The sequence below is a fragment of the Sceloporus occidentalis genome, unplaced genomic scaffold, assembly GCF_023333645.1.
Source record: "Sceloporus occidentalis isolate IW3139 unplaced genomic scaffold, rSceOcc1.0.p SCAF_2, whole genome shotgun sequence".
Lineage (NCBI taxonomy): Eukaryota > Metazoa > Chordata > Lepidosauria > Squamata > Phrynosomatidae > Sceloporus > Sceloporus occidentalis.
The window spans coordinates 69,126,065-69,270,243 of NW_028316982.1; the positions used below are offsets into that span (position 1 = coordinate 69,126,065).

Genomic DNA, 144,179 nt, shown 5'->3' on the forward strand with positions numbered 1-144,179 from the left:
GGCCAAACAGGAAAGGAGGAGGAATAGCACTATATGTCAGAGATATTTACACCAGTGAAGAAATCCTGGACATCAATCATGGAAGCCAGGTGGAGAGCATCTGGATAAGAATCAAAGGGGAGGGAAACAACAAGGATGTTACGGTGGGAGTCTACTACAGACCCCCAAGTGAGACTGAGGAATTGGATGATATCTTTCTAGAACAGATGACCACACAGTCAGAAAAGAGAGATGTAGTAGTGATGGGCGACTTCAACTATCCTGATATTTGCTGGATGTCAAACTCAGCAAAATCCTTAAGGCCTAGCAAATTCCTCACTTGCCTGGAAGACAATTTCATGGTCCAAAAGGTGGAAGAGGCAACAAGGGGGTCAGCTATTTTAGATCTGATCCTAACCAACAAGGATGACTTGGTTAATGGGGTGCAAGTGGTGGGATCATTAGGTGGAAGTGACCATGTTCTCCTGGAGTTTGTAATACAGTGGAAAGGAGAAGCCAGGCATAGTCAGACACGCATCCTAGACTTTAGGAGAGCGAATTTCAGTAAACTTAGAGAAGTAGTGAGGGCGATTCCATGGTCAGAAATACTAAAAGATAAAGGAGTTCAGGACGGATGGGAGTTTCTCAAAAGAGAGATACTGAAGGCACAATTTCAAACAGTTCCAGTGAGAAAGAAAAACGGGAGGTGTCTCAAGAAACCAGGATGGATGACTAAGGAACTTTCAACTGAGCTAAGTTTGAAACAGAACATGTATAAGAAATGGAAAAAGGGGGAAATCACAAAAAAGGAATTCAAAGAAATAGCAGGCATGTGTAGGGGTAAAGTCAGAAAAGCTAAAGCGCAGAATGAACTCAGGCTTGCTAGAGAGGTTAAGAACAATAAAAAGGGCTTTTTTGGATATGTCCGCAGCAAAAGGAAGAAGAAGGAAACAGTAGGGTCACTGCGTGGAGAAGATGGCAAAATGCTAACAGAAGACAGAGAAAAGGCAGAATTACTCAACACCTTCTTTGCCTCAGTCTTCTCAGAAAAGGAAAAGGGTGCTCAACCTGAGGATAATGGAGCAGAGGACAGAATAGGGGAATTTCAGCACAGAATAAGTAAAGAGATAGTAGAGGAACACCTTATTAATCTAAATGAATTTAAGTCTCCGGGACCAGATGAACTCCATCCAAGGGTATTAAAAGAACTGGCAAATGTAATATCGGAGCCATTGGCAATAATCTTTGAAAACTCCTGGAGAACAGGAGAGATCCCAGCAGACTGGAGGAGGGCAAACGTTGTCCCCATCTTCAAAAAGGGGGAAAAAGAGGATCCCAACAATTATCGTCCAGTTAGTCTGACATCAATACCAGGAAAGATTCTGGAGCAGATCATTAAACAGAGAGTCTGTGAACATCTAGAAGGCAATGCCATAATCACAAAAAGTCAACATGGGTTTCAGAGAAACAAGTCATGCCAGACAAACCTAATCTCTTTCTTTGATAAAATTACCAGCTTGGTAGATGAAGGGAATGCTGTGGATATAGTATATCTTGATTTCAGTAAGGCCTTTGACAAGGTTTCCCATGACATTCTTGCAAACAAGCTTGTAAAATGTGGGCTAGACAAAGAAACTGTTAAATGGATCTGTAATTGGTTGACCGGCCGAACCCAAAGGGTGCTCAACAATGGCTCCTTTTCATCCTGGAGAGAAGTGACCAGTGGGGTCCCACAGGGCTCTGTCCTGTGCCCAGTGCTATTCAACATCTTTATCAATGACCTGGATGACAGAATTGGGAGCATACTTATCAAATTTGCAGATGACACCAAATTAGGGGGAATAGCTAATACCCCAGAGGACAGGATCAAGATTCAAAATCACCTGAATAGACTAGAAAGCTGGGCCAAAGCTAACAAAATGAAATTCAACACAGAGAAATGTAAGGTATTGCACTTAGGGCGGAAAAATAAAATGCACAGATATAGGATGGATGACACCTGGCTGAATGAAACTACGTGTGAAAGGGATCTAGGAGTCCAAGTAGACCACAAGTTGAACATGAGTGAACAGTGTGATGCGGCAGCTAAGAAGGCCAATGCTATTTTAGGCTGCATCAATAGAAGTATAGTGTTTAGATCAAGAGAAGTAATAGTGCCACTGTATTCTGCTCTGGTCAGGCCTCACCTAGAATATTGTGTGCAGTTCTGGGCACCACAATTCAGAAAGGACATTGAGAAACTGGAGCGTGTCCAAAGGAGGGCGACAAAAATGGTGAAGGGTCTGGAAACCATGCCCTATGAGGAACGACTTAGGGAGCTGGGGATGTTTAGCCTGGAGAAAAGAAGGTTAAGAGGTGATATGATAGCCCTGTTTAAATATTTGAAAGGATGTCATATTGAAGAGGGAGCAAGCTTGTTTTCTGCTGCTCCAGAGAACAGGACCCGGAGCAATGGATGCAAGCTACAGGAAAAGAGATTCCACCTCAACATTAGGAGGAACTTCCTGACAGTAAGGGCTGTTCGACAGTGGAATGCACTCCCTCGGAGGGTGATAGAATCTCCTTCCTTGGAGGTCTTTAAACAGAGGCTGGATGGCCATCTGTCAGGGATGCTTTGAATTGGATTTCCTGCATGGCAGGGGGTTGGACTGGATGGCCCTAGTGGTCTCTTCCAACTCTACGATTCTATGATTCTATGATTCTATGATTCTATGATTCTATGTAGCATATTACCCAGGAATTAAGAATGGATCATTTGGATAATTTTTCTAAAGCTGTATTTAGAAATGAATCCATTTTAAAATAAGCAGAGTGCGCTAATGAGATTTAATCTCCAAATATATCCTATTATTCTCTGTTAATGAAATGCATGCAAATGTTAAATTTTGAGACCTTAACATAGAAATAACTAGATAGGCAGAGCTAGTACTATGGAACAAAGTAATTAAAATCAATTATTAATTAAATTAGGAATTTTCAAATGAAATAGTGCATCTTAGTTAAATGTATTATTAACTAAAGTAATTGGTTTAAATTGCTTCAGCATGGAATTACATCCAAAATTAGTTTATTAATTAAGTTCTTAATCTTAATCAATTATATGAAAGTCGGTGCTAAAGAACTAACAAATGTTACACTTCCCAGCTTGTTCTGTACCCAAGCCCTAAGTCTCTTGGAATTTTGCAAAATAATTGCTTTTACTCACTCCTTGAGGATTGGAGAACTACAATATTTGGGTGACAAGGTTCAAACCACTTACTCAAGATTAGTTCCAGTGGGATGCATTATATTAAGTGCTTTAAGTATACAATTTCAGTAACACATCTTCACCCTACTCCATTTTTAAAATAGTAAAGGATCGGTATTACTGAAACCAGACGTTTATTTATATTTATAAAACCTGGAAGCCATCAGAAGGTTGTAGAAACACTTGGAATCCATATGAAATTTAAACAGAAAGCAAGCCTGGAGGAGAGCCACTGCAACACTGACATGGAAACCACCACCCACCTTAGCAGACACCCACATGACTGCTGTCAAATTAGGTTTTCATCACAGAATCACTCTGAATCATTTACAAAAAATTAAGGATAGTGGAGACAACATTTTTTTTCCTGTTGTTTTTTAAATGTCTCTTTCCACATCTTTTCTCTTACCACAAAAATCTGTTGGGGGTGGGGGAGGCAAAATAGGCACACTATGGCGGTTTACAGACCACCCTTTTGGGGCGGCCTACACCTGCCCCTTTCCCCACTGGATCAGGGCCTCAGCTGCCACAGCGGCAGCCTCTGAGGCCCCGATCTTCCGCTTTCCAGGCCATGGGGAAGCGACAAAAGGCCGCTTCCCCGCAACCTGGAAAGGGGTGTCCTTGGGGCTTCATGCCCCAAGGACACCCAACAGCGGTGGGGACGAAGAGAAAGGGCCTCTCGGCTCCTTTCTCATTTGTGTTGCTAGCGCAGCTGTGTAAAGGCTGCGCCAGCGACACAAACCTGAAAGGAGCTCCGTTTCAGAGCTCCTTCCGGTGCTGCGGAAAGGGCGCCCCAGGCGCCCTCGCGCGGCACCAGGATGTCACTTCCCTGCCACTCTGTTTGGAGGTGGCGTGGTTGTGACGTCCCAATGGCGGCGCCCATGTAGAATGGGTGCCACCATTTTGTACGTACTAGGTACGTACTAGTGTTAGGGTGTCCGGAAAGGATGCCCTTTCCTAACCCTAGTATGTACTTTTTGCCTGTCTGGAACGGGCCCAAGTCTTCAGTAGCACTAAAGGATATCGATGTGGTGCCATCTTCACTTTGAATTTTTCCAAAACCTATGATCAGGCAGAAAATAGTTTTAGAAGAAACAACTAAATTTTGTAATTCCTCTTTTCTCTGTACTGAATATATCATCAAGCTAAAATAGAAAGTTTACTGAATGCTTGCCAGAAAACCATTTTGATCCCATATAATCCCATTTCTGCTGTAGGTGTACACGTAGGCTCTTTAGACTCACAGACGGGCTAACAGTGTTCTTATTATGAATTTGTTTCTGCATAGCACAGGGATTGTCTTCTCATATAGATTAAGGGAGGATTTGAAGCTTTTCTTTAAGAACCTAGAGAAAGGATGTTCTTCTCTTACCCTTAAGCTTTCTGTCATGTTCACCCAAACAATAAATCAGCATCAAAAGGCATAAATTTAATTCCTAGAATGTTGTATTATTTCACATGAAATTTTATACTATTAGCTACTTTCTGGAAGGACATAAAGTCCAAAGAGAAATACTTAAGTCAAAACTATAGTGGAAACATCAGTTTGTGATGAATAACTACACAACTGCTTATCTATCATATTTAAAAGGTAATCTTAGGCCCGATACACACCGGGCGATAGTAGGGCTCGGGAGCGCGCACCAATCACATGCTCCCAAGCCCTATTATTTGCAGGCGGTGCCAATTTTTGAGCCGCACCACCCACACAGGGGCTGCATGAATGATGTGTGGACATCTGAGCGCTCAAACATCTACAACAGGAAGCAGCATCATAAGGGCAATGCAGCCCTCATGACACTGTAAAAAAGAAGCTGCTCTAGGCAGCTTCTTTTTTACTGTGCAGCTGCTGCACATGGTGCCGTGTGATACAAACGGCTGGCATTTCCCTGCTGGTCTATACCGCAGCATGGAGGCTTATTTCTGAGATTATTCATTGTTACAAACACTTACCTCTTTTGAAAATATATCCTTTACTACAGTGCGATACAGACTGCCCCTTTCCCCGACGGATTGGGGCCTCAGCAGCCACAGTGGCAACCCCTGATCCGCTGCTTTTCCAGGCCTTGGGGAAGTGGCAAAACGCCACTTCCCTGCGGCCTGGAAAGGTGTGTCCTTGGGGCTTCATGCCCCAAGGACACCTCAACAGTGGCGGGGAGACAGAGAAAGGGGCCGCTCGGCTCCTTTCTCTTCAGTATCACTGGCGCAGCCGTGTAAAGGCCGCGCCAGCGATACGTGGTGTGAAAGGAGCTCCATTTTGGAGCTCCTTTCATCTCCGCTGATAGGGCGCCAGTACGTAAAGGCTGTGCCATGCCGTTTGGATGCGATGCAGCCATTACGTCAAAATGGCGGCACCCATGTAGACAGGGCGCTGCCATTTTGATGTACTCAGTACGTACTAGGGTTAGGGAGCGTCTGAAAAGGACACTCCCAGGCAACTCTAGCACATACTGAGTACGTGCAAAAAGGCCTGTCTAGATCAGGCCAACCTTACTGAAAAAGCACCTGAGATAGTAGCCTGAAGTCTATGAAAGCTCATGCTGCCAACTCCTTTTTTTCTGTTAAAGATGTTACAGGATCTCGCTACATACCTTTACTACCCAGTTCAACAACAGGGAATGAGGGAGTCTTATATTAACACAAAAGTAAAAAGGCACTTGGATAAGTCACATACTCTCTGCCCTACAAAACCTCATGATAGGTTCACCTTAGCATCACCACAAGTCAGAAACAACTTGAAGGCACACAGCAGCAACAATATGAATTCTGAAATGTTATCTTCTTTAGTTTTTAGAAACATTTACATCCCACCATGTATCACAGGGAGACATATAAATAAAAATCAGTTTAAAATAAGATAATAATGTTAATTTAAAACTATGGGTAATGGTTTAAACAGTCTTTCTTTTAAAAAAAAACAACCCAAATCTTGTGACAATCAAAAATAATTAAATAAGTTTACAATCATGTTAAAGTAATTTAAAATCATAGAATTTAAGATCTTTTTCCATGAGGAAAATTGGAAGCTCATACTGATCACAATCCAGGGCATTAGGGACAAGTTCGCAATTGCTCTTTAGATGACGCTGTGCACAAACTGGTCAGAATCCAGACAGAAAGTGAGAGAATAAGCATTTTTGCAAAAATACCATGTTTCATGTCTAGTTCATTCATGAATTTGCTCTCTTCACATAATTGCAGCAGTCTGAAAACCATGTCTGATTCTCCCTGTTCCCAGATTTCCCAGGGTTCCTTGCTGTGCCAAAGAAAGGAGGCAGTCTTGTTCTTAAAGGGGTACACACACACCTCTTTCCCTCTTGCGACTGATCTCCTCCTCTAATGCAGCCTCTAAGCAGCCTCTGAAAGGGAATAGCTGGTGGGAGAAGGCAGAGAGAGAGCACATTTTGGAATTCCTCCTGTACAGGAGGAAGAAATGAAGGATATGTCCTGGAAAAGGAGGGCATCTGGAAGTTTCAGCCCTCGCTGAAATCAGGCAGTTTTATGGACCATCCACCTCCTCTTTCTCTCTAGTGTGTTTGTGTGTGTCTGTGTGTGGTTTTATGGGAGTTTGCAAAGGGAAACCTCAGACTGCCTTCCTCTGAAACACCTTCTGGGGCAAAGACAATTTTCCTCCCCGTTTCCCTTCCCTCTCTGGAGCATCTGTGCGTATGCACTTGTGGAAATGACAGTTTGGAGCATGCACATAAAAGTCATTTCCAAGCTAGCAAGGGGATTTTTCCTCATCTGTCTGAAACCCAAATTTGCTTTCGACTCACTCTCTTGCCTAGGTAATGTGCTTTTAACCCCTTGTTGTGATCTGTGTGTGATAAGCATTAGCGAATTTGCTTACTTTTCTGGGATGCCAACACTTTAACCATTTTCAGGATGGAAGCACATAGGTTACCATGTGGAAAAGTCCATAGAGTTGGAAGAGGCCACAAGGACAATCCAATCCAACACCTGCCATTCAAGAATAGGCATTCAAAGCACTTCCAACAGATGGCAATCAAGCCTCTGCTTTAAAAACCTCCAAAGGAGGAAAATCCACCACACTCTAAGTTCCATTGTCTAAGAAGCTCTTACTGTCAGAAAATTCTTCCTAATTTTAAAAGTAATATATATTTTGGCAAGACTTGGCTGTATGGATCAGATTTTCCTTGATGGCCAGTTGGATGGCTCTTGGATGCCCACAAAAAAGTAATAGAGGCACTAGCTGTTGAATGTCTCTACTATCTGCCCATTGATTTGGATATTCCACTTATCAATGATGCCTAAAAGCTGTAATCTTCCATGAATTATGACACTGCCATGTTTCCCCCTATGGGTAGAACCAGCATGGGGTACTGATCAGAATGCTGGTCAAGCACAGGGGAGACCCAGATTTATATCTACACTGAGCCATATAGCTCAAAGAGTAAACTCAAACCAGTTACTGCCTCTCAAATCCACTAATTGACAGCACTATTGTTGAGATAAAAAGAGTAGTGGAATTATGTACAAACCTTGGAGGCAGTTAGCAATCAAATAAATACAGTTTTGGGACAGGACTTGATCTGGGAAAATAATATTGGTTACCAAAATGGTTGCCAAAAATCTCTTACAGTGACATCTTCTGGATTGCTTGGGCCGCTGTTGATAAAATCACCACAACCATCAATTGAACAACATGGGAGAACATCTTCACAGATTTTCTGCACCATGTCTAGATTCTTTGGTACCAAACCAGCACCCATCAGATCATTCTGAGGCAGTTATTTTTATAAGTTAATTATATGTTGGATAATATTTATGTTTGCCTTTTATAGACCTTTTAATCAAGTTTTGGGAAACAAATGGCAACCAAACCTAGACACATTTTTCTTAAACATGGCTGCATCATGAAATCATATGTGGATGTTCTGGTAATTGCTCTTCTGTTCTGAATCCCTTTCCTAATGATTAGCACTTTCTTTGACTTGTTACTGCTACTGAGATCCAGCATAGTTTTATACATGTTGACTGAAAAATATGTCAGTTGAGTTCAGCTGGGATTCTTCACTGAAAAGTGGGTATGCGATTACAAACATATCTGATCTCCCCCCCCCCCCCAATAAGCTATCAACTATGAAGGAAAACCAGTGTGTTATAGTGGTTAAAGTGCTGGACTATGACTCTGGAGTCTAGGGTTCAAAGCCTTGCTCAACCATGGAGACCTTTGGCTTTCAAGTTGTTTCTGACTCATGGCAACCCAAAGGCAACCCTATCACAGGGGTTTCTTGGCAATTTTTTTCACAGGGGATTGGGCTTGTCCTTTCCTCTGAGGCTGAGAGAAAATGACTTGCTTGAGGTCACCCATGGCTGAGGTTCACCTTGGGGTACACCTAAGGGTTTAACTCATGTGGCTTCAAGCTGGAAACAACTTGAGGGCACACAACAACGTAGTAGTAGTAGCTGTAGTAGTATACTTTCACTGTTGAGGGGAGGTAGTTATTTTGTTTTAAAATCAAACAATTCAAAATAACCATGATGCAGTGAACTGTTGGAAAGTGCTTCCCAACCAAGCATTCTCTTTAATCCCCTTCACCATTTGCTATTAGAGCAATGGGGCTTTAGACAGAAAGAGGTCTTCTGCATGCCTCTCCCCTATACTTGTGAACGTTTATTGCTGAAAGCAATGAGCCATCGTAATTTCATATACTTCTACCCTATCCATGCTGTCTCTAAAATTCCCCTATTTGCTCAGTCACCCATTGTGGGGATATATCTAAGCAACCACACTATGTGACCAGACAACCTTCCATGTTTTTTGTTTGTTTGTTTGTTTGTTTGTTAGTTTTGCAAGCACACTAAGAGACTCCTCTCTCTCTTCCTCTCTTTCTTTTCATCCTCCAAGATGCAGCTCTTCCACACTGCAGAAATAAAGCAGTTTGATACCACTTTGATTCCTCTGGAATCATGTGATTTGTAGTTTGGCGAAGTTTTCAGCCTCATCTGTCAGAGAGGTCTGGTGCCTCACCAAACTACAAATCCCAGGATTCTGTAGGATAGAGTCATGGCAGTTAAAATGGTGTCAAACTGCTTTAATTCTGCAATGTGGATACATCTGTGGTGGATGCAGCTTCTCATGGGCTGCTCCTCTTCTTGAAACTTACCTGTAGTTAGAAGTGGCATCACTAAGGGGGTGCAGACCACACATGGTGACACCCAGAAGAGGGGTGACACCCAGTTGGACCCTCCTCCCCCTTCCCAGCTGCTCCTGCACTGCGATTCCTTTCCAAGGCAAAAGTCCAAGACAGAGGAGGAGGACAGTGCGCACCCTTGCAGGCTGCTCTGTCCTGGGATTCCTCTATGATTCATGTAAAATCATAGAATTGGAAGAGACCACAAAGGCAATCCAGTCCAAACCCCTGCCCTGCAGGAAATCACAATCAAAGCATCCCCGACAGATGACCATTCAGTACCTTTAAATCAGGGGTAGGCAACCTTTTTGAGCCGGGGGCCGGGTTTCTGTCCCTCAGACAACTGGGGGGCCGAAGCCGGGGGGGTGGAGCTTCCACCCTCCGGGGGCGGTGCCACACACTGGGGGTGGAGCTTCCACCCTCCAGGGGCGGGGCCAGTGCTGGAGGCCTCGCCCTCTTTCCGGGCCCCTAAAGGGCCCCAGGCCCTGTCAGGGGCCCGCAAAAAAGCCAACGGCGGGCACCAGCACTAGAGGCCTGGCCCTCTTTGCCAGACCTGCCACCCCCCATCTCACATTCATTCTCTTTTCTTCCTCCCTTTTCCTTCTTCCATCTCCTTTTCTCATTCTCCCACTTCCTTCCCTCACTCCCACTCTTTTTCCTTCCATCCGTCTCTCTCTTCCTCCCTTTTCCTTATTCTTCCCTTTCTATTTCCCTTTCACCTTCTTACTACCCTTCCATGCCTTTCTTCCTCCATTTCCTTTATTCCCACTCTCTCACTCTCCCTTTTACTCTTTCTTTCTTTCCTTCCATTCATCTTTCTTCCTTTATTTCCCCTTTCTTCCTTCCCTCCATTCCAACTCTTCCTTTATTTCCCTCTCCCTTTCTCTTCCTCTTTCCTTTTTCCTTCCCTCCTGTCTTCCTAGCTCCCTTCCCTTCCCCCCATCTCTCTCTCCACACCTCTTTCCTTCCTTCCTTCTTTCCCTTCCTGCTGGAGGAAGAGGTCCATCCCTTCTTCCTTCCCGTCTCCCCTTCTCTTTCTCCTTCCTTCCTGCCCTATGTCTCCCTTCACATCCCCCTTTCCCTCATGTCTGTTTTCCTCCCTCCCTTCCCCATCTCTCCCTCCACACATATTTCAATCCCTCTTGCCTTCATTTCCCCCTTCCTTTCTTCTTTCTTCCTGGCTCTCTTCTCTTCATCTCTGCCTCCACACAGCTCTTTCTTTCTTTCCATCCCTTCCACTCTCTCTCCTTCCTTTCATCTCTTTCCTTCTTTCCACCCATCTTTCTCTTCCTTTTCCTTCCCCCTCCCTTTCTCATTCTCCCCTTTCCCTTTCTCTCCCTCCACCTCTGTTCCTTCCTTTCTTTCCTTCCATCTGTCTCTCTCTTCCTCCCTTTTTTCTTATTCTTCCCTTTCTATTTCCCTTTCACCTTCTTACTACCCTTCCATGCCTTTCTTCCTCCATTTGCTTTATTCCCCCTCTCTCACTCTCCCTTTTACTCTTTCTTTCTTTCCTTCCATTCATCTTTCTTCCTTTATTTCCCCTTTCTTCCTTCCCTCCATTCCAACTCTTCCTTTATTTCCCTCTCCCTTTCTCTTCCCCTTTCCTTCTTCCTTCCCTCCCTCCTGTCTTCCTAGCTCCCTTCCCTTCTCCCCATCTCTCCCTCCAGACCTCTTTCCTTCCTTCTTTCCCTTCCTGCTGGAGGCAGAGGTCCATCCCTTCTTCCTTCCCATCTCTCCTTCTCTTTCTCCTTCCTTCCTTCCCTATGTCTCCCTTCACATCCCCCTTTCCCTCATGTCTGTCTTCCTCCCTCCCTTCCCCATCTCTCCCTCCACACATCTTTCAATCCTTCTCGCCTTCATTTCCCCCTTCCTTTCTTCTTTCTTCCTGGCTCTCTTCTCTTCATCTCTACCTCCACACAGCTTTTTCTTTCTTTCTTTCCATCCCTTCCACTCTGTCTCCTTTTTTTCATCTCTTTCCTTCTTTCCACCCATCTCTCTCTTCCTTTTCCTTCCCCCTCCCTTTCTCATTCTCCCCTTTCCATTTCTCTCCCTCCATCCACCTCTCTTCCTTCCTTTCTTTCCTTCCATCCGTCTCTCTCTTCCTTTTCCTCCCACCCTTCCTTTCTCATTTTCATTCTCCCTTCTCCCCATCTCTCCCTCCACACCTCTTTCTTTCCTTCCCTCCTTTCCACTCTCCTTCCTTCCATCTCTTCTTCTTTCCCTATCTTTCTCCCTTTCTTTCTCTCCCTTCCACTCTCTCTCCTTCCTTCCTTCCTATCCTCACTTCCCTCACCTGCTGGAGGCAGAGGTCCAGGAAGGAGGAGGCCAGCGGCTCCCCAAAGGCCCCGCCCGCTCGTGTGAGAGACCTTTGGCCTCTCGCGTGAGCGAGCGGCGCCTTCGGCCTCTCGCACGAGCGGCTGCTTGCACGACAGGGAGGAGGCCGGCGGCTCCCCCAAAGGTCCTGCCTGCTCGCACGCGAGACCTTTGGCCGCTCGCGCGAGCGAGCGGTGCCTTTGGCCTCTCGCGTGAGCAGTGGCTCACGCAAGAGGGAAGAGGCCGGCGGCCCCCCCAAAGGTCCTGCTCACTCGCGCGAGAGACCTTTGGCCTCTCTCGCGAGCGAGCGGCGCCTTTGGCCTCTTGCGTGAGCAGCGGCTCGCGCGAGAAGGAAGAGGCCAGCGGCCCCCCCAAAGGCCCCACCCGCTCGCGCGAGAGACCTTTGGCCTCTCGCGCGAGCGAGCGGCGCCTTTGGCCTCTCGCGTGAGCAGCGGCTCGCACGAGAAGGAAGAGGCCAGCGGCCCCCCCAAAGGCCCCACCTGCTCGCGCAAGAGACCTTTGGTCTCTCGCGCGAGTGAGCGGCGCCTTTGGCTTCTCGCGCGAGCAGCGGCTCGTGCGACAGGGAGGAGGCTGGCGCCCCCCCAAGGGCCTGGTGCTGCCAGTGATTGCCGCCGCGGCGGCAGCACCGGCCGCAGGCCGGTCTCCTGGCCTTGGCGGGCCGCATGTGGCCTGCGGGCCGGGGGTTGCCGACCCCTGCTTTAAATGTAATTAGTAAAGGGGTTTTTAGCTATGAAACTAGCACATTTTCCTTACTTTGCTAAAACTAGAGAGAACAAAGAGATTCAAAACTTCCACATGTGAACTCTTAATTGAACCAGTCTTCAGCTTTCTCAGAAATGGGGTTAACAATCTGGAATTATCTAACATGAGCCTTGACGTTGCAAGGAAAAGGTTTGAATGCCATTTGTTATTCAGTCTCAGGGAAAAGTCAGGATTGGCTGTCGTTGAAGATGATTCTAAAACCAACAAGGCTAGGGAAAATAATCATGTGCGATTCTAGCCTTTACCAGAACAATTATTGCTTTATTCAATTAGCAGTCTGATGAATCTCTGTGATTCAGGAAATACTTTTTACTGAACTCCAGGTGACAACTCCACAAAAATCAGGAGCTCTGATCATGCCTTCTTAAATTGTATATTCCAGCAGTGTGCTGAATATGCACAGGCTGGGTGCTATTCAGTACCTGAAAAAGGCCAAAACTTTTATGCATATCTTTCACTTATTAGAGAAGTCATTTCTTGCAAATAGGCTGCAAAATGCCACTCTCTTTCTGTGAGCCTATTTCCCTCTAAACAATGCCTTAGGGCAACAATCTATTTAAAAATGCAAAGTGACGCTTTCATGCAATAACAGAAGGTTCAGCCTGCAAACAGCAGAACCAAGTACTTCTTGTGTTAATGGCTTAAACCCTTAGATCTCTGTATGTACTTCAAAGCTTTCCCTTCGTGTTTGCTGCTGACATTTTATAAAATGACTATTGAAATTATTAGCGATTCTCATCAAAAGTTAGAAAAACAAGAGCAGCATGACTAATAGTCATCCATATCTACCAGGAACATGACACTTTGTTTTGTAAAAGAAATGTCTCCACAGGATACTCATTGGATATTTTTCAGGGCCTTTGTTTGGAAGAAATAAGATGGTGTAAGATCAATGGTACAATTTTCCTTTATGTTTTATCACCTGCCCAGAGCAAATTAAGGTGTCAAAGCCAAAGCCATATTGTATGCCATGTGGAGTGGCAGAACATCTGTCTCATTTGCTGAGAACATGAACAGAAGTATATCAGGCAAGTAAATAAATCAGCCACAAGACAATGATATATCTACAGCTGCACAGCAGTGGATTTTATTTCTTCCATGTTATTACTCAACGAGCAAATTTAAGTTTCTAATTTTTTTTACAGGATTACCTTGACTCTTGAACATTATTTTCAGTTGTAACTCTTAGTTTCTGAGATCACATTGGCAAATTTTCACCAGGGTGGTCAATTGACAGCAGCAGTTCTTGTTATATGCTCACAGAACAATTGGGCCAAGATGAATTTCTGAATGTTTTGGTGCAAAGACTAAATTTTTCATGACTGACAATTACATGAACACAAAATATAAACTCCCTGAAGTTTTGACGTCCTGTGTTACTCACTGGATTATTATCAATTATAGGAGTGTGTGTGATATGAAAAGAAATCTGTTCCAAAAGTCAGCATTCATGAAAATTAAAGTGTACACTTCAAAATCTCAGCCTTCATAAAGGCACAGCTGGGCAGAACGTGTATCTTTAGACTGGCATGGCTCCACAGTATGCCAGTATATTCATGGCTCCTGTCCATTACTTTCTCAGCTCCTGTTCCCAAAGGTCTCTGAGACTACAACTTTATTATTTGAACACATCTTTATTATCCAGACACATGGATAGAGATCACTAAGGAAGTTAACTTAGACTTCATTAGCTTTCACTTCACCATCAGTTGAACCTAGACCAAGCCAGACAGCAGGCTTACTTACTTACTTGCAAATACTAGTTTGCAAGTACTTAATGGATATATGACTACTATTTCATATTTTTAATATGTATATAGATCTTGTAGCACCTTTGAAACTAATTGAAAGAAAGAAGTTGGCAGCACAGGCTTTCATTGCTCATGCTGCCAACTTCTTTCTTTCAATTAGCTCAAATGTGCTACAAGATCTCTATACCTACTGATTTTACAGACTAACACAGCTATATTTTTGAATTCTATCATATTTTTAAAATGCCCGACTAATTCTTACACATTGTTATGAGCATCCACCTTCCACCTAGAGCACACCACAAAATCCACTGTCGACTCTATAGCAATGATGAGAACTTCTGTGAGACCACATGCCAAATATCCCCCTTAGAACCATTAGGAAGAAGGTGAACTATGTCACTGCCACCAGATTTGTAGCAGCAAAACTCAATTGTTTTTTGTCCATATTAAATCTTTTTGGTATATGTACTTCTTGTTTCCAAGACTATTGGCCGCCTGCTGGAAATGCCATTAACCTTATAAACAAGGCACACATACATTGTTTCAAGTGAAAATAGTACAGAGGTTTTTTGCCCAACTTTTTCCTCCCTAAACACTTGTTTACCTCTTGCAGTTTGACCACAACTGGAGAGGCATTAATGAGAGGCTTAGATTGAACTCATGAGGCGCAGGCATGATTTTGCCTGTCCTCTCATCAATGTTCTCATCACATGAAAAGCAATAGTCTTCAAAGGAGAGCCTTTGCCTTATGTGAATGCTCTTCTTGGAATCGGGAACATTGGAAGATAAGGGTCTCTGATGGTGTGAAGAGACTGCATGTACAGAAGACATTGTTCTCTTCAAACTATTTTTACCCAACACACCAGGAGATGGTGAAAGAGACACATCTATATTTGTCACATGTAATGATGTAACTGTACTCTACATGTTGTTGTTGTTGTTGTTGTTGTTGTTGTGTGCCTTCAAGTCATTTCTGATTTATGGTGACCATAAAACAAGCCAATCATGGGGTTTTCTTGGAAAGATTTGTTCAGAGGTTTGTCACTGCTTTCCCCTGAGACTGAGAGCATGTGACTTGCCTAAGGTCAAGGGAAGCTATTTTCACCTTTAAAAAAATCACTGTATGTGAAGGATCCCTAAGGCTTCAAACAGACAGGGCAAAAGGAGTGAACAGAGGCCAGACCCACCCCAATTGCTGTGGGACTGTGGCAACCACATGTGCCTAGCCCCTATCTGGGCTGCCACTGCAACTCTCAACCAGGCCAGGAAAAGGATCTTGTCCACTCCTTTTTTGCCTGGTTGTTCCATGAAGCCTCGGTGTGGCTTCTGGATACGTTCAGGGCATGTGTCATCCAAACACTAAGCCTGGAAAAGTCATTTGACTCATCTGTGTCAGGCCTAATATTCCTTCTAAAAAATAGCTAGTATATTTTTCTTAAGCAATATATTCACACAAAGACAAAGTCGAGAAGAAAGGTCTCATTACTTAAGCAGCAGTAAAGCATTTTCACCCAGACATGAAAGGTAAAGTTGGATTAATAATTTGTTCAAACAAAAGAGAGTTCTGCTGCTGAGGCCATAAAAACTGTCCCAATGCTATATATTTTATTTGTTCAACTAGTTACTATCTCTTGCCAGAAATGATGAAGTTACGGGTTTGTGATAGAAACAAAAGCACTTCTAAAGTTAGTGATGCCAGAGCATGAAAAGCTTTTTTTAAAATAAAATTATTGGTGGTGGGATAATTTTCTTCCATTTGTGAGACAATAAAGCTATCTTGGAATGAAATAAATTGCTGAAGCTATTATCTGTATTTCAACTTCCTACTGCAACCTGGGACAGCAGTACTGCTTTCCAATAAGATAGCAATTGCTTACATGTATTGCATGTGTCTTGCAACAAAACAAGAGCGCATTATAAAAGATCTGAATAATTGGGTAGAGAATCCACCTGCAGGGGGTTGTGTCTATTCTAAGGGCCATAACAAATGGCCCTGAAGGGGTGGCTTCAAGGCACCCCGGAGAAAGCTGATCAGGCCCACAGCAACCACATGCCATGGCCCCCCCATCTGGCTTTTTGCCAGCCCAAAAAGCCAGCTTTCCCACCACCACTGCTTTGCGACGCTCCTGCAGCATGCAGCATATAAACGCTGCACCACCAGAGTGCCGTAAAGCTGCCCACCATGTGGCCGGGCAGGCAGTGTGATGCCGGCTTGGGGGTCACATCAGAGCATGCGACATCTAAACAGTGTGTTCTGATGCCACTCCCAAGCCAGTGAAATGGGGCAGTCTGTTTTGCCGCAAAGTAATGATTCTCCGGTAAAAGTCTAAGGAGCAATATCTATAATACAAAGAACACAGTTGATTTCTTTCTTTCTTTTTAAGAAGGAAAACCGTTCCCAGAAATGGCCTCCCTGGAACACATTTGGAACACATTTGGAACGCCTGGCGGCGACGGCGGCGTTCCGCTGTGCGGTAAACTAGCGTTCTGGCCCTCATCACGTTCCAGGCTCGCGCCCGTGAGAACGCATTGGGGAACGCTTTTACCCTAGTGCGGTAATCTCCAATATCTCTGTCCCTATGGGCTAAGTTAAGTGGAAAATATTAAACATTATGCCTTACACTGTCCTTTTTATAGTAACATAAGTAGGAGATTCCTACTTAGATTACTGTAAGATTCTCAGGGTTGGAAGACAAATGTACCAGTACTTATTAGCAGATGCACTTCTGCATGTTATTTATGAAGTGGCTGTTTTTACCTTTTTATTTCTTAAGATTAGAAAGAGAGCAGTACCTGCTATATATTGGTCAGAATGCAGTTGACATCTTTAGTATTAATATGTGGACTTTTATCATTTTTGTAACCATTATTTTTTATTTTATATCTCACATTTTAAACCATATTTGATGTTGTTTCAACAAGTATGTATTTTCTCATGACTTCAGTTACGAAAGACATTAAATCTTACTTACAATAAGAAGCCCAATCAAAAGAAACTAGCTACAGTAGAAGGCTTTTCCTCCAGAGGAACATCAGTTGCAGGATGACAAAAAGTTACTTAGTTTTGCTGGAATTTGCCCCTTTCCCAATTGGAGATTGCTCCTAGAAGAAATGTTGATCCCTTTAAGAAGATTATTCTAAGCTTTCCAGAAATGTCTTCCTTCTATATTGTTAAATATAGACAGGGCTTGTGGTATGGAACCATAATTCCCCCATACAGTGGCATTCATAACTACTTGGATCTCTGTCTTAATTGAAAATAATTTCAATGGAAAATACCTGACTGTTTGGGGCATAGTTTCAGGAGGAGGGGATCTGTGAATGTAGTAGCAACAGCACTTGGCCTTCTATCAGAAATGGGACCATGGCCAGGTGCTTAATGTAACAATTCATAATTTCTGACCATTAGAGAAAATTGTCTTTAAAAGACTCTTGCCATTAAGTCTAATATCATAGCTTGACTAAGTAGCATAATTTTTCTTGCGATAGCTGTTCAGATGCAGTTGCAATTAAGAAGTTGCCTTTGAGCACTCAGAATGGCTGACCTGGAAGAAAGCCAGTGCTTTTAAGGGAAATTGAAGAGTGTGGGAGGCATAACGGACCCAGAAACTACACAATGGTATTGGTTTCTGACAGGATGGGGAACATTCTACCTAGCAGCCACATGTGTCCTCCCAATGTAAGCTACAGGACATCCCATCAGCTGCCCCCAATTACAAAAAAGCCTGGAAAAATGTTTTACCCCCAAATATCCCCTGGGGCTGCATCTGCATTGTAAAGACACTTTACAGTTATAGTAATTTGACACTGCTATAACTGCCATGGTTCAGTGCTATGGAATCCTGGGATTTGTAATTTTATGAGATATTTAGCTTTCTTTGTCAGGGAGTTCTGGTGTCATAACGAAATACAGTTCCCAGAATTCCACAGCAGTTAGCCATGGCAGTTAACGCAGTGTCAAACTGCATTATTTGTGCAATGCAGATGGAGCCTAGGTATTACGGGGGCATGTTTGCCTTATTTTGCCAAATGCCAAATGCCAAATCCTAGGATTCCACACCATCGTGACCGCCCTGAAAGGACAGAGCCCTCCCTCCACGGCCAACTGTCATCGTCCAGCCTGGAGGGAGTGAGGGGGCGTGTCCTACACCATCGGGACCGCCCTGAAGGGACAGTGAGGGGGCGGGTCCAACTCCATCAGGACAGCCCTGAAGGGACAGAGCCCTCCCTCCACGGTCAACTGTCATCGTCCAGCCTGGAGGGAGTGAGGGGGCGGGTCCAACACCATCGGGACCACCCTGAAGGGACAGAGCCCTCCCTCCATGGCCAACTGTCATCGTCCAGCCTGGAGGGAGTGAGGGGGCGTGTCCTACACCATCGGGACCGCCCTGAAGGGACAGTGAGGGGGCGGGTCCAACTCCATCAGGACAGCCCTGAAGGGACAGAGCCCTCCGTCCACGGCCAACTGTCATCGTCAAGCCTGGAGGAAGTGAGGGGGCGGGTCCTACACCATCGGGACCGCCCTGAAGGGACAGTGAGGGGGCGGGTCCAACACCATCAGGACAGCCCTGAAGGGACAGAGCCCTCCCTCCACGGCCAACTGTCATCGTCAAGCCTGGAGGGAGTGAGGGGGCGGGTCCTACACCATCGGGACCGCCCTGAAGGGACAGAGCCCTCCCTCCACGGCCAACTGTCATCGTCCAGTCTGGAGGGAGTGAGGGGGCGGGTCCTACACCATCGGGACCGCCCTGAAGAAACAGAACCCTCCCTCCACGGCCAACTGTCATCGTCCAGCCTGGAGGGAGTGAGGGGGCGGGTCCAACACCATCGGGACCGCCCTGAAGGGACAGAGCCCTCCCTCCACGGCCAACTGTCATCGTCCAGCCTGGAGGGAGTGAGGGGGCGGGTCCTACACCATCGGGACCACCCTAAAGAAACAGAACCCTCCCTCCACGGCCAACTGTCATCGTCCAGCCTGGAGGGAGTGAGGGGGCGTGTCCTACACCATCGGGACCGCCCTGAAGGGACAGTGAGGGGGCGGGTCCAACACCATCAGGACAGCCCTGAAGGGACAGAGCCCTCCCTCCACGGCCAACTGTCATCGTCAAGCCTGGAGGGAGTGAGGGGGCGGGTCCTACACCATCGGGACCGCCCTGAAGGGACAGAGCCCTCCCTCCACGGCCAACTGTCATCGTCCAGCCTGGAGGGAGTGAGGGGGCGGGTCTAACACCATCGGGACCGCCCTGAAGGGACAGAGCCCTCCCTCCACGGCCAACTGTCATCGTCCAGCCTGGAGGGAGTGAGGGGGTGGGTAGGGACTAATTTTGTATTGCAATTTTTATTGTACACCGCTATGATCATTGCGGAATAGCGGTCTATAAATAAAACGTATTATTATTATTATTATTATTATTATTTATATCCCGCCTCTCTACAAAAGCAATCGGGGCGGCTTACAGTTAAAATATACAGTCCAAACCCTCAAACCCACCCCCCCAATACAATTAAACAATGTGAAATTAAAAACATAAAAACATACTTAAAAAACAATACAATAACTGTGGTGAAGTCGGAGGTCAACAGTTAGATTTTCCTTCCGATGTTCGGAGAACTGTTCAGGAAAGGCCTGCTGGAATAAATCCGTCTTTATAGCTTTTTAAAAGCTGTTTAGAGTGGTAATAAGACGGATCTCATCCGGCAGGCCATTCTACAGTCTGGGAGCTACAGTTGAAAAGGTCCTCTGGGATAACAGATTATTCCCTGAGGATCTAAGTGTGCGGGGAGGATTATATGGAAGGAGGTGGTCCCGAAGATAGGTTGGACCCAAGCCATTTAGGGCTTTAAAGGTGATAACCAACACCTTGTACTGGGCCCGGAAACTGATGGGCAGCCAGTGGAGTGATCTTAGGATCGGTGTTATATGGTCTCTTCTGGATGTACCAGAGACCAATCTGGCTACCATGTTCTGAGCTAATTGAAGTTTCCAGACCAAGCACGAGGGTAGCCCCATGTAGAGTGCATTACAGAAATCAAGATGTGAGATTACCAGCACATGTACTACGGTCTCAAGGTCCCTGACTTCCAGGAAAGGGTGCAAAGTACTGAAGCAACTAATTTTTTCTCTGAACATTGTCCCTCTCTTCAAAAGAGGCAAAAAAGAGGATCCGGAGAACTAATCCTAAAAGGACCCAGATTTAGAAAATTGGGCAGAAATTAACAAAATGAAATTCAACGGAGACGAATACAAAATTCTACATTTAGTGCGCGCACACACACACACACACACCAGCAGGTATAGAATAGGGAATGCATGGCTCAGCATTAATACATGTGAAAAGGACATTGGGATTATTGTTTATCATGAACTGAACATGAGCCAACAGTGTGATGCTTCATTTTAAAAGGTGAATGCTATTTTAACCTGCATTAACAGTAGCTTAGCTTCCAAGTTGACAGAAGTAATAATCGCACTACATTTTGCACTGGTCAGGCCTCATCTGGACTATTGTGTTCAGTTCTGGACACATCATTTTAAGAAGGATATAGATATGTTGGAATAGGTTCAGAGATGGGCAATGAGGATAAGTGGTATGGAGAACAAAATACATGAGGAAAGGTTGAAGGAGTTGGGCATGGTAAGCTTGATGAAGATATATCTGAGGGGCAACACTAGAAGTGCGTGGGGATTGTGACATCTCAGAAACATCAGCAAACTGTGGGAAGGGGCTTCCTTCCAGGGCTGGTAGTTCTGCTGGCTGGGCTAGAAAATGAGGGGCTGTACAGACAGCCCAAAGGAACCAGCACTGAGCCACCCCTGGATGTGCGGGGTTGGGGATGCAGCAACTGGATGCCACACCTCCAATCCATCAGGAAAAGAAGCCCCCAAAAGGAGCTTCTTTTGTCAGCGCTACAGGAGCACCATAAGAGTCGCATCGTGCCCTCATGCTACTCCCCGTGCGCAGCGCCATTTGTGCACCACACATGAGTGATGTCATCATGGTGCACCCGATGTAAATGGCAGCATGCCAAATGGCACCAGTGGCATGGTAGGGCTCATGAGCGTGCGGATGTTCCCCTCTGCCAAGCTCTACTTTCAGCCCCAGGCCAGTGCAAAACACTGGTCTGTACCAGACCTGAGTCTCCTCCTTCTCCTGCTTACCCAGCAACTCCACCAGGCCCAGAAAAGGTTGTAGGCCAGCAGCAGCAGCCCACTCCCACCAGCAGCCACTGGTGGGATTGGACTGCCTTCCAGAACTGGTGTTTCTGCTGGCTGGACTGTAAAGAGAGTCATCCCCTTTTGCCACTCACCTAGCAATTCCACAAGACCCAGAAAATGTTTTGGGTAAGCATCAGCAGCCATCCACACCCATCACTAGCAGCTTGTGAGACAGGGCTGCCTTCAAGATCTGGCAGCTCTGCTGGCTAGGTGGTGAAAAGAGTTGTCTGCTACTCACCCAGCAGCTCCACCAGACCCAAAAAGGCTGTGGGGTGGCAGAAGAAGCCCACCCACACCAGCAATGACCAGTAGAATTGGGCTGCCTTCTGGGTCTGGAAGCTATCCTGGCCAGCCATTAAAGACAGTCTCTTCCCTTTGCCACTAGCCCAGCAGCTCCACCAGACCCAGAAAAGGCTGTTGAAGAGAGGAGGGGATGTATTAAAAATTATCAATACAAGGTGTCAAATGTACTAGGAACAGCACTGATGAAGGGTGATATGATTGCACCCTTTAAATACATCAAGGGCTGTCACAGAGAGAAGAGGGAATGCCTGTTCTCTGCTCCCAGTGGTTAGGACCAGGTAGGACTGCTATCCTCTCCAGAGGGTAGGACCAGGTCTAATTGTTTTAAGTCACAGGAGAGTAGATTTCAATTGAACCTTAGAAGACACTTCTTGGCAATGCTTCTAAGAACAGTTAGGCAAAGTGTTACCAAGTATGGATTTATATTCAATTTTGGGTGCCATGCAGTCTGAAGCCATGACCCCTGACTGACCCCATCGCTAACCGCCATTATCCCAAAAGTGAGCAGACCATGTAGCCAGCAGTCCTTGCTAGGCATGGTCACAGGAAAAAGGTAGATTTAAACCTTTCAGCAGCAGTTTTGGGAGTTGCTAGACTGGATTTGCAAGCTACCTGAAGCAGGAAGACAACAGCTATAGCTTCCTCATTAATGAGCCAGTGATTAAATTAACGGCTCGACCATCAAGATATTCGCTCCCCCTGAAAAAGTGCCAGACCTATGCTTTGTGTATCCATTGTGTAAGTTTCAGCTTAGACAAAGATAAGTCATCAAGCCTTTTGTCCGCCAGGCTGCCATAGCCTGAGGTTATGTTTATGGGTATATAAGGACCTTGTTTCCAGCCCTTCCTTGGGCTTATTGAGCAGAGGTTCTGAGCCTGAGTTCTGAGCTTGTTGAGCTTCCAGTTCCGAGCCTGAGTTCCTAGAGCATCTTGCTCTGCTGAAATCACTTGAGCGAAGCCAAGCTCACTGTCACTGGGCCTCTAGTTAGCTTTGCCAGCTGGAACTCAGCTCCAAAGCCACCGCGGACGCTCTTTCCTTTCCCTTTCCCACGGCTGCAATCCACCATCCATCCTACATCGCATCCAACGTCTTGGAGAAGACTTCAAAGGTAAATATTCCCAACGGTGCCTCTCTTCCTCCCTTTACTCCCTGAACTCACCCCTCCCTTGCTATAGCATTTAGTGTGTGTGTGTGTGTGTGTGTGTGTGATCTCTTTTATTGTGTGACTTTAATAAATGTTCTTAGTTTAATTGCACCTCATTGATATCCTAGTCTCTTTCTCTTGGGGGTGGACTAGGTGACCTCTGGTATACACTAAGGGACATGATCCTGCTGCATGCATTGTTAGGACACGCCTCTCGTATTTGAGCTAATTAAAATTTCCCTAATTCGATCCTTCCTAACAAAAGGAATCAAGAGGTGGTGGGGTCTCCTTCTCTGGACATTTTCAGAAAGTGATTGGATAGTTACCTGCTGGAGATGTTCAGCAGAAGATCCTTCACTGAGCTGGGTGTTGAACTAGATGACCCATGATAGTCATTCCAGTTTTCTGATTCTATGACTCTGTGATTATAGTGAAATGTTAAATTCTATTAATACACACACCAATGTATTAATTTTGTTAAAAGACTCAGCTGCTAACTTCTGTAAGTCACCTTTTTATGATCCATTTCTGTCTGCCTTAAAAATCAATTTCAGGTTATTAAAAATAATGATTTTTAAAACCATGGTGTGCTGCTTCACTGGATCAGAAAGCATGTTTTCCTTAATACTGAAATTATTATTTCCTTACTTTTAAAATGAGTTTAATTCAAGGAGGATAAAAAGAAGCAAGGGTGGGGTGGGAAGGAATGTAGCAGTACCTTTAAGACTTATTGGGTTTTATTTTTGCATGACCTTTTGTGGAAATAAATCCACATCTTCAAGTAGGGTTTGTATTTTGTTTTTGTCTTTTTAGTTTGTCCAAAATGCAGTCTGCATTTGCTATGTCCTTCACTTTTGTTAGTTGTTTGTAAATGTGGATATCTGTTTACAGCCTTGTGGTATCCATTATGGATGTGCTGAGAGTACCATGCAGAGAGTCGCTCATAACAAAGTATCCAAATCATCTCCTGTGTGAGGCACGTAGGGTACATGCAGTTTACAACACTGACAGTTCCAGGCCCATTATATTCTTACTCTAATATATCTGAAGTTGAGGGCTGTGCCAATACAATTTGCCTGTAAAGGCCAAACTGTCTTTACAGTGGCAGACATGTTCTTTTACCTGTCTCTCTATGCATCCTTGCTACTTGGTTTTTTTTTTTTTTTTTTTTTCATTTAACAGTTGAGTGTGCTGCTCATATGCCCTGTGTTGCAATGGTGGCAGCTTCTATTGTAATTGTATTGTCGTAACTTCTTTGACCAATTGGTTGCCTTCATGGAAGGACCAAAACACAAGAGAAGGGAACTCAGGCACCAAAAACCACAGGAGAAAGTACCACAAATGACAAGGAATGTCCTAAATAAAGTATTCCACAAAATATATGAGTCATACTCTGTGTGTGTGTGTGTGTGTATTCAAAATATGTGTCGTGAATGCTTCAAAGTAATTTCCAGTTTACAGCAACCCTAAGGTGAACCTATCATGGGGTTTTCTTAGCAAGATTTGTTCAGAGGAGTTGTGCCATTGCCTTCCCCTGAGGCTGAAAGAGTGTGACTTGCCCAAGGTCACCCAGTGGGCTTTGACGGCCAAGTGGAAATTCAACCCTGGTCTTTGGAGTTATAACCCAACACTCAAACCACTACATTTGCCTCTCATTAAACAAATTCAAAATATATACATGTACATAAGCAGTAGTAGCAAAATGTAAATACAATGCTTATCTCAACAAACAATAAAAATGTTTAAAAAGGAAACACCACATAGCATATCATATCATAACATAACATAACATAACAAACAGGTGTAACAAACATTTTAAAACTTAACAGGAGAAAGGAAAACTTGACCAGAAGCACTACTCATAAACCCAACACAAGTAAACAAAGGCTGTCATGACAAAACTACCAAACAACAAACAGCGAGGCTAAAAACAGGCAACTTATGTGATACCATGTATAAAAATACATAAGACAAACTTAGTGATATATTTACATTATACCATCAATAACGAAGTCTGTAAAGGCCAGGAAGATTTAAGGGAAAGCTACCATTATGTCAAAGCAACCAGTCATTCTCTATTCAGTCTTGTGCACTAATTTCCATAGAATGATCAGATAAATTTAAAATTGTTAGCCTTAGTAAACACTGAGTGGTTGCAAAATGATATGCAACCACTCAGTGATAGTTCAGTGAAAACTATGGAAAATTCTGTTTGCAACAGAAAGTAAAATCATGTTTCAAGACTCATCTGTCCCTTGTAGGCCACAGACTCAAAACAAAGTAAAGTAATTATGATTGAATTGTAACTTACTGGATACCCCATTTTGTATTCCTCCCATGACTTCATATTTTCCATCCATAGAGCTTTCTCTGCCTCCATCCCTCCTTGATCACCTTTCCATCCTCCTTTCAGCCGGAATATTGTACAATGGTAAGCAGGCAAAAGGGGAAGGAAGAGTGAAAGAATATAGCACCACAGAGTTAATGGTGAGAGGTGGACCTGACTCTCAAATAACTCTTTTCAAAAATTTAATCCAAGTACTTTATACAAGTAGTCCTCCCGCTGTTCTAGCTACCAAACTGTTGAGCTACAATGGAGAACAATCTTTCTGCCAGAAAAAAGCAAATGGCAAATCTACTAATGTGCAAATATCTGTAGGTCAGGCCCCTTTAAAGAATCTGTAGATTTGGGTAGGTGTGTGGGTTCTACACACTTTCAAGATGTTATTATAAGTCGAAAATGTGTCAATAATGACAATAAAAATAGAAATGTACTTCTTAATAGTTTCCATTATGCTACAAATCACAGAGTGGAGAAGAAAGTTTATTTACTCAGTCTGAAAAGATCTCACTAATGCAAAGCTGTAATGGTTGGGGGATGTAGTGAATTTTCACATGCCATGTAATACATGAACTTAAAAACTGCTATTGAAAAATGGCATAACCCTTCCTTTTCCAGTAACCTTCCCCTAGCAGGTGAAACATAGGGACAGATGAGAACTGAAACATCCTTGGCCTATTACTAGCAGGAGAGGAAATAAGCTCCTGATGAACAGATACAAAGACAACAAAGACTCGGGACAGTATCCTTGAAATAATGCCATGAACCTTCTCACTTCACAAAACGTATGAATACATATGAAAAAAAAAGTATGCATCTGAGGAAACAGACTTTAGTCTACAAAGGCTCATGCTGCCAATTTCTTTTTTCAGTTGGGGGGGGGGGAACCACCCCGAAGGAGTGGCTTCTGGCTGCTACTTTGAACACCGGATCGGAGCCATGGCAACCACATGCTGTGGCCCTGATCCAGCATTTTCCTGATAAAAAAAGAAGTGGCAGAAAGCCACTCCTTTTTGTGCCAGGAAAAAGACACCTTTGCCCCTGTGGTGGTGTTTTTTCTGGGTTTCTGCAGTGCAGTATGTGTAAATGCTGTGCTGCAGAAACTCCATGAAGCAGCTGTACGTGTAGTTAGCTGTGTGGCTTTCTGGCATCATAGGGGCATGCTGCTGTCTGATCACCATGCCCCCATGCCACCAGGAAGCCGGCTCTTTTTGCCTATCTGTACAGGCCCATAGTCCCAAAGGTGCTACAAGATCTCTCTACTCCTAAAAAAATACAAAACTTCTAATATCATGAAATCAGTCCTGTGAAGGAGGCTTTCATGTGCAAGAGGTGCCGATTGGATAGCTGTGTTTAGGTTCAGGTCTTTTATGGACTGAACAAAGAGAATACCTGATTTCATGTGTTGTAAAATCAGCTCTTATAGTCCTAAACGAGGTGTACACACAATTAAGTATGCCAAAGGAGAAAGTACACTTAAGTTTTCCAGAAACAAAGGTGGCATGTATAAGATGCTGCCAGATGGAAAAATTAAGTCAAATGTTACTAATCAGTTATATAATCTGCATAATTAATTACACCTTCTGAATAATTAACTACACTTGAGCTGAATTTACCAAATTTGGCTTTCCATTGGACTACTTTAAGAAACTAAAGCTGAGAACCCCAAGGTGGAGGTGAAAGCAAAGGCAATGGTGAAGGGCAGTGGCAAGGAAATGAGGGGAAAGGGAACAGCATCAGCAATGAAAGGAGTAGGCTCCCCATTCTATCATCTTACCCTCAAGAAGCCAAGGATTCAAGAAACAGATAACATGGAACCAAAAGACTACTCCTTCCATCCCCATTTTCTTCTCATAGAAGTGTAAACCACTAGCAAAACAGACTTTTATACAAATGTTGTACCTCTGTACTTCCATAACTGGATATCTCCCGCAATGCTCCCAAAACTATATCCCCTGGTATGACTTGTGGTTACAATGATGTATATTATCAATAAGATTGCAATCAGTGTCATCTTGAAAGCACCTGTACCAAATGAAAACCAGTTGTGGGGCATCACTCCACGCTGTGTGCAAGCCAACATATGCCAGCCTACTGGAAGTTGGCTGTACCTATTACCCCATGCAGTTGGGAGAAACTTCACTTTACTTTGTGCTTTGTAAAAGGCCATGGAAATAAGAGAAGGAAGTTATAGTATAGTTGGATATTCAGATTCCTCACTTTTGAACCAGCATGGAGACCACACTTATTAATTTTTTTTATTCTAAAGATTAAAATAAGAGATATTTTGCTTTAAATATTACTTGCATTCCTTGCTTCTAAGATGTGTTCATGAGATCTGATAAATGAATCTTCTCAATTATTGATACAGATATGAAATGTGTTAATATGACAAAAAAAATACCTTAACAGAATAGAAATAAATGCAATACCTGATTCTGACAATTTGTAATCATTTTAAGTGTTACTGAAGATTGTACTGGAATGACAATGTGTCCAGTATAAAAAAAGGGTCATTTCCATACAGTGGCCTCCATTCAGATGCCTGTCTTACAAAAAGAAACATGAATACAGAAGAAATGTTATTGATTGATTGATTGATGCTAAAAGAATGTTAATGAACTATTTCCATTTCATTTAACATGCCATTCTTCTGAAAAAATGTGATGCCAAGGAAAAGATTAAGAATGTCTAGAGTCTATCTAATGTAATAAATAAATGAATAAATAATTGACAGGTATCTCTGTCAAACTGAAACCCTTCTTCTCTTGCAGTACAATATTCAATCTGGCATCAGGCCTGGCTATGGCACAGAGACAGCTTTGGTAGCCTTTGTGGATGACCTTTGCAGAGAACTGGATATGGGGAGTGTGTCCCTGTTGGTCCTGTTAGATCTCCCAGTGGTTTTCGATACCATCGACCATGGTATCCTTCTGAGCCACCTTTCTGGTATGGGATTTGGAGACACTGTTATACAGTGGTTTTGGTCTTTCTTGGAGGGGCGAAACAAGGTGGTGTTGGGGGACTGCTGTTCGACTTCTTGGCCACTGGCCTATAGGGTTCCACAGGGTTCTGTTTTGTCTCCCATGTTGTTTAACATCTACATGAAACTGCTGGGAGAGGTCATCTGGAGTTTTGGAGTGTGGTGTCATCAGTATGTGGATGACACCCAACTCTATCTCTCCTTTCCACCTGACTCCAAGGGAGCTGTCTCTGTGCTGAACCAGTGTCTGTTGTCAGTAATGGACTGGATAGGAGAAAACATATTGAAGCTTAATCCAGACAAGTCAGAGGTGCTCCTGGTCAGTCGTAAGGCAGATCAGGGAATTGGGGCTGTGCCTGGGCTGGATGGGGTTACACTCCCCCTGAAATCTCAGGCTTGCAGCTTGGGTGTGCTCCTGTACTTCACTCTGAACCTGGATGCCCAGGTTTCAGCAGTGGCCAGGAGTGCATTTGCACAATTAAAACATGTGTGCCAGCTGCATCCATTCCTTGAGACTTCAACTCTGGCTACAGTGACATATGTTTTGGTTACATCCCATTTGGACTACTCTACATGGGGCTGCCTTTGGAAACTTTTCAGAAACTTCAGTGAGTCCAAAATGTTGTGGCTAGAATGCTGACCGGAGCCAGTTACAAGAAACGTATATCTCCTGTATTGAAACAGCTTCACTGGCTACCAGTTCATTTCTGAGCACAATCCAAAGTGCTGTTCATGACTCACACAACTTAGGTCCAGACTATTTGAGAGACTGTATCTCTCCATGAGAACCAGCTAGAGTCCCAAGATCCTCAGGAGAAGGCTTTCTCTCAGTCCCACCACCATCCCAGTCTCACCTGGTGAATACATGAGAGAGAGCCTTCTCAGTGGCTGCTCCCACCCTGTGGAACTCCCTTTCATGGGAGGCTAGGCTGACCCCCTCACTGCTGGCTTTTCGCCAGCAGGCAAAGACATTTTTATTTGAACAGGTCTTTTAAGATCTTGCAGGTTTGGTTTTATTGGGGGTGAGTGGGTTGGTTTTAGATTATTGTTTTTAACTTTGTATGTTTTAAATGTTATATTTGTAAATGTTTAATATTTTTTCAATTTTAATTGTATGATTTTAATTGTTGTTTCAATGATATATCATTAAAACAACAATTAAAATCATACAATTAAAATTGAAAAAATATTAAACATTTACAAATATAACATTTAAAACATATAACATTTAAAATCATTAAAACAACAATATATATATATATTGTTAGCCACCTTGGATGTCACTTTGGAAGAAAGGTGGGATAAAAATAAATAAATAAATAAATAAATAAATAAATAAATAAATAAATATTCAAACCAGCTTGTTCTTCAAAATCTTTCAGTTGGAGAAACCATAAATCAGTAATACGCCTCCAGCCACAAGACATAACAACTCTCTCAGACAGTTCCATAGTAATAAATACTCCAGAAAAAGTAAATAAACAATACATAATTCCCAGGGACTTGGTGTGGGATTAATTGTTCAAAAGAGAGAATATGTGCCAGTGAGTTGCACATTTTATCTGATGTAATTTCTGGAGCAATTCACACATCACTGCTATGGTTAAAAATGCATCTCTGAAATGCAGTATGTCATCACTTCAGTAGATACCCTATAATATAAAAAGATAGTGATGATTCTGCTTTTGGAACTATTTTTAACATTGTGAGGTTCTCATAGTCACCATCTAGTATAAAGTTTATTGACCACAGATATAAAAACCAGTCACAATGTGAGGTATACTAGTTCATAGTTTTTGTTCTGCAAGCCTAGCAATGTTTCTCCTATCATGGAAAATCCATCCTCTTTAAATCAGACAGTTGCTAATGTACTGAAAGGGACAGTGTCTTTTCAAGTATAGTTTCTTCAGTTTCAAACACATGTTCCTAGCAGTCCAGCCCAAGATGTTTTTCTCCCTTAGGCAGAACAGCAAGTGGCTCTGAACCACCCATCACATTTCTTTGTACCCAAAGCCAGCCAAACTATTCTGGCACATGAGGCAGACAATCTCACAGGCCCCTCTCCCCATTTTCTGGCTTGCAGTAAAATTACAATAGCTCCAAACTAAATAATTAACATTCCATTGCCCTTTCAGGCCATCCCAGATGTGCTGCCTAAGTTCACTGCCTCATGATAGCTAATAGTAGGGACATCTCTGTATTTGTGGCTGCCACTGTAAATTCTCTCTCCTATATCCTGATCTGGGACTCCTATTATGTGATATCCCACTCAAACTGTACCTTAATTTGCTCCATGATAGGACTGCCAGTTGCAGTTATGTAGTAGAGATGTCAACTCAGTTTTTTGTGTTCTTGTCTTGCTTTCATGTGAAAATGCCAGTCTTTTCTAACCCCACTCCCCACTCTTGTGCAGGAAGCCATGGTTCTAAGTCTGCAAGATCTGGGCAGGCCAGCTGACAACTGGGGCTCCTGGAGATCTCCCATATGCAGGTTTTCTATAAGTCAAAGACAAATTGACAACAATCTGTCAAAATCAGCATGCATGGATATGTATGCAGCCTGTATTTTTACCCAGCACTGCAAAGATTTGAGCATGTTAGTCTGTCTGTCTGAATCTCATTGCCACTCCTCTGACCTCGGGTGGGGGGGGGGGGGAGAGAGAAGAGGCAGGCATGATTCCATCGTCCAGGCCCAGAAGCGGATGAAGGGACCTTCTTCACTTCCAACTGCCACTGCCCTGGTCTCAGGGGGAAAGAAGAAGGGGCAACCATGGCTCCATCTTGCCTAGGCCCAGAAGTGAATGAAGGGCCCTTCCTCCATCCCAATTGCCACTGCCATGGCCTCAGAGGGAGAGAAGAGCAGGCAATATTTGCTGGATTTAATCCCTATCCCCAGAGTAATTTTCTTTTCCTTGTGCGTCATGTCTTTTTAGCCTGTAAGCCTGAGGACAGGGAACTGTCAAATTCACAACTTGCAAGCTGCTTTGAGAGCCTCTGAAAGTGGCTGAAGAGTAGGGTATAAATACCATGAATAAATGCCAGAGGAAAATAAATTCTGATTATTGGGGGAAAAGAGGAAGTAATCCGAGCACAGCAATGACTAATGTAGATTATTTTTAAAGCATATGGTATAATTCAACCATCAGCCTAAGGCAGCCTCCCATTCCCAGATGGATGATAATGCCTCTGAGGTAGGTTTGTCAAATGTGAGGCCAAACCTCCCAGAGCAGTCGATGTCCTGCCATGCAGTTCTAATGAATATAGCAAAGGATGTGAAACTACTATCAGCAAAATAAAGTTTTTAAAAAGCAGCTTCTGTGTCACTCTCTTCCTCTGTGCTAACAGGTTGAAGACAATGTGTCTCATGAAAAGACACCCCCTTTGATGGGCAAAAATGTTCTTTGACAGCTCAGGAAAGGCTGCTTCCTCAGCTATTTTCAAACTGAACTCTCAGAGCCAGTCTATGCATAATGTCATCTGTATCCCTGGAACAAATATCTATGCTTTCAATAGTCTCACATGGATTGTCTGAAACACAGAGCTTGCCTGGTGGGGTTGTCATAGTTGAGAAGACCCTGGGCAAGGTATACTCTGGCAGATCTTCCAATAGACACATTTCTTGATATTATCACCATTATGTTTCCCACTTTTTTGCATTTCCTTGTGGCACTTTATTTCTCCCCCCTCCCCTTTCTTTGTCCTCAGTACTCTTTCTTTTTGTATCCTTCCTCTTCCCTTTTGCTCCACAGTTTTCTTTCACACATACTTTTTCTTTGTTTCTCTCCACCACCACCACCCCCGCTCATTTTCTTCTGTTTCTATCAGAAATTGCCAACCTTCCTTTTCTGTATCTTTTGTTAGAAAAAGTTTAAAATGCTACTAGGGAAGATACCCAGCATCTTGCTTTCCTCTAGAAACTATTTATCTTGTTTTCTAGGGCCATGTGGACTCATGTAGAAGATCTTGTGAGAAATGAAGCTGTAGCATATCCTCCAGTTCTCCTGATTTGGCAGGGACAATCCTTATACTCCTCTATTGTGTTACTTTTTCAACTTTTTCACTGTTTCTCTCTCCTGCTCTCACTTTTCCCTTCATCTTTAACTTACCTCAGCTACTGCAAACTGCAGTCAAAGCAGAAAAGTAGTTTACACTCAATAAACTCAGCTAAGGAGAGGGGAGAAGAGTGAATGGTAGAATTTTGCTTTCCTCTGTAAGTTCAGCCAAAAGCTGTTTCAGCCTTTTCCATCTTGAGTTCTTCCTTATTAATAATGTTTGCCATTTTGACCAGAATCTGATGTTGCTTGGCCACATATATTCTAATTTCCATTTCTAAAATGTCGGAGACTAGTCTGATTGTATCCTGATAGGAACTTGAGCTGCTAGTGGTATCCTAGTAGCAGCTTGATCTTGCCTCATGGATCCTCTTAAAGAAAGGAAGCATTTTACACTACTGGCAAATATCCCATGCTGTCATGGACTTTCCATTTCATTAGGAGGATACGATGGCAATCTGGGCTAGGTTTAGCCAGGGTATAGATAATCTCCACCAAAAGGGGTTGCAATGGCCAAGGGAAAAGGCAATGGCCAAAGTTCTATTATGGGTTCTAGAGCTATTGAATCCACAGGATGTACCTAGAAATTGATGCACCTCAGGGGGGACAACAAACAAGTTAAGCAATTGGCTTGAGGCAGGGGTTGAAGTCTGCTTGGCACCTTGTCCCTGCTATACGTCAGAAGAGCCTTCTTAAGCTTTTTGAAAGTTTTAGAAGGATCTTTCTGCCTTAAGCCTGTTGCCTAATGCATTTGGTGTTCCCCTTCAAGAAATGTGCTCCATGCTCTTTAGGTGGATCTTGCCTGCCTGCCTGCTTGCTTTAAGTGAATGGTGGAATAGGTTGGTCACTAAAAATATACAAGTCATGAGTTGAGTCAAGTCAGTGTGTCATTTATTGCCTAGTGAAGTCACTGAAGCAACTTGAGTCCTAGGGGATTATCACATGGAGGCTTACCATGCTGAAATCATTGGCTAAACATTTCAGAAGCATAGAGGTGTGGTAGCCAGTCATACTTCTGAGGTTCCTGTTATTAAAGAAATGGCTGCTCTGTGAATGCTTCACTGACGGGAGAGGTGAGGGGATGCGCTTCACTAATGCTTCAGAAGCACGACCGGCTACCACATCTCCATGCTTCTGAAGTGTTTAGCCAATTATTTCAGCGTAGTAAGCCTCCATGTGATAATTCCTCTAGTCAATCAACTTGAGTCTACATCACTGCTGATAAGACCCCTGTAGGCCTTTGACATCAGATGGGGGCACGTAACCAGGTGCCCCATTTCTGCCCTTACAAGCCACAACAGTGATCTTTTCAGCATATGCAATGGTGGAGGTACAGGGTGCATGGAGTTAGTGAGTCCATGCTGCAGCAGCAGGTGGGCATGCAAAAACCCACCCATTGCTGTCTCACCCTGGTGACTGAACTGGGGCAGGACTCAGGGCAGAATAACACAGGCTTGGCCTATGCTATCCTGTTCATCTGTTTAGGGCCCCAGTGACTATAATATATAGGCTGGCCCTAATCCAGTGGATCTTGAAACCTTTACTTATCTCATTTTAGGCTTGAAAAAATTTACGCCATCACCTGAAACTACACTCTCCTTGAAAAATACTGACAGTGTTTCAAAGCTTAAAACATTACCTAAATAAAGGCCAAAGATACAGATAATGAAAATGCCAAGAGCTTTGACTAAAAGAGAACCTTCCTTCTACAACAGAATTTTCCAGGTACACATAATTTAAAGAGCTATAAAAAGAAACCCACCCTCATGGCCTCTCAGTGGCTGCTGACAGACATCTGTGAACAACATCTGTAATAAGCAAGTCTCTCAGGGATTCTTGCCAACCAAGTGACAGGAGCATGGAACTGAAAAAGGTTTAAAGGAGCTGGAGAAAGGAGATGCCAGTTATACTTGTGTGTAGGAGGAAAAAGCTGTAAACAGCCTCTGCTGTTAGTGTGTCACTTCGATCCTACTGAGACTTTAAGCACAATTGCTTCACTTTTTTTGTGAAAAGCAAGCCCAAACTCAAATTATCTCATGTGCTCATACTTGCAAGCCATGTTTCAAAATGGAGCTAAAGTTACTCTCTTCCCTATCTATCCCCTCTACCTCATTCTTGTTTTATACATTGTTGCCATTAAATTTTAAGGGAAGCATTCAGACTCTCGCTTACTTTTGCCAAATTCAATTTCCTATTTGCCATGCCTCCTGCAGATATTATCACGATTGCTTCTCATTTGCTGCCGGAGTCTTTGTCAGATAAGCAATATGCAGATGGCTGAGTATAGCTGGGACTCGGTTCTCATGAAATAGCACAATGTGAAGATGATGCCAATGTTTTGGATTATAGGCAGAGTTGATGTTAGATTTTGCCTTTTTGCTATGGTGAGTCTAGTAAACATAGCTAGTTGTATGCGAAAGCAATGTAACATCTGATGTTCACATAAAGCAGAATCAATGGGAACAAGGCAAAGTCTACATTAGAGCCAGCCTCTATTCCAAGTGACCATGTTAATATATTTTTTCCGTATGCAGTTGCTGCTCTGTGGTCAAGAGAAAACTTATGTAAAATGCTAAAATGGACCATGCATGTGTAGTCCATAAAGCAAGGGTAGGAAATTTGTGGACCTTCAGATACTAAGAATGTTGATGGACTTCAACTTCCACCATCTCTGTAAACAAAACTATTGGCCAGGGATTATGGATTTTTCAATCCAATAAATTATGTAGGGCAAATTCTGGAGCCCTGGTGGCACAGTGGTTAAATGCTGGTACTGAAGCCACTCACTCACAGTCACAAGGTTGTGAGTTTAATCTGAGGGCTCCAGGGTCGACTCAGCCTGACATCCTTCCAAAGTCGCTAAAATGAGTACCCAGCTTGTTGGGGGCAATTGGCTTACATGTTGTGACTGCTTCATTCAGTATGAAGCAGCACAGAAATGTAGCTGTTATTGCTAGTGCTATAGGTCCCACAACTCCTACTTTGAACATGGGATAGAAGCTCCCACGTGAAGAAATTTCAAGAAATAATTCAATGCACTTGTCTGGCATATTGTTTTTACCTGTCAATTCTAGGTCAGAGTGGAGAAGCCTTTGCTTCCCAAATGGTTTCAACTATAGCCCTTTACCTGTGACCATACTGGCTGGGGCTTCTGGCACTGAAATCCAAAACATCTACAGAGCCAAAGGATACTCGTCTCTCCTTTAAACCTATATTCTACAGCCTAGTGCCCTCCAAGTGTTGCAGTACAATTTGGCTGGGGATTATGGAGTTGAAGTCCAACATAATTAAGAACCATAGTTGTCTTGTACAGAATTCCCTTTTTTGAATACAGTCACAATAACAAAATAACTTGGCAGAAGGAAACCAAGACAGAACAGGAATATCCATGTCTATGGGCTCCACTGGGCTGTGGCTGGCTTGCTGCATGATTATGCCTGTTTATATTTTCTTTTTTCTAAAATGAGGTACTCTCATATTCAGCTGAGCCATGCCAGTTTATCTCATTAAACTGAAAGCTGGTAGATTTGAGCATGCTGTCTGTGATCTGTAGCACATAATTTTCTTTGCTTATACAACCTGTACCTTTGACTGCTTCCCAGAGACCAAGATAATTGATTTCAAAGGTGTCGCCTGTTTGCCCATCCTAGTTGACTTAGCTTTCATTTACGTCACTGAGGCTGAGAATGCTTCAGGGCAGGCTTTTCAGTTGATCATGGTCAATACTACTTAGTAACTGCTCTTGCTACTGCAGCTTCCTACTCACCAGTCTTTCAGATAAACCAAACAAATGATGTAAAAGGAAACTCTGTCCTGTGTATTTATTTGTGTTTAAGAAGCCAGGAAATCAGAAGCAAATTGTGAAGCTTTAACAGACTTACCCATAATGTTTTGAAAAAGCAATCTTTTTTTTCAAACCATCAACATTCTTATATTTGGAAAAAGCCAGGATATAAATTAAATAAATAAAATGATAAATATACATTTTTACTGAAACATGACACGAGATCAAGAAAATATTGTAACAGCAGTAGATATAACCAGGAAAGCACTTCCTAGAGGGAAAGCATTTAGTGTCAGTGTTTGGATTTCTCATACATGAACCTCTTTAAAAAGTCTTTCCTCACTTCCATAATAATACGTTTGTAAAACATTTTCCTCTGAATGTAACAAGCTTCTTAACCTGATTTCTTTACATTACTACCATTTGTTTAAAACCTCCTGATACTCCAGGCTTAGGCATCAGATGGAACATCATCACCTGAGACAGTATGAAGTATTGATCACAGTAATTTGTTAAAATGTTTATTATTTTGCCCAACAATGAATCTGAATTACTTAGTGACACAGACACCACACAGACTTGTAATATAATACTAATAGCCAGCAGAATCAGACAGTTTGACATATTGCATTTTTCCACAGAAAACAAGACCAAATCTTTCCATTGTAGGTTATTATTGTTCTTATGTAACATCAAGCTGATTTCAGTTTATGACAACAGTATGAATGGGAGGTATCCAAGAGACCTGCTATTAACAGCCTGGTTCAGGTCTTGCAAACTCAGGGCTATGGCTTTCTTCATTGAGTCAATCCACCTGTATGTGGCCTTCCTCGTTTCCTATTATTTTCCATTTCCCCCCAGAATTATTTTCTTTTCAATGGGCCATATTTTTTTTTCTTTATAAGTATGATAGTCTCAGTTTTGTCATTTTGGTTTTTAGTGAAATCTCAGGTTTGATGTGCTCTAGAATCCATTTATTTGTCTGTCTTTTGACAGTCCATGGCATCTGTAAAACTCTCCTTCAGTGACATATTTTGAATGATTGGATGTTGTGTGTGTGAGAGTGAGTGAGTGAGTGTGTATAAGAGATCTTCTACCGGTGTCACCTCCCACTACTGCTCAGTAGCTTCCCTTCAAGAGTTTCTGGTGTCCCCATTTTGAACTCTCTGGCTTGGTTGACCCTATTTGGAGTCTAGTTTAAGAGTACTGATTATATTATTCTTAGGTTCCCTGACACTATCAAACCCCCTCACCATATGAAGGTGTGCATCCAATAGAGACAGTTGTATTTTTTACAACGTCTTTTTTAAAATGTACTTCTGAGAATCCCAGGGTCTCATTTCCCAATTCCCTCTTAGCATACCAATTCCCTTCTTTTGTATCTCAGTAGCCATTTTGTCTACAGTCTTCATAGCATTCTGTAACCTGAGTTTGCTATTTGACTGCAGCTCAAACATATTCAGTGTGTCTGAACAAATGCCTTCCACTCCCACCCATTAAGAGGTTTACTAATAAGGGGTAGCAGGATTGTGTGAAATGCTTTTTAGGCCTGTCTTCAGTTTTACAAGAAATTTGGTTTTAATCAAAGAACTTATGGACATAGCCAAGCCCAAGAGTAATATTCCAGAAAAAGGAGATATGCAGATTTAATATCCATAACTCTTACATAAAACTTGGCAGACAAATGTTCCTCTTCTTTTTATGTGTCATGGCATTTATGAGAAAGCAATGTTTTCCTTTAAAAATGTAAAAATATGCCTTATACTGTGAAAGCAACTTTTGGGAAACATAATGTTTTTATTCTTCTGACTTAATCAAGTGTGAACAAAGATGATTATCTTCTTTTCCCAGTGACACAAGTGTTCTGGCTTTGCCCTTTAGACAAGAATACTTTCTTGATTTTGGAGCCTTAACAAATTTGCAAGAGCTGAGGAACAATATAGGGAACTTCTTCATTGTGCAATGTCTGCCAAGTCTGGGCCACAGGCAACATTCAAAAGGGAGCCAGGAACAGGAGCTAGGAAGTAAGCTCAGTGGGAACAGAAAGCCATTTTATACTCTATCCTCTTCAGGAGTATGCAAAGGCCAGCTTACATGGGTTGGGCCATTCTGTAGCACAAGGATACCAAAGTGCCAGATCAGAAACTGCAATATGCAATTCAGTTGTTCACCATCTGGTTGAAGCTACACAGAAATCCAAACCCCAGCAGCTCCTAACAGCAACCTATTCTGGACAGCATTTGAAGATTTCTAATCATATGCGAAATTAAAGCAGGCACTTCTAAGGGTATTGATATTTCCTGAATATTTATGGTAAGTGTAGGACAAAATGAAATGTTGTGGCAAGCTCTTAACATATGACATAAGACTTTTCTATTGATTTCAATGAGAATGATAGTGGGTATTTATGTTACTATGATGGAGCATTTGTTGCACCTGCTCCTTTGTGTAATGGGAACACTATAAAGTTAGGAGTATTCATTACCAACATTTTCTTTAGTTAGGACCAAAATGTATTGATATACATAACCAACACCACATATTTCTCCAACCAAACATAATACCATAGAAATTTATCTCAATCCACATGCTGCCTCTGAAACTGGTGGTCGTTTCACTTTTTCCAGAATCCAATTTAATGCTAGTAAAGTAAAAAAAAAACCTTTACTTGTGATGGATTACACATGTGAAAAGCATTAGTGCAAGGGATTACACAACCTCTTTAACAATACAAATTGTATTGGACCTCATCCAATTGCTGCATATGAAATTATGCAACCACTGATACAAAAAACTAACACCTAAAACGTTTTTCTTATCGTTGTATTGTTTCAATTGGTTTTAATTTGTTCATCACCTCCAGAGCTCTTGTGGGCAGGGAGATGACACAGAAGTTCTTTAAATAAATAATGAAGTATAACATAAAAGCCAGATGATTAAATACACAAGAAAGACAGAATCAGCATCCCAGTAGTTACCTCCAGCAACAAACCAGCAAAGATGTCTGACACACTGGCTATGATTAAAAATGTACAGTTTTACCAGCCTACACAGGGTCAAGGGGTGGAGTAAACAGCCATTATCTCAAGCACATGTGTGTGTGTTTTTTAAAGGATTGAAACATTCTAGAATAGGCTGAAAGTCTAAAGAGTCTAATACCTATTTACTAAATCCACTGGATAAACAAATTTCCTTTATTTAAACAATAAATAACATTTAAAACTGATATTTGACATCTTCATTCCATTTGTGTCTAAATCACATATCTACTGTATCTCTGAACCAGATTTGTAGCAAAATATTGTATATGGCTAGTTTGAAAAGATAGAATAGTGGCTATCATTACAAATCTGTTGCTTCCTGCATATTCCCTTTATACTATTTCACATTTTCAATTACAGCGCAAATTTCAGAACATTGACAACTGCATGTTAGCTAAGCTCCACTGGTCTCTGACATCAAAATCCTTTCTGATGATCCTCTAGCCCCAGGAAGAATAGTTAGGTATCTTGAAAGATTTTACCTGTTCCCCTAAAACTATAAAGAGGGATGTAAATACCCTGCAAGTGGTGTTATTCTAATTCATATCAACTCTTTTCCTCTGTGATTGTTTTTAAATGTGGTGGTAGTGGCTTTTTAAAGAATCTGATGCTCAGACTTCTTTATGGCTTGTCATTTGGCTTTGTGTACATTTTATGCTACTTAAGGGAAACAGTCCACAAACCAATGCACTTCCCACAAAACAAAATTAGTGAAGCTGAGAGGCAAGTGATTTGCCCAAGGTCACAAATTAAATGTAAAATGAAGATATGAACTTCAGACATTTACCCTCTTTGATCACTTTAACCCTCCCCCCTTTTAAATTTCCATCAAATCATTTGCAATTCCTTTATTTAACCTTCTTATTCAAACAGGTCTTCAGCCTTTAACTGGTTAGGGTAGAAGAATGTGCAATGGATGTGTTGTTTTTAAACTGTGATATCTGTTTTTAATTCTTTTAAATTAATATTTTAATTGGACTGATTGTTTCATGCTTTTTAAAGTTTTTTTTATCATATATAGTTCTAGCCAACATGTGGTAGTGGTTTCAATGTAAGATTAGGGCACTGGGAGTCCAGGGCTCAAATCTCCACTCAGCCATTGAAACCTACTGGATAACTTTGGGCAAGCCACACTCTCCCAGGTTCAGAGAAAGGCAAGGGCAAACACCCTTTGAACAAATTCCATCAAGAAAACCCCATGATAGGGTCACATTAGGCTTAACATAAGTCAGAAATGATGGAGGCACATAGCACTTGGTTGTGTATTCCTGCATGGCAAGGGCTTGGACTGGATGGCCCTTGTGGTCTCTTCCAGCTCTATGAGTCTATGATTCTATGGCCTCACAAAGGATGGAGACAAACTGGATTGCAATGGAAGTATCTTTTATGTTGCAAATGGATGTTAAATTTCCTGGATTTTGAGGATCTCACAGTTGCCACATGGCCAGAAGGAGGAGATGCCAACCTGCAAGAGATACCCCTCCATATTGTCGGAACTAAGAACAAAAGTTCACACCCTCTACTAGTAATCATTAATTGGGAAAGAAGGAGAGAGAAAGAGAGCAGCCAGAGAGCCAGAGATTCCAGTTTAACAAGCCCAGCTCACAATTAGAATTCCAGTGCTGAGCAAATGCATCCTCTAAACAACATCGTATATTATTACAAATAAGCCATGACTCCAGGCTACTCACAACAGAATTAAAGAGGAAATTTTAAGTTTTATATTAATTTTAATATAAAAACTAAATATCAAAACAATTACTGGTAAACCAATTGTATTATTACAACACAATTGAAATAAAAGCAATTTAAAAACAAATCTTTATAGAACCAACCCACTAAGAGCTCCTTCCTCAGCAAACAGTCAATTGCCATAAGTCTGTCTGCACATAATGGTCTTTGCTTGCTTAGAAAAAAAAAAATCAAGAACAGCAAGAGGGCCAGTTTCTCACAACTTTGGAGAAGTTATTTAAAAGCAATGGTACTTTCTATGTTGGGGAGCTGGGAGAAATGTTCTCTGGGTTTTAGACTAAAACTTTGACAAGGTGCTTCTCTGCAAAATAGGTGTCATACCTTGGACAGCTCCTTCAAAATCTGGAATAAGTCCATAAGGATTCATTGCTGCAATAACATGGGAACCACCAGACACCTACAATTGAGAAGGCCCTTTTTCACATCTTCACCATACAAGCCTCAGAGTGAGTCTACATCCAAACTGCAGAAATAATCCAGTTTGACACCACTTTAACTGCCATGGCAGAGAGGAGGACACAGTTCTTCAAATAGTCATAACCAGCACTTTAATTTTTTGCTCAGAAGCACTGACAGACTAAGGGGCAAAACAGAATGGCTAGAAGTGCCGGCATCAGGGTGGAGTGGGGTGTGGTGACTGCATGACGCATGCCCCATGCTGCTCCCATGCCGGTGTCACGTTGCCCACTTGCCCACATGGCAGCTGGCATCACGGTGCTCCTTGGTGCAGTGTTCAGATGACGCATACCAAAAAGACCACGTGAAAGTGCTGCAATGGCAGCAAAGGCACCTTTTTGCCATTTCTTTTAGAGCTGGCAAAGTGTCAGATTGGGGCTGCAGAGTGTGGTTGCCGCAGCCCCAATCTGGTGCTGAAAGGGGAGGCAGGACACCACTCTATCAGGGCAGTCTGTTTTGCCCCTAAGTGCTGAGGAAGTGCATGTCCTGCTGCCTTCCCCAGCCCAGTCCAAGTGAAAGGCCTTCTTCTCCACCACCACCATCATCACCATGTCCAAACAGTGTGAGAAAAATGCAAATTTCTAATTGTATTGCACATTGGAGGGGTCAGAAATATAAGAAACCAAGGAACATGGAGTTGCAGTGAGTTCTATAAGGCAACAGAACAGACCATAAGAACTGTATGGAATTAGTGTTACCAGGACAGGTCCATCCCAAGCCCTAACATTCTTGCACCAAAATCTTAGCTATAGGGATTACTTCCCTTCCCAACCTTGCAATGTCACAGAAGGTGGGGCCTGGTGATCTTGCAAATAAGATGTTACAAGGGGCATCCCCTAGTGATGTCATGAAGGCCAATACCTTAAGCATCAGTCACAGCTGCAAAGAACATACCATTCAAATTAAAATACCATGTCTAACAAGTTATATACAAATATTTTAAAGACAGCACTCTCACCCTGAAATTTCTCACCCTGGTACTGGAGACAAATGGCCAGGCCCTAAGACTTGGGGCTAGGCTGTAAGATTTGCAACCCTGTATGGAACATAGAGGAAACTTCCACCTGACTGTTGCCAACCCAGTTTAGATCTCTTTTGATTGCAATTTCTTTGCAATGGAATCTTATTATTATTTGGGCCTTACATATTACATGAAATCCTGTTGGTTTTTCCCAGCTAGAGAAAAGCCACTGAATGAATTGTTGAATGGTGACATAGATAAATCCAGTGGAGTCAATAGATCCACTGTACCAGAAGCAACTATAGGATTTGGACCATCTATTCCTTGGTATTCTGTTGCAGTCCTCTGTTTTCACTATGCCCCAAGCTTAGAAGAACTGGAGGAACAGAGGCGTTTTTATTCAGTTACTGTTCCACGCTTTTTCTACACTGCAGAATTCAGGACAGAGCACGAATCTCTTGACATTCAATCCAGACCCCTGGAGCTTCTGTTTTAGAAGGAAGACGGAAAATTTCTATAAGTTGACTCTCTTGAGAGTGGTGTTCTGACTCTTGCTTTCAAGATTATTTTCTCCAAACTTACTCTGTAAATCTGGAGAAAGGTGACAGGGAGCCTGCTCATTCCACAAATGTTAATAATACAAGAACTTGGTGCCACCCTATGGGTTATTCTCATTGGAATGCTGGCTTCAGTCCTGTCTGGATCTATAAAAACAATAACAGAGGAAGGGGAGGGTAAATGTTCACATATGAGATTTTTTTAAAAGGGCCTGGGGTGGGGGCAAGTATACCTCTTTTATGAACTCCTCTTGCCTTTATTAACAGTAGCATAGTTGTATATGTACTTGCAATGCCACCTAGTGGACACAATTAACATTGAACATTGTATAATAAAGTGGTTAAAATCCATTTAATGAACACGCACATGCACATTTTCAAAGTAGCTGTGTTAAGTAAGCTCTCGTATCATAAAAAGGAAAAAAAGAAGGGGTAGGGAGAAAAAGAAAGGTGTCAGCACCTATAAGGCTAACTGGTTTTTATTTTCACATGAGCTTCATGGTAATAAACCCACTTCTTGAGATGCAAGACCGAGTACCACTTCTTCAATACTGCATCCAAAGCTGTTTGTTTATATGGACATACTTATGGCACTTTTAAAAAAAATTAACAGATTTATTGAGACAAAATCTTTCACAGAGTAGAATCCACTTCACTGAATCCATTAAAGTGTACAATTTACCGGTGTCCATATCGTATGGGTCATAGACATTCATTGTCCTAGTCTACAAAAGCTTATGTTACAACTTCCTTTGCTTGATTAGTCTCAAAGGTGTTACATGATCCATCATGATCCCTTTGTATACTGATATTCTAGAACAATATGGCTATATTTCTGAACTCCAATAAAGGCTTAGAATCATAGAGTTGGAAGAGACCTCATGGGTCACCAATCCAACCCCCTGTTCAATGTGAAATCTCCAGCTAGAACATCCCCAGAGGTAGCTGTCCAGCCTTTTTTTGAAGATGTCCAGAGAAGGAGACCCCATAACTGGTTCCTTTGCTAACCTGCTCTTACAGTCAATGAGTTCCTATTAATGTTCAATTGAAATCTACTCTCTTGTAACGTCAGACCATTAGATATGGTCCTATCCTCTGGGCAACAGAGAAGACGTCCCAACACTGTCAAAGATTTGTGGTTACTGGGGGGCTACTGAGGGATCTAGCACCAGGTCTCCAGTAGCACCTGCTTGGAGCTCCAGCCAAATTCTCAGAATGATCTCAACCAACAGAAGACTTCCTGGAGTCTGGGGCGAGATTTCATCCCAGCTCTCATCAAATCTTGCAGGATTTCACACTCTTGTGAGATTTTGAGTGAGATTTGGTCAGCATGTTAAAGAGTTCAACTATTTTGGTCTCAACTGTTCATATAAGCAGGCTGTGAGGCTACCTTTTCCTTGCTTTTCTCCAAGCCTGACCTCATGATCTGCCCGGGTGGATCTACAACTACAGGTGAGTAAGAGTAAGAGTGGAGGTGGTGGGGCATGTGAGTGTAAGGGTCCACCTGTGTAAGTCGTTGCAGGATGGGATTTCTGGCTGCTGGAATCCTGTTGACAAAGTGTTTGCAAGACCACATCTTAGCTGCCATTAGACTCTCTAAAGTGTTTGTAAGACCACATCTTAGCTGCCAGAGTCCTAGAAGGATCAGGGTTAGCCAACAGGCACAGGCAGCTCTACTCATGTATGGCACCTGGAGTAGCTGGAGGTACAGCCTTTTCAGGGTTGCATTGACCTCTCAGCTCTTGCCACAGCAACATAGTCTTCTGTACTGTCTGTATTTTCTCTGTTTTCATTTTGCCATTTTAGCTTTGCTGTGTTCAGACCTGGTTACTTCCTGCCTCTGGCCCTTGGACTTGTGGAGCCCTGCCTTGCTGTGTTGAGACCTGGTCTGCTTCCTTACTCTGGCTCTTGCCTTTGGCCCTTTGGACTCTTGGAACCCAGCCTTGCTGTGTTTATACCTGGCTGTTTCCTGACTTATAATCTGCCTCTGCCATTAGAGTCTCTAAAGTTCACCATCCATGACCCTGGCTCCAGCAGGCCCCCTTGGAACCCAGGCCACCCATGCCTCAGACTCTGACAGGGGGGAACCAAGTGAGGTTATTGGTGGGGGGAAGACCAAGTCTTCACCAGCAAGGTGGCCATGGATAGCTTCAAACTATTAGATCTGGTCCTACCCTTTTTGAATAGTTCTGCCCCCCTGCTTTCTGTTATAGCCCTTGAGATATTTAGAGTGCAATAATTTTATTCCAATCTTCTCTTCACCAAGCTGAACATGTCTACATTTCCACTTCAGATGAGGGGAACATGAGTGTGAATAGGTCCTCCTCTGGAAGGAGACCCCTGCACAAAAGAAAGCAAACATGTAGGGGGGAGAGCTAGACTAGGACACCTCTCCCTAACATGCTTGCTTGCTATGGACAGCATACCAATCCAGGAGCTGTATTCTACCACAACCCAACCCACATTCTAAAATCGCACAATCCAGGAATAATATTAACCCTTTGTGGAAACAAGGTTTCAGGCACAGCTCTGCACAAACAAAAGTAACAAGGCTGCGGACAGTGGTGGGTTACACACCGCCATTAAAGTATGTGCGGAGGGCGTACTAGGGTTAGGGAGGTGCGGTGCTATACGGGGCGGCGTGGACGTGACATCCTCGCTCCGCGCCAGGGCGCCTAGTGCGCCCTTAGTGCGGACCAGGAAGGAGCTCCATTTCGGAGCTCCTTTCTGGTTTGCGGCGCCGCTTTGCGTCACTGGGCGCAGCCTTCAGACGGCTGCGCCCAGCGAAGCAAGGGAGAAAGGGGCCAAGCGGCTGCCGTTTTGGCAGCTGAGGCCCCAATACACCAGGGAAAGGGGCGGGTACAGCCCGCCCCAAATGGGCGGTCTGTAACCCGCCAGTGTTACCTTTTTTGGTGGTGGTAAAATAATTTGAATCCAACATCTTGGTGTCTGCTTCTCTGTGCTCGTGGTGGTGGTGAATCTGTTGCTTTTGATTATCTCCATCTCCAGCCACTTCTTCCACTGTTGGCTCCAGTCCCAGCAAAATTGGAGTATCAGATCTGTGTCCATTTATGCTTTGGCAAAGAAATTGTTTGTCCTTATGTAGTCTGTGGAAGGGCACAGGTAGTAAGTAATGCCATATATCACACTGAAGGATAGCATTGAATGACTTCATTAATCAACTTATGTATAACTCGCAATGCATAACACATAACTCATGACACATTGATCATAACATTAATCATAACTCTTTAGCCCTTCTCCTTCACCTTCTATAATTTTTTCAGGCTTCTTGTTCAAGGATGCCTGTATGACATGTGACATTTTCATACAAATTGGCCCCAAACCTGGAAAGGAAGAAACCCTGAAGGGAAGCAAATTATTCCTTCCAAAATTTAATAATCAACTCCTACTAACAGAAACTCTGTACCTATCTTTTTAAAATTTCCTAACTATGGCTCGATTCTTAACTATCACCTTCTCTAGTACTTTCCACTTTTTTTTTAAATCTCCAAACTGTAAAGCAGATATGGAGAAAATGTGGACTTATCGATATTTGTGGATAACAGTTCATAATATTCCTTGGCATTTACTATTCTGGCTAGGTCTGAAAGGATTTGCAGTACAAGAATATTTGGAAGAACTCACTTTGCCCAAAGTTTATTGCACTTATTCTTCTTAGTAGTCTTGATCCACTCACAAGGCACACCTATTCCTCCAAATTCTTTCCATTTGTGCAACTAAATTAAAAGTAATTGACAGTTCCCTTGGGGGTGAAAAAAGAAGAACTTGTACTAGTTGTTGTGTGCCTTCAAGTCATTTCCAACTTATGGTGACTCTAAGGGAAATCTATCATGGGACTTTCTGAGGCTGAGAATCAGACTTGCCCAAGGTCTCCCAGTGGATTTCCAAGGCTAAGAAGGGATTCAAACCACTGTCTCCAGAGCTGTAGTCCAACACTCAAACCAGTATGCCTTGCTGGCTCAGAACCTACAGATACACCGCAAAAAACAAAACAAAACATGGAGTTGAGGAAAGCAATATGTTATTCACTGCTATAAGATTCATTTCTAGGACCCAAATGGTGTTGGACAATAATGTGGTGAGCATTTAAAACATGCCTTCATGTTTTAATATAGAACCATAGAGTTGGAAAAGACCACAAGGGCCATCAAGTTCCCTGACATGCAGGAATACATAATCAAAGCACTCCTGACAGATGGCCTCTGTTTAAAAACCTCCAAAGAAGGAGACTCCACCACATTCCAAAGGAGTGTGTTGAACAACAATTATTGTCAGGAAGTTCTTCCTAAGGTTTAGATGGAATACTTTTCCTGTATATATTACTGTATATATTACTATATATATATTAATGGAATTCCAGGTATGATAGTGTTGGGGAAGATAATTATTCTCTGAAGGGGCAAGATTTTCTCTTTTTATGCTTTTTTTACAATAATGAAAGTCTGAAAGCTAGATAAAACCACCATACTACTTTTTAAAGTCTTTGTATTCTTTTAACACTTCCTTAAAAATAATAGTTGTCTCATATGCATATACAGTCAGAGTGCACAGGCATAGGTCATTTTCTGCCGTAACATAATTTTCAGTAGCTTATAACCTTCAAGACTGGAACTTAATCATGAAAACTACTACAGTATTTCAACCAGATTCTTTAATAGAGCAAAGACGTGTTAATAAAAGATAAGGAAATGTTGCAGTGCATTGCTGTGACTAATCTCTTAAGCACTAAAAATTATGGACAAATTACTTTAACTCCTCTGGTAACATTTCTTCTATGCTCTAAAATATCAATCACCAATTTGTACTTAATTTCATTATTACAGCAGGTGAATTACCCACACCAATAAATTAAAAGGTCACAAATCACTTTCTCCCACTCCGAACACCACCAGAAATATCTCTCTCTCTCTCTCTCTCTCTGAAGAACCCTACACTGTATCTTCACTTAGAGCATTTCAGTTTTTTAAAATAAGTTTTGAAGTGAATCATTGTTCTTTTTTGGGTCCCATGTGGGAGAAAATCAGGATATTAATTAATTTTCTGTGACTCCATTTTGACCAGCATGACCTTAAACCATGATTTCAACTGCTCTGCGCAGAACAAATTCAAACCATGACAAACCCACTGGTAATTGCCTCCATGTGCTTGGTGCCTGATACAGGTATAGTAATGTCTCAGTGCCTCATACAGGTTAGCTGCAGAGATAAACTGTTGGACTAGGATTTACAAAACCTGGATTCTAGTTCCTTACAACTATGAAATCCAGTGGGTGACATTTGGCTAGTCACACACACTAAAGCTAACCTACCTTGCCTCACAGACTAGTTGTGGAGAGCTCCCCAGACCCCCAGGCAGGAAGAACAAGTTAAAAACACATTACAACAACTATAATAATAATAATCACTCCAGTTCCTACTTCTCAATAAGTAAATAGCTGCTTTACATTTACCAAATAATTCAGCTAACTCAAATAAGGATGCACTTGAGATGGCACTATGACCAATTTGTGTTTTTAACCATAGAGCAATAATTCTTCAGTGACAACTAAACTGCTGCAATAATGTTTGAACTGGCACAGAGATTTGAACTTCTTTCAGGAGATAACATTTTATTTCAGGCAAGTTCGTGAAATTCTTCCATGCATGTTCTTCTAAAGACCTTGGGAACTCCTTACTTTTGATTTTGTGTGCATACAGTTTTAGTTTTTGTTTTTAAAATGACTCCAGTTCTTTCTACCTTGAGTATGGGATGTGCAAATTCTTCAGCTACTAACAAAAATTTAATCCAATTTCTAATAACAGTATGAAATAGATCACATTATTCCTGTCTGCTATATATGTATTAAACATAAGAAATCTCTCGGGGGGGGGGGGGATCAGTTAGCAACCTTAGTTAGGTACTAACATGGTTGAATACCATGGATTCAAACCCAGAGTTTTAGGAGTTAAGCTTTCTGATCCCTGAACCAAATGGATGAATATCAGTTTTGGTTTTCTCCATATCTGAAATTGTGTTACTCAAATTCTTTCTAGTCTGAATATGAAGACAGTTGCAAATTTTAGGAAATGCTTGTAAATATTGAAATGAAAGAAAATCTCCCTCATCACTACTGGTAGGGAGGTCCATCTCCTCACCCCTCATCAAAATGGCACAGATGTAATATAAAGCGGTCATAGGAGAAGTAAGAAAAATCCATCTTATTTCCTTATTAGCTTAGCTTATTTCCTAAAACCTGCTGGCCAGGGCTGGGCATGAACAGGGTATTTTCCCCCCTCCCCTCTCTCTCTTCATTGCTATCTTATCCTTGGTGGTGGTGAAAGCCTACTACATATGCAGGAAGATTAGCTCCAAGTGGGCAAGTTGCTCTAACAATTGCTGGAGCTGAACTGAGGCATGTTCTACTGTTTCAAGCTCCATTCCTTCCCACCAAATAAGATGCCTAGAGAAAACCTCTCTGTCCTTCAGACTGGTGTTTGTCACCTTTTCAGATGCTGGTGTTGCACACAAAGCTAGTGTTGACATATCAGCTCCCAGGAGCAACATTCTGTCCCATACTAGGAAGGTGCCAAGGTTATGAAGGGTGTGGAGGCCTCATCAGTTCCACAGTGCAAAGAATCATTGACTCTCTGATGTCAAGTTTGGCCAACTCTGTGGTGTCAGATCTCTCTCATTCAAGTTTGGCTGGGTCGCGGTGTGGAGACCCAGGCCTGATAGCTCCACCTTTGTTCTTCAGACTATGAATCTGTGTCCAAACCACTACTGGTGCCAGCTGCTCCCAGTGGGAGGGAATTAATATACAATGGGCTCATCACATTTGCTGGTTATAGAGGCACATGTTTTCCCATGAAAGTGGAAAAACAGAAAATAAAAAAACCACTATTTTTTTAACCTAAGAGAACACCTCTCTAGGAATTTACATTCTCCAGAGCAACTCTATGGTCAACATCTGCCAGACAGTGACAGTGGCCCAACAAGGCTGCCTGAAACATGGGGGTGGTCAGAGTTACAAAAGAAATATTTTTGGTTGGGGAAAGTGACATTGATTTACAGTAATCAAGCAGTAACAAGATCAGACAACCCCAGCGAAGTTGGATAGGATCAGATGTGGGAAAATACAATGAGGATAGCAGAAAGATTGACTTATTGCTTTTGATTTGAAAAAATCTTTGTCTGTGACCTTCAAGAGGAACTACACAAGGTAGAGGGTGGGAAGCAGCAATATTTACAGCCATAAAGTTACAAGGGTCCTTTTCAGGTGCCCTCAGGTCTGTGACCAGTCATCAGAAGTTCACTTAAAAATCATCTGACTTTTCCAGGTTCGACCTCTGTGTAACTGCTATTATAATAAAATAAAATAAAATATTTGTACCCCAAAATAATACAGGTTATGCTAACAAGGTCAATGTGAATAAACCATGGAAGGGGAAAAAACCCAACTGGACTTTATATTTGATCTGTTATAAAATAGTCACAATATTTCATGTTATAGGGAATTTTAAAAATAATTTAGGGAGCAAGCTACATGTAGCAGAAGTCCTCTACTAAAGCATATTTTTGTATCTTAGTAGTACATCTGACCCAGTCAAGTATGCATTTATTATCTGTGTATTTTCATAATAATTTTGATATGCTGAGAATGGGAAGCATGGGCCAGTTCAGACAACTGATGAGAGAGAAATACTTTTGGTTTCAATCTATATTTCTCATGGTAAATGAGACTTCCTTTGTGACTTCCACAGGTTTAGGGAAATCAATTATCCTACCAGCTAGAAACTTCTCATTCTAACTCTAGTGTGATTATTTTCACTCTGCTTCATGTCCATTTAAATTGCAAAATTCAGATATAAAACAGGGCAGGGCGAGTCATGTAGAGAGCTGACTAACAAGAATATGTAACTACAGGAAGTGGTAGGTATAAAATGGCTGCACAGGAGACGAACTGCAGAGGTCCCCAGTTCAAATTATTGTGAGTGATGTTGTTAAAAGTAATTAACAAAAGGATTGTCAGGCACTTGAAATTAAGCTCTAAGACAAGTTCTAGCTGGTAATATAATTACTTTTTCTTCACTGGTAGAAATCACATATGGTGTCTGATTCTTGATGAAAATTACAGAGAGAACAAAAAGTTTGGCTTCACTAAGCAAACTCACGGCCTGAATGGAAATCGTAATGACCAGTTTACTGCCTTTCTGTTAGAAATAACACAAACAATAAAATTAACATAAGCAATAAATATGAAGAGGCATGATCAAACATCCAAGTGAATAAAATCATGCATAAACACATACAATGTTGTTTTGGATACTGAATATTTACTGTATATACTCATGTATAAATCTAGACATTCCGGTCAAAAAATTGACCCAAAAAACCTGAGTCGCCTTATCTACTACGGGTCAATGTAAGTACTGTACCTTAACTCTTATTTAAAAGAAGAAACCATCCCCTGGTGAAAAGCAAGAGTATAATCTGTCCTGGAAGCACTGACTCTCCCTACTCTCTCAGCCATCCAGCCTTAAGACTGAGCACAAAGAGTTATGTCTGCTGGAATTTTGTAAATTCTTTGACATTGTTTTGCTTTGCTTCATCCTTTAGATCCTTTGCTATATGCCCATATGTCTTACCCTTGACCTATCCATGGGTCATATCAAAATCCATAATTTTGCCCCCAAAACTTACCCTCGACTTATACATGAGGTCAGCTTATACTCGAGTATATACGGTAGTCAAGTTCTTCACTGTGTTAAAAATACCCTATTGATTCATTATTAAGCAATATGTCAGGCACAGTACTCTGTTGCTTTATATTCACTGATAGTATAAATGGAAAAGATCTTTTACTGAGCAAGGCTTTAGTCGAAGCCTGTGGTAGTTTTACAAATAAATACATTTTAGGATTATTTCTGACTAATTAAGAATTCTTAAAGGTCTATTCCAATAGTCTTTATAACCCAAGGACTATCAAAAAGCAAGAATGTGTCTAAATAGTTAATGTATCCTAATTTTATTCATTCAAATCTCCTTAAGATATGCAGTCTTCACTATACAGCAAAGGCTCAGCTTGCATTTAATAATCCATTACCAAGCCTCGGACCTTGATTCTTGTGGCTCATTAATCCTGTGCATAGAAACACACAAGTGTACTGTATGGACACAGCTCGAGAAGGTGGAATGAATGAGTAAGTTTATGGCAGCTAATATGTTGCCTTAATGGGGCATACAAGATCTCTGTTTCTTAATTAGCAGTGAAAGTTGGGTGAAATTAATGTTTAAAAGACTATATATTCCAAAACAGAAGCTTTGTTGTCACATCTTTGCTCATCTCTGGCAACTGTGTGTCCATCTTCATCTTATAAAATTGAAAATTTCTGCACAACCTCCAATATCAGCGATGTTTAAAAATGTTGCTCGTATCTCCCACACTGTCTTTTATTTCTACCCCCTTTTCACAGAGAATAAGATCCTTAGGGAAAATATAATTGTTCAGATTTTTAAAACAGACACAGCTGTTATTATGTTTAATGAGAAGTGCAGAATTAAATCCTTCTCTGGTGAGTTTGAAACATCTCAGCTGTTGTCTTTCCTTATGTTTTGCTAACTGCAGGACCCACTTGGGAACACAACTCCAACAGTAAGACTGCAAATGGTATTGCCTATTTCTGTAAAATTATACCACTTTTTCTACAAAACAAACAGATGTAGATACCTCTAGAGGCATTTACTAGTTTAAAATGTTAATATTTTCTTTCATGTGCTTATATTAGGTATATTCTTTTTGTAAGGATAGTAGAGGTTAGTTTATTGAAAGTACATTATGCAGAGGGATATCTTTTACGTTATTCGTTATTGGAATGACAGTGCTTCTAGATGATCTAGATGGTCAGCACTGGCTACTGGATTCCTGGAACACCCCAAATTGCTTGCTGTGGCCCAGCTATAACACACTTCTGTCCACATGGATGTTGACACTTCTAAAGAACAAAATGTGTTTGCTTTCTGCATTTAATTTTCCTGTTATCTCACTGTCTACAGACCCATCCTTAACTATTTTTACTACCTATCCCTAAGATTCTGAAGAATACTTAATGCATGTGATGAAGTGAAGCTCCAAAGTGTATGCTACAATATTAATTAACAAACTGTTGTTTTTCCTGCAAGAGAGTAATGTCATAATTTGTCTTTGGAACTTTTTATTGAGTTTGGGTATTCATCATGCATCATCCACATTAAGGAGATGTGTAAATAATTCACCCAGCTTCTCCGTCTCCCAACCCTAATTTACCATCTTTTCTCTTCTAATAGTCCAACTGACTCTCTGTTTGGTTTCCTATTTCTAACCATACTAAAGAAATGATATTCTGTTGATTAATGTTCTTTAGTAATACCCCTTGAATATTATTTTTCTCTCTAATGAGCTTACATGTTTTTTTCAGAATTCATGATCCCTTTTTGCCTTTCACGTTTGGTAAGAATTAAACAGTATAAAGAAAGCATTCTTGCCTTGCTGAATCTTTTGGTGCTGCTCATTATCAATATTTTTATCTTCTTGATTGCTGCATTTTCTAATTTCACCTGTTTGCCCGGCTTCTAGTGTCATTGTTTCAAATCACTTCTAAGCATCTTGAAAAGGGTTGAGAGTCTTGACTTCTCTTATCAACTTCCTTTCCTCTAATTCTTTACTTCCCTCTTTTGAAATCTGACTATCTCAGACTATCTCAGACTTTTCTTAACACCTTCACAATGACATATAGTGCATCTGACAGTTTTATTCTCATGGTTAACAGCGTTCAACAACAGCCCATCTTTCATTGGGTTCTGGATATCACTCAAGATCAAGTCCAAGGTTGCCTTCTTTCTGAGCAGTTTCCATGAATGACTGAAGTACTGTTGTGAAGTGAAAGGTTTTCACGGCCGGCATTCATTTTGTGTGTGTGTTTTGGGGGGTTGTTTTTCGGGCTGTGAGGCCATGTTCTATGTATATACCCCACTCTCTTCCATGCCAGCATTCTCTGAAGATGTCAGCCACAGCTGCTGGTGAAATGTCAGGAATAAACTGTTCTAGAACATGGCCTTAGTCTGAAAAAATCACAAAAAACTATAGAACTGTTGTCTTTGTTATGACTCACATATGCATTTATCCAAATGCTCTGAAAATTGTCATCGTAACACATGTCCTTGATGGTAATGGTGGCCTGAATCTTTTAGATTAGTCCTAATTAGAGTAGACCTATTGAATGAATTATGGAAAGTTATGTCAACATTACTTCACTGTGTCTATTCTAGTTGAGACTAATAGAATTCAGTCCCCATTATGTCCACAGTACTAAATTACTTTTTGGGTATTGTAGCAGCCTGAATAATTTCATGGAAGAGTTCGTTCCCCTTAGTTTTCTGATTTATTGGACTCTCTTGAGTCACAAATGCACACACTCATCCCCACTACAGTGTTCTAATTCAAAACTGGAGACACCAGTATAGAAAAGGGAATAAATCTTTTTACTGCCCTCTACTGTCATGGTAGAAACTACCCTCATCCTCCCCAGGGCTTAATGCCCCCCCTCTCCATGACTGTTGCTGTTATCTGCCATCAAGTCAACTTTGACTAATGGTGACCCTATGACTGAGAGACCTTCATGAAACCCTATCTTCAACAGCCCTGCTCAAGTCTTGCAGGCACAAGGCTGTGGCTTCCTTGATTGAGTGTACATTTAGGGAAACTTCCCAACCAAAAACCTGATTTTGACAGTAGATAATGTGTATTAATCTGTTTTGTTTTCTAAGATGATTTTTTAAAGTTATTTTAATGATATGTTGTTAATTTTATAATTTCCTCCTGTTTCTTCTTAGAATGTATGCTGCAGGTGGGCTTTTATCTGTATTTCAGTTGGTTCACTATGTAAAGCAACATGTAACCCTACGGTGCTACTGTATATACATAACGTCAGAAACAAACTCTTCTAGAACATGGCCACATAGCCTGAAAACCCCACAAAAAACTATGGATGCCAGCCATGAAACTCTTCAACTTCACATATATAACTAAAATTTAATAGTAATAATAATAATAATCTGTAATGTGCTCTTCTCATTTTCTTACTGCTACCTTACCAAGATTGTTTTCTGCTCACACTATAAATCCTCATAAACTCAAGGTTGTAATATGCAATGCATTTTATTCTATCACATGTAGCCTCAAGACCTAAGCAGCCCTCCAAAAGTATCTCCATTGTATATTAAGCCTTACTCAAAAATGTAGGGGAGAAGGCAAAATGTAGACTAATTTAAAAATAACCGCTGTGGCTGACAGGTGACTTGAAAGCACATACACACAAAGGTTGTGACACTTTTGGCCTCCAAAAGGAAAAGCCTTTTTTTTTTTTAAGGAAGCCAATTTCTAATTCACTTTCTGGTTTGTTTGTTTTCTAATGTCCTCTTCGGAGCTGCATGAAATTCCCTCCTGCCAGTTGTCTTCTAGCCGCCAGCTGAAAATGCATTCATTTGAACAAACATTAAGGGCAATGGCAATTTCTACATTTCTTTAGTTACTGGTGGTTTAGTTGCGGTGGTAGTAATGGTGGTGTGTGTAAACACATACTTCTTTTAATGGTGCCCAGGTTGAACTGTTAACCACAGGACAGGATATAAATAGCAATCAATCAATGCCATTTGGTTGTAGTTTCCTGCTATATATCTGAGGTGGAGGAACACAGTAAACAAATATACATAATCGAACCCTTACTGGTTTTTTAAAAAACATAGGTTAGTGCTGGTTTTCACCATATCTTCAGCCACAGCAATTAAAAAAAATGATGCAGACTGTCTTCGCTCCTTTGTTGGCAACTCAGGTTTGACACAGATTGGGGGAAATGAAGTGTTTTTATGTCAACTACCTCTCACAGTTTGCTCCGAGAAAAGCCATGAGTTGTGACATGCCTGTTCAGTCACAGCATCAGGAATCAATGCCAATTACCAGCCACCTCTCCTCCTTGCCTCCTGCCATTAACTGCTGTACTGCTGCTTCTTTATGAAAGTCTCTTTCATCCTTTGAGAACAAGAATATATATAAGTCATATATCAAGAATCTCTCTCTCTTCAACTTTAGGTTACCTTTCAACAGACATTGGTACATGATGACAATTTATTAAATGCGTCAACATACTCCATACTAAGTGGTGATAGTTTTGGTATTCAGTGTCTACATTTTAAACAGAAGTATCACTGTCGTCTCCTTCTTGAAACCTCCCAAAATTAAAGGTCCATCGTAACAGTAACTGAAAGCAGTTTCTCATCAAATGAGGAATGAAGCTCAAGCCAGTTTAATAAAATGTTATGAGCAAAATTGAATTACACACAGACTAAAAGATTAAAAGGCGCTTAGTTTGACATCTTGAATGTAACCGTGGCCCGTTACAGACGGGCTAAAAGGTACGCGCGGAGCTCCTTCCTGGTTTGGTCCGCTGGGCGCAGCTTTTAGACGGCTGCGCCCAGCAGACCAAAGGAGAAAGGGGCCAAACAGCCCCTTTCTCCTTCTCCCCGCTGCCACGGGGTGTCCTTGGGGCTTGAAGCCCCAAGGACACCCCTTTCCAGGCTGCGGGGAAGGGGCCTTTTGCCGCTTCCCCGCAGCCTGGAAAGCGGTGGATCGGGGCTTCAGCGGCTGCCGCTCTGGCCACTGAGGCCCCAATCCGGCGGGGAAAGGTGCGCCTACAGGCCGCCCCTAAGGGGCAGTCTGTAACGCACCCATATTTGGAAGGTGAAGGACTTTTTACATGCAAGGGAACCTAGCAGTACAGCAGCTGTCATTAAAAATTAGGTTTTACAAAAGCCATTGGCAGGAATGGTGTTTTCATTTCTTCTTCAGCCTTGGGGAACTATTTCCTACTGAAATGGGGGAAATGGCCATTGTCTGTCTGAAAGAGCAAGTCCAGCCATTAGCAGATTTTCTGAATACACAGGCGTTCACAACTTGTCAAGAACAACAAAACAAAAAAGAGAAAACTTTTGCACAATTTGCCCACCTTCTTCCTTTTTAAGATGGATCATATTTAGAGAAGTGTAACTATTTTCTTATAAGCACTAGCCAATGTATTCAACAGATTTGTAAGGCAGTTCACTGTTTGTTAATAATTTTATGTTTGCATTGTTTCCCTCTAATACAGTTATTGCTCACACATGAAGATTGGAAACCAAATGCCGACGTCAAAGGGTTTTTGAGAATGGACATTTTCTGACAGTCTTTTTCATAATGGTTGTTAACAGAATAAAATGGATAGAACTGGGGAAATTGTTATAAGGGAAGGCATCAGATTTAGCTGTATGGAGTAGAAATTACAGTGGACCCTTGTTATACGCTGGGGTTTGGTTCCAAGATCCCCCATGTATAACAAAATCCGTGTATGCTCAAGTCCCATTAAATATAATGACATAGCAAAATGGTGTCCCTTATAAAAAATGGAAAATCAAGGTAAATTTATACTTTTTTGGAACATTTTCAAACCGTGTATGCTTGAATCCGTGTATAAAAAATCCTTTATAAGAAGGGCCGACTGTACATCAGTCTCATGAAGAAACCCACATACAGAGAGATACCAAATTTGTAACTAGAAGCAAACTGGAAGATATAACTCCCAAGGATGCATTTCACAAAAAGACTCCAACAAAAATCAACAAATTTTACTGTGGCATAAGCTTTCACTGTACAATGATCCACAAAAATGTTTGTTATAACAAATTGGTTGGGCTCTATGATGCCACAGGACTCCATAGTTCTATGTGGTAAGACAGTCTGTGAGCAGGTAGGGCACACTGGTCATTATATTAAGGCTCTTCTGTGGCAAACAGCTTTGAAATAGGAAACTAACCACAACTTGAATTATTTACCGAATGCACAAACAGTTACACTTGGAACAACATATGTAAATAAAAGGTCACACCCAAAGCTATCAAAGATGGAAAAATCTACTGCAACATCTCGCTTAGCCCATGTGAAAGCTATCGTGACGGAAAGGTTCCAGTGCCTGGTACATACTTCCAACTAGACCATATGGCATGTTTTGCACAGAACAGGGTGGACAGTCATGGAAGGCTGAATCTGTCACATTTTCAGGTCCTCCATAGACTATCTACCATCACCAAAATTGTACTGCCATTTACAATTCTGGACTGTTTAAATCTTTTACATGTGCAGCAAGCCAAAGCCAGCAATATCCTGGAGGCCTCTCGAGTCATGATTCTCTTCTACCATTCTTATTATAATTTGGACTTGGTAAGATTCCAGGACCACCCCAATGGGTTATACAATTCACACTGTGGCCTAGAAACACGAGTCTCAATTATACACAGGTCAGCAAAAAAAAAATAGACAAGCTGAGAGACATAAGACAGATACAGTGGACCCTTGTTATATGCTGGGGTTTGGTTCCAAGATCCCCTGTGGCTAGCAAAATTTGTGGATGCTCAAGTCCCATTAAATATGACATACCAAAATGGTGTCCTTTATAAAAAATGGAAAATCAAGGTTTGACATTTGAAATTTATACTTTTTTTGAACATTTTCAAACCATGGATGCTTGAATCAGTGTATAAAAAAATCCATGTATAAGAAGGGCCAACTGTATAACAATGAGGAATTGGATGGACCTGAAGAGCACACACAACGGATGGTGTCTGGGAGAACCTGATCCATCTTCATTCTCTGCTGCTAGGGACTGTTCAATCCAGAGGACTATCACATGAGATTTGTAAGTGCCTTTATCAGCTGATTGCTTCTAAGTGTACCGTGTTAATGTGCTTAATTGGACCCATTAGGTTATGAACTCTTGACCAACTGTTGCATAGATTTGTCCATCCAACTGGAATTTTTCCAGATGTGGCTACTATAAAACTCAGTTTTACATTGGGCAGGGAGGTTCAGTTTCTCTAGCTCTCTATTTGGAAGACAAACAGCACCTTAGATTTAGGCACAGATCTGTAATTAAACTGACATGAGATTATGTTATTATTGAATCAGTCACAATCAAAAGAAATTCTGAGTTGTTTATTAAAATAAAATTACTATCCGGTTCTGTGCTTCTTACAAGAGATACATAAGATGTTAAAATAGGGAAAGCAGTACAGTAACATTTTTCAAGACCGTGCCTGTTTTTATAAGTACAAATATAGAACAGCTACAGAATTTTGCAATTTTATGTCAGCCCTTCATTGTTGCAAATATCATGCTAACCTTTTTTTAAAATGTACAGGCAAGCCAATCAGTTAAAAATACGTAATGTGACACTTAAATGTAAAGTAGGAGAATGAAGATGTCACTATGAAAGGATAGGTGCATGTCCTTAGGAAACAATTCATAGACTCCTCTTTTAATTCATTCCCCTGAAAGAGGATAAAAATTCTACACATTAGTCATCAAATAGAATCCAGAGATGTAAGTGGAATGTTGTCCTTAATACTAACTTGTAGAGATGTACTCTTGTAAGTACAAGTAAATAAACTTTAGATATTTAATTGTAATATTCTAAATAAAGACTTATGATGAGCCATAGCATTTAAAAACTAGAAAATGAAATCTTCAATTAAAATCTTATCTTACTGTACATCAACAATATAGGGGCTTAAAAATAAAGCACAGAAAGGCAGAATTCTGTTTAGCTGCCTTGTAGTAAAGAGCTCTGTGCTTTGCTTTCCTAGAAAAGACATACCAGCCCACATGCAACTGTCTGTTTAGCCATGTCCATGTTGCAGAAAAATCCCTACCCCTACCCCTGCACAACATTCACAGCTTGACATCTCAGCACATGCAAAGTCACTCTGTCATTTATGACGTCAACACTGAAAAGCATCCCCTTACATCCAGCATTTACAATACATTACATTGTATCAACTCAGATGCACACTACAACACACCAAGAATATTTTAATAAGGTAATAAGTTATCATTATTAGTGACAACTAGCTTTCTAGCATCCAAAGTAATTCCTACACCATCTTTTTTTAAAATTAGAACATTTTCATTAAAATTAGTCAAGCACTATCTGCAATATATTGCTTGATTCTTTTTTTGGGGGGGGGGCAAACTTGATTCTAGCATACACTGAATGTCTACTGATGTGTGGCAAAACAAAGAGAAATTACTTATTTACAAGCACCTATTTATCTGACATTAAATAGAAGCCATCAGTAATATTTAGAAATTGCTATTCAGATAATACATTCAGTTTAACAAATAGTGCATATTAGCAAGGATGAGAAGTAATTGCTCTAAGTAGCTAGTAGGCTTTATTAGAACAAATGGAGTTCATTGTAGCTGCTATCTTGTTGAAAATAATAAAAGAACAAGAAAATTAATTCAGGTTGTACTGTCTGCTACATACTGATATGATGTAACTTTGGTTCAGAAATTCATCTTAAAATGTTTTAAAGCACCTATTTTAGTGATGGAAAACATGCACAGCAGCTCCTCTCAGAGGCAGTGATGTGGAAATACTGATAAAATATTGCAATCTGTTAATTGCTTTAATTCACAAATATATTTCTAAAAGATAAGACTGTAACAAATGTAGAATATACACACCATTGTGGAATAAACACACAAACTGCACAGAAGGTCTGTGCAGGAGTAAATGTGCAACACTGTCACTTTCAGCATTTTTCTTCCAAATAAGTTAAAATAAATTTTCATGGCCAGTTTCCCAGATTCCAACTGAAAACAACAAGTCTATGATTGTTCTGTTAATGTTACAACAACAGACAGATTTTCTTCATTCAATACAGTGAGAACTTCTCTCAAAAACAAATTCTGTGGTTTTTGCCTTAGTTAATATCAAATGTGTTGGATATTACTCAAGAATGAATGGTTTCCAATCTTAATCTTGAATTGTATCATTAATAATAAACAGGTAAGCCAGAGTTGCACATTTGCCTGAGCCATTTCACTGGTATGATTTTAGTGATAACATCCAACATAAATAAAAATTAGAATGGACTAATTCACTTTTGAAATAGCTAAACTTTATCTCTAAAATTTATAGTGTTTAAGATATATTCAAAATACTGGAAAATAGCAAACTGGAAATATAATGGTTTAAAGTCAAATCACAGAAGGTATCTTAGTGCTTTGGATGCAAAATGCTAAAGGTCCAGATGTTTAATAAACTAATTATTAGTTTTCCAATCCTACTGGGGAGAAAACCCAATAGATTTTAATATATTATTTTACCACTTCAGTGCAATGGATGAGGTTCACTGGGAGCTATTCAGCTGGCACATAATGAGATGCTGACTGTTACTCTGTTACTCTTATTTAGCATGTCCCCACAATAATCAATAAGAAAAAAATATTATTAAATGCCCCTTTCATCCACCACAATCAATTCTCCTAAACACATTAATCCACAAGAGTGAACAGAATTTGTTGGTCTTGATGACAAGGCTTTTATAAAGTTTGCATATTACTCTGAATTATTTCATCTTATTCAGAACTGCAGAGATTGCTGGTAAAGACATTTGTGCATTTCTCACAGTCATTAGTCTTGAAATAAACATAACACTTTGTGGTGCAAATATGTAACTTGTGATTCATGTGAAAAATAAGTATTGTTTTGTTTTGCACAAACATGGCTTTATCGCTTGCATCCAGTATGTTGTAAGTGTTTAACTGGGTTACTGAGCCGTGAAGTTCCAGACATGCATATTTAAGAAGGCACTTGTCTTCCAGTGGTTGGGTCAGATAAGGCCTTACCAAAATGGCACTATAAACACTATGGAAGCAGCAAAAAGCCCTGAACCTGTGTCACATTCTCCAAATCTCCCAAGTTCTTGGTAGCAGAAGGCGACAGGTCTGTTCTACAGTATAACAAAACTCAGGATGAATTCCAGTAGTTTTTGTCTATTGCCATGAGGTAGAAAAGTGCTGCTCAGTTCCAAAATACACTCTCTCTTCTGTTTTGTCTCCTTAAACACCTAGAAGGAAAAAGTAAGTGTTTTAATAACATCAGCAGCACTCATTATCTCCAGTTAATGGCAGCCCTGAACAAACAAGCCCTCTGAGAACCACATAACTTTGGGTTGCTTTATCTAACTGCAAAAATCATTTCTTCACACAACAATATGTGTGATCTAGCAGCTCATGGAGTTTAGCCTGGGCAACTTTCATATTCTATATGGCTCTGAAATGGACCTCACAGATCACAGAGACCCTTGTAGCTGATAAAATCAAACTGTCCTTGTGAGTGAAAAAGCATCTCAACTATATTGTATGAATATTAAATCTATTTAGAATCAAGCATTACAGTGACATGTGGATGTCATGGATGTAATGTGAAACACAAAAAGGACAGATTTATAACTTTTTAAAAAAGAGCCAAGTCTATGCAAGGTTGATGACATCAGGAATTTTGATGTGGCTATGTGGCAAAGGGCATGATGCTGCATCAAAGAAGCTTTAAGTGCTATAAATTAGTAGCCTCATCAAGAAACCAACTATTTACAAGACAACATGAAAAGCAAGCATGTGCTTCCTAAAGGCTGAAATGCCTGAGTCAGTGGGGCTTTTGCAACAGATCCATGCACTCACCAACTAACAGATGGGCCATAAGCAGGTGCATTTGTCTCAATGGTGCTTATGATCTGGGACATGACGGCAGGAATAAAACTGCCAGATGCCCCTGGACTGAGGTTATTACTTGTCATTAGCAGTTAGTAATTAATTACAGTGCTAGTCCAAAATGAACTGTGACAAAAAAAAAAAAAATTACAGGTTGACTCTCCTTTATTCAAAATGCTTGAATGAAGTGTTTTGGATTTTTTAAATTTTATTTTATTTTTTGAATACCTGTGTTTTCATATACATACATAATGAGATATCTTGGAGATGGGAACCATGTCTGAACAGAAAATACCTTTATGTTTCACATACATCTTATACACATAGCCTGAAGGTAATCTTATATAAAATTTTAAATATTTTTGTGCATGAAACAAAGTGTGGGTACATTAAACCATCAGAAAACAAAGGTGTCAATATCTCAGCCACCCATGCAAAAAGGTTTTTTTTTTTTTAAGTATTTTGGATTTTGGAAATCCAGATAAGGGAGACTCAACCTGTATGTATAATTTGTAGCCATTATTTTTGCCATTACTAGCTATTATTATACTACTGCAAGAAACCTGGGATATGAACAATATCACATTAGAAGGGTTTTACCTCATATACCCTAAAAGCCTCTAAGGAAAATAAGAAAGGCCACCCAAAGGGGGGTATTGGTATTCCTGTTTCATCTTCTGTGGCTGCTAAGGTGTCTGAGCTAGAAAAGTGTGAGCAGCTAGCCCTTAGTATTGATACGGAAGTAAATGCTAAATATTTTCTTTGTCTCTATATATACATATCCTATTACTTCTATATTCCAGTTAAAGGAGGTTTGGCATAAAATAGAGTCCTATTTATCCTTCTTGATTACAAGGTTCCCTGATTTCTATTTCTTTATAATGGGTATCATGAGTGCAAAGATTGGTCCAAACAATTTTGAGTTGTAAGATAAATACCCTATCCTAGGAGAACTGAGGGACAATAGACCTTTTCTTAATCAAAACTCTATAAACATCTAGTTTCTAATTTTACTGGCTTACAACAACAGTTAAACCTGGATTTAGTGATTCTTAATGGGGTTTCATCCTTGGAGAGCTTCACTTTTTTGAACCTGTTTGCCTCAAGTACCGCAGATTATGGCCTGGTCTCCAGAAATGCCTTTCATTTAGTATATAAATTCAAAGTTGGCACTAGCACAGACAGTGATCACCAACCACTAATTCTCATCTTACTATATAGGAAAAGAACCAAGTGGTCAGATGAACTGGGAATCTGGCTAGAAACCAAACTTACATCTGAGTAACACTAAATAAAAGCAATCTAGCCATTACAAAATTTGGTACACAAAGGATAAAGGTGGTTTGGAAGCAAGGTCTCATCGTACCTCCTTGCACAACACTTTTAACAGAGATGTGCAAGGACAGCCAAAGGCTACTGGGTGTAGCTCTGTGCCCGCCCCCCCCCCCCCCGCCATGAAAACATATTGGCAACAAGAGTGCATTTGGGTGTAATTTGGCTCCCTTTATACACCTGGGGAAGCAGCAACAGACCACTACTAGGTGCACAATTACACTTTGCAAGTGGGTCAACAAAGTTTTGACTGGTGTGTCTCGCTGAATTTAACAGGACTAACATGAACATACATATTTAGAAATGCATACAGCATTGTAAAGCAAATATATACTTACACCCATGTCCTTGAAGACTTTCACTGCATTTTTTGCAAGGCAATAGGTGGCACTTTCAGCTGTAAAGGTGGGGAAGGTGAGGAAAAAAGTATTATCTCAGGATGAATACAACCAACATTGCTGAGAAGAAGACTAGTAAATGCAAAGCAACTTTTCTATAGAAAGCAGTTGTTTTACATACCATAGACAGCGACATTCTTTTCTGTTCTTGTTATTAAGTATTTGTGTAATTTTTGAAGGTACTCGGATTCCCTGACAGGGCCACTGAAATTATGGATGAGAATGGCTGCAGCACTGTATGCTTCCAGTAAAGGTCCCAGTAGCTTCTGCAGGAAGGTGATGTATTGCTGGTGTTCTTGTGACTGGCTGATCTACATAAGAGAAAGAAAGAATGCAAAACAACTTGTAATCAGTCACTACAATAGAAGATAAAATGTGAGACAACACAACCATACATCAGTTGGAATCTTTTCCTCAATCCAAGAATTGTATACCTGTATACCACATACTGACAGTGTTTCCAGTTCTCACAGTACCTATTTTATTTATTTTATATCCTGTCTTTTCCCTTATTACTGCAACTACCCCCCCCAAACAACTAATACTTATACAGTACAGCCAAAACAATTCCACTTATGAACTAGAGGGATGAATCAGCAGGTGCAAGCATATCCCAATTTTTGCAGAATTATGCAACAGGGGATTCTTCCTCTAAACAACCAAATAAGTAGAAATGCAACACTGACTTAATTGGGAGAGGTGAGCTGGAGATGAAGTGGAGGAATGGAATTGAATGCCTGAGATCCTGAACAAAGAAGCACGTGGCAAATTTTCTTTCATTCAGGTCCTGAGTTATAAAATGAGACTACAGGAAAAGACAGAAATAGCAGCTTTCCTGGGAAACCAAAAGACTTGCTGCACTTTGAAGACTTGTGTCTTTGCATATTATTGACATGTTCTTCTATCGGTCTTAGTCTGCTTCATCAGATGTTAGTCATTCATTGGTGGCTAGAGTCCACAAAAAATATGCCAAATTGATATTTTTAGTGTAAGCCACTTTGATCGTTTGGAGAAGAGGAATATAAATAAATTATTATTGTTCTTCTTCTTGTTGTTATTATTATTATTAAATAAAACTTGTTAAGTCTTTAACAAGAATACAAGATTCTTTGTTGTTTTTGCTGCAACAGACTCACACAACTATGCCATCTGCTTGAATAGAATGCTTGGAGGAACCCTAAAGTTTGCAGAAATAGGATATCCAGAGGTGAAAGCCCAAGATGGCAAACCCCCAAACAAACCCAAGGTGGAGTGGGCATGCTTAGCAACCAAAGAAAGTCAAGTACCTACAACAGGTAGCTAAAAACCTAGGTGAAATGATAGAATGGAGTACCTTAAAAGAGAATATAACTATGAAGACTAAACAGGAAAAGTCCACTATTTTGATGTAGAATCAATGTGTATACGATGGATATATTTAAAACTCAAATGGGAATACCATCAAATTGAGTTAGCCAGGGAGGGGTATAGCAGAGGCACAAGAAGACACAAAGAGGAAGCATTAAAAAAAAGAATCTGTGTTCGCAAGTTAGGTCCAGCACACATAATGTGTGAATTCCCTTTAGGCATAACTTCAGTTCTGCACAGTTTGAGAGAGTTGCCAGCTAGGATTTCTAAAGTGCATTTCTACATAATAACAGTTCCCTAAACATGGGCCAAAATTGGCTGGTGCTCCTACAGTTTATGCTTTACCTTCAAGTAGCAATCTCGCTGTTCTTCACCAAAGTCACTGTCTTCATCTTCCTCATCACTCCTCCAAGACAACGGCACTGGGAGTTTCTTCTCCCAGTGTGTCTCTGTAAGGTTAGGATTGATATCTTCCTGTTCATCCTGCTTAATATAGAAATACAAAGCAATAAGAATCAGGCAAACAGAACTACTGTTTGCCAAGCTTTTATCATTTTTTACTCTTTCTTTGTACCATGCAACAACCACTGTATGGGTTCTAATATTTATACAGCCAAAACAATTCCACTTATGAACAAGAGGGATGAATCAGAAGCATTAGAAACATGGGTTCATATATGGTGCACCCTTGGCTTACGTGGGTGATCCGTTTTGGACCCCTCCGCATAAGCCAAATAGCACGTATGCTCAAGCCCCATTCACTTGAATAGGGTTTGTGCACGCAGTGGCGGCGTGCGCCATGGGCAAGTGCCCCATTAATTCCAATGGGATGCGCCACCTGCATGCTCCTGTGCAGCTCTCTACAGGTTTGAGCGTATGCTCAAACCTGCGTATGGCGCACCTGCGTATGACATGGCCACACTGTATAGCCAAACTGTGGATTTCAAATCTCAAAGTTTCTTCCAAAATAGGCTCTCTTCATTTTTATAAAGAGGCAGTGTGTGAGAAACATCTCCTATGAATGTGGAGTGGGCATACTTCTACTAACATTAACTGGACAAGTGAATAAGCAATACTTAATTAAGCTTATTAAAAGTATTTTTATTATACCTATTATTACCAACTAACCTTAGAACTGCTTCCTTTATTTTACCATGTAAAAATGTACACACTGCTTTTAAACTGGCATTTCAAAAGTTGCTCATGTATAACACAACTGTTAATTAATGATATGATAAGGGGCCGTGGTGGGACATTGGTTAAATACCTGTACTGCAGCCACTCACTCACAAACCACAAGTTTGTGAGTTCAATACCAACCAGGTGCCCTGGGTCGACTCAGCTTGGGATCCTTCTGTAGGTCGCTAAAATGAGTACCCAGCTTGTTGAGGGCAATTAACTTACCATCGCTTAGTGCATTGGTAAGTGGTATATAAATGTACTTGCTATTGCTAATGATATGTTAAAAATTCAAATTAAGGTAATTGACAACAATGGCCTTATGACAGTTTGGACTAACATGTTCTACTGGTTGCTTCAACTCTGTTCAGAAAGGATCATAGTGTATGTTCCACAATGTTTTTAAAGTTGAACTGCAGCTCCTTAGTCACTCTTCAGTCAGCTCTTGTTGGAAAATGTACCATATTTTTCGGCGTATAAGACGACTTTTTGACCCTCTAAAATTGGGTCAAAAGTCGGGGGTTGTCTTATACGCCGGGTTAAGCCCGGCAACAAGAGAGCCCCGTGGCCCTGCGCGCGCGTGCCCGGCCGCCAGCTTCTCAGGCCTCCCGAGGCCTGGGAAGCCTGCAGCCCCACACAGGTTTCTAAGGGGCATCCGGAGGCCCCTTGAAGCCGGCACGCACGCTCTCGGGGCTGCCAGCTTCTCTGGCCTCCGGAGGCCTGGGAAGCTGGCAGCCCCGTGTAGGCGCATGCGCTCTCGAGGCTGCCGGCTTCTCAGGCCTCCGGAGGCCTGGGAAGCCAACAGCCCTGCGCAGGCTTCTAAGGGGCCTCCAGAGGCCTCTTGAAGCTGGTGAGCGCGTGCACAGCCGGCTGCCGGCTTCTGAGGAAGAGGCCTTATACAGTGAGTATATCCTAAACTCTATATTTTTATTCAAAAAGTTGGGGGTCGTCTTATACTCCGGAAAATACGGTATGTTTGCATTCTCCTGTCCCTCATTATATACACAGGGACTCACTCCCTCTTTCTCATTCTATCTGTCTTGTGGCTCCTGTCACTCAATTTTGGAGGCAGTTTAACAGTTCTCTCTCAAGATTCTAAACTGAAAGTAACTGCAGGCAGCAGTGAATAAGCTGTCCCATCTTCCTCCTATCTTAAAAGATGGTGAGATTTATTTCTCCTTACCCAAACCATCACCAGTTAGATTAGGTTTTAGTTATTTTATTTTATGTATATATTTATTAAAGCCATTATTGTTTGTTTTGTGAACCACAAACTACATGTTTGTTATTTTTTGGAGTAAGTCTTTATTCTTTAGGAAGACAGCTTTAAAACAATAGCCTGACCCACACTTTGTTTGGCTGATGAAAGCTGAACTCTAACAAGTTTAACTTTCAGACTTGCATACTTTTGTTTCCCTTTAAAAGGGATAACACCCTGGGAAACTAAAATTGCAATTAACAGCTCTCTTACTGTAAGACAGAGTGGGATTCATGTGGCCTCCACTATTGTCAATGGCTGCGTTGTCTCCCAATCAAACAACATCTGGCAGGTTTTGTGTCTCCCAACCAATATATAAGCTCTCCTAGGTAGATGCAGCCCTTCTCAGAATACTAGAACCCAGGATTATTCAGTTCTGTTGCAGCAGAACAGATATACAAAACGGAGTACTTATTTAAATAGTTCACACTTCAGCTGTCGAATTCACTACCATATGTAGTGATAGTTTCTAAACTGGGTAGCTTTGAAAAGGAATTAGACAAATTCACTGAAGCTATCAATAGTTTGTAGTCATTATGGGTATAAATGACTCCCGGTATTAGAGGTCTCATGCAGATTGGGAAAAGGAACAGGAGTGTGTTACTGCACCCATGTCATGCTTTTGGGTTTCTCATTAACTATTAAAAATTAAATTTATTGAATGAGATGTTACATTGTATTATGGAATGCAGACTTTTTGTTGAATGTCAGTACTGTACAACTCAATGTGCATCTGCAATTTGCATATGCACCTCTTCTCCTGCAACATTGAACTATATGCAGACCAAATCCTGCACTGGGCAAAAATATCCAAAGGCTTTCACAGAGAAGTTTACACACCAGCAGATTATGTATGATTTGGTTAGCAATTATTTTCTCCCTTAACATGCTGAACACGTTCAAACATATCTCGTGCTAGAAATGTATTACAACTACCTAAACATGTTTTTTCTCCTGTCTTTCAAAAAGAAAAAGAAAATGTGTTGAAAACAGACAGCATCCATATGTGGGAACAAAAAAAAGTTATGTTATTTAGTCGTGATAAAAAATATGTTGGATTGGATCCAAGCTTTGCCTTCTGTAAATGGAAGTTTTATAACAAAGATGCAAGGAGAACTGTTACTTAACAGTTATTCTTATTTCTACAGCTCCCAGCTCCCAGATACAATGTCTTCACCTATTCCAGGAAGATTCAGAACCCACAGGAGTAGATCTGAAGCTGCAGGAGGTAATGACAAGTTTTCACCGCTCTTCCCTATCCAACCCTTTTTGTTTTGATATTAAATAGGAAAAATGTCTGAATACCAGCAGACTTTCTGCATGGACAGATGTTATTCTGCATTCTGACCTAAAGGAGAGACTCAAGATTTGTTTGGGTTCATCTTAGGCTCAATTCATATTGCAAAATAATCCAGTTCGACACCACTTCAACTGACATGGCGCAGTGTTACTGAATTCTGGGTATGTCTCAAAAAACTACAATTACCAAAATTCCATAGCACTGAACCATGGCAGTTAAAGTGGTGTCAAACTGCATTATCTCTGCAGTGTGGATGCAACCTTAGAGATGAAAACAGGATTTTAAGGTGTTTTGTTATTACACCAGTCCCTCCACATTCGCTAGAGTGAGGGATACAGGACCTCCATGAATGTGGAAAAACTGCAAATAACAAAAACACTATGCATTTTACATCTTCCAGACACTGACCACAAAATTGCGTGGGAGGAACTACAAATGCCTAGTGGAGTGTTTTCTCTAGGAATCTCTAGGTCCTTCAGTGTGACTTTTGGTTAAAGCTGATCATAGAGTTGCACTGGAGGAACTAGATATTCCTAGAGAGAACATATTAATAGAATCTGTGAATAATCAAATCTGCAAATGTTGAAGGACAAGTGTAATAGCTATCAAGTTAGTTTCAATTTACAGTGACCCTATAAATAACAGACCTCTGAGAGTCCCGGTCATCAACAAACCTACTGGTAACACTCAAGAAATGTGATATGGAAAAGAGAGAAAGTTTCAGAATTTTGAAAAAAGCGATTATTTTATTCTTTAAAGCATCCCAATGCATTTTGGCCTGGGAATGTTTTTATGCGCTTCTATGGAGATAACAGCTTTAAAATCAGTCATAGGCTTCTAATAAGATTGTCTACAAAGCTTATGTCTGACAATTGATAGTTTACAAAGTAGGAGGCACAGCATTATACTACTGGAAAACTGGAATAGAAAAGCAGGCTATTAGTCATTTAAACACATAAAACATAGGATTAGCATCTTACCTCTGCTATCAAAAGAATCCCATATTGTATAAACTGTTCAATCGCCTCATGGCACACCTGACATAATAGCTGGCAGGGCTGAATAGAACAAGAAGTCAAATCAGTCATGTATGTCATATTTTCCATCATATTCTTTCTTTCCCCCTCTAATGCCCCCTCCTGTAACTACAGTCTTCGAAAAAGAAATGGGTATGCCTGTAGATAGCAGGAATTAGAACTAATTAGAGGAAGACAACTTCAAAAAGTAAAAGTGTTCATTCTTTCAACATGGATCTCTCAAGCATCCCCAATAATTAAATGTGTGGGAATGCATGAGCGGGTTATATCAATGAATCATTTGCATAGCTGTTGGATAAACTTACTTCCTTCTACATTTACACCATAAGAAGATGAGCCCTCCCTCCAGTCCATCTCCCATGGTGCTGGTCACGGAAGGAGAGAAGAACCTCTGGATTTATTCCCCTTCTCCCCAGCCATTCCCTTCTTCTTTTGTGTCATGTCTTTTTAGATTGTAAGTCCGAGGGCAGGAAAATGTCTAATTATCTGTAAGCTGCTCTGAGAGCCTTTGTGGTTGAAGAGTGGGGTATAAATACAGTAAATAAATAAATATGTGGCCAACTCAAAAGTTTTACTTGCTTGCTTGAAAGGTGGGATATAATAAAATAAAAATAAAATAATAACCCTGTGATGAACCGCAAGTCTCATTTATTTCACCAGAGAAAAAACTTCAGATGCAGAGCTCTGTCAGTGCTAGGTGTTAAAGTAAATTACTTCCCCAATGTCCTGTGTTTTGCTCCAGCATGCAATATGAACCTTGTACAGAATCAAAACTTTTACAATGATGCACAAATATGTCCTCCAATACCAACAAAAGTAGCCTTGTATGAAACATTCAGGAAACCAAATACTGCTTTACAGCATGCAAGACAGTCATCTCCTCTCTGTTCCCATTACCCTCATCATGCTCATGGCTAACATCAGCTGAGCCTCCTCTATTCATGAAATCTCTCTATGTGTCACAGAACACCTGAAAATTATTGTTTTTTATCAGATTATTACCCCTTCTTTCCTCATATGTGCTCAAATTGGCTGCTAATATTTATTTATTTATTTATTTATTTGTTTATTTATTTATTTATTTATTTATTTGTATCCCACATCTCCCTTTTCAGGATCGAGGCGGGTAACAGCAGAAGTTAGTACAAATACAGAAAAACAATAACAAAGAAAAGCAATCCCCCAAATTCAACCCTTCAACCCTCCCTCCCTTCAGTATAAAATTACAACATTAAAGACCATATAACTAACAGAACAATTAAAATAATTCAATAAAATGGTAATACCAAGGAGGGGCTTAATAAAATGGACAGTTAATTCTAATCTGGGCAGAAATCAGTCTGGGAAGGCCCACCGGAAGACGATCATTTTTATTGCCTTTTCAAAAACATCAAGGGATGTAATCTGGCGAGTCTACTTTGGCAGGTCAATACAAATTTTTGGAGCAGCAGCTGAAAAGGTCCTCTGGGAAGTCACCACCAGTCTAGTTTTTCTTGAGTGCAGTAATTTCTTCCCAGAGGACCTGAGTGTGTGGGAGGGATTATATGGGAGGAGGCGTTCCCTCAAGTAAACTGGACCCAAGCCATGTACTCACGGCTACTACACCTCCTGAGAAATAGAGATTACACATACTGTACTTTGTGAACTGACAGTGAACATACTGTACGTTGTGAACTGACTGATTTTGGGTTTTCTCAGGAACACCCAAAATCACTCAGATGAAGAAATTTGGTCACTACTTATTTACCAAACACTATGTATGGCAAATAAAATGAAAAATTGTTTCATAATGCTGCTCTGTCTTAGTATCAACACTCTACTCATGAGTAATCCTACATCTCTCCTTTGGCATTTTACCCAAACCTGACACAAGTGAAATATCTATCATCGTGAGTAGAAGTCCCACAGTGTCTGTATTAGCGATTAATCTGCAGTGGTCATTCCAATTTACTTTCCAATTTGTTTCTATAGACCTTCCATCATATTTTAAAAGTTCTCCCAACTTCAATTCCCCCCCCCCCCCCCCAATAATTCTGCTTGTCTCCCATTCTTCTATGTCACATATACAGGGAACTGCCCCAACATACAATCAATAATCTTTTATTTATTTCTCTTCAATAGTCCTCAGTTCTTATCTTTAGATGTTAAGAGTTTTAGAAATCAAATGCACCTCTTTGTTTTTCAAAACCATAACACACTATAAATGACACATGGCAGCAGCAATAAAGCATCTGACATGTGACACACATACACATCAACACCTACCAAAGAAATGGTGCCTTCATTAGAAAGTAAATAACACAGGCTGGCAGCTTTGCGGACTAGTTGTTCCTGACTAATCATGTTGGATGGGATTCCACTGATGCCATTCCTATGCCTTTTACTCTGTAAGGCATGAAGACTGCAAGCTGAAGGGAGAAAAAAAGAACAGTTGCTTTCAAATGCCTTAATAAACCCCCAAAATTCAGTCCAATTAATGAGTACAGGATACTGTGTCAAAAAATATACAACCATGCATAGCACAGCAAAATTAAGATGCAATAAATTCAAGAATTAGAATTACATGCTGACAATGGAACAAGAGGGAAAATGTGCTGTTACAACCTGAAAAATTATGGAGTGTCTGAAACATACTACACAGTGTTTCAACTTTGGCCACACTCAAAAGGATAAATGAAAATTAATATTAGTCAATAAAAGTAGTCTATCTTTGCTTAAGTTCAAGTTTTAGAACATACCAATTACAGCTTCTTTGAAGAAGACATGTAGTACCCCATTGCTGTAGAAATTGAGTTCAAAGACAGTAGGAACAGATGTGCTAGGAGTGATGAAGAAATCATTATTCCGACCGGTGTTTGTAATAGTTATGCAGTTTCCCAACAAATGGATGGCATGCATGACGACATCTTCAGAATTCCCTGAAAATCCCAAATCATAGTCCCGAGCCAAAACTTCTTCCTTCATGGAGAAAAAATCTTCTACCAGCTTGGAAAGATCAATTCCCTGGAGCAAAAATCGTAAGACATAGAATAGTGAATATTTTTTTATCTTTTAATATTTTTTTTAAGGAAAGTCCTTTTAATCTAAATCTTAGGGTCTATACACACTCCTGGCATCATCCTGTATAGATGACACAAGCCAATAGCCCTGCGCTGGAACAGCCCATCTGGATGTCAATCTGGCAGTCCTGGACTGATCCTGGCCCAAAAGATCCTTAGTACAGGCCAAAAAGATCCACTGTTTGCCACAGAGTTTCATGAAAACTCCACAACAGCATTGGGCACACTGCACAGCTTTGTGTATCCCTTAACTGCTGCTGCCATTGTGTTTTCTCTGAAGGCCCCCCACCCCAGCCTGTGACACTGGATCTGGGAGTCTGGCCACATGGGTGTAAGCCAGGCACCCTGTTTCTGCCTTTATGGCTGTGGTGGGGACCTTCTGAGGACACGCAAACAGCAGAGGCAGATAAGAAGTGTGTAATGGACATGTATCAATAGTGCAGTGGTGGATGGGTATATGAATACCCACCCATCGCCACACTGGCTTAGCGACTACCCGGATCAGAAACAGGGCTTGTCCTGTTCTATCCTGTCCATGTGCTCAGGCCCATTGCTTTTAAAATCTGCCTATCTGATTTCATAATTGGTTCCAAATGGCCTAAAGGGATGCCTATTCTGTATAGTTTCTGTACTATTGAATAAACCTACTCAATAGTACAGAAACTCTAAATATTTTCAGCACTGTTCAGAAAATTTTGGTTATGTTGTTCTAGTCTTATGTATTGATTCTGCCTACAGAAAAGTCACAAATCAATCTAAGCAGACCCAGTCCTAGATTCAGTGTATGAACTAGGCTCAATTCACATATTTTCTGAGGGTAATTTATTCTTTTCTCATAAGACTGGATGATTTTACACAACATAGGAATCTAGGTAGCAGCTAAGAGCAGTGTGCTTGTGCACACTATTCAGCTGCTACCATTTGACTGACTGAGGTATTATGTAAATTACTTTCTCAAGAATAACCAAAAACACTCAGGTGAAGAAATCTGATCCCTATTTATTTACCAAACACTATGTATGGCAAATGAAATGTGGCAAAATTGTTGCATAATGCCCCTCTGTCTTAAGGCCTTTCCTGGATAGATAATCCCGGCCTCAGGAACCCTCTTCTCATGAGAGTCCACAAGGTCCTCCCTGGAAATTTAAGTAGAATGCTACCGCAGTTTACTGTTTTGTCTTGTTTTGTTTCGTAATAATGTGTATGTGTTGCTGTTGTTTAATTTGTTGGTTTTAATTATAATTGATTTAATAACTTTTTAAGGGGGGGAGGGAAGTAGATTTTGATGTATTATGTATTGTATTTTATTGCTGTTAGCCGCCCCGATTGACCTCAAAGGGGCGGGATGTAAATAAATTATTATTATTATTGTTATTATTATTATTATTATTAATAAGAGTCAACAGTCTACTCATGAGTAATCCTATAGCACTTCCATCATATTTTAAAAGGTTTCCCAACTTCAACTTTTTTCACCATTCTGTGAAGTAAGAGTGGCCAAACTCTTTGCTTTGCAGTTTGTATCTTGTGTCATCTGTAAGCCAGTAGTTTCCCTCCTAATTCCTCCCCTATAAACCAGAAAAAGAAGCTCAGATTTATTCTTGGTACTCTCTTTGTTGGTTGGCACAGAACAAATCAGAGAAGGGAAAGTGCCTTCAGCCTAATATCCAAGAAACAAACCATCAAAGAAAGCTGAAGATGGGTGCAACTGAGCAGCAAGCACCACCATGCTGCTTGTCGGCAGTAAACCACAGGCCTACAGTGCCAATACAGTATATGTGTTGTGCAAACCAGACATTGGGTCTTAGTGCTATCCAACCTAAGTTACCACAGCTTAACAGGACATAGGTAAGACTGCTCAGAATTATTTCTTCAGATTGCACAGCAGAAGGACTTTCAGGTAAGAGTTCAGTAAATACTATTTTATCCTAATTCATCTCACTTTCTTACAAGCTTAAGAATGACTGCCTCAACAAATGGACCTGGATTCTACTATGTTAGTTCCAAATAGACAGAGCAATTGACTCAATGGAACTTACCGAAGAGTGTATCCACACTGCAGAAATAAAGTAGTTTGGTACCAATTTAACTGCCATGACTCTATCTTGCAGAATCCTAGGAGGCACCAAAGCTCTCTGACAGACCAGGCTGAATACCTCAACAAACTACAAATTTCAGGATTCCATAGGATGGAGCCATGACAATTAAAGTACTGTCAAACTGCTTTATTTCTGCAGTGTGGATACATACTGAGTCCTGACTTACAACTCAACAATTTACTGAATACATTTATTTTATAGGTTTCCAATAGGATTCAGGCTTAAGTGAGCCCTACCATGTCCATGAATCTCTCTTATTAATCACTTAATAGCCTCCACAGGAGAAGCATATCTTTGTTATACCCCAAATATTTGAACTGTATAATGCTGTCAGCAATGGACTGCTCAGAAATGCTGGCAAACTGACCTTCTGTGTAATTAGAAAAGAGACAAAGGAGAATTTTCTCAATTACAACTATTGTTTCTCAGCTTGGGTTTACTCAAACACTCATTTATTTGGCCCTCAACATGCCATGCATTCTCCCTCAGAGCTTCTCAAAGGGAAAGGTAAGAAGAATAGATTAAAGAGAATATTGGACCATGCAGCACAGCAGAACAAGCAGCTTAGATTACTATCCGAGAAGCTTAATTCCACAGCAACTGGCATTGGTTACACAAGAAGCATGGTTTTACACAAACACACATACACACAACTCATCTCTTTTTAAAATAGTTCTTGATTTCAAAATGAGGAGGACCATGCATGCCATATGAACAGTCAAATCTATAACAACCTAATCAGTTTAACTATTTAAAAGTTAAACCTCATTAGGCAAGGGCACACTTTTTTGTGTACATAAAGAAAATGATTGCAGTACAAAATTTTAAAATTATTATGGCAAAGGATTCTCCAGACTGATATTATGCAAACTCTTTTTCATCACTTGCACTTGTATATATGTATGTAGACATTGTGGCATATATTAACTTTTGGAACAAGCTTTCATGTCAGTATATAACCGCAAACAAGTTCCTTACATTAGTCAATCCACTCCACAAAACTGGACCAGCTATTTCACTAATCAGTTTGAGTATGATGTTTCATCATATCCAAGTCAGGAAATGATGAGGATACAATAAAGATCACATGACTTCTGGTACATCCTACCCATCACTGGCAATCTGCAAGCTCTTATAAAATTCATTACTTTGTGAATGCAGAAGCAGAGCAGCCTTACCTGCCTGTGTCGGTAGAGCAGCAAACAGGCAACAATGTGTGTTGACATCACAGCACATGACTTGTTAGCAGCTAAAAGCAAACAAAGTAAAATAAAGCTATGCTGGTGCTCTGTCATGCAACTGAAATGCTTACAAGGCAACAGGAACAAAATGTCAGCTACTTGTAAACTGAGAACAGTTAACTTAAAGTGTTATAGGCTGAGAGGGCAACAATACACTGCACTGGACTAAACAACAGTCAGACAGCAACATATTGATTGACACCCTTTGAAGCTTTTAATCATTTTAAAGTCCCTATATATCAAGATGGAGAACTTGTGGCTCTGCAGATTTTTCAGACTGCAACTTCCATAATCACTTACCACTGTCCATACTGAATGAGAACAATGAGACCAACATATCTGAAGCCCAATGGTGCCCAACTTCTGCTATATACAAATGCCTGTGTTTTGTCAAAGAAGTCAAAATGTTTTCACTTATAGATATTCCACTAACAATATTTGCCTAATTTACTACAATCAGTGCAAACAGCTGTCCATTTTTATTTATATACCTATTTGGCTGGGCCAAAACTAAAAATGAAGTTAATTTCAACAGGGATAAACATAAAGTATTACAGTGAGTCAGGATAAATGAAATGCACACATAGATGATATAGTAGTAAATGAGAAAAGTATCAAGGGTTCTTAGTAAATCACAAGCTAAACCTCAGTCAACAGGGTGATGCTACAGTCAAAGAAGCCAACACAATTCTAGGCTCCAGGAATAAAGGTGCAGTATCCAAATCAAGGGAAGAAACAGTACCACTCTATTCAGCTTTGGTACAACCTCAACTGGAATACCGTGTTCAGTTCTAGGCAAGAGGTAAATGGAAAAGCTCGAGGTTGTCCAGAGAATGGTAACCAAGATGTTAAAAAAGCTAGAAACCAAGCCCTATGAAGAACCTGTAAATGCTTTAGTTTGCCCAACAAAAATTTAACTGGATCACTACATAATGTGATAAATTTTTAACACTGTTTTAAATGTGCACAAATAACTAGTCAAAATATTTCATCCTCTATAAGCTTTTTGTTCTGCAAACAAATTCCAAAAATATACTGTAGGAAGCAGGTAATAGTTATTTTGTATGTGTGAATTATGCAGAAACTATATTTAAAGCAAATAATAGGATTTCTCTATTCAAATATTCCCCATTCACAAATTAATCAGAAATAATGTTCTAACAATTGCTTATGACATTTACCAAATTAAAATACTGCACTTGAAAAATGGTACACTCATATACTGTAGGAAATCTCACAAACTGGATCAGGATTATTAGATATACTTTGACAACACATCACATTAATGCACTCCTGCTCATATGATGTAAATTTAAATCAGAATATAACATGTCCCCCCCATGCCCCTTTTGGTGTAGAAAACTAATCAAAGAGCTTCATTTATATACTGCTTCATACTGAATTAATAACAGTGTCTAAGTGGTTTACAACTATAAGCTAATTGCCCCCAACAATCTGGGTACTCATTTTAGCGACCTCGGAAGGATGTAAGCCTGAGTCGAGCTTGAGCCTTTTCGCTGGTATTGAACTTGCAACCTTAGGGTTTTGAGTGAGTGGCTGCAGTACAAGCATTTAACCACTGCACCACCAGGGCTCCACTAATCGCTCAATAATTAGCCTCGCTCTCAGTTTTATCACTTATACTCATGGTGGTGCATCCAACTTTTTATAATCCCACTAAATTCAAACAATTTGCATGTTGGAGTTAGGTAAAAGTTTCTAGGTTAAGAGATTTTTATTCCCAAGGCACTTGGCTAAAGAGAAGCAAATAAAAACTAAACTGCCAAACTGCCTGGATTATGGTTACAGATACAATAAATCATACATTTCCTTAATAATAAAGGTGTACAAAGACCAGACACACACCCTCTCACTGGGTTCATGTAATTACAGTGTAAGTTCAAAAGGAACTGTAAGAAAAAATTATAAAGCACTTTTAGCAATTGCAAAAATCTCCACACAAGCTGTAAAGGCAGGTTGGGAGCAGTAACTGGGTCATCCTATCATAGAGAGCAATGAGATTTTATATGGGACAATTCACTAAAGGGAAGGAAAGGAGAAGGAAACCTGACAGCACCTGCTGTACAGTTATAACATCTTCCTAGAGAACACAGATGGTGCCCAGCACTGACTTGTGGCTGTATGGCACAGGACAGGACACTGCACCAAAGGTGCTTTTAATGCTATACATGAGCAGCCTTACAAAGAAACCTTCAAGAGAACATGGGAAAACAAACATGTGCTTTCTGCTAGCTTATGTGACAGAGTCAGTGGAGCTTTGGAGACGAATTCATGCTCTCACCAATTGAGAGAGGGTGACAGGCAATGCATATGGTCTGGTATATGTGTGAACAAACTAAACTGTCGATGCCCCTGGACTGTGGTTAAAAATATATTTAATTATACATTTCTTTAATAATGTATAACAAAACAATCCACATATCATTTCATTTTGAGCAATTTGTAACTGCACAGGATCAAAAGGAAGTGTAATGAAAAGTTATATATCATTTTTGGCAATTTCAAAATTCACCACAGAAGGTCTAAAAGTGGTTTGGGAACAAAGTCTTTTTATAACACTGGCTGACTGGATGTCTACATCATAGAAGAAGCTCATAAACTCAGTTTCAGTAGATAAAAGGCAGACTGCAATAAAACTAGTTTACAGAGTGTTTACTGCAACTAGGTTAGAACACAATATGAGACACGGTTCTAATTTAAGATGGAAAATCTGTAGAAGCATCATGACATTTTTGTATGTGTTGGGTTTCTCCTGCATTACATAAAATCTGGTCAAAGGTTAAGAAAGAAAATGAGGAAAATATGGGTCATTTAACAATGTTGAACTCAATAAAGCCTTGCTAAATATCTACTCAAGGTGTAAATGTGGCATTTTTACAAAAGAAGCCTTCTTTCAGCAAGTGAAAATTACTACAAAATGGGCGGAGGGTACTGCTTTTTGTCTAGAAAACTGGTATTAAACTAGGGGTTCCCAACCTGGGGGTTGGGACCCCTTTGGGGGTCGAAAGACCCTTTCAGAGGGGTCGCTGAAGACCATTGGACTCTAGACTCTGAGCTTCCTCTTTGGCCACATCCTCCACATTTACCCTGGAAGGCCCTCCATTTTGTGGAGGATTAAAGAATTAGGAATACAGTATTGTATGAAAGACTTGACCTACACTTGCACTGCAGAAATAATGGAGTTTGACAACACTTTAGTCATGGCTCAAATGCTATGGAATCCTGTTTCTTATTTTCTGTAGATATTTTATGAATGCATCTCATTTTGATTGTGATTGTGTATCAGAATGTTAGTGTTAAAATCAACAAATAAATTTTTATATCAATTTATTTGTGTATTGATTTTAACACTAACATTCCAATATACTATCACTATCAAAATGAGATGCATTCATGTATTATGTCTTCCTTTTTTCCTACTACCTTCTATTTTACTAAGAATTATTGTCTTTTGTAATGAATTATATCATCTCACAATATGTCCAAGGTAGGAGAGCCTCAATTTAATCATCTTTGCTTCTAGTAAGAATTCAAGCTTGATTTGTTAGTTTTAAAATCAATAAACAAATAAATAGAACATAATATGGGTCATGGTTCTAATTTAAGCTGGAAAATCCTTTCATGTGATATCAGTCTGTGATATCTGTAAAACTCTTCTCCAGCACATTTCAAATGAACTGCCAACTTGTATCACTGCCCAGCTTTTACATCCATACACAGAAATTGGAAATCCTATGGTCTGAATGATTTTCACTTTGATATTCAGTTATATGTCTTTACACATGAGGATCTTATTTAATTCCTTCAAAGTTGGCTTTCCCAGTCTTAGGCTGCATCGCACTGGAGAAATAATCCAGTTTTACACCACTTTAACTGCCATGACCTAATGCTATGGAATTCTGGGACCTGTAGTTTGTTGACAGAGACAGAAATATCTCACAAAACCTCATTTCCCAGAATTCCATAGTATTGAGCCATGGCAGTTAAAGTGATGTGACCAGACATCATTCTTTTCCAGGACATGTCCTAGATTTTAGTCTTCTATCCAGGAGAAATCCCCAAAATCCTCTATTTTGATAATGACTAAGAAGCATGAGTTTAGAATCATAGAGTTGGAAGAGGCCACAAGGACCATTCAGTCCAACCCCATTCTTCCATGCAGGAATCCACAAAGCACCCCAAATGCCCCAGCCTCTGTTTAAAGACTTCCAAATAAGGAGACTCTGCCACTCTCCGAGGGAGTGTGTTTCATAGTTGAACGGCTCTTACTGTCAGGAGGTTCCTCCTAATGCTGAGGTGGAATCTCTTTTCCTGTAGTGTGCATCCACTGCTCCATGCCCTAGTCTCTAGAGCAGCAGAAAACAAGCTTGCTCCAGCCCCAATAGGACACCCCTTCAAATGGTTAAACAGGGCTATCATATCACCTTTTAACTTTCTCTTCTCCAGACTAAACATAGCCAGCTCTCTAAGTCTCATAAGGCATGGTTTCCAGACCTTTCACCATTTGGTCACCCTCCTTTGGACACACTCCAGCTTGCCAACATCCTTTTTGAACTGTGGTGCCCAGAACTGAACACAGTACTCAGGTGAGGCATGACTGCAGCAGAATAGAGTGGCACTATTACTTCTCTTTATCTAGACACTATAGCTCTATTGATGCAGCCTAGAATCACATTGGCCTTTTTAGCGGCAATATCACACTGTCGATTCATGTTCAACTTGTGGTCTACTAGGACTCCTTGATTCCTTTCACACGTAGTCTCATTAAGCCAGGTGTCCCCCCTCTTATATCTATGCATTTCATTTTTTCTGCCTAAATGCAGTATATCTTCATGCTGAAATTAATTTTGTTAGCTTTGGCTCAGCTTTCTAATCTATTATGGTCATTTTGAATTTTGATCCTCTGCTCTGGGGTATTATCTACTCCTCTTAATTTGGTGTGATCTGAAAATTTGATAAGCATGCCCCTTATTCTTTCATCCAAGTCATTGATAAAGATGTTGAATTGCACTGGCCCAGGGCAGAACCTTGTGGCACACTACTGGTCACTTCTCTCAACGTGAAGAGGAGCCATTGCTGAGCACAGTTTGAGTTTGGCCAGTCAACCAACTACAAATCCACCTAACAACTGCATTGTCTAGCCCACATTTAACCAGCTTGTTTGCAAGTATATTATCAGGGATCATGTCAAAGGCCTTACTGAAAGTTTAAATTACTATCAGTGTTTCTAGCTTTTATTTTGGAATGCCTTACATTTTTCTCAAATGTCCTACATTTTACGGTGCATTGTCCTCCTTTGTGATTAAGACATCTGGTCACCCTGGTGAAGTGCAGATGCAGCCTTAGCTCCCTTCTGATTTTTTGCCTACAATCTCCATTTTGATTGACTGAGCCAAGATAAAGGAAATCTTTAACTATTTCAATATCTTTTTTTTTAATCATAGGGACATAGCCAATTTTAGTGCTATCTGGTATTCTTTCATTTGTTTTGTCCGATGTGAGAAAAATGCATGGAGACAAACACCTGCTTCACATGGAGATCTGTGGTAGAACTCCTTGATCTCTATAGTTTGACTAGATTATTATCTGATGAAGATTTGTTTCTTCTTTGAATGGGGCTTAATCAGCTACTGTAATGATGTTATTTTTGTTTCCTATCTGTAATTATCTTTCTAAAGAAAAGCAAGAAATTTTGTGGTGGTGGTTTGAGTTATAATTAAAACAAAAATAACTGAAATGTATCAAAGGGAAATAACAAAAAATCCTACTACGTAATAGGTTCATTCCAAATGACAACCCTACTAACAAAGGATAAAATAAATATTCTGTAAATGCGCACGTACATGTGTTTTAGAAGAGAAAGAAAGAGTACAGAAGACAGAAATCCTATCAATATATGAAGCTCAATGTAGCAGAGCGAGTATGCCAAGGAAAATCTGTACTGTAGTAACTACTTACTGTACATTATATGCTGTGCCAAGTTAGCTATCAATTGTCTTCTCAATGGTTCATAGGATATATCCCGGGAATCAGGTAGTGCAACTTCTATACCTTCTTGTACTACAAAATTAGGCCTGAAGAAAAAAGCATTAAAGATTATTTGTGTAAATGACTTTTTAATTCTTTTTTTTTTTAAAAAAAAAGATCAGATCCCATTGCAGCAATACCAAAAAATATTCTAATGATTCCCCTCTATGGTCGAAAACATACTGCAGAAATAATCCAGGTCAAAACCACTTTAACTGCCCTAGCTCAGTGCTGAGGAATACTGGGAATTATAGTTTATTGTGGCACAAGAGCTTTCTCACAGAGAAGGCTAAATGTCTCACAAAACTACTGTTCCCAGAATTCCCTAGCACTGAGCCAGGGCAGTTAAAGTAGTCTCAAACTGGATTACGTATTTCTGCAGAGTGTTTTGGACCTATATTGGGACTAGGCAAAAATTCCCAGCACAGTTGCAGTGCTGAAGACTACCCTTTAATATTTTAGCTCCTGTAAAATATATAAATATAATTATGAGACAATAACAACTAGGTTTCATTTAAAAGGCAAACTCAGATTTTATGACAGGAATATCCAAGTGGCCCAACACCTTCACAGAGTGAAATGTGCATTACAGGTACAACTAACAATTATATACACTCACACCAAATTGATTATACTATGTTTCTGTTGTATCATCAATATGTCACAAGCCTTTCTTCCTGTTGTGTAACACAGTTTTTGTTACATATTAAAAAGATGGCTATCAGTCCAAGTTACTGCTTATAATAAGATAACATGTTATCTATCACTGAAGATTAATGATCTGTTTAGTTTCTTCCAAAAAGATTTCATTAGAACAGATGAAGCTTATCACATATCCACATCCCAGGATGTTTTCAGTTTAACTGCCTACTGAAAATACGATGTGAAGAATAAATATTCATCATGCTTTCCTTTAAGCTTGCTTGCTCTCTCTCTCTCTCTCTCTCTCTCTCTTTCTTTCTTTCTTTCTTTCTTTTTTGCCTTTCTCCCAAGATGGGCCATAACTAGCATAGCATTGCTACTTGTTTGTATATAATCTTTTATCTCAATACTGTTACTACAGATGTATTAAGTAATAAGGCAGTTGCTTTCAAACTATGGGCCTGAACAGACAGGCCAAAATAAAGCTGTTTCGGGTCACTTTGAGGTATGCTGTTTAAATGATGCATGTGTCCTAAGATGCCGGAAGCCAATGACTGGAGCGTAGATTTGGGGCAGCTTCTGGCCTTTTAATATGTGTGCGTTATTTAAACAGCATAACTCCAAAGTGTTCCGAAGCAGCTTTATTTTGGCCTGTCTCTTTGGGGCCTAAAATATGTTCTTATTAAGTATTCCAACAAAGTTTTAAACTGGGTGAGCTCATTAAAACTATACAATGCTCTAACTGTTAAAGAAAACATAGTAGGCATACTGTAAAAATGTCTATAGAGCTGAAGTGATTATATTTGTGAGATCCGTCACATTCCCACTCTGACAGCTTTCCAGAAAGCACTCAAGACGGATCTCTTCTGGCACGCCTTTCCAACTTAGTTACCCTCCCCAGATATAGAGATATTTGCCCCCTCATCTGCCTATTCTTCCCCACCTATCTTTATGTCTATTTTTTTATTGAATGTTTTTAATGTTTTAATGCTATATCATCATTGTTTAATTCTGTTTTAATGTTGGGTATGGGGGGGGTAGGCTTAGGGTTTGATTTTTTTTTCTAATCTTACTGTAACTTCATGTGTTTTATTGTTGTAACCCACCCGGATTCTCCGTGATTGGGCGGGCTAGAAATAAATCTATATTATTATTATTATTATTTGCTTAAACTGAACATGATAGTAGAATTCAAAGATATAGCCATGTTAGTCTGTAGAATCAGTATGTAGAGAGATCTTGCAGCACCTTTCAGACTAAATCAAAGAAAGAAATTGACAGCCTGATCTTTCGTAGACTTCAGTCTACTTCCTCAGATGCATTTGGATGTCTGTCTATACCTGGGCAAGTTTCTTGAAGAGGTTGATGAATTTCCATTTCATTTAGCTACATTTGGTGCTTTCCATAGTGGTAGAATTCAAAGATATAGCCGTGTTAGTCCGTAGAATCAGTACGTAAAGAAATTGGCAGCATGAGCTTTCATAGACTTCAGTCTACTTTCTCAGATGCATTTGCAAATGCATCTGAAGAAGTAGACTGAAGCCTACAAAAGCTCATGCTGCCAATTTCTTTCTTTCAGTTAGTCTCAAAGGTCCTACAAGGTTTAGTGTGGTCTGTAAGAAAACTTACAGTTATAATAAAATAGCAATAGATTTAATACACTGGTTAAGATATTCTCATTGCTTTTAGAAATTCAGTTTGGTCTTACCTTGAAGGTAGTATAGATGGTAAAAGTGTTTGCTCCAAAGAAAGAGGGACAGACATGGGTTTCTGGCTTTGGCCATCTAAATATTCCTATAAATATATAAAATTATTCAAATATTTCTTGCAGCATTTGACATCTTAATAAGCAAGAGAACTGACCTTGAGAGAACCAGTACAGGTAGTACACACAGATAACAAACACCTTGGCAGTTCCATACTAAATTACAGTGTACCCTTTCCTTACATGGGGGATCCATTCCAGACCGCTCCTACATACGGCAAATTCCATATATGCTCGCACTCCATTGAAAATAATAGGGCTCGTGCATACAGCACGGTGCACATGTGTGCCATGGGTGCACATGCAGTTTCCTGTTTGTCGCACAGCTTTCAACATAAGCTGAAAACCACATATAGTGTGCCGGTGTATGACGCGGGTGCACTGTATATTGATCACCATGCAAACAACAATGAACACATAAAAAACCTATGCTACATTCACAGGATCACTACTATCTATACACAGCTACAAAAAAGATAAAGGCTCTGTCCTAGTATACAGTACAGCATTCTGTACTAGCATACAAATCAGTTTTGGCTAACTTTGGCCCTGTACAAACGGACCATTTTGTACGTACTCTGTACGTACTAGGGTTGCCTGGGGGCATCTCTTTTAGACGCCCACAACCCTAGTACGTACAGAGTACATACAAAATGGCGGTGCCCTGTCCACATTACCACGTCACAGCCGCACCGCCTCCAAACGGAGCAGCGTGGACATGACGTTCTGGTGTTGCTGAAGGGCGCCTGTGGCACCCTTTCTGCGGTGCCGGAAGGAGCTCCATTTTGGAGCTCCTTCCTGGATTTGTGTCGCTGGCGCAGCTTTTACACAGCTGCGCCAGCAACACAAAGGACACCCCTTTCCAGGCCGCAGGGAAGCGGCCTTTTGCTGCTTCCCCGCAGCCTGGAAAAGCAGCGGATAGGGGCCTCTGGGCTGCTGCTGTGGCAGCTGAGACCCTGATTCGTCGGGGAAGGGGCGGGTATAGGCCGCCCCAAAGGGGCAGTCTGTACACCACCTTTGAGTTCTCAGATGTTGTTCAACTACATTAGCCATTCTGCCTAAGCATCACAGGGTTTACAGTCCAAGTATCATCTTCAAATCTGATACACAAACGAGGTACAGATGCTACCTCCATCTCAATTCTCTTCAGATGTTGTGGACACAAACTACAAAATATCTTATAAACAACAAATTATTATTTTACTAATTAAACTTACCAAGTTTACTTAACATTAAAACCTTTTGCTTCAAAGTAGATATTATACATCATTTTTTCATTAAAATATTTCCATTTAAGATTTCCTTGGCTCCAATTCCTATTTCTACTTTCCTTATTTTCTCTCCGTCTCTTATTTTTGGTATCTCTCACTCTTAACTCTCTTACTTGCTTTGTTACTGCCATCGTTTTTTTGCAAAATTCTATTACAAGAAACCATTCTTCCTCAATCTTTTCTATGTCTTTATGGTTTAACCACAAGGTTAGTTTATCCATCCCTTGAATGTCAAACAATTTCAAAAGCCAGTCATCTAACGTTGGGAGCTCTGCTTTCTTCCATATTTGCGCTACCCATTATTCTTGCTGTTGAGCTCATGTACAATAGAAGTGAAGTCCCACATTTTTTTGTATCCATGGGAAGGTCCAGAATGGATCTCCTGCAGATACGGACGTCCGTCTAGAAATTCTGAGTTTTATCAGATACCGTGTACAAAAAGCTTTGCTATTTTCTAGTGCAGACCTAGCAAAAAAAGAAACTCTCACTCCTATCCTTGGTAATAACTAGCACTGTAATTAAATTAATCAGTAACCAGCACCGTTATACAGTGGCATTCTTTGCATTACAAACTGGTTGGTGAAATGATACATGTGCAAGTCTGAGAGAAAGAAAGACTAGAGAGAAAGAGATAGAGGGAGCCGGAGCAGGAGGGAAAAGCCCGCAAAACAGGTTAAATAAATATATACTACAGGACGTTTAGACATTACCGCTATTATTCAGAAAGACAATTACCAAAAAAAGGCATGTGGAGCGGAATACGGAATAATTTGTTCAACTGAGGAAACTTTATAAGAGAAACAAAGTTAAATACTATGCATTTATGGATACACAGAATGAAACAAATTTATAATGTTGGAGAGATATGGTATTCTGAAACATAAACAAATGGCAACTATAATATCAGCTTTCTGTTTTAATGGCTATTTAATTTTTTCTTTAATAATATATTCATCAGGTAACTACTCTTTTATAGAATACAGAACTTTTCTGTTTCAACAAAATTAACTTATTTACATACTTGTGAAGAAGTCCCCTGTGTGAATAAATCTATATGGTATTATATCTCCTTTTATCAAAGGGAGATTACATTCTGCTGGCCTATTAAATTATGCATACAAAACCTCTTAGCACCTGCTAGCAACACAGCTAGAATGAAACCATATTAATTCAAAATGTCCTACATAGCTCTAATAGCTGAAATATAACCAGACTGCAACTTTCTTTCCAATATCATAAAATCATTCTTAGAGTTCGCTCATACTTCAGTAAAAGTAGAGGTGACCAACCTAGCTCTCAACTGTTTTTATTTAGAAATGCAAATGAACTATATGCTAATAGGTTAACTATTTTTAGCCCCCTGGAAATCTAATCTGAACAATAATCAGTACAGTGGGCCCTCTCCTTACACGGGGAATCTGTTCTGGATTCCTTGGCGTAAGGGAAAATCCGCCTGTGCTAGAGCCCCATAGGAAATAATGGGGCTTGTGTATGTGGCGGAGTGGGACGCATGCCATTGTTTCCCTCCCCAAGCAGCTTTACGTAAGCTTAAAGCCGCGTAAAATGCATCCGCGCATGGCGCGGACGCACTATATTTTCAGAACAGTACACCAATGTAAACAAAACACCTTCTCAACTGAAAAGAAATTAAGTAAGAGTAGTGCCTGATATGAAATGCCTTGAAAAGACAGAGTCAGAATTTAACATGACATTAACAGATTGGCGAGCTGAGGCTAAACAAGTAAAATGAATTTGAACAGGAATACAAGTTAGGTTAGGCAGGGAAACTGACACATACAAATATAGGATAGGTGACAATAGCATATGTGAAGACGCTATAGTACATGTAAGAAGAATTTTTACTAGACCACAAGATAGATATAAGTCACCATGCAGCAGCCATAAAAGCCAATGCAATTCTAGGCTACATCAAAAGGAACACAGTGTACAGATCAAGGAAAGTGAAAGTACTATTCCACTGTGCTTTCATCAGATCTCACTTGGCAAACTGTGTTCAGTTTTGGATACTGAAGATCAAGAAGGGTCTTGTCCAAAGGAAGCGAGGGAAATCTAGAAGCTAAAGCTTATGGCATGTTTAGCTTAGAAAAGAGAAGACAGGAAGGTAACAAATAGCCATTTCTTTAAATATTGGAAGGGATGACATATAGAAGATAGAGCATGCTTCTTCTTTTTCTGCTGCTCCAGAGATTAGAACACAAACTAATGGATTCAAATTACAAGAAAAAGATTTCATCTACTGTATTTTCCGGTGTATAAGACGACTGGGCATTTAATTTCCAATTAAAATATAGAGTTTGGTATAAGACTACCCTTCTCCCAATGCATATCAAATAAAAATTAAAAACACTTTCAAACTTCAACCCACTTGGGGGGGGGGGGGCTAGCGCCTACGTGCGCCAGATCCCCAGGCCTCTATTGAGGCCTGCAAAGCCTGCCTCACGTGCAGGCAGTGCCCTGGCCTATTATGGGCCAAGTTAAGGGAGCCTGGCACCCACACGCGGCGGCTTCAGGGGGCCTCCTTGGAGGCCTGGGAAGGCAGGACCAGGCCGGGCGCATGGCGGCTTCAGAGGGCCTCGGAAGGTGGGAGGAGGCCAGTGGCGAACATGCCAGGCTGCGGAGCAGGTCGGGTGCGCGCACTGGGCTGCAGGGCTGGCTTGCGGCCTGAACAGGCTGGGCTTAACCTGTCGTATAAGAAGACCCCCAACTTCTGACAAGATTTTAAAAAGGTTAAAAAGTCATCTTATACACCGGAAAATATGGTAAATATTGAGCAGAACGTCTTGACAGAAAAAGCCATTCAACAGCAGAACAGGGTGCCTCAGAAACTGGCAGACTTTCCTTCTTTGACAGTCTTTAGAAAGACAATGGATGGCCACCTCTCAGAAGTCCTTTAGCTTTGTATTCCTGCATGGGAGGAGGTTGCACTACATGACATTGTGGTCCCTTTCCTACTCTGAGATTGTAACTAAAACTAGGAGCAGACTTGCAATCCCACTGTTATGTAAGACAGAAGCTACCACTGTTCCTAACAAGTTTTTAGGTCTATGAACATATGTCCCTCTCTCAAAATCCTCACAATGACCATGAAAAGCCTGCCTCTCTTCTTTCACAGTGAGGTTTGTTGTTTTTTTTTACTCCTTATGCTTTAGCCTGTGTTAGCAGGAGATACTTCCAGATTGGTTTAAAGAAATGTGAGATCTCATAATGTAACATCTTGGATTTTGCCAGTTGTTATCATCTTTGCGTATACCTATTTCATTTCTTGGGGAGGGGCTGTTTGTAGTGATATCTTGGGTCCACACAAAGGTTGTTCTCAAAAAAAAATTGATCTTATAATCAGAGTATCACTACAGTGATACTATGGTCTGATGGTAAAGTTTTCTCCTTTCTGAATTTTTAAAATTTATAATAGAATTATAAGGTGTTGTAGTGCTAAAGTGCCATTTTACTGAGGCACTCATTATACTGCTAAAAAAGCTAAAAAGGGAGAGAAAGTAAGAGAAGAGGTAATCTTTGTGTTCTGATATGTTTCAGAATGAAAACTAAATCTACTTTTGGTTCAGAACAGAATTTTCTATCTGGCAATTGCTAGAAAACAGTCTAGTTAGACTTTTTAAAAAAAGTACGGCCACAAATACTGTAATATATAATTTATGTGTCTCATCTGGAGGAGCCAACAGTTACACTACCTCGGGTACACAGCAGGCTCTTTGCCCTAACTTCAATGTGTGAAAAAAATGTATGCTGCAGCAATAGGGGAAAAAAAGAGCTAACAATAAATGTGTTAAGAAAAACATCCTTAACTAACCCAGGAAAACTAAGTAATGCATAAGGCATGTAAGACAAAATAAAAGAAAGAAAAAAGTACAAACACCACTGAGTGAGCTGAAACCCCACTGCAATAAACCAATGGGCAGGTTGGACTGGTATCCCATCATTAAACTTGAATGGCTATTTTTAACACATGTTATATTTCTTTTTTGTCCAGTGAACAAAATTAGAAATGGGATATGCCAAATATCTAGGGTCTAATCCCATCTGCAGCTCCTTACCTGACTTCCCTGTGGTCTCACAGTACCAACTGTGGTCCCTGTGGTCCCACAGTACCAAAATGATACTGGGAGGTTAAGACTTCCTACTCAATTGACTACTTGCTCTTCTGGAACAAGGCCATTCTGGCAATCACTACCAATTACTTGGAAGAATACAACATAAATAGTGCATTGAAATAACCACTGTCCATCCACAGCTATCAGGACAATTTTTTGCCACTTCAACAGAGAACCTAGCACCCTTTCTCCAGAAAAGACATTTGATATTTGGTCACAAATACTCTAAGAGCCAGACAGATCTTCAGATTGAATACCAAGCTGTTTGTCAATCTCAAGTTGACTATTCAGTGCACCACTGTATGGCTCAATAATGGAGCAAATACAACCTTGACCTTTTAATGTGAGCATGAAGGAGATTTGTAACACACCACCCTGTTGCATGTGTGCCCTGATTCAGAGTGGGGATACAAGTACAGAACTACATTACTTGATTAGTACAAATGGGTACAAGATGTAGATGTTAAACATTCTTATTCACACAATGCATAAATAGTATCAAGTATTTCTTATCATAGGTGTAGCTCTGTAATAAGAAATTATGCAATATAATATGAACTTACTTTTAAAGAAAATGGTTGTGCAAAATCAACTCTAACACATCCATAATTCTTCCGTAACATTCGAAATACTCCTCTGGCTATACTCCAAAGGCTTTCATCTTTCTTGGGCTTTCCCTGAAAATCAATGATTTTTTTAAAAAAAAAAACTAAATTTAAATTATTTAATTTAATATTAAATAAATCCAAACCACATTGGTGCATCCTCAAAAGCAAAATTCAATGCCAATTCATCCACCCTCCAAATCTACAGGTGTTTCCTCCAAGTTACATATTTCAAATGTTTTCTGCCCCAAATAATTATTCAGAAGTCATTTTCCCCTCACATCCTTATTTTGTTATAAAGGTTAGAATGAAATTTTGATAATTCTATCTCAAAAGAACAGTTATCACCAGAACTTTTAAATGTCAGCTGAGGAAAACAATAACATTTCAGGTACTCTTACCAGCTGTTCACTATTGTAGTGACCTTCAATTATTCTATCGTAGGATATTCCCACAGGGATAATTAATATGTCAGGAGTAGCATTTACATAGAGAGCATCCACCACCACCGACAAGAGGCCTGCTTTTGCACAGGATGTCTTCCCACTTCGGGACCGTGTGCCCTCCAGGAATATCTCTAAGAATTGCTGCTGTCGAAGCAATTCTTGGACATGCTTAAAAGAAGAAAAATTGAAACTTAAAATCAGACATAGGCAATTTACACTGCTACACAGAAAACAGCAAGGGCCTGCGACAAAAGTTTGAAATACATTTTAGTTCTTGACTGGAATGCTCACATTCAGAAATACAGCTAGCTTGGAAGAGGAGGCTTTCTAGTTTTGTAGGCAAGGAAGGGATAGGTAGGTGCAAAAAAAAAAAAAAAGGAATACTTTTCCCCCCTTTCTTTCCACCCCTTCTTGAATCTTTCTCAGCTGTGCTATACAGTGATAAAGGGCTCAGTGTCAGGCTGGGCAGCCAATTCTGTATCTCAGTACTTTATGTTTACATAATGTGCATGTAAATGCATGGACATGGTTTTGGAGAACTGGACATTTTCCTCTTCCTTCTCCTAGAATCTCCCCATATATCATGGATACAAGCATTTTTAACCCTATGGCACATGTCCTGTTATGTCAGCTATTCCTAACCAGGTATCTTTAATACTACAGATTGTTAGGTGCTTAAACTTCAATCTCCTCCTCTCCCTGACTAGTGTTTTGATTTAACCATCAATACACTGTGGCTCAATTGCCGTCAATGTCACATAAGCAATATACTTCACTATACCTGGGGAATCTCTCAAATATATTAGTTGGGAATCTTTTTTCCTTGGGACATTGAAGTTTGATACTAAATGACATGGGAATGACAAACGTGTGCTGATTTCCTTTTAGCATCACCAAACAAATCAAACGTTTTGAATGAAATAAGAGCAATTAATATCTTAGTTGTGTTTATAATGGAGAAGGCCCTCTTTTGTGTCTCCACCAACCATGCTTGCTAAGGAGATGGGTCTGAGAGAAAGGCCTCTTCAGAGGATCTCAGAGCCCGGATCAGCTCATAGAGAGAGATATGGTCTGCCAAATAGCCTGGACCTGAGCCATATAGAGCTTTATAGGCCATAACCAGCACTTTGAAACAAACTGGCAACCAGTGGAGCTGTTTAAACAATGTTAACAATCAGGCTGCAGCCCTTTGGACCAGTTGCAGTTTCTGATCACTCCTGAAAGGCAGCCCCAAGTAGAGCATGTTACAGTAGTCCGAATGCAATGTAACCAACGCATGTACCACCGTGGTCAGATCCAATGTTTCAAGGAACAGGCACAGTTGGAGCACAAGTTTTAAATGTGCAAAAGCACTCTCATTCACTGCAGACACCTGGGCCACCAGGTTCAGAGCTGAGTCCAAGGAGTACTTCCAAATTGAGAGCCTGCACCTTTAGGGAGAGTGTAACCCTATCTAACACAGGCTGGATCCCTATTTCCTGATGTGCCTTCCAACTGACCAGGAGCACCTCTGTCTTGTCTGGATTAAGTTTCAACTTGTTCAACAGTCCATTACTGATTACAGATACTGGTTTAGGACCAGGACAGCCTCCTTGGATCGAGGTGGAAAGGAGTAGTAGAGTTGTGTGTCAACTGCATATTGATGGCATCTCACCCCAGAACTCCAGACAACATCTCCCACCAGTTTCCTGTATATGTTAAATAGCATAGAGGACAACACAGAACCCTGAGGAACCCCACAGGCTAATGGCCAGGGGGTCAAGCAGGAGTCCCCCAGCATCACCTTCTGGGTTCATCCTCGAGGAAGGAATGGAGCCACTGTAAAACAGTACCCCTAAATCCCATCCCAGAGAGGCATCCCAGAAGGATACCATGGTCAAGGATATCAAAAGCCACTGAGAGGTCCAGCAGAACTAACAGGGACACACTCTGCCTATCCAGTTCTTTGCGTAGACCATCGACCAAGGCTGTCTGTGTTATATATCCAGGCCTGAAACCACAATGAAATGGATCCAGACAATCCATTTCATCCAGAAACCCTAGAGTTGGGAAGCCATGACACATTCCACTACCTTGCCCAAAAATGGTAGGTTGGACACTGGCTGATAATTATTCATTATTGCAGGATTCAGGGATGGGTTTTTAAATAAAGGCCTCACAACTGTCTCCTTTAGGCAAGGTGGAACTCTGCCTTGTTTTAAGAAGGCATTGACTACCTCCTTCACCCACACAGCCAGTCGCCCTCTGGCCTGTTTGATAAGCCGAGATGGACAAAAGTCTAAGGATTTCCAATGATCCTGTCCATATCTTCATGCTGCACAAGAAAAGTATCCATTAACACTGGACAGACAGGTGTCAAGATTACATCCACTGGCACTATCATCAACTATAGCATCCAAGTCGGAGCGGATCTGAGCAACTTTGTCTGCAAACTGCCATGCAAATTCTTCACAGTGAGCCACCGAGTGGTCTGCATTTTCTACTTACTGGTGAGTGTGTAATTTACAACCAGTTTCCTTGAAAACAAAAAAGAATCAAGGTAAGAAATTATGTCCTTTCCCGTATTTTAAAGTTTTTTTCCCCTTGGAAAGTAATCTTGTTGCAGATGACAGCAGAATGGAAGTTATACACCCTTTTATTTATTCAACTTATGTATTAATTTAATTTAAATCCATTTATTTGAGCCGACACAAAAAAGAACCCACATAGTTTCTAGCAATACTGGTGGCAGCAAGCCCAGGTCTGTGTAATGTAATTCTGGCCCACATGCACTTGATCTCATTAGTTTTATAAGAATTACATACAGTTGCACAGTAAGGTCAATTAGTACAAAAGGTCATGAGTGTCCTTGACATTTGCTGAGGGCAGTAGTGCAAGATAAGAATATTCAAGCTATGAGAAACAGTTTCAATATATAAATGAGTTACAGAAATTTCTGTGTGAGATACATCTGGTGCGCAACAATGCAACAGGTCATCATAGTTACTGTAAATTACTTTCCACTTCTCTAGCTATCATCTTACAGAATTATACTGTATCATACACAACACACTTTTTTTCATAGAAATATATCTATAGTGGGCCCTTGGTATTCAGGGTTTGGTTCCAGAACCAGCACCGCTGTGGACACCAAAATCCCCAATGCTCACGTAACATTATATACAGTAGCATAGTAAAATGATGTCTCTTATATAAAATGTCAAAAAGAGTTTGCTTTTTGGAATATTTTAAAAATATTTTCAAGCTGTGGATGGTTGAATGTATAGACTGCTTAGTGCAGTATGAAGCGGTATATAAATGAAGCTGCTATTGCTATTACTAGGTACAGAATCATGGATACAGAAAGCCAACTACATTTCAGTATTTATAGGAGTAATCTCATTATTAATGCCTGAGAGCTTTAAGCTTGAAGTCTCTACAACATCCAAAGCCCTGATAGATTCTTACTAGCAAGGTTCCTGTGGATATTAGGCCTCTCCCTGGTCATTGACACCTTTTCATCATTCAATTTAAAATGCCAGTTTCAGAGAAGTAAAGGCCCTGAGCTATGGGGGGTGGGGGTGGAGAATAGGGGAGTTGAAGTCAAAGTCTGTTGCCAAACTTACAGAAAGGGGTGGGGTCTAATCTTTCTTGCACATCAGAGATCATGGGACTGTACAGTCTGAGGTCTTTAAAAACCAATAAATGCTTAACTTTTTTGCAATTTAGTCTTTGAATTCTGTTGAAATTACCCCCACCAAAGCCTGAAAAGATGCCCTGTCTCTGTTGCACAGATAAGAAGTACATACCACGTACAGTAAGGCTCTGTACAGATTGTCTTTACGACCATCAGGCCTTTCATCTAGCTTTCTCCGAATAAAAAATCCTCCAAGTTTGCAGATCAACGTGCTGTAGAAAAATATATATTATAGGTCACTTCAATTTTATTTATTTATTTATTTATTTATTTATTTATTTATGGTATTTATACCCCGCCCTTCAGCCCTAAAGGCTATCAGAGTGGCTATTAAAAAAACTATAAGGGTATAACATTACTTTAACTTGAATGTATCATATATACTCAGCTATAAGTCAACCTCATGTATAAATCAAAGGCAGGTTGGGGGCCAAAAATATGGATTTTGATATGACCAGTGGATAGGGCAAGGGTAAAAGTTAGGGGGATGTGACAAAGAATGTAAAGGATAATGCAAAGGAAAATGATGACAAAGAACTTGCAAAATTCCAGCAGGCATAATTATTTGTGTTCACACTAAAGGCTGTATGGATGAGAGAGTGGGGGGAGTGCTTTTTGCCTTCCACCAAGGAGGATTCCTCTTTTTATGAATTAAAATATGGTATTTATATTGACCCGTGGATAAGTCGACTCAGGTTTTTTTGGGTCAATTCTTTTACTAAAATTACTAGACTTACACATGAGTATATACAGTATACAGTCTGTATTGCACAGAACATCATGCAATTCTTCTATTGTTTCCTCCATGTGAAAACTGCAGTTAAAGTCTATATCTGACATCTCTAAAAAAATGTTGGTTGGCAATAGGACAAAAAACTTTTTGGATCTTTCCAGGTGAATGGCTTGAATTGTCATCAATCACAGTGGTGCCACTGTGGGTTTGATTCGCACCAGGTGATACCATCAGAGGGGGTAATACCAAAATGATTGTCTATAAAATTATAACAGTCATTTCGGTCTACACCAAACTGCTTCCTTCAACCCAAGAGGATCCAGTCTACTGCCACCCAAACACGATCTACCCTGTCACCACTGATTTCATGGCTGGGTATTTCATTCAGGCTGAAGCCTTTGGCTACTTTGAGCCACTTGATTTCCGAGCAACTTTGCAAGCAGGGCTTAGCCAGGGAGTTGCCAACATCCTTAGCAGTGGCCCTGAAAAGTAGGAGAAATATTTTTTTTCTCCCTCTCCCCGAGGCCACCACCACCTTCCCAGAGGAGCTCTGCTTGAAATGTTGCTCTGAAGTCAAGTGGTTCTACTTTCTCCTTCTCCTCGGAGCTGCCACTGCCATTTTGTGAGCTGCCTTTGATCCACTCAGGAGAAAGTCAGACTAGAAATTAAATAAATAAATAATAAAATAAGTACAATGAGAGGGTTTATCAAAATTGCTTTACGACAGGGTGGAAAACTTCACAGTGGACACAGGGGCCAACTGCTTGCCTCAGGACTACACAGACTAACAAAGGTATCAAGAATGGTGGGAGGGGAGAACATAACCAGAAGTGGATGGAATTCCTACTTTTGAAAAAAAAATCGATGCTATACATCATAGGAACCCTGGGACCTATTTAAAAGGTGATCTGCCACTTCAAGGGAATTCAAGGAGAGTCAATCACTCTTTCTTGCCAGGAAAAGGATGGTAAAGAGGAATTGAAGAGGGGGCTCAGGACAGCAAAAGCAGCCTCAAGGGAGCCACATGTAGCCCTTCATTCACCTCTACTTTAATTGTTTATAAATACTTTTTCCCCAATTCCCTGAAAAGAATACATCATAGTAATCCACATTTTACCACTGCAACTGCATAATTAAAACTGTCTTATACTAGAGATCTCTAGTGATTCACCCAGACAAGGCTATATTTGTTCTTTCAGATGATTATTAATATCATACTAAATACAGGGTGAGATCAAGATTCCATCATCATATATAAATAAAAAGCATGGCAGCCACTATCAATCCATAACTGTATCAGACAAATCTACTGTTTCTTGATATATTCATAACTTATGACATAATACTCACAGACATCTTAATAATCTGTTATGTTATGATTTTTTTAAAAATTACTCTTTGCAAGTCTTAAGCAAACCACAATCTATAGTTTTACAAGTGAACAAGTGATTTATAATTTGTATTTTTACTCTCACATGCAGTAGCTCCAGCATTATACATCACACTAAAAGATATGAATCATTGGAAGGTGTACTCTACAACTTGAACTTTGTGAGCAATACGTTAAGAATTAAGGTCTATCTACAGAATCACCTGATGAAGGGTGTGTGAATACTATAGTAATGGTTACTTATAACTTGCATAATAAGAGGTTAGCCAACCACTACACAATGTGTGTTACACAGACTAAAAGTCTATATGAAACAAACATTTCTGTTGTTGTTACACCTCTATTACAAGGATGGATAGACTCAGGCCTAGTTCTTTTAACCTTGCTTTCTAACCTACTGCCTTAATGCCATAAAAGTGAAAAAAGTAGATACTGCTATTTTAATAAGAGCAGTACACTGGTGAAGTATTTGTTGGAATGGTAACAAACTAATACAAGTGCTTATTGTTTCCATGTAAGTCTTATAATAATAACAACCTCAACAGACCAGAACATTATCACACATGTAATCAGCAACAACAACATGGAGAAAATCAAGGAACACAAACCTTCATATAAAGTCCCTGACATACAATTGAGAAGGAATCTCATACTTTCTGACTTAAGATCTGTATATTGATTTGTAATATGTAATACTGGATAAAAGGCTACTATAGAATTTAAAAAAAACATAGTCTTCTATAATTAACACTCCTCAACTAGAGCACTACTGACTATGGTATACACCATTACTGAGATTACATTGCTACAATGTAATAAATCTCTGAACTTTTTCAAATTACTTCTAAACTTGCGTGGGGTTAAACGCAAGAACAGTCTATTGCTACACCAGCCATTCTGAGAATGGTATTTCTAAACTCAAAACCAATCTATTAATCTATTTTTTTATGAAGCAACTTAGGGCTGGTACAGACTGCCACTAAAAGTACCTTGTGGGCAGTGTGGGGGCATAGCATACACATAACACACACCCCGACACTGGCTAGAAGCCATCCACCTGCTGTAGAAGTTGGGTTGGCTTCATGGCGCTCTGGCGGTGCAGAATTTAGACACACTGCCCAAGTGCTGCAAAGCGGAAAATGGCAGAAAGTGTGCCCTTTTGCCAGCTCAAAAAGTAGCTATCCTTTTGAGCCAGCAAATAACCAGATCAGGGCCGCAGTGTGCAGTTGCCCAGCCCTGATTCGGCACTCAAAGGAGTGGCGTCAAGCCACCCCTTCAGGACTGTCTGTACTGGCCCTTACTCTATCTATCCCTCAACTTCTACAGTTGGGACATTTTCCATTCCTTTCACTATTAATTGTGACAAACATTCTTTCACAGTAGCTGTGGCATGCACAGAGTACACACAGCTCATTATGGTGGAACACCTAAATAATTTGATGGACCAAGGGAAATCAAGGGCAAAAGTAGGCTTTGCCCACTGCTAGTGAAATTGATACCTGTAGCCAAACTCAGTACTTGCATCTTTCTTTCTGATGCATTTGGAAAAAAGAACATGTGACAATCAGTAGTGTAAAATTTAAAGGAACTGAGAGCAGATGTATTAATAATTGTATGAAAATAGAGCATAAGATATACTGGTATCCATGTACCACTACAGAACTGATACAACCGTTGCTATCCATGTATAAACTACATAACAACATAGTTATCAGGATGCTAGCGGCTCATTCACACTACAGAAATAAACCGGTGTGGAACTGGTTTATTTCTGTGAAGTTCACACTTGCCCTGACCGCAATCAGTGCAGTTTGTGGATGCGTGACCGAAAAGCCCACTTAAACCAGTGCATTTGGCACCAGACCCTTAGCAGTTCTTTTGTAAAGAACCGCAATGATTTAAATCTCCAATAGCGAGAGTAAGCTATCGGACCAATTCAGCTTTTGCAAGACTCCCAAGTGCATTCCTCCCCCCCTCCTCCCCCTTCCTCCTCTCTCTGCCACTGTCACGCCACCACCCTTCCTCTTGTTGTTGTTGTGTGCCTTCAAGTAATTTCTGATTTAGGACACATCTGCCATGAGGTTTTCTTGGCAAGGTTTGTCCAGAGAGGGTTTGCCTTTTCCTTCCTCCTCCTCCTCCATCTTCCACCCTAAGTGTGAACAGGAACAGGGTTAAAATGGCAGTTGCCCAGCCCTGATTCGGCACTCAAAGGAGTGGTGTCAAGCCACCCCTTCAGGACTGTCTGTACTGGCCCTTACTCTATCTATCAGTATCGCGAAGGAGACCCGGATCTCCTTGATACAAAAAGGTCCATGTGAATGAGCCCTATGTGCTAAGCAGCAAAGACTTCTCTTCAACTGAATATGGATGTTAATTTCCCTAGGTCTGGTGAGATCATCAGCATGGCTGATATTGACATAATAACAATATACAACAATATCAATATTACCTGATAATGGGAATACTCAAGTTATTCCCTGCAGCAATGTAGGGTGCTTTGATGTTGTGGCAGAAAAGAATGAATGTGAGAAGCAGGTAATCAATATGAGACTTGTGAACTGGTAGGAAGATAAGAGGCAAATTCAGCTGCATGAAAAAGAAAATAAGATATTAGATAGATAGATAGATAGATAGATAGATAGATAGATAGATAGATCTCCCAACAAAATTTCTGATTTTGAAATAAAGTTATTATTTTTATCTTTAACATGCATTTCTACTAAGCTTTTGGCAATTATCATACTCTTCACTTTTTGTTCTTCATTCCAACATTTTACCTATGAACAACTGGAAGTGGAAGCAGTAAGAACAAAAGATTTCTGATAACAAGGTCACAGTACGAACAATAGGCAATTAGCTGATGGTGGTATTTGCCATCAAATCAACTTCAGCTTATGACAACTATATGAATAAGAAACACCCAAGAGCCCCTAATCATCAATAGGCAATTAAATATTTTTTTCTTGCATTATAAAATGTTGATGAACATCCCAATAATTTTAATTATGTGTAAACTCTTATTTTCACTTACAGCAAATATATAGTTTAGATGAGTGCTTTGAAAACTATTTAATTGATAGACAATATGTAAAACAAACCTCAAATGCCCAGTGATTGTTTCTGGTAAACAATACATTCAAATAGATATTTCACAACTATAAAAAGTATACATCATTCAAAGGCAACACTACAAATAGGTAATTAAGTATTGCTGAATCTGGCCTGCACTAACCTCTCCCCAGACTGAAATTCAGCTCGTTATTATTATTAAATTATTCTAGCAAGGATTCTGTTGCAAGGATTCTGTGAAGGCTTAATTACACTGGAAATGAAATAAAAATGCCAGTCTTTTTTTCCACATTTCTCTGAATTGTTCTTGCTATCTTGTTTCAGTGGAGATGGGAGGGTAGGAATAGGGAGTAGGAGTGTAAAAGTAAAGCAAGCAAGATCAAAGCAAGACTATCTGTAATCAACAGCTAACATAAACTTTTTCTTTATTATGAAATGCTTTCCACTTAACTGGGCTATCATCAGTCTGCATACAGAAGCAGATGACATAAGCTTTTCAGCAGTAGAACAGCCTGATTTAGCATGTGGTAGACTGTTCTTCAGGACGTTGAGGTCTTTTTCCAGTTCAGTATATCAGTGCAAGGCATCCACTGAGTATTTTAGTCTGACACATGGGGTGAAGTCTGGGATGCTGATGTCAGTCAACACTGAATAGTTCCACAGGAAATACAGGCTTATTTGTAATTCATGTTGTAAGCCCAAGTCTGGGCTGTACCAATGGGGGCGGAGGCGGGGGGGAGCAGGTAGGATTCATATGATCTTCTCTATAAAATAATTATACTGTTCCTTAAAATAAACTAGAAAGATAGGTGATGGACACAATTTTTACCATAAACAAATCATGTTTCCCAATTAAATTGAATGAAGCATATTTAATCATGGACATCTAACTTCTAGAGTTTGAAGTAGTATAGAGAGATCAATTTACAAGTTCTTTCCTTGGTGAGTAGAGGCTGACTGAGTTATAAACTTATTATTTTCAGCTCTTCACTGTTTAAGCTGAGTAAGCAAAAGATTCTACTCAATTCTCTTTTATTTTTTAAAGTACCTTCTGCCTAAATCTCTGTTCCTACATGAATGAGTTGGTGAGTAGAATCATTATTGCTGCTTATTCAGACCTTGCTCAGCTCTTAACAGCCTGCTATAAATTCACTACTAATATAATTGGATTTTATAGCATGTTACATTTTTATAAAATAGTTTAGTGTTACACATTTGCTCCACAATTTTATTACCTCAGTTGCTGCTTTCACCATCTCTAGTTGCCCTTTGTGAATCTGGATATTCCAAAAAAAGCTGTTAAATAATTTCAGTAACACCCATGAAGTTAACCTAAAAGAACAATAAAAGTTGAACTATGATATAAGAATTTGGTTCATGCAGAACAAACCAATATAACCTATAAGAAACACAAACAAATACAGACAAATGCTACCTTTAAAATAGAGATCACAACCAAGGTATTTAAAAATACTGAGAATTCTGCATAAAATAAACTTTGAAGAGACTTCTGAAAAACAGTAGAGTCATCATGGCCATATATAAAAGCAAGAGGTTCAAATATCATTTAGGCCTAAATACCATATGTATAATTTGAGGGCAAGTTTTGGGGCCAAAATTATGGATTTTGATATGACCCGTGGATAAGTCGAGGGTAAAACTCAGGGGCATATAACAATCTAAAGGATGATAGAAAGAAAAACAATGGTAAAGAACGTCCAACATTCGAGCAGGCATAACTAATTTGCGGGAGATCTGTTCTGGACCCCCCCCCCCCCCATGAATTGGAAACAAATATTCAAAGACCATTGGTTAAAACGGACATGAGCTCTTGCGCACATGCGGGCCATTTTGTCCCTCCCCGCTTGCCACCCGCAAAGGAGCGAGACCGTGGACTCCAAGGCTCGATTTAAACGGGCCTTTGCACCGCCCCTGTCACGTGCTAGGGGTTGGCCAAGGACGCAGCGTCCATACCGGCCTCACCCCTAGCACGTGACGGGGGTATCAAAATGGCGGCGCCCTGTATACACAGGCACCACCATTTTGATGTAACAGCCGCATTGTGTCCAAATGACGCGGCTGTTACGTCTTGGTGCCGCTTGGCACCGTTTCGGAGCTCCTTCCGCCGCACGTATCACTGGCGCGGCTTTTAAACATCCACGGCAGCAATATAGAAAGAAAGGGGCCGAGTGGCCCCTTTCTCCCTTTTCCCGCCACTGTCAGGGTGTCCTTGGGGCATGAAGCCCCAAGGACACCCCTTTCCAGGCTGCGGGGAAGCAGCGTTTTGCTGCTTCCCCGCAGGCCTGGAAAAGCAGCGGATTGGGGCCTCTGGGGCTGCCGCTGTGGCTGCTGAGGCCCCGATCTGTCGGGGAAAGGGGCAGGTGCAGGCCGCCCCAAAAGGGCATTCTGTATCCCACCCAAGTCTGCGAATGCAGAGGGGCGAGTGTGTGTGTGTGTATACTAAAACATGATGCTATAGTCAAGTATATACAGATGAATATATATAAAAATATTTTACAAGGACAAACACCATTTCTTTCAGTTCAGCACAGTTGAAACACTGATAACAAAAGTGAAAAGCTGAGATAAAAATCAACAATTTTTGTGTGAACCTAAACTGTACTTGAGCACTAAGAACTATTTTCAATTAACAAATATTATCAAAGCTAACTTCATTACCTGATCAAAGTAGGAGAGACATTTGCTACCATTTCTTGAAGAATCCTTCTAGCTTTCTTCTTGATTTTGCTGACATTTCTATGGTCCAACTGATCAGTGCCACCCATAGCAGACATTTCTGAAGCCTCTTCTATAATAGCATTCTGCACTCTGGATATTACACATAATTTAGAAGATTTTAAAATTAGCTTCAATTTAGCACTAGCAATAGCAGCTACATTTCTATACCACTTCATACTGAACGAATCAGTCTCTAAGCGGTTGCCCCCAGTAAGCTGGGTACTCATTTTAGCAACCTTGGAAGGATGCCAGGCTGAGTTAACCCTGGAGCCTCTGGCTGGAATCGAACTCACAGCCTTGTGAGTGAGTGGCTGCAGTACCAGCATTTAACCATTGAGCCACTAGGGCTCTCTTATTTCTAGTACTTTTGTTATTGTAGTTTTGCTTCACATTTCTATCACTTGGGTTAATATAGCTTTACTTTTTAAAAAAAAGCTATTTCCACACCAAAAAATGTCCCAACTCAATAAACCTTTCAGCTATAAAAAGCAAAATGATTTGCAGACAAAATACATGGATATTTTTCAATTATAGTTATGTCTCCATTTTTCACAGTAAAAAGCATATACAGGTTGAGTCTCCCTCATCCAGAATTCTGAATCCAAAATATTTTAAAATCCAAAACTGTCCATGAGTGGCTAACACAGTGAAACCTGTGCTGTCTGATTGTTTGGTTTATTCAAACTTTGTTTCATACACAAAATTATTTAAAATATTTTGTATAAAATTACCTTAAAGATATATGTATAAGGTATATACATACATTAATTTCATATTTAGGCTTGGGTTTATCTCCAAGATATCTCATTATATATATGTAAATATTCCAAAATTCAAAAAACTTCAAAACTAAAACATTTCTTGTCCCAAGTATTTTGGATAAGCGAGACTCAACCTGTACACAGTAATACATAAAGCAGAAAACAAATATGTTGCCTTAAGGTCTTAATATTTCAGCAGCCTTCAGCACATGAGGAACAATAGCTAGTCATGTTAGAAGGATGAGATACAACTCTGTCATTATCTCACACCAACAAACAGAAGCATAAATAGATGCTTCCATGTGCTAGTTTTGAGGATGGGGAAAAGAATTCAAGACATCCTAGCCTGGACATAAATAGTAAGAATTTTGGTTTTGCTAACTTAAAATGATTTTTAATCACGTACCTGCTACTGTTCAGAACGTTTTCAGTCACATTATTTGCAAACATACCCTTATGAACATCTCGTTCTCGCACGAAAAGGATGTAACAAAGTCTCCTGGCAAGCCAACCTCTGTGCCTGGAATATTACAGAATAATTCAACAAAAGCCAAATTAGAACATTATCATCCAAAAGATCATTTTACAAATCATTTTTTTTAGATCCACAATTGTGAGAGTTCATTGTATAAGGCTAAATTGTACACTGATGAACCTAAAAAGTAGAAAACACTTTTTAAAGGCTAGCTTGATACTATAATAATAATAATATAATAAATTTTTATTTATATACCACCCTGTGGTGAACCAATCCGGGTGGTTTACAACATTAAAATAACATACAGCATAAAAACAATATATTTCCCTCCCCCCTTAAAAAGTTATTAAACAACATATCTAATTTAAAACCACAATAACTAGTTAAAATAACAATAAAGTAAACAAAATAATACCAACCAACAAACCACTGCAACTTCAGTTCTAAAGAAAAGAAAAGGGGGCTTTGGGGACAGTACTGAGGAGGGGGGAGATCCTGAGATCGGGATATTTCAGTCTGGGAAGGCCTGCCTGAAGAAATCCGTCTTGACAGCCTTTTTGAAGCTGTCCAAAGATGTTAATTGACGGATCTCGTCCGGCAGGTCGTTCCAGAGCCTGGGGGCGACAGCAGAAAAAGCCCTCCGGGAGGTCGCCGCAAGCCTTGATTTTTGAGGCTGCAACAAGTTCCTCCCAGAGGACCGGAGAGCGTGGGGAGGATTGTATGGGAAGAGGCGGTCTCTGAGATAGCTTGGACCCAAGCCATTTAGGGCTTTAAAGGTAATAACCAACACCTTGTACTGGGCCCGGAAACCAATAGGCAGCCAGTGGAGGGACCTCAAAATCGGAGTGATATGGTCCCTTTTAGATGTTCCTGACACAAGCCTGGCTGCCATGTTTTGAACCAGCTGTAGTTTCCGAACCAGGCACAAGGGTAGCCCCATGTAGAGCGGATTACAGAAGTCAAGGCGTGAGGTTACCAGCACGTGCACAACAGTCTCGAGATCCCTTACTTCCAGAAAAGGGCGCAGCTGTCGTATCAGCCGAAGCTGATAAAAGGCGCTCCTGATGGTCGCATTCACCTGATTTGTCATCAGGAGCGACGAGTCAAGGAGCACCCCCAGACTGCAAACACAGTCACTAGAGGAGAGTGTGACCCCATCCAGGACTGGAGGTTGCAACCCAATTCTTGGTTTCGGGGCCGCTACCGTGAGCACCTCCGTCTTGTTCTAATTCAGCTTCTGTGTAGACATTATAGAAGATGATAAAGAAAGCTATCTTCCTTTCCTTTTGCATAGTAAGCACAAGCTTTTGTTTATCAAACTGATAAATTATCTCACATCTCCTTCAATATCTCAAGAAGATTCTAACTTTGATGTGCTGGTAAGTTAAAAGAAAAATATTTATTTGGCTAATAATTTTTGAATTTTGACTGAAACATGAGTTAGCTATCTAAATATCCCTAGGAGGTACATTGTTTATTTAACATCCTTGTAGCTCACTTATTTTTAAAGATCTGCCCATTTTCAAAATAATCTTCACAAAAAAGTAAATCTAATATAATTTGAGATAGCAGATATGAGTTATATTCCTCAAAATTATCAGAATCTTTTAAAATAATAAATCTGACAGGAGAAATACCTGTAAAAAAAAACTGTCATCAAAACCCCCAAAAGAGAGTTCAACAGAACTAATTAGGGTCTATGTCTAGCTCCAAGTATAGGCTGTCCAAAGAGAACGTCAGTTTCTGAGATAGAGAGGCAAAGCAGACGGTGCAAAAGGTCCATGCCAGGACCATGTTGTCACCATTCATCCCAAGAATGTGGCAGCCGCACACACCCAGCCTCAATCTGGGCTGCTGCCACAGTCCTAAACTAGGCACCAAAAAGGAGGGTATTTTACCCCTCCTTTTCGAGCCAGTTCTCTGGGAAAAAGCGAGGGCAGCGTCTGACCACGTTTGGGGTATGTGTCATCTAAATGCCACACGCCAACACAGCCTGAGGGCAGCCCTTTGGGGCTCTCTGTTTGAGGCCTCTGTTGAAATCATTAGTGCTAGTAACAACACTGCCAGAAAAGTTTCACTTAGCACTAGTGCGCCAGCACTAAACTTAGCATCTAAACAGATGTATCATGATGGTTGCACTAGTTCGCATCTGTCTCGAACACATAAGCATTAAAACAATTTTTAGGTATAAATGCAACATCTCATATCTGAAAACCAGAAAAAATGCTGTAGAAGCCTCTTGATTCGTAAAACCATTTCCCACAGATCCCCTTACTTTGCCCTTACTTGCTGAGCTTCATGTCCCAAAGTTTACCATCTCTTTATTAAACATGACCAAGCTAACCTAGCACAAATGAATAAAAATGTTCAACTATGATACCATCACAGTTCAATAATGTATTGATCATAGAGAAATAAAGCTGGGCCTTTCCAGGTATACTGAGAGCACCTAACTCTAGATCTCCTGATGATAATCATACATATGAGGAAAATTAGGTGAATTGTTGTTACTGTTATTATATGCCTTTAAGTCATGTATCAACTTTTGGCAACTCTATGAATTTCATAGGGTTTTCTTAGGCAAGAATTAGTCATGGATTGTTTATAAGAGTTAATGTTTCCATTTAGAGAAACTTCTCATGTGGTCTTCCTTTCCCAACTTCATGCCCTATCCTCATTCTAGACGAACATTCTGCTGACTGGGACAAAGGGCCCTTCCACCTGTGGCAGGCTTTTTGCAAACTCAACTGTGACCTGCCATTTTCTGAAAATCTGCTCCAGATGACTGAGGGTCCTTCCAGAACAGTATGGAGGCTGGAGTTAAAGGTTGCTGGGGTTGGGAATAGAATTCAGCAATTATTTTCTACCCACCAGCAGGAGTAGTCTGAGCAATTATTTACTCATGAAGTGCTATCATCTGCAGAAAATTCACAACCTAGGACATTTATTGTCTTATCTTGATAAAGTTACACTGTAAAATCATATTCATGGCACTCTTAGAATGACTGCTTAGCACTCTAAAATACTGCTTAAAATCTTGCAAAATGAAAAACACGTAACACCACATTTTCAAAAAACAAAAAATCTTTAAGAGCTAGCAAAATGCATTGCTGCAAAAATAGCACTCGTTGGCTCTTGTCTTAGATCTCAGATCCAGCATTGAACTCACACTCTGTTCTTTTTCAAGCATGAGCTCACATTTATAATGAATTCAAAAATCCAAGAAAGGCTGGTTTTAAATAAGCAACCTTGTAGAAGCCATATAAAGAAGGTAATTACACATTTTGTTGTTGGTGCTGTTTTTAAATACAGTGCTGGAACATTTAAAGCAACTTGATATTCAGAATTCGTTGGAACTTGGTAGAGTAAGTATATATATTTTAAATGTCAATGAAATAGTCCATCATCTACTGTCCATCATCTCTTAGCCAGGTTTTAACTAGTTTTCTGTCTATTGCTATTGCTACAAATATAGTCTGTGAACATATGTCAAAACACCAAGGAAAGTCTTTTTCTTGAAGAAATACAATGGGGCAAAGTAGATGGGCCAAATGGAGCAGCCAGAGGCTGCTCCGGCCTCAGTCACTCTGGAACTACAGTGACCAGATGGCCCACTCCTAAAGTGGGCCGCTACTGCGGTCCCGAATGGACCGCTGGCAGGAGTGGCTTTTTGCTGCTCCTTTTTCCGGCAGCTTCGGGCCGCCTTAGCTAGTCTCATAGTGACTTCCAGCAACTTCAAATGTCATTTAAACGCCACGCCCCCAAAGTGGCCGGAAACTGTCTTATTTGGCCAGTCTGTTTCGGAACCATGAATGTATTTTCATCCATATTTAGGACCTAAGGAATGGAATTGCCATTTGCAGAAAGGAGAACTTTCTTCTTCACAAGCACAACTGAACCCCCTGGGGAATGTTCTTCAATTATCTCATGCTAACTGTTTCATTTCTAATTACTTGTAAAGCATTTCTGGCATGGTGTCCCATCTTTTACACTTACTCTTTACAGGTGGAACAAAAATAGCATACATTTTATGGGATTATGCCAACAATTGACATGCTTTTATAGCTAAATAGCAGTAAGTACCACACATACACGTATAAGGCTGTAATGTTCATTTAAATTATTTAAATTACAGTCCTCCATCTATTCTCGCGGACTTGGGATCAGCATCCCTTGACTATCCACAGCAGGTGAATGGAGGGGCTTAAAATGGAAGGTGCATCCGCAGTGCATGCCTGCACCCTTCCATGGGGGTGTGCCTCCATTCAAGCCAATAGTCCTTGAATATGTGCGATTTTCTGTTTTTGCGGGGAGTGGGTCCGGAACAGATCCCCTGCAATAACAGAGGGAGGACTGTATTGTTCTATTCATTATTTATTTTAATTTATTAAATAATATGATTGTATTTAATATAGTATATTATCAAATATATTATATCAAATATGAATAACAATACTTACATTTATTAATAAAATAATTTTTACATAAAATATAGCAACAAATAATAAACATAGCAATACATCCCTTGTTGGACAGAACCTGACCAGGTGCTAGCATCAACCAGTACTGTATTATCTATATGTGCTGCATTGTCTATAACTGTTGTATTTTTTTCAATGGGCATCCTTTCAATTGCTTTCAATTCTATTGAGAATGTTATTATAATTTAACTTTGTTTGATATGTACTTTTAGATTACAGTCATCCCTCCATATTTGCGGCTTTGATATTTGTGGATCTGATTATTCACGGATTTCATTAATATGTTCTCTCTAGGACTGTCTAGGTCCTCCAGTGCAACTCTGTGGCCAACTTTAACTAAAAGTTGCACTGAAAGACCATTTGTAGCTACTCCAGTGCCATTCTATGGTCAGTGTATGTTGGACATTGACCACATAGTTGCACTGGAGGACCTAGAGATTCCTAGAGAGGTGTCCTCTCAGGGAAAAACGGTGTTTTTGTTATTTGCGGTTTTCCATATTCACGGGGGTCTTGTTCCCCTAACCCTAGCGAATATGGAGGGACAACTGTTCTCTGTTTCGACTTTTATAACCAGCCTTTAATCCCTGGGCTGGGAAAAAGGTGAGATGATGATGATGAGGACAATGATGATTAAATGATTAGGTCAAAGTCAGAAGACATTTAAATAAAGGAAGATAGAAAATGAATTTGAGGGTGGAACCAGTTATTGTTTACTAATTGGAACTAGCATTCTAGATATAAACAAACAGGATGAAATAACAGTCTGACATGGCTTGATTCCTCTCTCAGGTACACAAAAGCCTTTATTTCCATTTTGAACTAAGAGTTTGAAACGGGGCATTTTACCCCTCCAGATACTTTTGGATTTCAGCTCACTCAATTTCTCACCTCTGGTTAGAGTGGAAGGAAATGAAACCCCAACATCTGGGAACTGACTCCTTATTAAAACAGTGCTCAGTTTTGATTACCATTGTTAAAGTTCATCTGTGAGGTACTAAATAAATAAGAAAGGAGTGATGAAGGGCTGAGCTGTGATCTTTGTTTTTCTCTGAACTGAATATTGATGCTAGCTTTGTTTGTTTATTCAAACAGAACAAACATTTTAAATAGGACCACTCAATATAACTTATCTATTTTATGTTTTAATTGCACTTGTTTTATATGATTTCCTGACTTCCATTTTGGTAAAATGGACTAAAAAAAAGATTTATTAAATATCAAATAAATAACAACACTAGGGGCAAGAGAGTAATCCCAAGCCCATGTTTCCAGTTCAATAGCAGTGTTTTCCTCTCTCCCATGAGCCTTTCTAACTGGAAAAGATTGGAACTTCAAAGGGAGGCCACCTACAGCTCCCATAGGTTCAGGTTAGGGTTGCCAGCTGAGGCTTCTTTCAGAAACGCCACAAGATTAAGATGGTTTAGTTTCCAGTGTTCTTTTCATACTGTTGAGGGCAACACACAGCACTACATACAAATCACAGTAATAACTGTATCCCAACAAATGATTTACCGTGTGTGCGTTTCATTAATATAGATGACATTACGAAGGCCCAAAGAAGGGATATTAGGATTAAACAGTTTGTCCTAAAAGGAAAAAGAAAAATATGTGAGAAAACAGTATTTCTTCCATTTCCAATCATATACATTCAAGAGAATTGAAAAGGATGTTATGAACTACAATGCCTTTAATATGTGGGTGTGAAGAACTAAGTAATAACAAAAAGCATGAACTGAAAATTAAACTGTTCGAATAGACATTACAAGAAGAGTGTACAGTTACCTTAACTGTAAATAATACAACATGGCAATTATGTTTCAGTTTGTTACTAACATAATAAAATTTACCCAGCTTTGTGGAGTGCATGCATAGCAACAGCGTCCCACAAATGGCCTATTTCTGCCCAGTAGGGTCTCTTTCCATTTTAAAGTTGCTGATCGGAAGACAGTAGGTCTAGAATTGCATTCTCCCTAAAAAACAAACAATAAAAATAAAGATAGCACATACCAATTAAAAGCCTTAACCTCCTTCTTGTATATTGTATTTTCTATATATGAAACAATACACAATGAAACCCAATGACTGCAAACAAAATTAATGTGCATGATGATCACTCCTATTGAAACGAACTGCACATAGGCATCACTCTTATAAAGTAAATCCCCTGAACTTGATAGGACTCACTTCCAAATAGGCATGCCTAGAACTGCACTGTTATTCTCCAAAGGCCATGTTAATCTCCAAAGTTCTTTAATTAATTACCTAATTAAGTGTGGTACAACATCACATCTGTTTGAAAACACACCAAGGTTCAAATGGCACATTGATAAACTTCTCAAACTCCAAATCACTTACAGGAAGTACAGTGGGTCCTTGTTATCCACTGGGGTTTTGGTCCAGGATCCCCCGTGGATAACAAAATCTGTGGATGCTCATCCCATTTAAATATAATGGCATAGCAAAATGGTGTCCCTTATATAAAATGGAAAATCATGATTTGCTATTTGGAATTTATACTTTTTTTAATATTTTCAGGCCGTGGATGCTTAAATCCATGGATGAAAACATCTATGGATAAAGAGGGCTGACTGTATATATGATGTCAAGATACTAAATGTCTTAGCATTTTCCTTAGCATTTTTACAAAATTTTGTAAAATTTTGTTTTGTTTTGCATTTTCCAGGTTTAGAGGAACACTTGAAATTACTGAAATACAGTATCTTCATGTTGAGATGTAAACTCCAATGAGTTCAGTGAAGCCTGCTTCTGAATAAACATGCTTATGGTTGCAAAATATAAATCTTAAGACACAATAGAGAACTGTAATAATGGCCAATTCCATACTTAAGCAATGCAACAATGTAAACATTTTACATTCTAATCATTTCTGCATAAATATTATTCAGCTTGCAAAAATAAAATATTATTTAAATCAAGCTACTGGGGTTTTGTATTAATAACTGTCAGAAAAACTTACTGAATTGAGAAAGGTGATTATTTTCTTAGATTTGAGAAAATGTAATATGAAGGGAATATGCAATCTAACATCAGGAAAACCAATCAGGAATTACACAGTCCTATATACACTTCAGATTTATGTACATTGATTGAAAGTCCCACAGAAATTTCATGAGGCTTACTTATATGTAAGCATGCAAAAAACCAGCCTCATAAGGCAAAAATGCCAAATATTATTGGCGCACACCAGCCTCAGATTGAAACTCTGTATCAATACACACAGTAAAATCTCAGAATTACAAAAAGTTGAAAGCAACAACAAAAAACATATAAAAGGTCACATACAATGGACCATACAGGTTAAAATTAGGGGCTCAACAGACGGCCCCAAAGGAGCGGCTTCCCACCGCCCCTTTCAATGCCAGATCGGGGCTGTGGCAATCGCACACTGTGGCCCCAATCTGGTACTTTGCCAGCACTAAAAAGGATGGCAAAATGTCGCTTCTTTTAGCACCGGCAAAAAGGTGGCCTTGCCACTGCTGTGGCAGCGGCTTTTTGACACTCCTTTGGCACAGCATGTCTAAATGCTGCACCAAGGGAGCACCGTGACGCCTCTCACTGCGTAGGCGGGCACATGGTATAACGCCAGTGTTGGGGCATTGTCGGGCCATGAGGCGTGCAAACACCATAACCCCACTCTGCCCCAAGGCCAGCGTGAAGCACAGGTCTGTTTAGCCCCTTAGTATGCTAAATTAGTTCCAGCAACACCAACATGTGATTAATATTCACACACACACACCCTTTTTTTAAAAGTAACTGAAATGGAGTCTTATTATGTTCCTATGTATAATACTAGATTTCCACCATTGGTAATTTTGTAACACTGAAGTAACTTCCAAGTCTTATTTCTTTCCTTCCACTAATATTTCCGCTGGAAATATTTATGATGATCCATCTATTCTGTTAGTTCTAAAAGATGTTTCCAACCAACTGATTCTGTGTCATCTGTCTTCATCCGTCCCCATATTCACAAACAACCAAACATGGTTGCCAAAGTAATCCTCTTTTCTCCCATCTCCAACCAGATCTCCAAATCTTTGCAAATTATAGGTTGGAGCCTTCTTCTTACCTTGAATACTGCATAATCCAATTTTTCCTACCCTGCTATCCTCATTGCCACCTCTACTTCATGATTATCTTTATGTTCCACCCAGGCACATCTACTCATTATTCCATATGCCTGCTTCCAACTTCTTCTGTTTTTGATTGCTCCCTGCATTTCCGGATAGTTCAAGAAACATTTTTACCTCCCATAAATATTTTACAAGCACCTTCCTATAAAATGGAAGCTTTCGTTGTGGTACCACACCATCTCTTTATGCATTAACTTGTTTGTAAACACTTGAATTTAGTCCTGACTTAAGTATTGTGAGTAGAGAACCTTTCAGATTTCAAGAACTTCAATCAGCATAATCTTTAGAGAAACTCTATTCCTGGGCAACACTTTCATGAATACATTATATTCTACTCCTGATACATTATATTTTACTTATGATTTTCCCCCTGTAAATTAGCAGAGGTATGGGTTTTGATCTTCTTCACACTTCTGACTTCTTAGAACTTATTACTTAAGGAACATTTCAACCTATTTTACTTACCCATTCTTCACTGGAGTGTTTGCATCTTGAGACAGTGCACTCTGATGAAGATGTCGAATAAGAAACATCTATTGCTCCAAGTGACAAAGCAGTGTCATCCATGACATGCAATTTAAGTTCAATACCATGAGCTAGGAAAAAAAAATGAAGTCTGTGTTAAGGAACAATTCTACTACTACTCAAAATGGGAGTATTTCTAGAAGTACATATAGCAAGTAGTCAGAATAAGCAACACAGTGAACTGTTTTTACTGAATATTATTTGTATGCACCTATTGGTTCACTTTAGCTGCCTTTTTGAACTAGCAACCTTATGTATGCTCACTAAGAGTTACTTCCAAATAAATATACTGATGATCATACATATTAATTTGTTCTCTTTAATTATTCTGTACTTTATGAAGAGCAGGATATAATATTACCTCTTCTCCCATGTTCTTCATATGATCAGTCAACATACTTATTACCAGTGTGTAAGGGACCAAATTTAGATTTAACTAGAAAATGCTATTCTGTTCTGTACACATATATTAAGACTGTGAAAGTTGTAGCACAAGAGATAATAATGTTGGACTCCAGCTCCCATCAGCTCCATCTGCTATGCCCAAAGGTCAGACATGTTACTCCCAGCTTTTCTAGCCCTAGTGGTTAAACAGATGCTGAAATGTTGAAAGATTCTGGAAGAAAAAACAAAATCTTAGACTGAGGCTTTCCAGAATCTTTGATGGCCTTCTGAATATTCTAGCAGGTGAAGAGAAAGAATCATAACTTGCCATGTTTGATGTGCTGTAACCAGGAAGAAGAAATGCTCTGGATGATAATATTTAAAAGTAAATATGCCATTTTATTTCACTAACAATGAAAACTCAATGTTATAATGAAGACTATTAAAACTGCTATGCCCATGAGAATTGTGAACAAGTGAACTATAATTTAAAGGAGTAGGGAATGCAACACTTCCTTCTGTGTAACTATAATGTATAATTCAGTGGATACATTGCATTATCACTGCAAATACACAACATGATTTTTGAAATTGCTTTACTCTTGAGAATGCCAACTGCATAAATAATCCCAACATTTACAAGAAATTAGGACCAATATACATACATTTTATTTTTAAATATTTGATTACACAAAAGAGCATTCAAAAGAACTGCTAAAAGTGACCATAATGACCCCCGAAAAAAATCAAAATGTATATTATCCAGATCAAGATGCAAAATAAAGTTGAATCCCTTTGATAATTGTATACGTTCAAGCGTTGCCATTGTGACATTTGTATCACATGTATGGAATGTTCTATTATGTCTACTGTACTCCTCCATACTACCCTGAACATACATGATCTCATTTGATCTTGGAAGGTAAGCAGGATCAGGCTTGGTTAGTACTTTGATGGGAGACCACAAGGAAATATTGCATGAAACCATGAAGAGCCACTGCTAGTTGAGAGTTGGTAATAATGGCATTGGTCAGGGATGATGGAATAACAGTCAAAGGACATCTGCAGGGCCACAAACTTTTCTGATGCAGAAAGAGACAGGCGGATCAGATTCCTTTAAGCAACTTAAAAATTATATGAAATTAAAACACTTTATCTAATTTAAAGCAGCATGGTGTAAAAGTATACAGCAGATTCAAAAGCCCTGCTATAAATAAAAGTTCAACTGCCAGACATTCGTATCAGGTGTTGAGTGTCCCTGAACAGCAGCATGCTATCACCAAACGGATTTCGCTCAAGCTATGTAGTCACCAGGGGAACGGCACCAATATAAGCCAAGTTGGCTGGATGATGGCAAGCGATTTCACACAAGGTTAGTTAAGTACACCAGAGGCGTGCAACTGGAAGAGCAAAAGAAAAGGGAAGAAAGAAAAGCAGTTTACATTTAAAAGGAAGTTGGGTTCTTTTTGAGCATCAATTCTGAATCTTAATACAGGCATCTCAGCCTGCTTCTTCTACTCTGAATACTCTGTTTCCCTTCACTATAATGCTTCTCCCAAACACACACAAACATAGACAAACAACTGTAGCTGCTTGTGATCCATTGCCATCAAGATTTTCTTCTTTGCTACTGATGCTGGTAAAATCATATATTCCTAGTAGCTTCTTTTTGTATTTATGAACAAAAGATACATCTTGTTGTACAGTGCGCCCACGTCATACGCAGGCGCACTATACGCGGGTAGTGTATAGAGCTGCGTGGGAGCGCGCAGGGCGCAAGGGGCAGTGCGTCCCATTCTAATGAAGGGGCACATGCCTGTGGAGCGTGTGCACCACTGTGTTGCTGCATGCATGAGCCCCATTCAAGTGAATAGGGCTCGAGCATACGTGGTATTTGGCTTACGCAGGGGGTGGGGGGGTGGGTCCAGAATGGATCCCCTGCATAAGCCAAGAGCGCACTCTTAACTGGTTCTGACATCTCTTCCTATCCCATTTAAAATGTTTTCACAACTACTTCAAAAAAAAAAAAAAACTTCTAAAATGTTCACCTTTGCTATGCTTTATCTTTGTATTCGCTGATGGTGAATCATTAATATACCCCACTTACACAGCAAGACACACATCACTTATTCTTCAACATTTTAGCACTTAAAAACTGGGACTCATGTGGCCAAGCAACATCAGAATGTAGTCAAGATGGCAAAAGTTATTAATGAAGAAGAGCATACAAGCCAAGGAAAGCTGCAGCAGTTTGCTTTGGCAGCCAGGATTCCACCCGCTTCTCTTCTTTCCCCATGGCTGAGTTAACTGAGCGCAAACTGGTTTTGCCCTTTGAATCCACCTCAAAATGTAGGACACTCAAGAAAAATGGAGGACCTGACCACACAAAAGCTGAAATCACTCATATATAGCTGTGAACCCATGCTTCTGAGTCCTGCTCCAAAGGGAGGGCTTTTGGGAATTCCTCCTGGACCAGATGATGGAAATAGAGAACAAGTCCTGGAAAAGGAGGACATCTCATCATCCTGTCCCGCGGTGACTAAATGTCCTCACCACAATGGAGGACAAGGTACCTCAAAATGTAGGACATTGAAGAAATAAATAAAAATAAACGCTAAGAACAGTCATATATAAATATAAACGCATGCTTCTGAGTCATGCTCCAAAAGGAGGACATTTTGGGGATCCTTCCTGGACAAGAAGGTGGGGAATGAAGGATGGGTCCTACACAAAGGAGGACTTCTGGCTAGATGTCCTCAGTGCCAAGGAATACTTCAGGCACTTCAAAATGTAGGACACTGGAGGGAAAAATATGGAGGGGCCTCCTCCAATAAAAGCTAAGAACACTCCTATATAAAGACAAATGCATGCTTCAGAGTCATGCTCCAAAGGGAGGGCATTTTGGGACTCACTCCTGGACAAGAAGTCCCAGGGTGACTAGAGGGGGGAAAATGGAGGGGCCTGATCAAATAAAAACATACATACACACATACATCTATATCTAGATAGAGAGAGAGAGGGAGAGATGCTTCTTTGCCATGCTCCAAAGGGAGGACACTCTAGGATCCCTCCTGGACAAGAAAGTGGGGATGGAGGACGGGTCCTGGGGGAAATGTGGACGTTCCTGGCCGCCCCAAAACCATCCCCAGGGGGGGAGCCTCCTTTCCTTACCTACCTACCTTCCTTCCTTCCTTCCTTCCTTCCTTCCTTCCTTCCTTCCTTGCAGGTCCCCCGGTCCTCCTTGCGACCTTGCCACGGCCAGCCAGCCAGCCTTGCAGTCGAGAAGGAGGAGGAGGCAGGGAAGAAGGCAAAGGAAGGCGGGCTCCAGGCCCTGCTTTCTTCCCTCCTCCTCCTCCTCCTCCTCCTTTTCCCTCCAAGGCCTGACGCGACTTCCTGAGCGCCGTCGTCGCCATGGAGCAGAGGCCACGCCATGGGCCTACTGGCCTCCTCCTGGCTCCCTTCCTTGCTTCCTTCTCAACCTCACCCCCCCCCCCCCAGTTTCTCTGGGACAAGGTCCTCCATTTCATGGCGAGGACACTGCCTGGCCATCCTGAGGACAAGGCCCCACTCCCTCGCCTGCCTCCAGCCACCTCTCTCTCTCTCTCTCTCTCTCTCTCTCCAGGAGGGATTTCCAAAACGCCCTCCATTTTGAGCATGGTTCAAAACAACACACTCTGCAGAAATAATAATAATCCAATTTTTGAGACTGCTTGAACTTCCCTGGCTCAATGCTAGGGAATCCTGGGAAATGTAGTTTTGTTGTGGCACCAGAGCTCTCTCTCTCTCTCTCTCTCTCTCTCTGTCAGAGAAGGCTATAAATGTCTCACAAAGACTACAGTTTCTAGAGTGTCCTCCTAGCACTGAGCCAGGACAGTTTAAGCAGTTTCAAACTAATAATAATAACAATAATAATATTTATTTGTATCCCACTTCTCCCTTTTATTAACTGGGTTATTTCTGCAGTGTGTTTTGGACCAAAGCCTACTGAGAGTGTGGCCTTGTCTTTAGGGTGGGCAGATGGTGTCCTCGCCTCAAGGGAGGACAAGCCGCCATGAAATGGAGGACCTTCCAGGAAAAACAAATGGAGGGACTTGACCAAATAAAAGTTAAAACCACTCATAGGACTTTATCACACAGAGGGGAAAGCAGGGGTTTAAATTGACATTATCCCATCAAAATTGCGCAATTACTGTGAAGATTTTCACACGACGTTGCAATTAAAGAGGACTTATCCTGGCAATAACCAGATAATAACCAGCAAGAAATCATTCACAGGGGAATCCCATGAAAGATTTATTGCTGGTTATTCCCTGGATAATGATGCTTTGATTGTGATGCATATGAAAACCTTAATCGTGATTGCACAATTTTCACACCCAAATGTCCGTTTAAACCTCTGCTTCCCCCTGTGATAAAGACTATATGAATGTAAACAAGGTAAAGGTATTCTTGTGGTCAGCATGACTGCACAGAACGCTGTTTACCTTCTCACTGAGAAGTGGGACCTATTTATCTACTCGCATTTGCATGCTTTTGAACTGCTAGGTTGGCAGAAACTAGGACTAGTGATGGGAGCTCACCTGTCATGCGGCACCCAGGCCTTGAACTGCCAACCTGCAATCAATAGAATCATAAATGTAAATGTATGCTGCTTTGTCATGCTCAGAATAGGGGACGTTTTGGAATTTGTCCTGCACAGGTGGCTGATATCTCCTGGAAAAGGAGGATGTGAATAGTCAACATTGAGGAAAATATTTTGGTATTACGTCCCTTGAGTAGTTTGGAGGGAAAGTAGATCTTTGTCACGAATTCCTGGCAGCTATGGCATAAAGTGATAAAGGAGTAAAAGGGTTTTTAAACAGAAAATAAAGAGGTTGGGGCAGTGCCACAGTGTCACTGTCACACTGACATCTCCTGGAAAAGGAGGGTGTGAATAGTCACCCTACCTACATTTGAAAGGCTACACTCATCCCTCCGCATTTGCTGGGGTTAGGGGCACAGGTCCCCCATGAATATGGGAAAACCGCAAATAACGAAAACGTTATGGAGTTTATCGCACTGGAAAAGAAACAGGATATTAGTGCTATACACCAGCAATATCCTGTGAATATTGTGCAATAATGCGACATTTTTCACACAACATCACCATGATTGTGCAATTATCCCATGACTAAAGTGGCAAAATTGCACCACTTTATTTTCAGGAATTTCCAGAAAATAAAAAGTGACACTTTATTTGTGGGATAATCACACAATAATAATGACATCTCATGACATCATGTGAAAAGCATGATATTGTGCAATATTTATGGGGTATTGATGGGAGCATAGTGCTAAGATCCTGTTTCTTTTTCCAGTGTGATAAATAATCAAAGGCACAAAAGTCAAAGTCACAGATATGGAGGGATGAGTGTAGTTTCTTTTCCTTTTCCCCCTCATCTTCGTCATTTCTTTTTCTATACAGTGCGCCCGCGTTATACGCAGACTTGAGTGTACGCGCTTAAGCCACGGGAGCACGCAGGGCGTAAGGGGAAACACATCCCATTCAGATGAATGGGGTGTGCGCCCGTAGTGTACACATGCCGCTGCACCACCACGCTGCCGTGCATACGAGCCACATTCGAATGAATGGGGCTTGAGCATAGGCAAAATTCGCCTTATGCAGGGGGTCCGGAACGGATCCCCCATGTAAGGCAAGGGTCCATGTATATCAAGACTAAGCAGAGTTTGTATCAGTTTTCAAGGCCTCTCAAACAGGGTAACCAGATGTAGGCACTGTAAAATGAAGGTCATTCAAGGAAAAGGGAGGTACATGATCAAATAAAACTTAAAAACATTTAAGTATTAATTCAGGCTTCTTAGTGATGCTCAGAATGGAGGACCTTTTGGAATTCCTCCTGGACAGAAGGTGGAAATGGGGGACATCTTCTAGAAAAGGGAGGACATGACTTAGATAATCTTTTCTTTTTGTTTTTCTCTTTGTCTTTCCTTTTCTATAAAGACTAAGCACTTTTCAAGGCCTCTCAAACAGGGTGACCAGATGTAAGCACCGCAAATTGTAGGAACCTCAAAAAAATAGAGGACTTGACCAAAGAAAAGTTCAGAACATTCATATACATATAAATTTGTGCTCCTTAGTCATGCTCAGAACGGAGGACCTTTTAGAATTTCTCCTGGACAGGAGGTAGAAATTGAGGACATGTCCTGGAAAAAGAGGATATGTCTGGTCACCCTGGACCTTGGATGGATTGCAATCTCGGCTGGCTCCTCAGCTCAGAAGGAAACGGTGAACACAGTCTGGCCACACCACATTGTTATATGTTGTCATTCTGCTTTAATTGCCATGGTAACCTGTGTATGGGCATCCTGGAGTTTGCAGTGTAGGGAAGGGAAAACTTAGAATTGTTTGTCAGGGATTTCACAGGCAGGGAATGTAGGGAATAGTGCTATAACAGTGAAGTGTGGAAAAACAAACTGTAGGATTTTTAGTGTTTGCTTTTCCACACTTCACTGTTGTAGCACTAAATTCCTATGTTCCCTGCCAAGGGAAGGCAATGACAAACCTATGAACAAATCTTGCCAAGAAAACCCCATGACAGGTTCACCTTAGGGTTGCCGTAAGTCAGAAACAAGTTGAAAGCACACAATACACACGCGCACACGCACGCACACACACACACACACACACAGGCTTTTTAGGTAAAGCCAGTATGATCTAGTGGTTTGAGTGTTGGACTACAACCCCAGAGACCAGGGTTTGATTCCCCACTCAGCCATGAACCCCAGTGGGTGACTTTGGGCAAGTCATATGCTCTCAGCCTCAAGGGAAGGCAATGGTAAACCTCCTCTGAACAAATCTTGCCAAGAAAACCCCATGGTCTTAAGGTCACCAGAAGTTGGAAACAACTTGAAAGTACAACAACAACTAGGGACCAATAAGGAAGGAGCCATCAAAAGCTCTTGGCTTCTAGGGAGAGTTCAGGCTTGATTTGCTCTGGGTCCCATTTATATGTCTTTTCAGCAGTCCATGATATACCCATCTCTAAACTGCAAATCCCAGATCACAGTTGTTGCCAGCTACACATGCACTGCAGAAACAATGCAGTACTGTTTAATGCCACTAACTGCCCTGTTAAAGTGCTACGAAATCCTGGGAGTTGTAGTTTTGTGAGATATTTAACCTTCTGTCAGATAACTCTGATGCCACAACAAGCTACAAATCCCAGGATTCCATAGCATTGAGCCATAGCAGAAAAAGCAGATAATCCTGCCTCACTCCCTTAATATGAAAAAAAGGGAGAGGGGGAGATAATTCTACACATTTGGCCACCAAAATGGAAATGATAGGAAAAGTGTAGGTTGATGAAAGAAAACAAACCCATCCCTGCATGCATTTAGGAAGAAACCTTCAAGCAGTTTTTAGAAGGTTCAAAATGTTTTCTTATGCAAGGCTTACCTTTCCTGGTAGTTTCATTTCACATGTGCATATTGTTAGTTTTGAAAAGAAAGTGTGCTGAATCTGCTCTTCTTTTCTGTGATGTCCATGTTGATTTTGCCTCTGGTATTAAAAGTTCTCTTACAGAAGTAATGCCTAGGTACACATCGGCTTCATTAACTCATCCTTGTACGCTTTAGGCAACCAAAGAAAGGGATCAGGCAAAGTTCCCAAGGGAAAATGTGAACTCAGCCAGTATAAGAGTTCTAAGTATGAATGGCTTTCAGTGTCTCACTCTCTGCAAGGCTAGAGGACTAAAATGAAATTTATTTGAGGGTGCAAAATTCATATTAGGGAGCAGTGTCCTCATCACTCCACCTCTCAGAATAAGAAATGTCACAGGTACACATTTCTGCCAGTTTGTAGCAGAGGAGGGCATACCAACTCTCCACCCCACAGGAGTTGTGTGTGTAAAATGAAAGTTGGCATGTGGTAGTGGTTTGGACATTGGACTACAACTCAGGAGATGCAGGTTTGAATTCCCATTTACCCAGGTGACTTTGGGCAAGTCTCAGCCTCAGAGGAAGGCAAAGGCAAAAACCCCTCTGAACAACTCTTGCCAAGAAAACCCCATGATAGATTCACCTTAGGGCTGGCATAAGTCAGAAGCGACTTGAAGGCACACAATACTAACAGCTCATGTATAATGTTGCTAGAGGGAAATATGGGTCAAAAGATATGACTGTGCCTGCAGGATTAGACCAAAAGCCTTTTCAGTACAGCATTTTGTTTCTCATCATGGTCAATCTATGGTGCAGGTAGGTCTACAGAAAGCTCACAAGCAAAATGGCTGGGCAATTATTACTGTATTTTCTCCATAGCTGGTATTCAGAGGCATAGTAACTCTGGTCTAGAAGTAATATATAGCCATCATGACTAGTAGCAGCCATTGATAGCCTTTGTTTCTGTTCAGTGCCATCGAGTTGACTTGACATATACAACCCTGTGAATCAGAGACCTCCTGAAGAACCTGTTATTAACAGACCTGCAGCTTCCTGAATTGAGTCAATCTACCTGTAATATGATTGTCCTCTTCCTACTCTACTGAACAGTATCCTCCTTTCAGTGAATTCTGTGGTCTCGTGATATGTCCATAGTTTAGTCATTTTGACTTTTAGTGAGCATTTAGGCTTGAATTGCTCTTGGACCTATTTATTTGTCTTTTTGACAGTGGATGGTAACCATAAAACTTTTTGGGTTTTTAGATCTCATCTTTCTCAGTTGGCTGGCTTTCCCATCCATATATAGAAATAAAAAATATTGGTATGGATGATCCTGACTTTTGCATTCAATTATATATTTTTACACTTAAAAAATGTTTTTAAGTGATGTTTAGTATGTGGCCTTACATTCAGAAACCAAGGTGTGAGACTGTCTCCTCGGAATGTTCACTCTCCAGTTGCATAGCTGTTCTCACCGGACTATGATTGTGATTGATTTTATTGACTACTTTATTGGTAGCATTTTATTGGGAATTGTTGTTTTTAACACTATTTTAAGGTGGGAAGTAAGGAATTGGATTTGATATGTTTTGCTATGTTTTTACTTGTGGCTTGTTGTGCTGTATTTTTATTGTTCTTATGTTTGTTGTTACTCGCCTCGATCCAATACAGGGAGAGGCGGAATACAAATAAATATTAATATTATTATTAAGAATAATTAATGGAAGCTAAAACACACAATGGACATTATCAGACAAGAGAAATTGGAAGTATAATCCAATGGCAATCCGAACGCAATCATGCGGTTTAACGTTATTGCGTGATAGACTACCACACACAATTTTGGGCAATGGGAAGTCAGTCCAAACGCAATGAATTTCGGGCAATGGCAAGCTATTTTCAGGCAATGGGAAGTCAGTTTGAACACAATTTGAATTCACATAAATTCGCTGAATTAGCAAATTCACGTGAATGCGTTCTGGCCCCACTTTCTTTTCATTCGAAATTAAGAGAAATTCCTCCCATGTGATAAACTCCAGTGCTTTCTCTTTGTCAGCATCAAAATGCACACTGAGAAATTAAATACTGACTACCATAGTTGTGGGGTGTTTTGGGGGAGTAGATTCAGTAGCAATACTAGTGATAACATAGAATATTCTGTACTGAGAAATAATCTATATTTATTGAACTTCTACATTGTGAGTATTTTTATTCTCTCTCTCTCTCTCTCTCTCTCTCTCTGTGTGTGTGTGTGTGTGTGTGTGTGTGTGTGTGTCATATTGTTTTTATTGTTGTTTTGAAAACCTTATTCTGGGGAGAATGAATTACCTCTGAAGTGAATGTCCATCCAAAATGGTATACTTAACAAAATATGAAATCCATTAAAAGCTTTGTGCAAGAGATCTCTAGTATTATGTAGAAAGGTTCTGATGTTGTATTCAAAGCATGTTTTTTATATGTGATGTTGCTGTGGAGTCAAGCAAATATCAAGTTCCTAGGTTTGCCAAAGGCATGAGCTGCTAAGACTGCATAAGTTCTTTTCTTTTTTATTAAACTGTATTCATTTAATTAAACTATACTTCTGATGCCACTTAACAAAAGTCAGTTTCTCTTTCTACTGAAGTGAACAGAGTTCTTACTATTACTTTGAAGAGAAGCAGTCTTGTGTCATTTTTTTTTCTTTTCCGCGTCCTAAGCTCTTAGGATTCATGCTTCGTTTCAACAGAACACCTCCAGAGTGGCCCAGAGCTGCTTATTTTGGCCTCTCTGTTCAGGCTCATAGGCAATTACTTAGAACAGTGATGGTGTTGTGTCATTTTTATTCTTCATTTGCATTTTAAATTAAATATATTTTCTGTGTCACACAGTACAAAGGAGATAACTTGAATGCTACAGCAAAGTGGAAATTCTCTTTTGGGCACAAAATATTTTTATATGATGATAGATTTATAAACATACTAAAGAAAAGTACAGTTAGATAATTTCTTACATTTACAATTGATACATCTCTTGCAAATAAAAAACAAATGTAAAACTGCAGTCCTCTAATAGATTTTTGTAGAATAGTTTCAGGGAGGTCAATCAGATTTATTTCAACTAACATGTATTGGAGATTTTCACACACTTTTCTTCACATTCAGACATGTGCAAACTTTCTCTCTTCCTTACCAATCACTTTATACTGTACATGTTTACCAGTTATCGTCTCTAAATTTGTTTCTAGCAATTCCCACAGCACTGATTTCATGGAAAGAAACAAAAAACTGTTTACAGAAGAACACAATGTGTAGACTCTAAACTAGAGGGTTGTAACAAGTAGAGAAACCAAAACTCCTACAGAGAGAGGCAAATAATGGAAGTAATCAACAAAAGCTTTTTGTTTGTTTATTTCTTTTGACCACATTTTCCCACACAAGAGTACAAACACTCCAGTCTGTGAAATTTGGCAGTGAAGAGTTCCAATGACCACACTATTACATTTTGTATATATTGTATTACCAACACCTTTAGAGTTCATGGTGTTTCTGCATTGCTTGATAAGGCTGCTCAGTGATTATAGCACTCCTTTGTGTTTAGATAGATTATTTCTTTTTTACTTTTCTCCCTGAAAACAAATAGAAAATGTATGAAGCTCATAGTCATCTTTTCAAGGTAGCATATGATATATTTAGAGGTGAAAAGGGCTCTTTGGTATAATAGCTCAGTAATGATGGAAACACAGGGAAAAGGTCATTTTGGTCCAGTCCTGAATGTTTTTTTGTGCTACGTAATTTGCAAAAACATTTTTACTAACAGTACATTATTACAATACCGTTGGATTAAATAGCCATAAAACATGCAACTGCAGCACTCTCTGCTATATGATTTATTACTTCAACAGTACTGGTAAAAGTCTGGGATTGCAGTCTTCAGCATAATTACTTAGAAGCCACTTCAAACTGAATAAACAACTTATTTCTGAGTCAATATATATTCTTTTTTTATTAATATTTTAAAATTTTACAATACAAATTATTACGCTTTCTTCATACAAATATATGCTTTAACACTTTACTTATTTTATACTAAGTATCACCTCAGTGCACCCCTTCCCTGGAGCCATTCCCATCCATATACTCCAACCAAAATTTTAATTCATCTCTTGAAGGCAATTTTCCATCTTCTTTTCTTAATACTTTTTCAATATTTTTTCCATATTTCATCAAAATCATTTCTTTTCCATAATCCTTCCTTCACTTTCAATTTACATGTTAATTTATCATTAATTGCTATTTGCCAGAGTTCTTTATACCAATCCTCCAATTCCACATTTATTTTCATCAATATATATTCTTTTTGGCCTGCCTCCCCATAGAAAAATTCCTACAGAGTGCCCTTCTCTCAACACCATGAGATTAGCACATGAGGAACCATAGTACTGAAAGAACAGCTCCTTTCTAATATGGTAAGGGTACATCCATAAATAGAAATAGAAGTCAAGAAGTAGAAGTCAAGTGGAATAATATGCAGGATCAAATGTTCTTGATGCAGGCTATTGATGCAGGATCTGGCATGATTACTTGAGGAATTGTGATTTGCTTCAGTGAAATTGATATTCTATGCAGAAAAATATGGGCTCAGTGGGCTGTTTTGTAAGTCAGAACCTTCCACAGCTCTCTGCTTCTTGCCTCTTAAATGTAATGGGCACACCACTGCTTGCCATTCGCATGCTAACAGGACTCAGTTCAGCTCTGTCTACAGCAGCATTGGAAATTAGACGTTGGACTGCAAGACCCATCAGATCCATCCAGCATTGCCAATGGTGGGAAATATTAAGAGCTGCAGTCCAACTACTTCTGTAGCACTACACCATTCCTAGCTTTGATCTACCGTGAGTTCCATACATTCTGTCTTATCAGTTTCAGTGGGTACAAAACACCACTGGCATTGATCATACATCAGTGTCACTTAAGTTAATGAGAGTTGATAACAAATAGGGTGTTTACTATTACCTATCAGGAAATGCCTCTGTCTTGGTAATGAGAAGCATGCTTACATTTATACAACTGTGATTGCTAAAAGATTATGAAGTAATATTCCTAACAGTAAACTGTTTCATCACCAGCATTAGAACATTACATTATCAGTTCAGGCATTACACTATAAGTGGTGAAATGTCTCTGGTGAAACTTTAAATATGCCACATTTTCCCTGCAGTTTCTTTGCTGGAACATCAAATCTGAAAGTATAACCATACAGTGTGATACAGTCGGCCTTCCATATCCATGGATTTTTTTATCCATTGCTTCAAGAATCCAGAGCTTGAATTTTTTAAAAAAAATATAAATTCCCATAAGCAAACCTTGATTTTGCCATTTTATGTAGGGAACACCATTTCACTGTGCCATTGTATTCAATGGATCTTTAACATCCATGGATTTTGGTATCCTGTGGGTACTAAGGGCCCACTGTAATTTGTTGCTCCAATTGTTTTGTTTGTTTTCAAAGATCATGCAATCCTATAGATACTGACATAGATATGTCTCAATGTGTTCACTGGATCTTAGTCCCAGGAAGAACAAGTCCTCTAAAGGACTTGAACCTGCATGATTTACAGGTCAGTGTCCTAACTATCATCATATACATATATCATCATATACATGATACACTCCTAGCCATAACACCAGGACAGGAGCTGAAGGGAGATCCCAAGGAGGAAACAGTTATATACCTTTCAGCGTGTAGAGGTTTGAGCATTGAGTTATGACTCTGGAGACCGGGGTTTGAATCCCGGCTGGGCCACTAAAACCCACTGGGTGACCTTGGGCAAGTCAACCCTGTCAGACTCAGAGGAAGGCAATGGCAAACCCCCTCTGAAGAAACCTGCCAAGAAAATCCCATGATAGGATCTCCTTAGGGTTGCCATAAGGTGGAAATGATTTGAAGGCATACAACAACAACAAACCCCAAATTTTAACATGGGATATATCCCTCCATAGGAAATGTAAGATGGCCAATATACCCCCACTAAGGTATACCTGGGCAGATACAAATCTGCTATTACAAGATGTTATGGAGGCTTTTAAAAGACTTTAACAGAGGATTGATCAAATTCAGGTAGGAGAAGACTATCAGTGGCTAATACTGGCCTTGAAGACTGTTACTTGTTAAGATCTGGATACCAGTGCCGACCTGTCTAGGAGAATCAAAATGCTGGACTAGAGAGGTCTTGGGCCTGATCCAGCCAGGCTCTTTGTATGTTCTTATACACTGGGGGGAGGGGAGAACCTTGCCCTTGCATTGTCCAATCACATATTTTGACCATCATTCCCCTTGTAATTCCATCCATGGAACCCAAGCTATTTTATTTGATAGAATGGCCTATAGCATCTCAGTGGGATTTACTGCTTTCCCATCATCATATGTCCGTTTCCTTTCCATCTAATCTAATTGAATGCCTCATCCTTATCAGCCACTTGAGAAGCCTGACTGAGCAGAGCAAGGAAGGGCCATGGCAGACATCCAGATCTACCACCTCCTAGAAATGTATAATCAAAACCTTTATCTTGCATAACCCAAGGTGGCCTAAAATACCATCTTAAAAATAACATAGCAATAAATTTTAAAAAGCATACACTGGAAGATAGAAGAAGAAAAATAGAGAGTAACCAATGTGATTTTAAAAAGTGTAACTGAATTATGGATCACTGAATTATGAAATATTTGCTCAAAATGACTGGAAGAGTTGAAGTGCAGCATGAAAAATGAATGTGCTACTGTTAGAATGAATTAATACGAAAAGATTTCTGTGGTTAAAAAGAATGATGAACTACGACACTACGATACACATTTAGAAAACAGGATTCTGAATCAAAGTACTATAAAAGTTTTAAAAGTTGCTTTGGATACATAGCAATAGCAAGTACATATCTATCCCACTTAGCAATGGACTTAGAATCATAGAATCATAGAGTTGGAAAAGACCACAAGGGCCATCCAGTCCAACCTCCTGCCATGCAGGAAATCTAAATCAAAGCATCCCTGACAAATGGCCATCCAGCCTCTGTTTGAAGATCTCCAAGGAAGGAGACTCCACTACACTCCGAGGGAGTGTGTTCCACTGTCGAACAGCCCTTACTATCACTTAAGCACTCCCTAAGTGGTTTACAAAGTGTAAGTATTAGTATTACATTTAACGGCTAGATAGGAGTTCTTGTATAGCTTATGGATAAGAGTCAACAGACGTCTGTCAATATTTGTAGCTTCAAACTTGGCCCATAGCTTATTCCTAGAAATGAGATCGAATACAGATTTGAAATCAACAAAAGCAGTGAACAGAGAGCCCTTGACAGACACTACATATTTTTCAGACAGATGTTGGAGAACCAGGGCATGGTCAACAGTGCTCGTCTTTAATGATATCTTCTTCTATAAGCCATGTTTGAAGCTTCTCTAAGAGATGTAGTGCATAGAGCTTGCTAATGACATTTAGGAGACTAATAGGTTTATAGTTTCCAGGGTCACACTGATCGCCTTTCTTAAAAATAGGCACAATAATGGCAAGGCCCCAGTCCTCCGGAATACAGGTTGTTTGATCTATGGTGATAAATAAAGCAAAGTGTAAGTTAATTGTCCCCAACAAGCTGGGTACTCATTTTAGCAACCTCAGAAGGATGTAAGGCTGAGTTGACCCTGAAGCCCTGGCTGGCACTGAACCCACAACCTTGTGGTTTGTGAGTGAGTGGCTGAAAAACAGACATTTAACCACTGCATCACCAGGGCTCCATTTGTCTAGGATTAACTCTTTTCTCTGATTTTTTTTTCTTTTCTTTCTTTCTTTCTTTCTTTTTTTGAAATTAGTTGTATATTTTCCCTTGGAATCAAGTTGATGTTAACAATACTGCTTAACTGATGTAGTTTGTGTGCACATACATTTGTTTACACAAGCTCTATTCAGATGTAGATCAGTTAAGGAAGGGACTTCCCTAGTCACTAGATAGTTCCTCCATCACTGTTCTGCATTTACAGAGAATGATTTTATGAAAAGAAGAGCCTCATTGACACCTAGTCACACGTGGAGCCTCCATGCATAGAGAATCACAAAGTTTCTCTCTCTTTGGGCAAAGAAACCACAAAGAGGACAGGACTAGGACATTCACTGCTTCACCTGCTTGAATAGAGTTAAACTATATTCAAGATTGAATGCAGGAATGACAGCCACACAAAAAACTCTTAGTGCAACTAACTAAAATGGGCTTCCCATTTTCTCTTTTCTGGGTGTATCTGACATATGCGATAGTATCCTGTCGAACTTGAATTTTCAAATTCTGATATTATCTCTAGTATCAAAAGCCTCTCAGCACCGGTTGCTGAGGAGCACAACTGAGAAGGTGATATTGTGATCATGTTCTGTTTATAGGTTTACCCAAGAATCAGTTTGGCTAGAGTGGGAACATCACGCAAGACTAGAAAGTCTTTTGGACTGATCTTGCATGGCTCTTATGTTCGTTTTTCCCCCTACTAACTTAACTCTGCCTCTCACCTCAGATTTTCTGAATTTAAAAAAAAATCCAATAAATGATAACATACTTAAAGTGGTGCAATGATGAATGGCAAGTTAATATATGGAGAAATTCCATTTATTTCCAAAGAACAAGGTGGTTGTGGATAACATTCCAAATAACAATGTGGAACAACCCTTACTGTGGTTGCTTATTCTTGACTTGCCCTTGAAGAAGTCTTGGTCACCTTCACAGGTTTTCCTCCTGCAGAGGTTTCCACTGTTTGTACTGTTTGTTTGTTTGTTTTCCTTTTAGTTCCTTTACTATGACAGGAAATAGGAGATACTTTCCAATCACTTCACTATGGCAGGATGTAGGAGAAACTATATTATGCAATTTGCGCTCTCAAAATGTTTCTTCAGTGGTGTTAATGGGCCTGGTATGATTTGTATATCATTAAAAAGGATAGACAGAAGCATTTGGCCCAATGATGTCCACCCACTCAACACATGCATCTCATGATTCACTGTCTCAGGGAACAACCTCGTAGGTCTTGGTGTCTCCCTTCTTCTGACACTGTCCTGAAGATACTGGCCCTCTTTATGTTATATATTAGAGAGGCATACAATGGTCCAAAGGACATGACAGAAATTATCCAGTTTGAGACTGCTTTAACTGCCCTGGATCAGTGTTAGGAAATTCTGGGAATTTGTGGGACATTTAGCATTCTCTGTCAGAGAGGTCTGGTGCCACAATATTACATTTTTAATTAATTTTCAAAACATTAAAATACAACTATGGCAAACACCACACAAAAAACAAATACAAAGACAATATATAGGACAAAAATAATGACAACAAAAATGCATTTTATTCCAACAATAACTACTGATAAACTAACATCCCTCTTTATTCTCAACCCCCAACTCCACTGTAAAAGAGACTTACCGTTTTCCTCCAGTTATATTTCTTATCAAACACATTCCTAACAATAACTACAAATACATTAAGTCTAAATAGCCAAAATTTCTGTTATCTAATATTTCTCTTTATATTAATTCTAACTACCTCCTTAATGCTCATAAGTCAAACCCTAATATCACTGTGTCTCCTCTTTGACATTTTATATATTCCATAAATGGACCCCATGTTTCCAAGTAGCCCTCCAATGAATTGTTTTTAACCAAGTTAGTTAATTTGTCCATTTCTGCTATTTCCATCAGTTTTTCCACCCAGTCCATCAAATTTGATAAACAGCATTTCCCAGGATTCCCTAGCACTGAGCCAGGCAAGTTAAAGCAATGTCAAACTGGATTATTTCTGCAATGTGTTTTGGACCTATATGTTTTGTACCAATGTAAACTAATCACAATGCATTAAGAATATAATAAAGGTAACAAATAGAAATACACCCATAGAAACGGTCAAGCAAATAAGAGAGTAAAAAAATAAATAAAAGTTCTGAAATAGATCAATAAAAACAGTGGACGCACAGATCTCAACAATACTGTACACTAAAGTGTGAATAAAAAGGGGTTTGGAAATAAAAGACATTGGAGTAGGTGCCAAGGAAGCCACGCCAGGGAGGGCTTTGCCTTATGCAGTTCTGAGTTCTGAAGAAGCATTGGAACCTGTAGAGCAGTGCCAAGATGTAACTAATTAAAATCAATCATATTATGAATTGAACCTGAAAGCTGTTGACAAAATAGGACAACACAATTACATTTATTTCATATAAATATCGATGTTTTTAGCGTTAATGTTTCTTCCGAATTGTTAATTATTAATTACATGAACTACACTGCTAAAATACCAATAAATTTCACACTTCCCAAAGCTTAGTTCTCTTTAACTTTTCACTAAACTACCTCTTGCTCTTTGCTAGTCCCTCATGGATAGGGAATTACAATGTTTAGGTCACACGACTCAAGCCGGGTCCGTAATAATAATAATAATAATAATAATAATAATAATAATTTATTTGTATCCCACCTCTTCCTTTTGAGGATCAAGGTGGGTAACAGCAAGACTCAAGACTCAAGAGGAATTCCATTAGGATGAATTGGATGGAGGAGCTTTTGAAGTTGGCAGGCCCATCCCTTTTCTAAAAATTGTAATGGGCTGGTAAGGACTAAAATCCCATATTACTGAAACCAGGCATGTTGTAAAATCTGGAGGACTTCATAATGTTGTAGAAACACATAAAATATATGGAAAGATCCAAAAAAACCTAACCCCAAACCCTTGACAACATAATTGCAGATGGCTCTGCTTTACAAAATCCTTTTTGCCTCAGAGATACCTCTATCCAAAATTTCCAAATGACTAAAATTCAGTTCTACCAATGCTAGAATATTTTAGGTTTTACTGAAGTAAATATACATTGAAATACAACTATGGCAAACACCACACAAAAAACAAATACAAAGACAATATATAGGACAAAAATGATGACAAAAAATGCATTTCATTCCAACAATAACTACTAACTTATTAAGGCATGTGTACTACTTACTACGTTAATACTAACATATTAAGGCATGTTTAATTTTATTCACTCTTTAAAACTGTAGTGAAAAAGGAAAAGTCACCCCAAACCGTATTTGTTATACCATAAAACTGATGCCTATAATATGAATAAAATTAAGGATGGGGTCATTTAGATGATGCTTTTAGTACAGTAATATAATGTAAATTTAAATGACAATTTAAAATTAACCTATTTGTTAATTTGTTAATTTTAACAAATGTTTAAAATGTGCCATTTTCAACATAAACAACTGGATTGGATTTTTAGCATGTAAGTCGGCCCTCCTTATCCACAATTTTTTTAATCCATAGATTCAAGCATCCACAACTTGAAAATATTCAGAAAAATCATAAATTCCAAATAGCAAACTTTGATTTTCCATTTTACATAATAGACCCCATTTTGTTATGCCATTGGATTGGACTGGACTTCAGCATGCACAGATTTTGTTATCCACTGGGGACCCTAGAACCAAACCCCAGCATATAGCAAGGGCCCACTGAGTAGCTTAACATCTTAACCCTTTCACACTAACCGTATGTGCTTCTCTGCTTTAGAGTAGCTGCAAAGTTTCTGGGATTTCCAACAGCCCCAAAAACTACGCCAGGAGGAAGTTCTCATTCTCCACCAGTGACTGGCAACAACTAAGACAACAACTATAGGGCTAGGCCCTAACATTAACAGAGAAATCTCACACTGAGTCTGACAATTAGGAAATATCACTACCAATAGCAACATTCAGATTGCTTCTACAGATAACACCAGCATAGCCTTACATATCATCTTATCTCCAGCGGTGAGCTCTTGTCTTGGCTGCAATCACTCCCACATCTTCCTCCTCATTTGGAACATAGCTAAATAGTATTAGCTTCCAGTTGCATAATCACAACATTTCAAAATGGGAACAATGGGGAGGGGAGCCACTCTTCTCCGTTTAATTTTCTGTGCCAATTTCTGTGATTTCCCTCTCTTTTATTTGTTTTTTTCTTTAAAAAAACATAACTCTAGATATCAAAACTTTTATGCATAGAGAAATTGCTGCAAGGGCTCCTTTTTCTCTGCACATTTTCAAGTTCTTCAGGTTTTCAAGGTGTGATGAGCAGACATGCATAATGTTCCAAGTGCACCATAGCATTCTATAGAACTTGACCAATACTAACACACACACACTCTCTCCCTCTCTCTCAATATATACTGAGGAGCCTGCTTTTCTTACATCCCATGTCTATCCTACTGTCTCTTCTAGCAAACACATCAGGATTGAGATTTATTCTCTTAGTCACTGTCATATAGCACTACACATGACAGAAGGATGGGAATTCATTGGGTTGTTTTTTTTAAAAAAAATCTCCAATTTCATTGGTATTCTCCTTTGCAAATTTTAAAATTTTATATGTGATTAAATGATGATGGAAAGTTTTGTGAGAAATCTTACTTCACAATACAGAAAGGTGCAGAGCATGGAAAAGTTACTCTTTTGGACTGTCTCTTTTTTAAAAAAGAAGAAAGGTGATAAATAAATAGAATGAATGAATGAATGAATGAATGACTAAATAAATGGGTGCTGTGTCCTACTATGTTGCTACTTTTAAGTATCAATAAGCCTGAAAGCAGAAATGATATGGAAAGAGGGCTTATAGAGGGGGAGGGCAAGGGAGAAGATATTAAACATAGCTAAACAAAAGAAGGTCTCAAGAGGCAGTTTTTTTAATGGATTATGAAAAAAGCTGAAGATAAGCTCAGCACAGTGGATGCCCAGTTAAGAAATCCATTGGGCTGGATGAAAGTGTAACCCACTCTTAGTTGGGGTTGCACTCCTCCTGAAGAATCAGCTACACAGTCTGGAGATGCTGCACCTTGATATAATACAAATTTCTGTACATACAGCATACAGTAGAAAATTGCCAACAGAGGCCAGGAATTTGACTGTATGTTGCCTCAGTTCTGGGTCATTTACATTGGCTGCCTTTTTGTCATAGTCCAAATTAAAGTGCTACATTCGGACTTTACAATCCCTTAAGAGTCTGACATTAAATATCTGAAGAGCTTCCTATAACCATATAAATGTGTCCAAGTTTTACAATCAGCCACTGAGGTCTGGCTCTCTGCCCAATATATAAAAAAAAATATTAGGCTGACAGGTACCAGAGAGCGAGGGGGGGATGGCTCACCAGTAGCCCTCCAAGGAACCACTCTGTAAACTTCCATAGGAATATGGTAAAATGGTTTTGTTAACAAAATGCTGGTTATTCAAAATTGCCTCCAGTTTTTTTGACTACTACTGCTCAGTCTCAAGGAGATGTGATGTAGTCTCCCAACATGAGACCCAAGATGAGTTTAATAGGCTGATTACTTTCTTAAGCTTTATTATTTTTATATGTTATATTATGAGTTATAAAATCTTGTACACTGAACAATGAAAGGGGGAAAGGATTTTATAAATTAAGAAATAAACAAATACAAAGATACATATTTTAATTATCTTCCATTCACAGCAGGGTGGATAACTTTAGTAGGTCTGAGGATCAGCTTTTATCCCTTGGACCGTCCAGGTGCCACACAAACTGCAATAGCTCTCTCTCTCTCCACACACACACACACACACACACACACACATACACACACACATACACACACACACATACGAATTACCACAGGCCCACTTCTGGTTTTAAAAATGAATTATTTACAGGATGCAGGCATTTTAATCTTATGTCTTCACTTTGAGTGTTCTGTCGAGGGTAAGCTACTAGGCGTCAAGACTCTTGATATAGTATCTTAATGATATTACACCCAGCTTCCCTGACACATAAAAATCCCTTCATCCTGTTAAAATGTGCATTCAGGAGACAGAAGGGTGCCCTTAGACTTCATAAAAAGGTGAAAAGCCACTTTTGGAAACTTCCAGAAGAGAAAGGGGCAGCGCCTTCTACTCAAGAGAGACTGGCCTTGGGGAAATGAAACAGAAATGTGAAAGGATTATCACAAGTCTTCCAAGTTCATGTTTATCCCCCTTGCTGTTGTGAGGGAACAAACAATCCCATGACAATCCCTTTACAAAACTTCACAAGATAAACAAGCAGCATTGTCTCCTTGTTAGAGATATGAAAGATAACTAAATGTAATAATATTAAATAAGTTTGAATATTTTAAAGTGCTACATAGTTTGCTGGCTGAGGATGATGAGAGTACTAGTCTAAATCTGGAAAGCATCAAGTTGGGGAACACAGGCTTATGGGATCACATCTATGAACTGTGAAGTTTTCAATTACTATTTCTTAATGTGCATAGTCACAAGATCCAGCAACTGAACAGAAGCAAGATCATGACAAAACTAATCCACTGGACTTTTCCAAAGGATCTGCTCCACACTGGTCAGAAAGATACCTAGATTAATTATTGGTTCTGCCTCAACACAGCAAAAGATGTATGTCATTTTTATCTAACACACCAATGTAATAACATTTAATTAATTGAACACAGGAGCCCTGGTGGTATAATGGTCAGAGTGTTTGAGTGAAACTTGGGATTTCCAGGTTGAAGTCCTCATTGAGTTAAGAAATGATTGAATTATGTTGAATCCAGTAAGGGGTGAAACAGACCCGGGGGGGGGGGGTTAAGGAGCGGCTTGCTGCCATCCCTTTGCTTGCCGGGTTGGGTCTGTGGAAACCTCACGCCACATCCCCAACCCGGCCTTTTCCTGATGCAAAAAGGAATAGCAGAAAGCCGCTGAAGAAACAACAACTGACGAAACGACATGGATCTGCCACATGTGTAGTCTCCATGCGGCTTTCTGGTGGACTGGGGGCATGTTGCTGTCTAAATGCCATGCCTCCAGTATGCCAGGAAGCCGGCTCTTTTTGACTGTCTGTTTCACCCCTAAGTCTCTTTTGTTTTAAAAACAAAAACAAAAAACCAACAAAGGTTTTTTTCTTGCAATAGCTTTTCCTCATTCACTGCAAATAAGGGAGTACAGATTCTCCTATGTTTTCCCTTCTTTATTTTTTCTTTAACACAAAAATATCCATTAAAGAGAAAAAGATAAAATGGCTGCTCAGTGTCTTCTAATTCATAATGTTAGGAGCCCTTTGTTTGGGAATATCTTCAACCCAAATTACCTCAAGAGGAAAACTAGCAAATGGACAACAATGTAGGCTAGTTTGCGGAGCTGAAGAATACAAATATAAGTAATAAAATAAAAATATTGACAAAATTACATAGATGCCAAATTACCACACATTGTTGTTGTTCTTACTTGTCCTCAAAGTGACCCCAACTCATGACAGCTTGTGTATGAGACATCTCCAAATCTTCCTATCCTCCACTGTACAACAATTATAGATGCATATGTCAAGAGAGAGAGAGAGAGTTTCACAGACTCATGTATATAATGTAAACGTGGAATATAAATGGGTTAAGCTACAAGTGAATATATGCTAATAATATTAAGAATAGATAAAAGTCAGTTTTTTGGAGTTATAAGAACTAACAGAAAAGAGAGAAAGTGATATTTATGTCTTTAAATATATGTTGTTATGTTTGTTTATGTGTTTTTTATGTTTGTCCTAGAATTATAATTTATGTTTGTCTTAGATCCATAATTTTACCATAGATATAATTCAGTTAGATATAGAATATAAGTCAATTAATTCACAGGTTGAATATTAAGATATATTTCTAAAATTATTTGACGTCAATAGACTTATAAAATTGGAGTGTGTTTATAAATATATAATAAAAACAAACCTGCCCTGTGACTTCCCTGATTGAATCTAGACATTTGGCATGTGTTCTTCCTCTCTTTCTACTACCTTCTGCCTTTCCTAGCATTATTGTATTTTCTAAGAAGGCTTGCCTTCTCACTTTGTGGTTAAAGTACAACAGTTTCAGTTTTGTCATCTTGTCTTCCAGGGAGAGTTTGTTTGTTTGTTTGTTTGTTTAATTTGTATGCCACCTTTCTCCCAGGGAGTTCAGATCTGACCTGTTCAAGGATCCATTTGTTTGTCTTTTTGTCTGTCCACTGCATCATCAGTAATCTTCTCCATTACCAATCTCAAATGAGTTGGTTTTCTTCCTATTTGCTTTCTTCATGGTCCAGCTCTCACATCCGTACATAGTGATGGGGAATACAGTGGCCAGCATAACTCTAACTTTAGCCCACCAGAGTTGGCAATACTGGACTAATATAAAGCAGCTTCCTATGTTTCAACCTAAGAACAGAATTGGAAAAATGGCAAAAAATTATACCAGCCATCTATTATTTTTCTCATTTAATATCATATGCCATTCCACTGTACCCTTTAATTTAATGTGTGTTTGATCAGTTGGAGCAATAGTTGGAATTAAAAGCAAAAGTGACACACAGGCCCTCAGTCAAACCTAATAGCACATTATGTGCTTTCATATATGTGGACTGAATGCCTACACTGTTGCACAAGACACCATCAATACATTCTACATCCCATAAGAGATTTATTTTCCACTTCCTGTGATGAAACTGCAAGAATATTTTCATCTCCATTAGTAATGCTTTTTCTCTCATATGCATCATGATTATTATGAGTTGCAGTAATATTTGTCCCTGATCATACTGTTGATGTCCTACCTGAGTAGACAGGGAATGTTTACAGAAGCAGGATGCGATAAATATTTTAATTATAATTCTCTTGCAATCTTACAATCCTTTAATTGATACACTCTCAAAGATAATAGTGAGATTAACATATATGTTCAGATTTTCTCTCTAGTTGTTCTTTTAACTTACCGTATATACTCGATTATAAGTCAATCTCATGTATAAACTGAGGGCGGGTTTTAGGGCCCAAATTATCTATTTTATATGACCTGTAGATAAATCAAGGGTAAAACATAGGGGCATATAACAAAGAATGTAAAGGAGGAAACAAAGGAAAATGATGCCACAGAATTTACAAAATACCAGTTGGCAAAACTGTTTATGTTCACACTAAAGGCTTGATGGATGAGACAACAGAAAGGGGTCAGTGTTTCCATGACATACCGCACTCTTGGATTTTCCCTGGGGATGGTTCCTTTCTTTTATAAGAGTTAAAGTGTAGTACTTTATACTGACCTGTGGATAAATCGACTTAGATTTTTTTGGGTTAATTTTTTGACTAAAATTTCTAGGCTCATACATGAGTATATACTTTAGTCCGACACAACCAGAAACTCATTAATTGTAAATGCACTTTTGTTGAGAACCTAAAACTACAATAATGTGATAGTTCTCTTCACAATTTACCAGATTAAGTCTGAGGAAGATGGAAATTTCCACTGTAAATCCTCCCCCACTTTCAACCAACAGTCTCCTCATGATTATCAAGAAAATATAAGACAGAACTACACTATAGCCACATTGACCTGAATATGTTTAGTAAAATCCATATGATCAAGAATTTCTGATAAGGTGGGTTTTCAAAGCCCAAGAGAATAGAGATAGGACTTCCACATAGATTTTGTCTGACTCAGCCAAACAAAAGCATGAGACTTGTGGAATGTGATGGGAAGGCCCTTCTTACCATATTAAGATGAGATCCATGAGGTACACGGAATGGAAGAATATCATATTCTCTGAGATTTTAGGTTCAAAAGCTCAGACCTAGGACTGGACTCTGGTGATGTCACAGGAGGCAGGCTCCCTTCATATCATTAAGCATGAGCCACTGTTTCTCAGATCTTGTCATTCAAATAAAAATCCCCACAAAGTTTAAGAAATGAGAAAATATTTCTCAGATTTCAAATTAAGTTTTCCAGGTTCTACACTGTATAGGAAAGATACTCAGATGTTTCACAGTATTTTTAAAAATACCTTTGCAGGCTCTGCTTTTACAGGTACTGCTTTGCAGAATACATAGGAGTCATAGTCCAGATGAATAACAATTTCCAAACCATACACAGAGAAAAAAAAAAACTTTCCATAGTTTGTTTTTAACAATTTCCAAGTACTGGTTTTAACATATGGGATTTGTAGTTCAACTAAAGAAAATTTTCCAAGCTCTAATTTGTACAGGAAAATCCCACAATTTATTCAGCTCAATTTTTAACAAATTTATAAGCACTTGTCTGAACACATGGGAACTGTAGTTCAACCAAATATTTTTTTCTAAGCAAAACAGTTTCAAAAACCCTGCTGTTAATATTTCTTATTTATTTGTTTGTTTAGTTTGAATCCTGCCTTTCCCCTGCCATGAATACAAAATAAAGACATGCTAAAACAAAGTACAGCTACAAAAAAATCTAATAATAATAATAATAATAATAATAATAATATTTTAAAAAGCAAATAAGTGACCCTATTGAAAGACTAAAACAGAAGAGTTTAGAACACATTTAAAACATAATTAAAAAACATAAAAGTACAGCACATCCCATTAGAAGACCCTTGTACCATAAACAGTTAATAGCCAAAGGCCTGCCTTAATGAAAATGCCTTTGCCTGCTAATGGCAAGGGAACAGAAATCAAAAGGGAGTCAAAATAGGACCGGTATACACAGGCAGGAAGTGTTGTGCTGGCACCAATTCTAGGGTTCGGGAGAGTGCAGCAACTGCATGCTCCTGAACCCTAGCACATCACAGTGGTGCCATCTTTACGCAGTGCCCTCCACATGGCATGCATGTCGATGAAATGGTGCATGCACCACGTCCAAACGGGGCGGCATACGTGTGATAACTAGTTTTACAAGGTCTTTAATTTTCTCTGTCAAAAGAATGATGGTGCCTCATAAAACTACAAATCTCATAATTCTGTAAGGTGGAGCCATGGCATTATTTCTACAATGTAGAAGCACCCTTAGATAGCCTGGCCCCAATACAGATTTTTATTGGTCATCACCAGATCATAATAAAATTACTAATAAGCTCCACATATTTGTGGAAGGAAAAAAGGAATAGATGATGATGATAATGATGAGAATAATGGTTGTTGGTGACGGAATGAGAAACAGACCAAAAGGGCGATAATATTTATACATGTCTACTAAGAAGATGTTCAGCTGAGTATAATTGGGCTTACAACTTTAAAATGATGAAAATCTAATTTATCTGCATCATGGAGTCAAACTTTCTTGGGATGAATAAAGGAAAAAATTGGAGAGACAGAGAGGGAGAGAAGGAGAAAGATGGTGATGAGAAGTGGTACTAGAAGGAGAAACAGGATGAGAAAAAAAGAGATGGTTGGGGAAGGACAGGCATAGCAAGAAGTTCAGAGGAGAGACAAGATGAGAGGAAGAAGGATGGGAAGGAGATGATGAATACTTCTGATGTGGAAGAAAAAGAGAGTGAAGGGAAGACATTTAGCCAGGAGTGGGCAGGAGAGCAGAAAAGCAGAAAGAAGATGGGGGATAAGGAGAAGGCTTTTAGTCAGGAGTTTGCAGAGAGAAAAGAAAGAAGAAAGAGAGGAACTAGGAAATGAGAGAGAAGATAAATGTGGGTAGTTTGAGAATGGGGATGATGGGACACTGACAAAGAAGGGGGTGAAGAGGAAATTTTCAGGGAGGTAGAAAGGAGAAAGAGGACAAGAAAAGGGGAGAAGGATACAAGTGAAATTAAGAATGAAAAGAAAACACAAGTGCCTAAGCAGAGTCAAAGAAGAGAGATTTTCATACCATGCTTTTTGTTAACTGGCCAATGAAGTTATTATTCTCACAACAAGAAAGGAAATTATACAATGGTGTTGATTAGTTAGAAGGAAGAAAAAGAACAAACAAAATTAATGAAAGGATTCCCTTTTTTATGGGAAAAGTGCCAAATAAGCAGAACAAAAGTGACTTTATTTCTGATTGTCTCTGACAGGCGTGATATGTGATTTGACCAAATAGGCAAACACATAACAATCTTATCAGGTCTGAAACAACAAGAGACTGTCCTATTATGGATGTTATCAGTGAAGTGAAAACTGTAAACTTTTAAACAGTGGAGCCAGTGAAAAATCATGCTTACAGTGTCAAGAAACGTAGGTCTAAAGAAGTGGCGCAGTGGAAATTGTATGGGCAGGGAAAACTAGATGTTTCTAGTCTAATCATTACCCTCCTTTGGAAGGAGTACAAAGGTCAGTGTTTAAACTTTGTAAGAATGCTGGCATAAAATGAAAATCTTTTGATGCAGATGCAAGCGCTCTCTCTGTGTGTGTCTCTCTCAGACACATACACACACACACTCCAGTGCACTGCACAGCTATAATATTTACAGTTTCTGCAGGTACTTTAAAGAGGAGCTGGTTTTCTCCTTATTGTATGTTGGTGTCAACTTTACTTACTGTGTAAATCATAAACTAAAGCAAAGTTATGATGCTACTTTGAAAATGAAATTAAGATTCACTTACTCTTTGCAACTTCTGGAAGTTACTGTCTCATCTGGTGATCCCCCTAGCCTAGTGTTTTCACCATATAAAAGCCACTTCACCATGAGCAGAATACAGAAGCAAACAGAAGCTACATCACAGAAAAGGGAAGAGAGCACTCTACCGCCTCCAGCATGCCAGCTTTCTTAGGACAGTTTTTGCATCATGATTCCATTTTTTTCAAATTTATCTCATTCAAGTGAGTCTGAAGTTTTCTGAGAGGATTGTTACCCCAAAAAAAGCTATCATAGGAATATTAATAAGTACAAATGGACTTTGAAATATAATGTTACAGAGTGGGGCACTTACATTCAAGCTACCCCATTCCTGTTCCCAGCTCCCACCCCGCCAATAGTCAGCATTTCAACCCAGAAAGTCTGCTCAGTCCTCATTGGAATTGGACATATTGTCTCAATTTTGTTTTCCAAATCCCTATTTTATTAATAGTGTGATTGGGGTGGGACTGTTTGGAGTGGGGATGCTGTTTTTGTCAGGTTTAGGTGAACACTGCTGTGCTCATTACCCTTAAAATGTGGTTTTATCCATGGTGTTATGTGGGAATCCTTCACAAACCTTTGTATCTTTGTACTTCTGAAAACTTTAAGGTCTGTTACAAACAGCCAAAATAAAGCTGCTTCGAGTCACAGTGGAGGTATGGTGTTTCAATGATGCATGCGTCCTAAGAGTCCAGAAGCCACACCAAAGCCACGCTCCAGTCTGGAGCATGGCTTTGGTGTGGCTTCTGGACTCTTAGGACGCATGCATCATTGAAACACCATACCTCCACTGTGACTCGAAGCAGCTTTGTTTTGGCTGTCTGTAACAGGCCTAAGATAATTCCCAGTCTGTTGACGCTCCCTTTTATGTATCGGTGGTGTGGGAGGACTTGAAGCAGAAATATACTAAACAAGTGAAACCTTGCAACATAATGATTTAAATCTTATTGCTGGCCCTGGCTACAGCAGACCCAATGAATCACTGGGGTTCACCTAGGATTTCCCTCATCATTTGACAATTGATTGAATGGATCTGTTCCTATGGGACTTACCCATAGGATACCAGCCAATGCTGAAATGTGGGGTGATTCTGTTCAAGGTAATTTTCCATTTTATTTTCCCCCGTGCCACAGATTCATTTTGTGTGTTTGTCCCTTGCTTCAAGTCAGAGAGCATTTCTCCAATAGTCAATGAGCATGCTCAGTCCTCACTGAACTAGGTTTGGGCGTTCTTTTCCATTTTGCATTTCATCTGGACAAAAATTAAAGACATATATTATTAAAATCTTGGATTTTTCAAGGGTTTCAATTGATATTGAAACTCTCAGATAAAGGCGGATCTTGACGCTGGTCTTTCATCAGAATCTATAGTAGAGGTATCCAGTGACTCTGGAAACAAGGTTATTCTGGATCATTTTGAGTTTGTAAATACCGAGGATGTGGACAAGCTCCTTGTGAGTGAGAAAAAGACGACGTGCCCTCTCGATCCCTGCCCTTCCTGGTTGACCATTCAGGGAGGAGATGCTATAAAAACTTCATTACATTGTATAGTTAATGCATCTCTTCGGGAGGGGATATTTCCATTGGCCTTAAAACAGGCAATAGTGAAACCACTTCTACAGAAACCCTCCCTTGATCCCCTGCAGATGTGTAATTATAGACTGGTTTCTTTATTGCCATTCTTGGGCAAGGTGATCAAAAGGACAGTCGCCTCTCAACTCCAAGTCGTCTTGGATGAAACTGATTATCTAGACCCATTTCAAACTGGCTTTAGAGCAGGATACGGAGTTGAGACTGCCATGGTCGCCTTAGTCGATGATCTTCGTCTGGGCATCGACAGGGGAAGTGTGACCCTGTTGGTGCTCTTGGACAGCTCAGTGGCTTTCGATACCATCAACCATGGTATCCTTCTGGAACACCTGGGAGAGTTGGGTATCGGGGGCACTGCGCTCCAGTGGCTCCGCTCCTACCTCTCAGGAAGATTCCAGATGGTGAGGCTGGGGGACAGTTGCTCTCGTAAAAGAGAGTTGACATTTGGCATCCCTCAAGGCGCCATTCTGTCCCCCATGCTATTTAACATTTACATGAAGCCGCTGGGTCAGATCATCCGGAAACATGGAGCGCGGTGTTATCAGTATGCTGATGACACCCAGATCTATCTCTCCATGTCTCTGACTGATACAGTGACTAAGGATGGTGTCTCACCTTTGGATGCCTGTCTGGAGTCAGTAATGGGCTGGATGAGGAAAAACAAACTCAAGCTGAATCCAGAGAAAACAGAGGTACTCGTGATAGGTACCCCAAGTCCAGGCAGGGAAATTTGCCATCCAGTCCTGGATGGGGTCACCCTTCCCCTGAAGGACAAAGTTCACAGTTTGGGAGTACTCCTG

At 40.0% G+C, this 144,179-nt stretch overlaps 1 protein-coding gene across 5 annotated transcripts; it reads right to left on the reverse strand.

Annotated features, from left to right (window-relative positions):
- Positions 1 to 58,865: 58,865 nt before the first annotated feature.
- LOC149318507 (glycerol-3-phosphate acyltransferase 1, mitochondrial-like) lies at positions 58,866 to 117,340 on the reverse strand. 5 transcript variants are annotated; one of them, XM_089509889.1, is made up of 22 exons: positions 117,164 to 117,340; positions 114,888 to 115,388; positions 113,545 to 113,675; positions 110,776 to 110,898; positions 110,441 to 110,514; positions 104,376 to 104,489; positions 103,149 to 103,298; positions 101,705 to 101,801; positions 99,850 to 99,986; positions 95,390 to 95,489; positions 91,557 to 91,769; positions 91,114 to 91,227; positions 85,093 to 85,178; positions 82,674 to 82,789; positions 76,632 to 76,702; positions 73,034 to 73,298; positions 72,561 to 72,703; positions 70,239 to 70,316; positions 65,867 to 66,007; positions 64,296 to 64,485; positions 64,115 to 64,173; positions 58,866 to 61,801 (listed from the first exon to the last, which is right to left on the reverse strand). In XM_089509889.1, exons 2-22 carry the CDS (start codon positions 114,895 to 114,897, stop codon positions 61,685 to 61,687), a joined length of 2,529 nt encoding a protein of 842 aa, XP_089366015.1. In that variant the 5' UTR covers positions 114,898 to 115,388; positions 117,164 to 117,340; the 3' UTR covers positions 58,866 to 61,684. The 5 variants fall into 5 exon arrangements, with proteins under 5 accessions (XP_089366015.1, XP_089366016.1, XP_089366017.1 ...); XM_089509890.1 differs by lacking the exon at positions 117,164 to 117,340 and having other exon boundaries at positions 65,867 to 66,004; positions 114,888 to 116,547; XM_089509891.1 differs by lacking the exons at positions 114,888 to 115,388; positions 117,164 to 117,340 and adding an exon at positions 116,217 to 116,546.
- Between the last annotated feature and the right edge of the window lie 26,839 nt (positions 117,341 to 144,179).

Coding starts and splice junctions, on each gene's coding strand:
- LOC149318507 (XM_089509889.1), bottom strand. Junction 110,899..113,544: donor AACACTCCAGTGAAGAATGG/GTAAGTAAAATA, acceptor TTTGTTTTTTAG/GGAGAATGCAATTCTAGACC. Junction 91,770..95,389: donor ACAGAGCCTTACTGTACGTG/GTATGTACTTCT, acceptor TCTTCTTTTAAG/CATGTCCAAGAATTGCTTCG.